Source organism: Vicugna pacos, chromosome 11, assembly GCF_048564905.1.
Source record: "Vicugna pacos chromosome 11, VicPac4, whole genome shotgun sequence".
Classification (NCBI taxonomy): domain Eukaryota; kingdom Metazoa; phylum Chordata; class Mammalia; order Artiodactyla; family Camelidae; genus Vicugna; species Vicugna pacos.
Window position 1 is genome coordinate 16,981,572 of NC_132997.1, and position 144,179 is coordinate 17,125,750.

At 45.2% G+C, this 144,179-nt stretch overlaps 1 protein-coding gene, 3 long non-coding RNA genes and 1 pseudogene across 4 annotated transcripts in view; 2 read left to right on the plus strand and 3 right to left on the minus strand.

Moving 5' to 3' along the window:
- The window catches only part of LOC140699686 (uncharacterized), a 3,308-nt gene extending 2,263 nt beyond the window's left edge, over positions 1–1,045 (minus strand). Inside the window, exons 1-2 of the long non-coding RNA XR_012077933.1 lie at positions 806–1,045; positions 247–698 (exon numbers count right to left, since the gene is read on the minus strand). This is a non-coding gene — a long non-coding RNA (uncharacterized lncRNA). The remainder of the gene's footprint in view (positions 1–246; positions 699–805) is intronic.
- Positions 1,046–2,101: 1,056 nt separating this feature from the next.
- Positions 2,102–20,536, minus strand: LOC140699159 (uncharacterized). The gene is made up of 3 exons (XR_012077160.1): positions 20,367–20,536; positions 7,921–7,987; positions 2,102–2,752 (listed from the first exon to the last, which is right to left on the minus strand). It is a non-coding gene; the product is annotated as an uncharacterized lncRNA (long non-coding RNA).
- LOC140699936 (small nucleolar RNA SNORA31) lies at positions 6,047–6,167 on the plus strand (annotated as a pseudogene).
- Positions 20,537–27,384: 6,848 nt separating the features above from the next.
- LOC116279493 (zinc finger protein 532-like) lies at positions 27,385–79,605 on the minus strand. Its single transcript, XM_072970907.1, has 12 exons — positions 79,497–79,605; positions 53,481–53,637; positions 46,991–47,065; positions 43,632–43,740; positions 43,400–43,494; positions 41,199–41,286; positions 39,907–40,057; positions 37,178–37,336; positions 36,733–36,848; positions 33,818–33,888; positions 33,046–33,134; positions 27,385–29,935 (listed from the first exon to the last, which is right to left on the minus strand). The coding sequence occupies exons 11-12, from the start codon at positions 33,123–33,125 to the stop codon at positions 29,545–29,547; spliced, it is 471 nt and encodes a 156-aa protein (XP_072827008.1). The 5' UTR covers positions 33,126–33,134; positions 33,818–33,888; positions 36,733–36,848; positions 37,178–37,336; positions 39,907–40,057; positions 41,199–41,286; positions 43,400–43,494; positions 43,632–43,740; positions 46,991–47,065; positions 53,481–53,637; positions 79,497–79,605; the 3' UTR covers positions 27,385–29,544.
- Positions 79,606–79,675: 70 nt separating this feature from the next.
- On the plus strand, positions 79,676–89,307 carry LOC140699171 (uncharacterized). The gene is made up of 2 exons (XR_012077175.1): positions 79,676–79,869; positions 89,101–89,307. It is a non-coding gene; the product is annotated as an uncharacterized lncRNA (long non-coding RNA).
- The last annotated feature ends 54,872 nt before the right edge of the window (positions 89,308–144,179 follow it).

Genomic DNA, 144,179 nt, shown 5'->3' on the forward strand with positions numbered 1-144,179 from the left:
GCCCTACCACTGAGCCACCGCCCCCGTCGTGCGGCGCTCTGCCCGGGACCACAGCACTGTTCTGCGTGAGCCCTGGGGCTGGGAGACACGGTAGCCAGCTTCTCAAGCGGCCTGAGCCAAAGAACCGGTCCCCGCATAAAACAGAAACCATCATCATCGTGATAAACACGGTGGGGCCCTACAGGGAGCCCAGGTAAGCAGGGCTCTCCGTGAGAGCATATGTTCGTCCAGAGAGAGGTCGCTTACTGGTTCCTTCTGGGCCCAGAGAAGTGGCAGTCACCCATGGAGGGAACGTTCCAGAAGCGTCTGTGTCTGAGATGGAGCTCATTCACCTCGCCTCGGGGGAGAGGAGGGCAGCTCCCTGGCAGAAGGGAGCCAGCTCCCCTGGGGGACTCACAGAGCCGCAGACTCACACAGCTGGAGAACCTGCACACTCCGAGTCTGGAAGGGAGCACGCAGGTCATCGGTGTCCAGCTCCCCTCAAGGTTAAGAATGAAAAATGAGTCCCAGTGGAAACAAAGACTTTCACTCACTGGCAGTTCCTAGTACGGAGCCCCGGGGGGATGCTAATCTGAGGACCGAATCGGAAACAACTCCGACCTGCCACCCGTGTTCATTTTGTGGTATTTCTTGCTGATGGAGGGGTTGATGTCGGGGTTTATCTGTCCACTCACCCCTCCATCCATCTAGTCCTGCCCCTGCCAAGGTAAGACATTAAGACATGAAGAGCACAGATCTTGCTTGTCCTCATTCCCTCCTCTCCTTCTTGTTTTCCTCTCCCCTCTAGGATGAAGATGAGTGTTACCTGGGGCCCAGCACATGCTGGGCTGTGGGAGAGAGGCCAGCTGCAGGGAGTGTCATGGTGGGGTTTTGGAAACTCTCCAAGTCCCTTAAACGCCGGTGGTCGACATCCCGCAGCCAGGATTGCTTGACAGAGCATGTGACAGGGGAGAGCTTAATGAAAGCACTCAAGATGTGAAAGGGCTCCCAATGCGCCTGTCCCTTGTCTTCACAGCATCTTCCAGCGTCAGAGCCGGGGGCGGGGCGGGGGCCACTGGATGGAGCTAAGGACAGAGATGTACGTGGACCACCACTGGAGCTGCTGGCTTCCCGTAGCCGGGAAGACGACGCACCTGGCTTCTGCTGGGCGTCCTGAGTTAAATATCCCAGCCGACTGTGAAAGGGGCTGGGTGGATCTGTGAGCAATAGCGATGTGGGTTTTTTACAGAAGCTAAAATACAGGGAATGAAATCTTGTGCTTCTGGCCACATAAATGGGTCTCTGCATGAGGGTAAGGATTCAATTCATTACACAGGCAAAAACACCCCTAACCTCTGCGAACCCCTGGCTCCCCAGGGCAGGATGGGGAACTAGGGGGAAAGCGGAGAGATTTGTTCCAAGCACCAGGTATTCACCACCACACGAATCAGGAGCTCGGACTTGCTGCCCCCCACCCGCCTCGGCTGAGCCAGGGCGGCAGCTCCAGAGTTTCCAACGGCTTCTCCCTGTGTGTGGTTTATTACACACAATCTGTACGGGGGCTGTTCCACCCTTAATGGCAGTCTTGAATCACTCTCTATTTCCCATCTTTGCCTGCAAAACAGCAACCCTGAGCTAGCGCGCCGCCATAAATACCGGGCCCCATAAAGCCACTGCCGTATAGATTTGCCTTTTTGTGCGTGTGTCTGATTCACTGGCGCTCTGGCAGCCTTCCAGGATCGAGGAGAGGGAAAACCATCCTGAACATCCCAACAGCCTCAGTTTGATCTGCGGTACCGAGCGACTCATTTCCACTTCACAGGCTCTGCTGAGCTGGGCCACAGAAAGGCAAATCCCAGGCGAGGCAGGGGTGGGCGGGAGAGGAAGGAGGGTGCAGGAGAGGGAGGGAGGGCGGGAGCGAAGAGCAGCGAAGGGCCACATCTATTAAGCTGTTTTTCTTTTGGTGAAAAGAAGCATTTATCAGTGATTTCATATATCATGTGAGAGGTGGCTTCCTGACAATTTCTAAGAATCCAAACAACCCACTGACATCATCTGCTAAATATAGCTCTGCCTTTACTTTAGGTGAATAAATAATGTCGCTGGAAGGGAAGAGGCTCTCTTCGGTTACATGTTTATTGTGATCAGGCTGTCAAGCTTGTGTCATCCAAAGAATAACGTCCAAGGAGGAAGGGCGGGCAAAGAATCTTCAAACCCTTTCAGGAGGTCACTGTTGTAGACCCATTCCTGCTGCCTTCCCAGCTGCACCCGGCTCTGAGAGGGAGGTGGGGGATTCAGGAGTTGGGGGTCTTGGAAGCCCTGACAAGTAGGGGTGTGTGTGTGCTGCTTGTATGTCTGCTCTGCCCTCCAAACCAATAAGGAAAAGTGACTGGTCTCTCCGGGGCAAATGCACAGAATGAGGACATTCAAGACAGACACGGCCATGAGCTTTCCATGAGGCTGGGGTGGAGGTGAGCGGGGATCAGAGAGAGAGCAGGGTGGGGACTGGAGTGAAGATGGCCAAGGCATATCCCCGCATTCGGCAGGCCTTCGGGTAACGATGCTTATCCAACAGCGGCTGGAGATTCCACCCTCCAGAGCGTTGGCGTTTAGCATGCTGTGTTGAAGCCACAGGGAGAATTCAGACTTATAAGGAGACCGAGAGCTCTCTGCCTCCTCTCCCAGGATACGCTTCTCCCCGGCTCACTCCAAGGCTCCCATCGAGGAGGGGGCCATCCGACAGGGCTTGTAGGCACTTGGAGGAAGAGCAGCTCTAGGGAGAAGAAAGGCAAGAAAATTAGTGCGGGGAGATAAGGAGGCTGTGAGCAAAATAGCTACTGGAAAGTGCTGGCGCCCTACTAACATCTGCAAGATTTCTCCTCACAGTCAGGGACACAATAGAGGTGGCTACTATGGAAACAGGTGTAAAAGCGCAGAGAAAGGAGAGGGCTGGGTGGAAAGAGGAAGGAGGAAAAGGCAGACAACGCTTTTAAGTCATCAAAGGGGAATACCACAGTCTTTCCATCTCCGAGAGGAACGTTGAATGCTACGAGCAGGGGAGGGGTCGGGGCTCTCAGACAGCGCAATCCCTTTCTTTCCCCCAGAAGCCTGGGTATTGAACCTGCTTTCCTGCGGTCAAGATCGTGGACCAGGAAAGCATCTCTAGGCTGCTCTAGTCTAACGTCTGCAGTAGACTGCACACCCTGCTCTGTTTGGCCATGGCCTTCGGTAATGACCTTGGAGAGATCAGGTCATTTTTCCGTGTCGTGGTTTTATCACTGACCTTCCTCCAGGGAGGCGTGATGAAGCACTTTGTTCAAGGAAGAAGGGATAGTGCTGTTTAAGGCAGACACATGACGGAATGTCAAGAGCTCTGGGTGCAGCTGGGCAAGACGCGTGCTACCGCAGCCAGTGCCCCGAACGCATCCCAGAGAGCCAGGGAGGCAGAGGCCCAAGCTGTGTTCACACCTAACCAACGTCACTTTGCTTCAATGTGGGTATTAATGAAATGAAAGTGTTTTCTCCGGCAGAGGGGTGTTTTAATGAGTCGTTCATTTTTCATCCCAGGACTTAGAAACACGGTGCAGCAGACATAGGTGCTCTCAATAGAAATAAGATGTGAGCCTCATATGTAACTTCCAATTTTCTAGTAGACACATTAAAAAGCTAACCAGGAACAGGTTAAATCAATTTTAATCTAGTTGATTTGGCTCCAGTATACTCAAACTATGATCATTTCAACATAATCAATATAGAAGTTATAAATGAGATATTTTATCTTCCTTGTTTCCATACTGAGTCCTTGAAATCAGGTGCATGTTTGACACTTAACAGTAAGAGATCTCAATGAGCCACGTCTCAGGGGCTCAATAGCCCCATGTGGCTAAAGACTACTGTATCAGACAGCACGGCTCTGTATTTTCCATTACAGATATATAAAGAAAGAACACAAAGAAGTGAAAATGGAAAGTGGGTCTATTTGGCTTAAGCACTGATTCTCCCCACTTGCCTTGTCTCACCGTGGGAGCAATCATTACACCCACACACGCAGTTTGAACAGATAATCAACCTCAAATAGCTGTCTTTGCCCTTGAACAGTGGCCATCCTGTGGTTAGGATGAAGGAGAATTTCCGCCTAACAGCCTCAGCCTCTGGGCCAGTGAAATCAGACAGACCGAGTTCATGTCACTTCTCTGTCACTTTCTGAGACCGTTTCTTACTCTTTCTGAGTTGTCCTCAGTTGTGAAATGAAAACACTGTTCGTTGGGTCACAGGTTTGCTTTTCAGATTAAATAAGGTGAAGTCCAGCAGCAGGTCTACCATCAAACAGATGTCAGTGAGGGGAGCTCATGTCCCATCCTTCCCCAGCTCTGGTCTACCAGTCTGCCCTCAGATAGCGAATCTTCTCGAGGCCTCTGTGAATGAAGACACTGGAATCGTACACTTCTTCCCATGGTGGGAAACTGTTAGAGTAGAAACACGACTTCAAGGACTGGGATCAGCCTTCTCTCACTGATTCAGTTCAGGCTCGTAGCTGCATGTTTTCCCAGCACAGGAAGATACCAAGACTCAGTCAATCAGAAACAGCCCTTCTTCTGATGGCCATGGACCACATGGTTAAGATATTTTGAAAAGATAATTCAAATGCATCCTTTAAAAACAATTTTTTTGTTTTCTTTTGGGGGTGGGAGGTAATTAGGTTTATTTATTTATTTTAAATGGAGGTACTGGGGGTTGAACCCCAACCCTGTGCATGCTGAGCATGTGGTCTACCACCGAGCATATCCTGCACCCTTAAAGGGGTCCTTTATGTTCTGAAGCTCTCAATACAGTAGCCATTAGCCACATGTGGCCATTTCATTCCTTTGGTTAACTTGTTTTCTCAGTCACACGAGCCACGTCTCAGGGGCACAGCAGCTACATGCTGCCAGAGGCTGCCAGCCGGACAGTGCAGAGACACTGGGACATCCCGTCGTCACAGAACATTCTTTTGCACAGTGCCGCTCCAGGGCTTTCAGTCTTGCCTTCAAAATGCAACCAACACAAAACCCAGAAGGGGCAGGACTTTGAGAGTAAGCAGGTCTAAGGTAAGACTGGATGAGTGTGAGCCCGACTTCACCCCTTTGGAGATACATCGACTTTAAGTTCCTTAACCTTTCTGTGCCTCAGTTTAATCATCTAGAAGGTGGGGATAATATTAATTGAACTGAATTCATTGGGCTGTTGTGAAAACTAAGGAAGGGAAGCCAGATGAAGTGTTTACTACAGTGCCTGATGTGGTAAATTCTAAATAAATATTATGTACTATTATTAATTCTGCCCCATTAACTGTATCTAAAAATAAGAGAGGATTGGGTTCTTCTGAAAGGGGAAGTTGTCCTTGGTTAACTTAAGAAAACTTCTTAAGAGAGATAATCCCTTGAGCTGTGATTCAAAGGAAGGTAGGGGTCTTCCATTCATTTGAAGCAACTACTCATAGGCATTTCTTGAGCATTTACTATGTACAAGACACTGTTGCAGACACAAAGATGGCCCTTAGTCTAGGAGAGGAGAAAGATAGACCATGTTGTCGTGAGTAAAGGCAGTGAAGGGCTGATGCACAGCGTGTCTGCTGAGCTAGAAAGGGACCCTAATCTCAGCTGGGAGGCCAAGGAGGCCGTTGCAGAGGGCGCAGCCCCTGAGCAGACCCTTAGAAGGAAGGGCAGGACAGGCAGGAGGAGGCGGGCAGAGTGCAGGAGTCATCAAGTGGCGACTGCAGCCCAACATCTCAGCCTCTGCATCCCCGGGGACAGTTAATCAGCCTCTTGCTAATGGGAAGATGGGCTCCAGCCTGTGCCTGGGTGCCCCCTGCATGGGCAGAGCCCCTCTGGAGTGAGGATGGCCCCCCCATCACCATGATTAAACCAATAGCCCTGACACCCCACTACAGAGGCAGAAAAACTGGGAGATCAGATCAAATTTAAGCACAAGGAATCAGGCAGCCAGCCCCAGTATTATCCTGGCTGTTGTTCATTCTTTTAAGGTAGCAAGTTTAGCCCAGTGGCTCATCTAAAAAGGGCCCGTGTGTCTGCATCTACTGACAGACCTTAAGTAGTCTGCTGTTCTCTTGGTTTGCACCAAGGATGAGAAAGAAGAATCCTTGTACTTTCTGTCTGGGTGGCAGCCCAGGTTGAATAGGGGCTACATCAACAAAAAACCAATAAACAAACAAAAAACAAAAATAAAACAAAACAAACAAAAAGCAAAAAACCCAAACAAAAACTTTTTAACAACTTTAACAACAACAAAAAAAGCAGAAAAAATTAAAAATTAGAAACAAAAAAACAAAACAAAAATAAAAAATAAAAAGGGCCTGTGTGTCCCAGGGAAGGAAGTGCAGGGTGAGCCAGGAGTTGGGGGTCAGGACGGGCCTGTCTGTCTCGAGGCCACGGGCAGATACCCCAGCCTTCTGCCTCCATCTGTATGTGGGTCCAGCACTGCCAGCCCAGTTGGAAATGAAAACCCAGAAGGGTGTGTTTCTGGTGACTGGGAATCCCTGAGAGGCCTTACAGGCCTGGGAAAGCAATGAGCCTGTGCAGTCCTGGTGGTCAGGAGGGAGGAGGCCAGACCAGCATTTCCACAGGCTTCTCCCGGCGTCTGGGGGCTCAGGCCTCCCCAAAGCCCGGAGGTTAGGTCATCGAGCTCCTACATGGATGAAACATGTTGCTCCAGACCCACACTTACGCCTGAGGATGGAAACATTGGATTTCCCCTCAGGGCTTCTGATTCCTTCTCTGCTTTTCCTGTTCTGTCCAGCCGTTGTCAGAGGAGGAAGAGGCCTTTCCCAGCAGACTTCTGTCTTCCCGTGGCCCTGCCTCTGCAGACCCCCGTTCTGAGCCTCACAGAGTGTGCCCATCAGGAGAGGCCCGCAGGGCTGCCTAGGACCGTCCTTGGAACAAGGATGCACCAAATGCCCATCTATCCCCGGAAAGCCCTCAGCCTGGCCCAGCTGGGATGGCCAGTCTCCTGCCTCTGTCCAGAGCCGGCCTGGGCAGCGGCTGCATCAGGAGACGTGCATGAGAGGAGGGACCTTCCTCTCCCCACAAAGAGCTTTTTATAGTCTGGCAGCGAAGGAAAAGCTGAGCGTGGTTATTTCCCCCCCCCCCGCCTCACCCGCTGACCAGAGCCGGAGCTGGTCAGGAGTCACAGACGCAGAGGGAGAAAGTTTCACCTGCCAGGCTGCCCAGAGCTGCTCCAAGCCCACCTGGGCCCCTGGTGCCCCGGCCTGCTGGCAGCCACAGAGCATCTGTCCTGTCCTCCTCCACTGGGTCATCGGGACCCAGGAGGAGACGGCGGGAGAGGGGTGGGGTGTCGTGGCCTGATCCCCGCAGGTGTAGGCTGCGGTGTGCTGGGCAATGTTTAACAACGGGCTCTCTGGGGTGGGGGGTGAGCCCTGACTTGTATCACTTGCCAGTGTCTTTGGGGGAGATGTTTCATAGCTGGTTTCCAGCTCCTGATGTGATGTCACTGACCAGGGTCAGGGATAGATGTGCACCATGGGCTCCCGGGAGTTGTGCAAGCCAGGTGAGGGTCCTTGTGCTGGGCCTGTGAGGGATCCAGCCTGGCCCTGCTCAGAGCACTTGAGACAGACAGGCTCTCACTGCGTGCGAGGGTGAGGCTGAGAGTTAACTTACTCACTATGACGTTAAACGGTGAAATGAGATTTATCCGGAAGCAGGAGTTCTAAGTGATGAGATTGACTCTCAGGAAACAAATGGTCTAATTGGTTGTGGGTTTGGGTTTTTTTTTTTTCTCACTGTTTGAAAAATTTATTTATCTATTTAATTTTTTGATGGAAGGACTGAGGATTGAGCCCAGGACCTCATGCATGCTAAGCACACACTCGCCCACTGAGCTACACACTACCCCCAATAAACGGTCTAATTGTGGCTGGTGTCAGACCTGTTCTGCAGTGATCTGAGGCAGAACACAAGCCATGTTCTCCTGCACAGTCACTGTGTGATACTCACTGAAAAACAAATACAAAGAGAAAGCAATTATTTTTCTTCACTATGAGAAAACCTAACCTCTGGGTATAATTCAGAATCAATTATTAAACCACTTTTTGGTAAAACAGAACATGCAGTGAAGGCAAGGAGGGTTGTTCATCTCATTTAATAGTGAATAAAATGGCACCTGACCAATCTGATGAAGACAGTAAGTCAAACTTAAATGCTCTGGCATTTGACGTTGCTGAAACTACTAATTTTATTAAGCAGCTTTTTACATTTAAAATATGCAAAAAGCAAACAAAATTTAGTGGTGAAAGTAAAATTAAATATTTAATGACATAATTAAATCTTATTAATGGTATGTTCCTTATTTTATGGATTAAATATTCACAATGATTATCACCTTTCATCTTTATTACTTAAGCAATGTGTTTTTCATAATTATTTGTTGGATATTTTCATTAACATTTGATGAGTATTAATAGTTAAAATAAAAAACAGTTTTTAATTCAGTTGTAATGGCTTTACAGTGATAATACTATATAACTGTTTATAATGTGTTCTACTGTTAATATTTAGATGACTGATTTTTGTTGCCACAGAGTGGAAACGTGGGTCCTTATGGGTGACAAATGGCAATCAACACCTTCTTCCATTATTCTTTATTATTTAATCTACTGTTCTTAATGTGGCTTCACTGTGGGAGAAATATGGATGGCAAAGTCACAACTAAAACTAATCTTGAGGTCTAATCTTATTCTTGTGTTAATAATGGCTTGCCTGTCTTTTAGAGACATCCTAATTTGTTTTCCATTTTTGCCTCACTTCCCTCACCGTTTTGGTGCATCAGAGGTTACACAGCTCCATGACATTTAAGGCTTAGTATCTGGTGGCTTCACAGATATTTCTCTTCTGGGACAAATGACCAGGGTTTTCCATCCTGGACAATGTGAAGTGAATGCATATGGTTCTGTTAATTTTCCATTCAGACAGCGATTGTGGAGAACAAACAGGAACAGGTCCAATCAACGTGCGGGCATAAAATGCATATGGCGGCCACATTGCCGTCGGCAGCACAGAAAGCTGGCCACCTCTGAGGCAGCCCAGGAGCTGTGTCTTCTCCACCTGAGGCTTCTTCCCAAACCTTCAGTGCATTTTCCCTGAGGATGACCGGCAGGAAGATAACGGCGATGCAGTCTGGTCTCCCTGCAGTCGCATTTCAAACAGTTCTGATCCAGATCCTTGCTCAGCCTTCTGTGTCGGGTGACAGCAGGCATCCGAGTGCAGACGGAGGCTGCCAATCAGAACAGGACGCCCTTTGGCTTCCCTCCGAAAGCTTTTTCCTCTTGGGCAGAAGGCACCTGCATTTTTAAAGCCACAGCCTGTTCGAAAGAGCCCTGCACCACGAAAATGTACGGGAGTGAGGATGCTTCCTAGCCATTAACAACCTATAGGAAATTTATCACTTAAGCTTACAAGAGCCCCATGCGTTTCAGTGGCAACTACGATTTATTGAGAACCTACCTTCTGATGCGCCATTTCTGACTCTCATGAAAGCCCCATTTTAGGGACAAACGGAAGCTGGGTGTGCAGGTTGGGCACTCTAAAGTCTCACCGGTGGTGATGGGCACAGCTGGGATTCAAACCCAGGTCTTTCAGGCTCAAAATCCTGGAGTCTTCTCATCACCAATTGATATCACCTCCCTCGTCAGTTATTCCTCTACATGGTTACAGAGGACACAAGCTCCAGATGAATCTCATTGTTAAGAAAAGCTGAAAACACACACAGGCACAGGCGGAAGGACTAGGTCCCCCTTGCCCATGAAGCTGGTGCCTGAACCTCTGCGCAGAAGATGGGCTGGGTGTGTTCACGCTACACGTGGCCCTGGTTGGGAAATCCGATGCTCTGTCCACAGACTTCTCTCCCAGAGCACTTTTCTCTCCGGCCAAGCTGTCCTCACGTGCAATGAGAAGGGGCCAGCATTAAGTGTCTGTGGGTTCCCCAGCCCCCAACAAACAGCTGTCCTGGAATATCTGGGGGGGAGGGTAAAGCTCAACTGGTGGAGCGCATGCTCAGCACCCAAGAGGTCCTGGGTTCAATCCCCAGTACCTCCTTCAAGCAGAAATCAGTGCATTCTCTTAGTAATGGACATTTGGTTTAGCTCAAGTGTGGGTTATTATGAATAAATGTTTTTGTATATATATGCATCCATCTTTTTTATAAATATGTTTTCATTTACCACCTGAGAGCAGATCTATTGGGTAGATATGTGCTAAATACATCATTTTGAAAGAGACTTCCTGAGGTATAATTTACATACCATAAATCCACTCATTTAAACAACAAAACTCTTCAGTTTTCATGTGTGTAAATGTGCAGTGTTGTGTCTCCCTCACAATCCCATTTTAGAACAATTCTATTATAGGAATAAAAGGTTTCTCAATCCACACTTTTATCATCTTAGTTTGACACAGTCAGTCTCTCTTTCTCTGTTGAAATGCTTCCGTGATGTAGATTCCAGTTCAATACATTCTACCATTTTTAGAATTATTTTTGTGGTTGTTTTCTTTATTTTTATGAACTCATTGACCTTTCATTCTGTGACTCCACTGATGGTTTCTACGTTCCTTCCAAACTCATTAGCGTTAGTTTGACTCAGGAATTAGGTCTTGATCCAGTTTTCTCAGCCACTCATCTCCTTGCTGACCTCATCCAGGCTTGTGGCGTCCATGACATCTGGACTGTCATGACTTGAAATTCATTTTTTCATTCCAAACCTTTCCATACATTCTAGATTTATGCCCAGCCAGCTGTCTCCACAACATCTCCATGTGAACATCTAACAAGCCAAAAGCAGATTAACCATCTCCCCTGAACCTGCTCTCCCTCATTCTCCCATTTTTGTGACAGTAACTCCATCCTGACAGGAGCTCAAGCCCCAGTTTTGTGGTCTTTCTTGACTTCTCCCCTCTCTCCGCCTCATCTCCTCCCCGTAAGCAAAGCCTTCATGTTCAATTTCAGACTATGTCCCTCATTGGCCTCCCCCTATTCTACCTGAGCAGAGCTGCCACCACCTCTTGACAGGATGGCCGTGGCTGCCACTAACCATGCTCCTTCCTGGGCCTTCACTCCTGTAGGCTGTTCTCCACCCAGCATCAGAGGATCCAGTCAGGTCACTGCTCAGCTCCTTCTGCCCACAGCTTTCCATTCCTTACAGATCAAGCCAACATGCACACAGCACCCATGAGTCCTACATCACCTGTCTGGTGGTTCCCTCTCTGATCTAACTCAGCAGCCTGGCCGGGCCGCACTCTGCTGCAGCCTCACAGGCCTCTTTGCAGCTCCTTGATTGTGACGGGGTGCTCCTGGCCCAGGGCCTGGCATTAGCTCTTCCCTCTGCCTTGAATCCTCCCTGGACACACACGTGGTGGTCTCCCTCCTTCCTTCAGGTCTCAGCTCAAATGCCTGCTTGTCAGTAAGATCTCCCCAGGTCCCTTGTAGTGATCGTGCAGTAGGAACTGTGATGACAGCCCCGTGCATCACCATCCGTTCCACCTCCCTGCCTCATTTCCCTTCAAAGTTTTCTTACTGTTTCCTATGTAAAGTGCAGTCTTTTGTGAATTGTCGAATTCTTAATTGAATTGAATGTTTCATGAAGGAAGGTTTTAAACCAATCTGTTACTTCTTTATCCCAAAGGTAACACTCATTACATGGTAGGTGCAGTATGAATGCAAATATAAGAATGACTGAATTGCATGAGAATCATAAATATATTTCATTTTATATTAATAAACCTATGAATTTTTCCAAATCTGCATGTGGCCATATATGTCAGCATAGTCCATTCACTCTTTAGTCTGCTGATGGAAAATTAATTTCTTCAAGAACTTCTTGGGAACTAACTCTAGGCTTAAGAAAATTTCATAGAAAACAGTAGAGGAAAAGCTAAAAAATAAATACTTAATACAGACTGAAACGTGGCCACTGGTGGTGTAATGTCACCTAATGGACGTTGGAGAAAGTGTAGCCCCTGGGAAGAGTCATAATCTGCCACTGTGTCCCCCTCTGAGTGTGAGGAAGGTCGCATGTCCATGGACGTGTATGTGACCAGTCTGGGAGGTCGCAGGTCTGGAAGGCTTGTCAGTACCTGCTTCTGCTCCTCCAGATCTGGCCTCATGCAGATTGACAATCAAGTTCAGTCCTTGGGAGTTTCCTGGGAGTGTCTGTCTTTTCCTGGGACGTGACTGGGAGAATGAAGCCAGCTGGCTGTCTCTTCTGTGGAAGGCAGAGCTGGGGTGTGGGTGTCATCCAAGGACATTTTTCTCTATAGAACAAAACTTAGGTTATGAAAGAAGAATCATAGAGGAAAATGAGCCAGTCATTCATTGTACAAGATGCCACAGATTATACTCCTGCCATTTGGGGCAGGATCCGATGCTGGTTCTGGTCTCATGGGCCTCCAGTTCTTCCCTGGATTTGCCTCTTCTCTCCCAGTCATGCATTTGGCTCTTCTTGGCTGTGTCCTGGGGAGGGTTCTCTGTCAGGACCATTTCTTCTTTTGTGGCCAGAGGCAGAACCCAGGGTACTCCAAAGTACCGGCTGTGTTAATTGTCCCTCCCTTCATATCCCTTTGGAGGACCAGGCAGAGATTCTCAGGTTCACATTCCCCACAGAATGCCTGGAGGATGACCTTCCTGGGACGTGTTGCTAGGCCTGGAATATTATGGAAGGGAACAGCTTGATGGTGTTCTCCTGGGCCGTTGATCCTGATGGCAAAGAACTTTCCAAAGACATTGGGAACGCGGAGCTCACTGAAAGCCCTGCTCATATTAGGCGGTAGCAGCAGGGTGTGTAAAAATAAATGTACATAATTTATTTATACCATTGAGTGTAAAGAAAGTCATCACTGAATCACAGAATCAAAGATGTGTAATGGAGTTTAGCCCACTCGGTTGCACACAGAGACATCAGGCGCCTCTCATGAAGACACTAAGCAATGCACCAGACAGTCAACGACACTGGAGGGTGGTTGTTACCTGACTGACACAGCCCACAAAGCCCCCACTCCCTGAGGGATGGTAGGATGAAGAGCGCTATGAACACTCAGCCTGGATCTGGGTGAAACACCTTGACCACGGATCCTAGTCCAGAGGAGACAGCCCAATACAGAGCTTAGCATCATCACTTGTTGTCCTACTGATTGTTCACTTAGAATAATTCTCAGTATTCCTATATATGAACACTGAATAATCTGAACTTGAAATTAAGAACGTACCATAATAAGCACCAATAGATGACATACTTAGGTAGAAATCTAACAAAATATATACAAGATTTATATGAGCAATATGACAGAATAGTGATGAAATAAATCAGAAGAATTAAATAAATGGAGAGAGATTCCATTTTCATAACTAAGAAGACTCACTGTTAAGCTGTCAATTGTCCCCAACCTCATCTACAGATTAAAGACATCCTAAATCAAAATTGCAGTAAGTGGTTTTATACATATAGACAAACTGATTCTAATCTCCATTTGCAAATGCAAAAGCCCCAGAATGGTTACATACTATGGAACAAGCAGAAGAACAGAGTCAGGCTATGCCTAACGTCCGGATTGAATATGAAGCTAGAGCAGTCAATGAAGTGTGTGTGTGGTGGTGGTGGGAACCCTGGAAATGGTCAGCACTCGGCACAATGTGATGGGGCATTTAGGAGGTGGGAGAAGGGTCCAGATGAAGAGCCATATGAACTAGAGCTTGGGGGCAGGGAAGATTTGAAGTCTGGAGGCAAGTGTGGGAAGAGATCCCCGCATCCTGAGGGAGGGGACAGCAGGCGCCACGGCACAGGGGTGTGGAGTACACTGCTGGGTGCCTGGAAGGTGGGCTGAGCACCAGGAGCAGGTGTAAAGGCATCCTGTCCCTATTTCACGCTGCAAACCTGGCCCATGTGCATTCTAATATTCAGCTCCTGCTGTATGCAGTGATCATTCAATGCAGAGCAGGGTAAGTCATACCCACGGGGCTGGACTTCCAGGAGAGAGTCCAGAGAATCCTCATTCTGATGAGTCACCTTGGATCCTTAGCAATACAGGCTGGCAGAAGGGGGGGCTTGGATCATGGCGTGTTCACAGAAGTGGGTACATGTTGGGTTGAGCTAAGCATGACCCCTAGGGGGTTCCCTGGAACTGCAAGTGATCAGGACAGAGAGGGAGGAAGAGTTGGTCATCTGCATCAACATCTGCCCACATCTGGGCTGCACCCATGTTCAGAGCAGGATGGCAAAGGGCTCCACCGGTGGATGAGATGTCTCTTTGCAAAATTATTTTCCAAATGTAATGTTCCATCTCCATTTTTGGGTGTTGGGATATTTGTTAAAATAGACCTTCTTTCTCAGCAGTACCAGGGATCAGGTTGGAATCTGTGTTCACTGAGGTTTATAAAGGTGGAAGTCTGCAATTCTCTTTCAAAAGACAGAGTGTAAAATGACCCCTTCCTCCAGGGGTCATCTACAGGTAGGGAGGCTCCAAGTTAGTGCTTTTACAATTTGGGTTTATTTCCCAGTTAGAGTTTTCCAATTCTGTGAATTCTTTTTCTTTCAGGAGTATAAAAATTACATCTCTCTCTCTCTGTATTTCACCTGAAACTTCAACTAGACAAGCCACTTAAGGTATTGCAGCAAATATTCTTTGTTTGGATGTACACTCTTCCTTAAATAGCCCTGGTTATGAAGATGGTTCTCATGATGCGTCCACAAGTGCCTGGGACCTTTGCACCTGGAGTGTTATCTGGGCTGCTTAGAGCTTCCTCTTGATACCTAAAGGGCAACTCAAATTCAACAGTCATGAACTGTTTTATGTCCTGCAAAACCTAAGAACTGGCATTTACTCTTTGCTTTTCCCCCAAAATGGAAAAAATGGCTGTAAAATAATTATCAAAAGAAAAGCTAACAGACTAGCTTCACTTCTATTCCCTAGAAATGGCACCATGAAACCCACTCCAGCTTTATTTATATCCTCCTACTGCCAATGTACCGCAAAGCAGCCCCGGGGGATCCAGGCTCAGTGCACCTTCAGGACAGCTGGTACAGGTTTCCTTTGCTGGTCACCTGACTCCCTTGGGACACCTGGGCTTCAGTTCTCCACTCTCTTCATCTGTGAGACATCAAAGAACAGGACCTGAGAGCCAGGCTTGGGCTGAGTACTGACCCTTTCATCTAAGACTGATGACACCTGACAATAATCACTTGTCTTTCTCAGCCTCAGATTGTCCATCCATATAATGGACCCGACAGCAAGTATCTTAAAGGTCATCATGATGACTGAATGACTTAACACGTGTGTCTAGTGTCTAGGCTTGGATCTCCTACTGGAAGTGTCTTCATCAGTTTCTTGCTACTGTCCTGGCAGGCTCAGGTGTATGTACTGTTTGAAAGGTATGTGGGGGTCTAGCTGTGGGGATCTGGGCAGCAGACTTGGACAATGTGGAGTAAGGATCTCAGTGGGTCATGGAATGACCCTCCAAAACCTGATGCCCTGGTGAGTTAACTGCTCTACCTAAGGACACCTCAGTAGGCACAAGTACAGGCAATGGAGCAAGACATCCAAAGCTGAAACCTCTACCCTGGATGGAGAATCTCCAAGTAAAATATGAGTTGGCACAGACTGAGGGAATTTCTGTTTTTACTTCCTTAAATTTTTGCAGTATTTCACAAGACTGGATCTGAAGTTTTCCCAGTGGGAATTTCAAAATATTTTGCAGGATTAGTTTGACTTTTTAATAATTGGTTCAGTTCATTTCTAAGACACAGAGTTTTGTTTTATTACACTTTGTGTGCTTTTATAAATTAGTTTTTAAAACATTGTGCATGTGATCTCTGTAGGAAAAAATTTTCAATCTATGTTTTTCAAAATATTTTCTTAGTATTATTTTAACACCGTCAAGTTCTACAGGGAATGTACTGGATTTGGTTCTTAATATTTGTTATTTGTGTTTCTGTTCTTTTTTTCATAAATAGTTAGCTAGTGGCTTATTAACTCTATTGTTATTTTTTAAAATTTCTCTTGTTTAAGTCCTTATTAAGTATTTATTTCATTTTATAGATTTTTTTCTAATGTTTTCATTAAACCTTTTTGAGCCTAGTGTGTCACTTCCTAAGATGATCTTGAAGAAATTAATTTACATCAGCAGAGTGACCGAACTCTGCTGGCATATACGTCCACATGCAGATTTGGAAAAAGTGACAAATTCATTAAAATAAAATAAAATACATATTTGATTCTCATGCAATTCAGTCATCCTTTCATTTGCATTCATACTGCATCTATTACGTAATGAGTGTTACATTCAGGATAAAACAGTAACATATTGGTCTAAAAAAACCCTGCCCTCATGAAACTTCCAATTCAGTTAAAAATTAGACAATTCACAAAAGACTGTACTTTACATGGAAATGGTACAAAAAGCTTGAAGGGAATGAGACAGGGAGGTGGTAGGGGTGGTGATGTATGGGGCAGTCATCATTGTTCCTACTGTGTGATCACAAGGGACCTGGGGAGATCTTACTGACAAGCAGGCATTTGAGCTGAGACCTGAAGGAAGGAGGGAGACCACCACGTGTGTGTCCAGGGAGGATTCAAGGCAGAGGGAAGAGCTAATGCCAGGCCCTGGGGCAGGAGCACCCCGTCACAATCAAGGAGCAGCAAGGAGGCCTGTGAGGCTGCAGCAGAGTGCGGCCCGGCCAGGCTGTAGAGGTAACCACCTGACAGATGACGTAGGACTCATGGGTGCTGTGTGCATGTTGGCTTGATCTGTAAGGAATGGAAAGCTGTGGGCAGAAGGAGCTGAGCAGTGACCTGACTGGATCCTCTGATGCTGGGTGGAGAACAGCCTACAGGAGTGAAGGCCCAGGAAGGAGCATGGTTAGTGGCAGCCACAGCCATCCTGTCAAGAGGTGGTAGCAGCTCTGCTCAGGTAGAATAAGGGGGGGCCAATGAGGGACTTAGTCTGAAACTGAGGATGGGGCTCAGTGATGGGGAGGAGATGAGGTGAAAAGAGGGGAGAAGTCAAGAAAGACCACAAAACTGGGGCTTGAGCTCCTGTCAGGATGGAGTTACTGTCACAAAAAAGGGAGAATTAGGGAAAGCAGGTTCAGGGGAGAAGTTTAATGTTTTTGGCTTGTTAGATGTCCACCTGGAGATGTTGTGGAGACAGCTGGGTGGCCATAAACCTAGGCTGTATGGAAAGGTTTGGAATGAAAAAATGAATTTCAAGTCATGACAGTCCAGATGTCATGGACGCCACAAGCCTGGATGAGGTCAGCAAGGAGATGAGTGGCTGAGAAAGAAAACTGGATCAAGACCTAATTCCTGAGTCAAAGTAATGCTAAAGGGTTTGGAAGGAAAGTAGAAACCATCAATGGAGTCACAGAATGAAAGGCCAATGAGTTCATAAAAACACAGAAAATGACCACAAAAACAATTCTAAAAATGGTAGAATGTATTGAACTGGAATCTATATCATGGAAGCATTTCAACGAGCGAGACTGACTGTGTCAAATGAAGCCAATAAAGAAAAGTGGATGGAGAAATCTTTTTTCCTGTGATAGAACTGTTCTAAAATGGGATTATGAGGGAGACACAACTCTGCACATTTACAAACACAAAAACCAAAGAATTTTGCATTTAAATGAGTGAATTTATGCCTTGTAAATTATGCCTCTAGAAATCTCTGAATAAACAAAGATGCATTTAGCACATATCTACCCAATATAGCTACTCCCAGGTATTCATCATACAGAGTAAATAAAAATAGATTTAAAAAAGATGTGAATAAGTACTAAATAATATTTTTTGTAATAACCCACACTTGAGCTAACCCAAATGTCCATTATTAAGAGAATAGACAAATATTTTGTGATATAATCTTAGAAGCACAAATTATTCAACCCTACAAACAGAATGAATGGAATATTCAAATAAAAACATTTACCTCTAAAAAACGTTACCTAGAGCCAAAGAGACAGACATCAAAGACAACTGCTGCATCTCTTCCCAACTCCACATGGAGCGGTATCAGATGAGTGGCTAGAAATCAGCCATGGTGGGATGATTCCCACCACTGAATTGGCAGATACTAAAATCAGGACTCCTCCCCTCTCCCCAGGAATGAGTTGTTAAACACTGACCAGCTCACCCTTCCTGGGAGGGCCTGAGGGTTGTCAACACCCAGATTGCTGGGCCCACCCACCCACAGGGTTCCTGACTTAGGATGTCAGGGGTAGGGCCTGAGAAACTGCATTTCTAAAAGTTCCCAGTGACACGAAGCAGCTGGACTCAGAGTCAGAGCCCTACAGACCCTTTAGCATCATGTCCAAAAGGAAAGTCATCATCCTTCCCTCAAGCCCGCTATTCTCCGTGTTGTGTGTGGGCAATGGCAGCACCTTCCACCCAGTTTCCTCAGCCAGAAATCTGAGAATTGTCTCCTCCACTTCTGGGCTAAGTGATCACCAGATCCTGTCACCTCTCTTCCATCAGCCCCCTCTGATCCTTCCCCTTCTCCCTGATCTCAGGGCCTGGGCCCAGCCTCATTCACTCTCCCTCCCTCCCTCCTGTCTGTTCTTGTGCCAGCCACCCAGGGAGGCACCCAGCTCCGCTCCTCACCTGTTCTGGTCCATTCTCCACGTCACCTGGCGGCCTGGTCCTTATGAGCTGAGACATCCATCCCATCATAGGATTCCAGCATGAAAGGGGTCCTGGCTCCCGATTCATTCTCTCTGGGAGTCCTTCTGTCTGGAGGTCCCCTCCCTTCATCATCCTTCAGCCCCCACCCCCATCAGGGCTGGGCAGCTGTATTTCCTCTGGGATCACTGCACCCTCTCCGTCCCCACGGCCTATTGAAGAACATCGATTCACATTGTTGCCTTCGTTCCTGCTGTACAGCGTGGTGATTCAGTTATACATGTATATATATATTCTGCTTCATATTCTTGCCATTATAGGTTATTAATAGTTACTGGATACAGTTCCCTGTACTATTAAGTCATCCATATCGTTTATCTAGTTTATGTATAGTCGTGTGCACCTGCTAATCCCACCCTCCTCATTTAACCCTCCTCACCACCACTTTCCATCCTGGGAACCGTAGTTTGCTTTCTATGTCTGTGAGTCTGTTTCTGTTTTATAAATAAGTTTATGTGTATCATTTTTTTAGATTCCATATACCAGTGATATATTTGTCTTTCTGTCTGACTTATTTCACTTAGTATGATAAATGCCGTGTCCATCCATGTTACTGGAAATGACATTATTTCATTCTTTTTTCTGGCTAAGTAATATTCCACTGTGTGCATATATGATACCTTCCTTATCCATTCATCTGTCAATGGACATTTAGGTTGCTTCTGTGTCTTGACTGTTGTGAATAGTGCTGCTGTGAACATTGGGGTGCATGTCTAAGAAATCTAGAGATAGTCATACTAAGTGAAGTAAGTCTGACAAAGATAAATACTATATGATATAACTAATACAAGAAATCTAAACAAATTGCAAAACCGATACCACTTTATAATGAAGCCACTGGGAGAAACTGCTTCTCAGGGGGTTACAAGCAAGATGAGATACTCCAGCTGAGTACAAATCCTCTTGTTCCTGGTGGCCTCGCCTCTGTTTCTACTGCAATTGGGCCTGGATAAAACCTGACAGCCAGCCTCAGCCTTGGGGAGAGGCATTTAAAGACAGAAACATAAATGAAACAGCAAATGAGATTGTCAAGTCTGTCTGGAGTCAGCGGCCCATCATGTGCCCATCTGTCCCTGGGCCACTGCATGTCCACCAGAGAAGGTCAGCCTGCCAGACTGTGTGACTGGTGAAGAGGACAGTCCCCCTGCCCCCAGCACTGTGGTACTGAGAGTTGACAGTGGAACCAGACTGTATTTGATCTCAGCTCCAGCCCTGCTACCTGCATGGCCTTGAGTCATGAGCTCTGAGCTTCTAGCCAGGGCCTCAGCCCCTCTCGAGTTTGCTCTGGAAATTAGAAACCCTCAGACCTCAGGACGCTCTTACCCATCCCTCCTGTGTGGGGGCAGTTTTCTACTGGCCACACAGACTGTGAGCACTGGCCTAGAGACACACACACACACACACACACAGACAGACACCCGTACACCACTGTACATTGAATAAGGATGATGGGGTGGGATCAGAAGAGGAACAGATATGGAGGAGGAAGTCAGAGGAAGAAAAACATGGGAGGCATCACCTACATGGGACACCACTCCCCCATTGTTTAGGCCTTATTCCACTTACACCAGAGGACAGCCCTAGAAGTACCGTGTAGAATCACCCCCACTGTGCAGGTGGGGAGACAGACAGGCCTGGACAGACACCAGGACTTACCCAGGATGGAGAACAGGTAAGAACGAGGAGTTGAGTCTGGAAGCCAGGTCGTCTCCTCGCAGCTGCACGCAGAGCCTCTCCGGGAGCCGTGGAGAGGGCATGGCTGCTGTAACTGGAAGAGGTGGGTCTGTGTGGAGAAGGGGGTGAGCAGGCAGCAGCCCAGAGGGCTGTGTGTGGAGGTGTTGTCTGAGGAGGGGGGTCAAGGAAGTGGACCCCAGGAAGTGACATCACTTCCTTGACAACAGACCCCAACAGAAATGGAACCTGGTTACCAGGCACCCACATTCTAGTGACGGCCCCTGAGCGAGCTCACTTGACTGGAGACAGTTGAAGAAACATGTTCTCTTCTTGTTTCCCCGTCTCCCGGGGCTTCTCCGCCAGGAAACCCTGGACTGAGAGATTGTTCAGTGGCTGTAGGCGTCTGTGGAACCCTCAACCCAGATGCCTCTGGCCTGTTTTGAGGTCACCTAAGGTAACGCAGGGTGGCCTGGAGAAGGCCAGTGTGGGACCAGCCTCCATTGGGGGCCCTCCCTGGGCAGGCCCACTTCTCATCTCCATGTCGGGGAAGGGGGACTTGAGGGGAGGTGTCCCCTCTGGCCAGGAATGGGTTGTTGAACACGTGGTAACCTGGCGGTCCTGTCACGGCCACACACAAGGACAGGGCTGATAAGGGGAAAGAGGAATCCTGAGGGGCATCTTCTGCCAGTGGGAATCCAAGGCCCCCACTTTGTCAGCTTTGTCCCTGGAGGAGGTCTGTGCAGACAGTGGTGTATGTGTGTCAGGACTGGAGATGTCTTATGGGTCGGAGAACCACCAAGAGAACCAGACAGGGCTCTGAGGTTTCTGCTTGGCAGCTGGGCACTGTGTTTGCAGGACTCCACACAAGAGATGGGACAGGGCCTGGTCCATGGAGTCCCCCACTCCATCTCCCTGCAGGAGGGGCAGGTGCCCCACGACACCAGCAGAGCCCAGGATGGGCGGAGGGTGAGTGTGAGTGAGGAGACTCAACGTCCAGGAAGCCTGGATCCCAGAGCTGCCCTGCTCCTCCCCTGGGCTCCCTCTTAGAGAACTGCTGGCCAAGGAATCTGATTCCTTGTCTCCCCCACCCGCCCTCACAGCCCAGGCCCTGCCTCGGCCAGATGCAAAGTGAATGACCACATATGAGTCCAAATCTCAGAAAGAGACTTGGACAGAACTTCAGTTCATGTTAAGTCAACAGTGTTTCTGCATTTTTCTACACATTGTCCTGTTTCTCCTCCATCCCCACGTGTCCACGTTGGCCTGACAAACCTCGTCCCTCCCACCCAGGGATCAGCCTCTGTGTTCTCATCTCTAGAATGGGATATGTGACAGCAGTCACAGGGATGCAGGAAGGTGCTGTCACCGCTGTGCTGACACAATGATATGAGACACTAATGCATTTAATCATCGCCATCCGCCCCTTGTACTGGTGATGCCAAGAACCTTGAATCTGCTCAGGGATCCCCTCTTCCACCTCTGGCACAAGACCTTGAGGTTTGAGGATTCAGTCTGGTCTCCAGCCCCAACCCTTGGGGGTCCCCGGTGCTGCCTCTGACTCATGTCTCTCCTCTTTCCACCCCAGGGGTAAGATGGACCGTCAGGGAGCAGGGGTGAGACCTACAGGGTGTGGAGCCTCCAGCGACAACCTGGTGTCTGCCGTCCTGGGCGGCCACCCCTCCTATGTGAACACATTTCTGGGCAATTATTGAACTTTTGCCACCACCCAGCAGGTGCTGGACCATCTGTTCCAAAGGTGAGTACTCTGTCCTCATGGGACATTGAAGACTCAGCCCACTTACTAGCAGTGACATGAGGCATTGTTCCTCTGCCTCCCTAAGCCTCAGTTTGCCCCCCTGCATGCTGGGGTCAAAAGACGATCAGGCCCTAGGAGGGGAGGAACAGAGGGAGACCATCGAAAATGATTTCTGGGGCCCTGGCTCACAGAAACGGCAGCTGACGGGGCTGTGGTTGTGTGAATTTGTCATTGTCCTCCTGCCCATGAGGAAGCCTCTGCCTCCTGTGTCACTGGGACTTTGGCCTTGGGTGGAAGTGTTTTCCCATTTCAAAGGGGATCTGTGATGCCATTAGCTGTCCCTGTCCTGGGAGAGCGAGAGCAGGGATCCCTGGGAGGGACAAGTGGGGTCCCAGGCCCACTCAGATGTGTGCTGTGGGGCTGGGTGGGCTCACTCATTCCTCAAATACATAGGAAGGGCCCCAAGGGACAGGGGCTTTTCTAGGAACAACCATCATTTAATGCATCAAGCAGACAACAGCCGTGCCCTCCAGGGCTTCCATACTCCCGGGACTCACACTATCACACTAGATACCACATCCAGCTAGTGTGCTCAGGACAGTCCATGTGACGCCTTCCTGCTGTCCTCTAGATACAGATGCAGCCTCCCTTTTACTGAAGAGGACGGGGGACCCCTGCACCAGCTGTAATGGTGAGTCTCCTGGATTGAAGGGGAAGGGACTCCTTCCCCAAATACTGTGTGAAGCTGTGGGCTCTCTGGTTGGGCAGAGGTGGGCAGAATCCTGGATCGTACATGCCCTGTGATTCTGGCTTGAGAGCAGAAGTCCTAGGGCTTCCCCTGGCAAAGAGGAGACGAGACCCAGAGAGCTGTGGATGGGACTGTGAGGGGCATCTGGGAGGTCAGAGGACAGAGTCAAGCCCTAAGAAAACCCACAACCATCCCCTCTCCATCCCATCCCTGCCCACACGCCCTTTGTGACACACAGAACACAAGGGGCGGAGAGCATCCTGCCCACCATCTAGTGGAGCCTCAATGGTGGGCACTCAGTTGGTGCTCAGGAGATCCAGTGAGCCTCAGGGCACAGCTGAGCCCATCCTGATGATGCTGAGTGGCAGGGGCAGAAGGAGACCCAGGCAGGGTCCCTGGAGGATTATGCGGCCAGCAGGTGCAGGAGCTGGAGTGTGAGGTGTGAGGAGGCCAGTGGGCAGCCTGGGTGGCAGACACAGCCTGTCTGCCCCCTCCTGGCTCAGACACTCATAGAGCAGCTCCCGTGTTCCTGAGACGGCAGTGCCCAGAGCGCACAGCCTGCCTGTCCTCACAGAGGTGCCATGCAGTGGGGAGGGGCAAGGAGAGGGACAGAGAAGTGTGACAGGCGTCCCTGAAGAGGTGGAGACGTGGTCACACCATTGAGCAAGGGCTGTCCCTTCAGAAGGTTTATAGCAGCCCCTCCTCTGTGTCCAAGCCCGCCTCTGCCCAGACTGCCAGCCGAGATGGGACATGGAACAGAGCTGACCTCTGGTTGGGCAGGAGCCAAAAGCAAAGAGGCCCAGGTCCTGCAGGGCTACCCTGGGAACCCAACATGGTGGGAACGGCCAAGCCTCTCACTCTGGTGTCCCCCTGACTACCCCCAGGGCCATGCCTCCGTCCTGGGCACCTGGCTGCTCCAGTACCCAGACAATTTCCACCAGCCTCCAGAATTTCCCTGCCTTAAGACCACTGTCGCTTACATAGAGCTGAGAATGCCTGGCTCAGACTTGGAGCAGCAGGCCCACCTCCTCCTGGCACAGCTGGAGCAACTGGAGCTCCCAGAGGCAGAGAGTGATGGTGAGGAGGATGCAGGGTGGGGGATCTGGTGGGTGGGGAGGGGAAGGCACTGGACCCCACAGAGCAGAGGCTGGGAAGACTCCCTGGGGGTGGACTCAGGGACTGAGAGTTGATTGAGTAGCAGTGAGGGCTCCCCTGGCTTTGGGAGACACATGGGAAAGCAGTCCTATTGATAAGAGTTTCCCTTCTTGGAGCCACAGCACCAGCTCCAGAGCCCACTGGGGAAACCCCTCTGGATGGAGAGCAGCTCCAACTCTCCTGCCTGCGACAGCGCCGGAGCCAGAGCAGAGGGACGCGCTGTAAGTACCAGTCAGGCTCTGCTGCCTGCCCTCCCCTTCAGTGCCGGGACGCCCACTGCTCCCGAGGTGTCTGTGAATTTACAATTCCTGATTCTTCTCAGAGGTGATAACACATTACTTGGGACTTATTGTGTCTGGCTGAGTAATGGATGAAGAGAATGATCATCACTATTTTTTCATTTAAATTTTACACATTTAAAAATTAAAAATAAGGCAGGACACCACGTTAAGGCACGCTCCTGGATATGCTCCATGCAGGGGAATTTTGATTTGCAACAGCGGCACCCACTTGAGCTCAGATGAGCTGAAAGAGTCTTCCCAAAATGTATCAGGTGCCGGAGAAGCTGCAGGGAGTCTGAGCCTCAGGCCAGGCACCCCAGGAGGTGCTCACAGGCCCTCCCACCCCTCAGGCTCCCCCAGGAGTGACCCACTGCCCAGCCCATGTCCAGTCCCCAGGACTGGCATCCTTGCATTCAGCTTCTGCAGGGGAAGGACCTCTGCCATTCCCCCAAAACCAGAAACAGAGGGTGGGGAGGCTGATGATGTCCATCAGAGTAACGTCTGGGGATCCTGTGATTGGAGGGGACTGAATGAGGCCACGCTCAGCGACCTCTCTCTTCTCTGCCTGAAGATGGATGCCCCCATGCACACAACATAGGGCCTCACAGGGAGGAGAGTCTAAGCTCTTCCTGGAGGGGGAAAAACAGGAGCCCCTGATTCAACTGGGAGCAAAGGAGAGATCAGAGGACCCAGGGGAAAGGCCGCCCGGGCTGAGGCTCGGCCTTGATGCTTAGGAGCACAGGCTCACTGTCAGTTTGTAGGACTTGGTCTGAAGTGATCACACCCAAGTGTGAAGGCAAAACCAAATTCACCTCGACAAAATGCCTTCAGTACAGAAGCCCAGACAGCCTTTGTCCACTTGGAGGTTTTGGAAGCTTGAGATGCTGTGTAGCTCATGATGGACCTGGGGTTAAGTAACACACTCCCAAGTTCTTAGAAAACAACAAACAAAACCTGTCAGACTGCCAATTCTGCTAAGGGCCCCACCTGGTCAAGCCTCTAAGGAGATGCTCCAGTGTCAGCCAGTCATGGGAAATGTGCAGTTCAGCTGCGAGGATCTGTAGTCAGGCTGCACGGGCCATCCAAGCCCCTTGCAAGTCGCCCACCTATACGTTCTGGGGTTTGGCTTTGAGAAACTCTTCAACCCATCAACCCCCGGGGTTCATACTGTCCAATACAGGTAAAAACTGTGTGTTCATGGTTTGCAGACCTTGCAAACAACAAACCAGCCCTTTTGCTTCAAGACATCCAGATTCTTTTCTGGGATTTAATTCTAATTTTAGGATGACATCTGAAACAGTGCATAACTACTTTAGATTAGTGATGTCCAAATCTTGATTGAGTATTTGCTGTCTGTCAAGTGCTGAGCAGAGAGCAGACTGAGAGCTGACTGAGGAGCTTCCTGGTCTGGGAGAAGCTCTGAATCCACAGGAGAGAAGACATGCCGGGAAGTGCCTGCCATTGTAGGAAAATGGACAGGGCTTGTGCTCGGGAAGTTCAAGGAGGGATCCTAGATTTAGAAGCTGCCTGGGGAGGACAGGATTGGGCTCCAATTTCAGAGATGAAGAAGACATGCTTGTGGAGGAAGCTGGCAGCAGGAGCAATAGAAGCAGGTCCTTTAAGGACAAGGGATCAGAAGGACCATGACGCAGCTTTGAAAGTCATGTTTTCTAACATTTGCAGTGGAGACGGCCATTACACCTGGTAACTGACAAAGTGGCCGGTAACAGAGCGTCATCTCGTTTTTTCAAGTTGGACATCATCTTAGATGAAATGAGACAAAGATGCTGTGTGATACATTTCAAACCTGCGTTGACATTTGATTGTTAATGTGAACAGCAAAGGGCCATGCGTGTCTTTGTTTGGATAGACTCACTTCTCTGCACCAGACACACAGGGCGGGGATGTGGACAAGTGACCCCAGCACGTTCCCCCTCTCTCCCTGCAGGTCCTGTGAGGCAGCGACGTCCTCTCTGTTCTCTGCTGTGGACCCAGGGCCCAGCTCAGGGGCTCCATCAACCCTCCCTGAGGCCCTGCCCTTGGGAAGTGCCTGGTCATGTCATGATCAAGACGAGGACTTTCACTAGAAGGCACAGCCAAAATTTTGATCTCACGGAATTGGCTTTCTCCTAACAGCAAGATGGATGTTGTGTGTGTGTGAATGTTGCCTGTTTGCCATCCATGGAGCCAGCAGCTCCTATGCCATTCCTCATACGGCCACCAGAGGAAGGTGTGTCACTGCCTCTGAGAAACACGCTGCTGCATTCTGTAGTGGTCCTGTCCAATTGAGCCTTCCTCAGAAGATGTTTTAGAAACTGAGGCTTTCTTTAAGCTATAGAGATTTGCTTTTCTTCTTCCATCTCGTTCGGGATCTAATGTAAATCTACTCCAATTCACAAGTAGAAGGTGAGCCACCGAGGGGAAGCTGTCCCTTGGGATATGTAGACATGTCTCATTCTGTGTCCAGCCCCCATCTGTGACCACCTCTGTCCCTTCCTCTCTCCTCCAGCCGTCTGTACATACTGCTTTCAATAAAACACTTTGACAACCAGTGTGATGTTGTAGAGATATTTTAAATTATGTTGTCTTGTGTGTGTGATGTGGATCATTGGGTGCAAGGGCTCTGCTCACAGGACAGTGGGGTTGTCCCTGGATCCCTAGGAGACAACTGAAGGAGGGCAGTAGGTCTCAGTGGGAGTCAATCACCAGGGAAGATCTGCTCAGCACAGCCCAGGTGGGTCCACGCTGTCTCGTATCCTCACAGCAGAGTCTGCTTTCCCCTGGGGAGCTCTGCTGAAGCCCTGTGTTTCCTGAAGGAGCCTCTGGGGCAGAATCAAGAACAGGGATGCTAGCAACCATGGGAGAGGGACAGGTTATGATTCTAATTACCTGATCCTCTGCCTACAACAGCTTTCCCTGTATTGTATTGTGTTCTAACCAATGGTCAGCCACCTGGGAGCAGAGTCTACGCCTTGGTTTCCAGTATATTACAGGTCTCTAGTCCAGTGCTTAGCCAAGAAGACACGCTCGCACTGCTGAATGAATACACTTGGGAGGGAAGACAGGACAGGTCTGCAAATGTATTTGAAATGGGGACTCTCTTGGAGCTGTCCCGACAGGAGGTCATCATACATAGGCATCTTCCTCACCTGCCAAGCCCTTTACACCTGAAGACCTTCCCAGAGTGCCCCTCAGCCAGAACCCACCTGATCCCAGGGGTCTCCCAGGTCACATCTCACCTTCTGCTCTTGCTTCTGTTCTCATTTCGCCCCCCTTGATTGTCCCTTAAGTCTCAGAGGACACCTTTGATTCCCTCAGGGATCCAATATCATAAAATTAGATCGTATGGTCCTAAAGTTCCTTGCTGGGACTAAATTAACAAATCAAGAATCACATGTAGAAACGCAGCTGTGCATGACTATTGCAATGGGTGTTTGTCTTCAGCTTCTTCAGGGGTCAGGTGATGGCTCCTCTAGGCAGTCTGAACTCTAGAACAGGTTCTTCTAACTTCCGCTTGGGGCTAGGAAGCTTGGCATCTTCTATTTCCATTTCCTCCTCATTGGTGGCTTCTAACTTTTCTTTCATGTCAAGATCCTTAATACCATGCATGAATTGGATGTGTTTCTCCAGCATCAGCTCTTTCACAAAGGTCCGCCTGGAGTCTGGGCAGTGTGAGCAGGTGTAAACTTTCCTTGATGCCTTTGTGTTTGATCCGGTTGTGTGAGGGATGAGCTGAAAGATTTTTCACACTGGCAACAGGGGTGATTCTTCATTTGCTTCCCATGCTCCTTCCTCACAGGTGGTCACACCTGCAACACGTTCACCCAGGACTGGCCACTTTTTTTGTTTTCACTGATTTCTTCATAGGTGATGGGGATTCCTTTCCCAATTTCTCTTTCCCACTCATGGATCTGGTGTCTGTGTTTTGATTTGCTGAATTTTGAGTTCCAGGCTTAATGTCAAAGGCAAGTCTATACCCAAGTTTGGAGGCCCTTCCATGCTTTTCGGTGTTCCATGCATAGACGTGATATGGTCCATCATGAGTTGCTTCTGTGCATATAAAAGAGAACAGTCTGGACACTTGAAAACAGACACCTTGTTTTCAATGTGTTGGTCACAGTGGCGATACAGCAGGGTTTGCAGGATGAATATAGTGTCACACATGGAACACTTATATATTATTTTTGGCTCTCTGATCCTGATGCTGGGGTGCTGCGTGTAGGCATGGGAATGTGTACTTGGGGAGGACTTAAATGCCACTGGACAGATAGGACACTTGTAGAAGACTTCACAGTGAGAACCTTGAATGTGAGACTTCAGTGCAGCCATGACAGAGTAGACAACATTGCAATGCAAACATTGAAAACCAACCCTCGCTTGTAGCGTAGACAGTTCTGGTGACGTGGGTGTGGAAGTGCACCGACCTGCAGATGGCCCTGCACTCGGGGCATGTGCAGGGAGATTTGTGCTGATGGATTCTCTTGTGGGAGGCGTAGCTGCACTGGTCAGGAAGCTGCATCTGACAGACAGTGCAAGTCTTTTGTCCACTCACATCTGCAGCCTGCTGGACGTGGGCAGCCAGCGATGTCTCATCCTGGAAAACTTCTTTACACTGCAAACTTTTCAGACTAGGCCTACAGAGCTTGGATGGGTCTTCATCCAGGGGCACAGCTGGAAGGATGGGTGTGCTCAAAGGGGCTGATGTGACCATCTCAGTTACGTCAGACTGAATTTATTTTACAGTGTGGGTGCCAGCTCCCATGGAGCTCAGGAGAGTGGAAGATGAAGCAGGATACTGCTTGATGGAGAAATGAGCATTTGATCTGCTGGGACCGGCTTCAGAATCAAGTGGGAGCCCTGCATTACCACTCCCTTCTTGTGCCCACGGGCATGGGACAGGAGGCTGCACTTGTCAATAATGAGGTTCCTACTACAGTGCACATCACTTCAATGCACACGCTGCATCTGTCCTAGTGTTGGGTCAGGGTCTTTTCAGGGCAAAGGAGTCCCCACACTGCAAGCACTTGTACCCACGGGTTTATAATGTGATGCCCGTGTTGGCAGGAGGACTGAGGCTGGGGATGTAAACTGGGACTGGGCTGACACTGCGCAGCACCTTGTTGAAAGCTTCCACCACAGAACTCTGCAGGGAGGACACTGCCAGGACCTGTGACACCGTTTTGGGTGGCTGTGAGGCCACCGCATCAATTATTGCCTGCTTTATTTGCTGCTGAGATGTGGTGAGCACTTGGCAGAGCTCAGAGGTGGCCTGGGCGCCCTGAGGCAGAAGTTGGCAAGGTGCACAGTCTTTGGCACGAGTTTGGCGTTGGCCAGGCTGGAGGCCAGCACCACGGCAGTTTGCTGCTGGGTGGCACTGGTGGCATTAATGATGGTGCTGTTGGTGCCCTGAATGGAGGCAGCAGGTATGACTGTCTCTATCACCGTCGTGTTGCTGGTGAGCTTCACATTAACAACCTGCGAGTCGGCCGTCTTCACAGCTGACACCAGGAGGAAGGCGGTCACCACAGGCTTGATCATGACCTGTTTGGGCGTCAGCTCGGCAGGGGCAACAGTGTTGGTGATGACCACTGACTGCACAGGTGCCCTGAGGCTGGAAGGAAAGGACAGTGGCTGAGGCTGGAGATGACAGAAGCAACATCACGGACACCACCATGGACCCCGTCTGCTCTGAAGGCTTTTTTCCAGCATCAAGATTGACTTTGGGCAACACCCTCATCACCATCCCCTTGATTTCCCCAGAGGACGTCTTGATGGTTTCGATGCGGACTTTGGGGATTGCTGGCGTCGACCCTGCAGGAGAGGAGGGTGACCCCTCGCTAGTGTTCTCACTGGAGACGCTCTGGGGAACACCCGGCTGCTTGAGGGATGCTGTTTTCATCCCTTGGATGAGACTCCGGGACTCAGGAGACTTTTCAGTGGCTCTAGGGCTGTCATTTACTTCTTTTGGTAACAGAGGACTCCCAGGAGTTGGTCACTGGTTCTTTAGAGGAGTTGGAAGTGGCCTTTTTAGCCCTGAGGGCTGCGATCACAGCTATACAGGAGGAAAGCCTGGAGGATGGCTTGGTCCCTGATGGTGCCACACCACCAAGGGAGCTGTCATTCTTCTCAGAGCTCAGCTTCCCCTCATGGGCCCTGTTTTCAAGTACCCTTTCAGAGTTTTCCTTCAATTTATCATCCATTCTTCTGACTTTAAGAGGTTCATAAACACTAAGATTTATAGAATTTGTTTCCATTTCTCTCTTAACAACACGGTTGTAAGATGTAGAGATTCCAGTTTTGCTTAAGCTTAAGATGTTACCCTTCATTCATTAGCAAGAAGCAGCCAGACTACATACAAACTTACCTGTTACAAGGAAAATACATGGCCTGTCTAAAACGTGTTCTATTTCAAATTTTAAAAATGACTTAAAACTTCTTAAAAAATAAATGGAAAAGCTCTTCTAAGGAGGCTCATCTATAATAAAAAAACACAAAAGAAAATACGTTGCCACAAAAGGAGGAGGAACAGGGAAGTTTCTGACTTGATTTTTGTTGATGGGGCAGGAGAGGAAAGACTACATGTCACCCCTCTTAGGAAACATGCAATCAGTTCCCTCTCCCCCTCTTCTTTATTCCTGTCAAAGTATTTTTGGAATTATAAATAAGCAAGATAATGATATGAATACAATTTCAGAAAAGATCTAATTACAATAGCCAAGACATGGAAACAGCCTAAAGGTCCATCAACAGATGACGGTAAAGAAGATGTGGTAAATTAATACAATGGAATACTATTCAGCCATAAAAACTGACAACATAATGTCATCTGCAGCAACATGGATATTCCTGGAGAATGTCATTCTAGGTGAAGTAAGCCAGAAAGAGACAGAAAAATACCATATGAGATCACTCATATGCGGAATCTAAAAAAACAACAAAACATCAATACAAAACAGAAACAGATTCATAGACATAGAATACAAACTTTTGGTTGCCAAGGGGGTGGGGGGTGGAAAGGGACACACTGAGATTTTAAAATGCAGAATAGATAAACAAGATTATACTGTACAGCACAGGGAAATAATACAAGATCTTGTGGTAGCTCATAGTGGGAAAAAATGTGACAATGAATATATATATGTTTGTGTATAACTGAAAAATTGTGCTCTACACTAGAATTTGACACAACATTGTAAAATGACTATCACTCAAAATATACAAAGAATTCATACAACACAGTATCAAAAAAAATTAAACAATCCCATTTTAAAATGTCAAAAAAATTTTTTTCCTTTTAGAATAAAATGACTGAAATGAAAAAAAAAAGAAAGACCATGACTGAAATTTGGGTGTGTGCCAAACACAATACCTAAAAATCTTTAATTTAAATAGCATGCCCATTAGGTTGTTTTTTTTTTTTTTTGGAGGGGGTGCTACTGAAGGAGCATCTTCTTTCCCTTTGCTTGGTATGTGTTTCTCATTTTCCCTTAAAAATCTCTGGATTTTGAGGAAATAAGAAAAAGGGCTGAGCTGAAAAGATTATATATACTGGAAGGGGAATAAAGATCTTGCAGGGCCTCCAAAGCCGTAATAAAAACTCTGGATTGGATCCTGAAAGTGCTGGTGCCACTAAGGGCCACAACAAAGTGGGCAAGTGTGCATTTGACTACAGTGTACAATATACTGGACTACAATGTAAATATGGAAGAGATGGACAAGGAGGATTCAGAAAAATACACAGGACTAAAGACAAATGGATACGGGGGAAACCAAGGCAATGCAGAAAAGTCGATGGCAAAAGTGAAGAAATGTGAGAGGGTTGATAGATGCCCTTCAGATCACGGTCTTCACTTCTAGTCCTCTAGCCTCAGAGAAGAAAAACTAACCACCCCACTATACAATAGACCTCCCTCCACTCCTTCTTGCAACCTGAATGCCCATGGCAGCTAAGGGGGAAAAACCCTCTCTTTTATTTAAAAATCTGGCTCTTCTACTGGGCCTTTCTGTTAAAAAAGTACCCATCTGTTCCCCTTTTTAAAGGAGACCATCCCAATAGCCAGGACCTGTCCACGTCTGTGCTGATTCAGCCCAAATGTCTAGACACTCACATACTTCTCATAGTTATATAATGATGAACTAAATCTCACGTAGTAATCCCATTTTCCTGGCCAGTGGGTAGATCAAAGAAAAGCAAGTGAGCCAATGTTGGCCAAGGTGAGGGGAAGGCTCCTTTCTGCAGTGGGTGTGCAGGGGTCCTAGGGGAAAGAAACCATTGCCCTTACAAATAAATATACTGGAAGAGACCACCTTCTTCCACTGGACATTAGTTAAGTAGACAAGACACGTAGCTAGAGTCTACACAGGGCCGTGAAGACAGCTAGCAAAAGACAAGATGACATGCAGGGGACAGCAGAGTGTAAAGACAGAAACTGAATCTTTGATGCTCTCACTGAGGCTGGACTTTTGCATCTGAAGCCAGCTGGGCACACGTTGTAGCTGAAGCTCTCTCTGACGTAAACCAAGGCCCCAGTGAATCCATTCCTCCATTAACCTGGGGGTTTCCTCATTAAACCCAATATATTCTTACTGTGAAATGAACCTTCTAAACTTCACCAAATGTGAGAGGGCAAGAAAAAGTCATAAGTTAACTAGGTAATGATATGAAGCTGTCACAATGGAATCTTTTTAAGACACATAAAACAACACTGAACTATTACTTACTGGACTCTCTTGGCAGAGACACTGAAGAAGTAGTGCTGTGTATGAGGCCACGATGCAATCTTCCATGTGTTTCCCAGCATGCTGAAGAGCTGAAAATATTTAAATCGAAAACTGTACATTAAAACACATACACACACACACACACACAAAATCATCCAAGAAACCAACACCTCTGTTAGTTATCTTTCCTTCAAAACTGCTAAACATCAATAAATGGTGCTAGGAAAATGGAATATCCACACACATCAACAAAAAATAACACAAATGGAAGAGGACCTTAATATAAGAGCCCAACCATAAATCCCTTAGGAGAAAACACAGGACTAAATCTTTGTGACCTTGGGTTAGGAAATGGTTTCTTAGGCACAACAACAAAACCACAAGTGACAAAATAAAAAGTAGGTAAGTTGAACTTCATCAAACTTAAAGCTTCTGTGTTTCAAAAGACACCATCAAAAAAGTGAAGACAACTCACAGAATTTACCTGCAAATCAGGTGCTTGATCAGAGTCAAGTCTCTTGAATGTATAGAATTCTACAACTCAACCAAAAAATGACAACCCAATTAAAAATATGGGCAAAAGTCTTTGAGAACTATTACTGTAATTTATGACAATAGCTCTCAGTTTACAAAGTGAGGCCAATAAAAGAATCCCCAAGTTTCAGAACTATAAAAACCTTTAGGGGTCCTATTATTCAGGTGCTTTTCTTTACAGATAAGTAAAGAGAGAACCAGGAAAGGAAAGCAGACCTTGCCTGCACTGGACACATACCTTCCCCACTGCTAGGAAGCCTGTGAAGAACTCCCACAAGCACTGAAATATCAAAGCTTGTCTGCACTGAACTAGAGAGGCCATAAAAACAGCAAGATTATAACAATATATGAATTAAACATGTTTCGGAGGAAAAACAACACATATTTCATTTGAATACATCAAAATAAACACACGTTATTGAGGTCAAGTTCTTCATCATTTTCCACCTGTTTCTTTTCTGTACCATCTATCTTCTCATTTGACACCCACCATATTTCTCCACTTGTTTCTTGCCTCTCCACTCTTATCATGTTGAGTGGTGGGAGCATCTTTGATCAACTCATCTGTTTTATTTTCTGCCAAATGGGCTGTTCTCTCTCACTCAAGGAATAGCTGACAAAGATGAGTTTTGAAGATCATTAGTAGAGATCACCAACCAGCATGAATATATCCAAAGCTAAGTCTCAATTTGCTTTTAAACATCACCAACCCTAAGAAGCATTTGTCTGGTAAACAAGTGTAGATATCAGTAAATGCCCTTGCTCCTCATCCAACTGAAGGCCAAAGCAAAAGAATAAATGCTGTTGAAATTCAATCAAGCAAATTAAGTGCATCTACTAATGATGCTGGCATTCTGTTTATAAGACTGAGAATCTCAATATTTTTTCTTAATTTGGATTATACTGAGAGGAAACTGGAGGAAAAAATACAAATGAAAAGTTGCAAGAATTAAACAATTTTGAAATCCTAGCAGCCTGGATAAATTAACTGGAAGGAAGAAAGAACATTGAAAAAACATAATATTGGGGGAAACTACTGTGGCTTCTTAAAATGAATTTAAAGGGATTAAGAGATAAACAAGAACCAGTAAAAGTAAAAAGCTAGTTCTCAGAGAAAGGCCTAGAACTGGACCTCAACTAGAATACTTAACAATGGAAGTACAATTGTCAATGGAAGGACACATCAAAAACTCTAAAAGGGAACCCCTAAACCTCCTGCCTTCACTCACTTTATTTCCATGTGCTGCTGCAGTGCCGAACGTACAGAAAGCATTTCGTATACTCACTGATATGGCTGGGGAAAACCCTGAGTTACTAATGACAGCTACAGCTACCTGAAAACCACATGCCAAGGAGATCTCAAACCTTTGCTAAATATATACAAGCATGGTATATAAAATTTAATACCCTCAAGAAAATAAAATTTCAGCTTTATATGAAGCAGTATTTCTTAAAATTGGTTCCAGATTCCCTAGGGGTCCCCCAAATCCTTTCAGGAATCTGTGAGCTCAAAACAGCATTCATAAATATATTAAAAGGTCAACTGACTCCTTTCATTCTCTCACAACTACATGGTGGGGGTTTTCCAGAATCTACATGCCATGTGATTATGTTTATACACCAATGGCTAATAGAATGAGTTCCTGAATTTTAGAGTTTTTTGTTTTGACTTTTAATTTATCAATAGATAAAGCACACACAAACAAAAGTTACTTGGTATGCCCAATAATTATTATAATGTATACTTTATATCACATAAAAGTATACAGAATAAAGAAGTCCTGAGATCCAAATGTTTGAAAAGGAATGATAGGCTCCTAGTTATGACTCAAGAAAACATGAAGCTGTTGCAGGTTAATACCTGAAGACACAGATCAAGCATTTCTAGTTTCAGAAAGGCCGAAAGGATTAATGGGTTAGCAAAGGCTTTGGAAAAAATAGTAATAAAGAAAAGGTTCATGATCACTTCTCAACATGTGCAAACTGTCACTTAAGGAAATGACCAAGGTAGCTAGGAACTGGCAGAAAGTATTAAACTGGCAAAAGTGAAAACCAGTAGCAGCCAGCACTGCCAAGAAGCAAAAACTCACATACAGTTTTACAGGGGAGTATAAATCAGCTGATGAGGGAGTATGTGATTGGGGTGGGGCAAGCTGGGGACATCAATTTTAAATATACATACTCTGACACAATTCCTAAGCAAGGAAATTACTCCAAAGACATACATACTTTGAATGGTATACCCCAGTATTTAGGTACACACATCCTGGGCACAGATCAGACCAGTAAGTGATGCTGGAGGACTTGAACCAGATGGGATAAAGCTAAAACTTGATTTGTTGTTAATAATCTACATTTGATTCATAAACAAAGAGGCCTTGTTTCTGTTTTTTGCTAACAATGCCTAAGGAGTGATTACAGTAGTTGAAAACAGTCAGCAGAGTAAGTAAATGATAAGTAAGCATACACAGTCTAACTGAGTGTGCCTCACTGACCCGGTGAGAGAGGAAGAGGAAGAGGACGGGAGGGAAGGTAGGAGTGAGAGAAGGTAACAACAGATGAAGAAACTGGACAGATGTAAAAACCGAAGGTGTTAGTTTGTTTTTAAGTTGTTGCTTACTGCACTAAAGCCTGAACTGCAGGGACTTGTCCAGCCACCCTTGAACTACCATCCCCCTCTCCACTACAGAAGGAAGAATCAAAAGAACATGATGTTTCCATGTTGACAAGACAGTGCCAATTCCAAGCATTATACTCAACTAGATTGACCAGTAGACCTAAACCCTACAAAAGGTAAAATATGCCTGTTACCACAGGTGAGAATTAAAACAAATGAATATACAACTTTTGTTGACAGCCAGAAAACTAATCAGTGTGCTATCATTTTCAGAATGGTCAATAACCAATTTATAATTATAAATAATGGTCTTCCCAAAGAATGATTTCACCACTTTTAGTTCTTATACCCTTTATTTTCACACATGGCCCTCTTGTGTCTGGCTCTCTTGTGCGCTCTAAGAAGTTATATTCATAAGGAATTGATTGAAACTCACAATATATTGAGCAACTGATTCTTAAATCCAAAACTAAGATGAAGTTTTGGTCATCTTAACAGATCAAGTACTCATTTCTGAAATAGTCACTTGAACCCACCAGCCCTCGAATACCAAACCTCTGCCCCTGAGGTAGGTGCCGTGGAACCTGAAGCACACAGCTCACCGCTGTGCCCGTCACGCCACCCTGCCCTCCTGCTGTGCTGCTGCCCGATTCTGAAACAGGGAATGGGAAGAGGATAAAGGTTGTCATCATTTTTATGACACTAACAACGAATGTGTATTAACACAAATATTAAAAATTAAAAATGTATAGCTATTCCTTTATTGAGATACACTGTTGACAATAATATTTCTGAGCCAGGCTACCAGGCTGGTTTTTAAAGTATCAACTGCTAAAAGCAGTTAAATCTATACATGAATAAGTGAATTATAGGACAGCAATTTTAAAATGACGACATTGAGAAAAGAAGAAACAAGGGGAGTAATATTTTTACATGTAATACAATCTTTCAGTGAGAATACATGTAGAAAATACGACCTACCATTATCATTAGTTAAACTGAGCAGCAGCACCCCAGTGACAGCCCTCATGCCGTCTTCTACTGCTCTGCCCACGTGATTGGTGATATTCCGGGGAGGCAGAGGCTGACTGTCGGGTGAGCAAATGCTGTTCTCAGCACGGGTATACTGCTTAGTTAATTCTGTACAATGATGTAACGTTCATAAGAGAAAACAAATTATAGACTATTATGTTAAACAAACATAGTTATATTAAGAATGTCTACCTACTTGGACCTTACTGTTTTAAATTTGTCATAAATGCTGCCAAATTCATCTTTTTCTATTAAAGAACTTCAAATGTACTACCTATTTAATTGTGTACCAACATGTCTGGGTAGTCACACTAGGTGCTAAGATTTTGCTTTTATTTTGGGAAAACTTGATACTAAAGTTTTTTCTGAGCAAAGTTAAAATTATAAATTCAATGCAGATGTTTATAACTTTACTGCCCACAGCTGTCCCCCATTTTACAGAACTCTCCAGTGTAACAACCTACCACAACCCATTCCCCAAACAAGTAAAACATTTAAAAGCTAACACTGGGCACTTCTGAATTTCAATTAGATGTTTTTTCATTTCAAATATAAGCTCTTAGCTTAGGTAAAGAATATTATTTATATTAATATTGCATAATAACCTTGTATAGATAAATATTAAATACTTCATAAACATCAGAACAAACCAAGTTTTTTTATGGAGGTACTGGGGATTGAACCAGGACCTTGCGCATGCTAAGCGTGTGCTCTACACTGAGCTGTACCCAACCCCCTACATCATACTGTTTAACATGAGGTCGTTTAACTGACATGTCTCCTGGCAGTCATACAAGGGTAACATCTATAGCCAAGGGTTCTCAAGATGCTACCCAAAATAACAAGGAAATATAATCTTTAAGTGGGTCTAGTATTTCTGAAAACTCTGTAAATCACCATGTCCATTGACTTCAAAGTCTATGACTCTGTCAGCTGAGTCTTCATGTATTAAAAACCACACAAAACCCTTAAAGAAAACTGTACTACATCTGACTGCTCTTCAGCTGCTCCTTAAAACGTACGCTCTGGTTAAGAAGTGGTTCCTGTGTCTGACATGAAATAATTTATTCTTTAGAAGTTTGGGGATGTTCACCAGAATTGCCATGCTGTTACTGTTAACTCACAGGCTTTAAGGAGCACTGAGCTAATAAAGCTGCTGGGAGGTGAGATGGGAACAGCAGGAGAATATTTAATTGTTCAATATGCTGTCCCTGCTTTAATCAGGGTTCTGCTGAAAATTTGGAAAAGCCACATGAGTGGTCTTTCACAAACATCCAATTCTGACCTCTACTGCCTCTTCTAAGACATCTGACACAAAGGTCCTAATCACAAAGGTTCCTAACTGCCTCCTTTTAGAAGGCACGTGTCAGGGGTCGTGAAGTACACAAGACATTTTCAAACTAAGAAACAGATTTTAACTTGCAAGAATATACTTTGGTAAGGGAGGGTAAACTTGGTTACAGAACAACCAGAATATGCCTTAAGGCTACCTAAGTGTGATATAATTTATAAATATAAGACAGAGATGACAAAGAAACCTACAGATTAAAAGCAAATCTATTAGAAACTAGAGACTCCTAGAAATTTGAGACTATTGGAAATTTGAATAATGACTGCACATATGATAATATTAAGCAATTAATAATTTATAAGTTATGAGAATGGTACTGTGGTTATATTTTAAGAGTCCTCTTTTAGAGATTATACACTCAAGTACTTATGGATTAAATGATTAGAAATCTGTAAGTTGCTTCAAAATAATATAGAAGGGGGAATGGATAGGGTTATACATGGAAACAGGACTGGCCATGACTGCTGGTTATTCAAGCTGAATGAGGTGTACAACAGGGGTTATGATGCTACTGTCTGCTTTTATCTGTTTGAAATTCTTTAAAATAAGAGGTTACAAACAGATAAATGAGTCAGGCTGAAGTGGGTATTTGATACTATACCAAGGATGTTGGACATCCATCCAAAGAAATAAGGAATCACACAGATTTGGAGTTTGGGATTCTTGTTACAAAATAGAGATCTGTGGAAGGTTAACCCCCTGTGGTACTGGGATTGTACTGGACAGGCTAGAGACCAGAGAACCAAGGCAGCGATATCAAGAACTGGGCTAGAGATATTAGGAAAGAGCTGCTATAATGAGCTAGAACCAGGGCTGGAGACAGACTTGGAAACTTTACATGCACTGAGGAGGATGAAATAATGCTATCTGCAGCAACATGGGTGGACCTAGAGAGGATCATATTAAGGGAAGTAAACCAGAAGGAGAAAGACAAATACAATGATACCACTCATAAGGGGAACCTAAAAAGATGTCATGAGCCGAGTTACAAAACAGTAATTACTCACAGCAACTAACAGACATAGACACTTTTATCTTTGGTAACATGTAGTTACCGAAGGGGAAGGGGAAGTGGGAGTCATAGGTTAGGAGTTTGGGATTAGCAGACACAAACTACTATAAACAAAATCAATAAACAATAAGGTCCTACTGTACAGCACAGGGAACTACATTCACTAGCTTGTAATAACCTATAATGAAAAAGAATCTATCTACTGATATCTATCTATCTGTAACTGAATCACAATGCTGTACACTAAAAACACAGCACTGTACATCAGTTTGAAAGGAAAAAACAAAGAAAGCATGACATTTCAGAAAAACTTACTTAGCTGATGAAACAATGAGTTGGGAATCTTTATATGCTATCAAATAGCTTTGATTCTTTGGATTATGCACTGTTACCTAAAAGGAAATTTTTGAAATTTCATGGCAATCCATAACATTCATTCATTAATTCATGCACCACACGCAGTGCTCTAAAAGACATAAAGATGAAGAAGGATTATCAGCCTTTGTCATCTAAGGAAATAGCAATCCCTGTGTTCTAAATTGAAAATAATAGAGTTATTGCTTTACTACAAAATTAAAACATCACTGTTATAGTTGCTTATTCATAATTAATATATTCTGTACCATACATTCCCAGTAATGAGTTACCAAGCTTTTTTTTATTCTTTAACACTTTTTATTGATTTATAGTCATTTTACAATGTTGTGTCAAATTCCAGTGTTCAGCACAATTTTTCAGTCATACATGGACATATACACACTCATTGTCACATTTTTTTCTCTGTGATTTATCATAACATTTTGTGTATATTTCCCTGTGCTATACAGTATAATCTTGTTTATCTATTCAGAAAAGAACAATCACTAATTTAATAAACAAGCTAATATTTAAAGTTCTTAAAGTGGATTCATCTAGGATTTTTAAAAATTATATTTATCAACTGTACTTGAAGCACCCTAGAAGAGCCAAGAAATAATTTCCATTTCATCTATGCCAGAAACTTTTCATTCATAATAGATCATTTTCCCACAGGTGTTTCAAAAAAATCCCCTGATAATCCAATCTGGCCAACACACAGTCTATGTGTCTTGAAATTCACTGGCAGCATAAATTCTAGTCTACTCTGAACTTAGTTACGTCATCCAGAAAATTCAAAAAACAAATATACTTATGGCATACAGTTCAGAAGTACTCTTCAAAGCCAAATATTATAAACTGTGATTATAACAATGTGACTAAGTAGTTACATCAAGAAAATTCATATTAATTAAAAAATAATAAAAACTTGACTGCATTTAACTATTATTTTCTACAAACAAGTTAATATATTTAAGCAGAATTCCACATTAAGGAAAGAACTATAACACTTGGCAATATGAACAAACAACACGCATGATTTCATATGGCGCAACAAACTTAAAAAAACTACACTGCTCATTTAACATGTTCTTTATCTTTGGTTGCTCAAGAATGCGTTACGATTTCAACTTGGATTAGTAAACGTAAAACTCTAGGGATGTTTAATATAAAACTATGACAGTCTCACACACAGAGTCATATCTAAGATTAAATAATTTCTCCCATTATTTGTTCATACTTACACTTACCTAAACTCATAAACATCTCTCTGCTCCCCATAATGAGGCCACTAGTTTCTGTTCATCTTCATCTCTTAAATGATCCACACATCTTTCACTAGGAGAAAAGAAATGAATATACATTAGCATGTTTCATCACCTCGATACTTATCCCCTTAACTAACATATAAAAGCCATCTGTACACATGCTATGAATATGCTAGAACTTCTCTGAATACTACTTATTCTAAGTTTTATTCTGTGCAGTGTTAAAATATGAGATTGTAATTAATTTTTTTAATCTCCATAACTCTCCCATATCAAAGTGTTAAGGCTTTATCTTTAAAAGATTTTCAAGATGCTACTAAAGAGAACAGATCTTTTCAAACTGCTGCAATTATTCTTTGAAGTATGTGAATTTTCTTCAGGCTTTAAATAATATATTAAAATGTTTTATGTATATATATCATAGCTTTACATTATGACCCAGACGACCCAAGAGCCAGAGTTCTTCTTTAACAAGTCTCCTGCTCATTTTGAAGTAGGAGACAGTAACGTGTCCATAGCTAAATGTCCAGTCTGAAAATGAGAAGCACCATTAATGAATATTGATGCACAACAAGAACTCTGAAGCAACAACTGTAGAGATTTAAAAAAAAATACTGCATGCAACCAGCCAACAGTATTTTGGGGGACTGTGTAATTAGGTTTGTTTGTTTGTTTACTTTTAATTTCTTTTTCAATAGAGGTACTGAGGATGGAGCCTCATGCATGCTAAGCATGTGCTCTACCACTAAGCTAAAACCCCACAGTAGTTTTATAACACACTAAATGCCTTTTTCTGTTAACCTAAACTTATTTAAATTGGTATCAGAAAAGTCTTAAACTGAAGAAATTTTTTTAAACATTTTTTATTGATTTACAATGTGTCAAATTCCAGTGGAATTTTTTTTTTAACCACTGGCTTATTTCAGAGAAAATCCATTATTTCCAGGAATCGATCATTTGCTAGTTCAATAAAATACATACCAGTACTGTTATTTCTACCATATAGAGGCTCAAGGGTGAGGCGGATAAACCAAAGGGTACATGTATTTCAACTATAGATCAATACATTGAATTAATTTATCACAAAAGTTGTAATAAGCACAATTGCATGAAGAGGGTGTGGGTGTGTCTAAATTTTTGCCTAATGGTAAAAACTGGTATCTTACTGCTATGCTGGGTATTTTTCTGTTTTGAAAATGAGCCTGTTTTTATGTATTTATCAGTTAACTGTATTTCTTCTACTGTGAGCCCCCCTGTCAAATATTCCTTCCTTATTCTCCAGCAAAGTTTATCTTTTTCATATTGTTCTCTATATTTTCTTATCTATTCTGAATAAAAATCCTTTGTTACTTTTAGGGTTTCAGATTCACCACTTTTAAACTTTACACTGCAGCGTTTAGCAGCTTGGATACCCATCATGCGGTCACCATGACAGCATTATACACAAATAATGATTTAGGACCACCACTAGAGGGAGCACAGAGCACTCAGAGCCTTATTTATAAACCAGCCTACTTTTTCTTTTCCTTTATTTTCCTTTCATTTCTATTTTTCATTTTTATTGTATTTCTTTTAAAAAAACACACATAGCCACAATCCCAATAAAGGGCAACCTGGTTCCTGCTGCAGTAAAGAAGCTTTAGTCTAACAAAAGAAATGCTTTAATTAAGCAAAGCTGAAAAGACCTGACTTTCTTCCAAAAGTGTCTTTCCTTTGAAAGAAACTTTACATTAAGTCCTCCTGACCTATTTGAAACTGAATATAAATTACGTATTTAGAAATGTAAAAAAATCTAATCAACAAAAATCTTAGTATTAATTTGATTTAGAAGAGATCTAATCACAGAATGCAACTTAAAGATTAATATAATTTATAATATAGCTCTTAATATAAACATGAAATACACAATACTGCATTTCCATAAAGTGTGGGTCAGGAGTAAAGCAGTCTAATATTTTTTGAGGCTTTCATTTATAACCTAGCAATTCCAGGATTTCTGTTATTCTGTCCACAGTCTTTAATTTTCTAATAAATAAAATTAAGCCACTAAATTTCAGTGAGGAAGTCACAAATAAACTATTAGAAAAGACAGAGACTTTCAAATTATGAATGAAGATAGCAACTGATTAATTAATTTATAATTCGTTACACAAACATGAAACTATAAAGGATATTTCACTTACTGCGGCACTCTGAGGTTTACTACCAGCGGCCCAGGTAGTTCTTCTGAGTCTGGATGGTTCCAAAGTCTGGCATTATATAGAGCTTTTGTAGGAAACTAGAGAAATGAGAAAAAAGGCCAACCATTTCCACCCTAGTGTGGTGCCTTATACAATTATCTTATTTTAAAAAAGAAAATCATAAAGAATAATTGAAATACAGAAACACACATCCTAGACAGAGGTCAGACAGTACCTGGCCCCGTAGCAGACATGGTGTCACTGGGCTTTTCTGCCACAAAATCAACATGAGCACTCGGGTAAAGGGTCCCAGGTCCCAGCCTGTCTCCTAATGGCTTTATGTTCTGAGAATGTAGAAATGGTACAAACAAAAGAGAGGGAAGGGGGAGGAGAGAACTGACATGTGATGCAACTAAAGTTTTAACTTTTCAGAAGTCACAGCTACATCTATATTATATTTATCTTAGGATACTGTAGCTTTTTTTTTCTTTTTGAGGTATGGTTGGCACACACATTAGGTCAGTTTCAAATGAGTAACATAATCATTCCATACCTGTACATATTGTGAAACAGTCACCGCAAGTCAGTTGATGAGTCCAAGCTGTTACTGTTTGCCACTTAACAGGCCAATAAACCAAGAGAGGAGTTGCTGGGACAAGGAATAGTGACTTTATTCAGGAAGCCAGCAGATGGAGATAATAGCAGACTGGCGTCCCCAAAAACCTTCTTACCCGAGTTCAAATTCAGATTTCTTTCATACTAAAAGGGGAGGGGTTGTGGATGGTTGGTGAAAACCTCCTGGAACCTGAATCCCTTCTTTGCTGCTGTTGATCTGGTCACAGTGTTCCTATAAATCTCCACAAGACCAATGTTCTTCTGTGTTTTGCAACTTTTTATTTCTATATGAATGGAAAGGTGTTCTTCTTTAAGGGTCAGAGCCTGGAGAATAGGCTCTCCTGTACATTTCAGGCTAGAGACAACATTCTCTTAGTGATTACTTTGTAGCAAAACCAATAGAATACAAAGCTTAAAATACAAGAAACAGATCCACATGGAGTCAGGTCTGTTCTTCCTTATTTGAAGTCTAGATGAACTTCCATCACCATACACGCGTAAACAATTTTTTTTTTCTGGTGAGAATTCTGAAGGTCAACTCTCTTAGCAAGTTTCAAATATGCAATATAATATTATTAAGTATGGCCACCACGCTGCTTCTTACATCTCCATGCCTCATTTGTATTAAAACTGAAGTTAGTTCCTCTTCACCTTCACCCATTTCTCCGCACTCACCTCCTGCCTCTGGGACCACCAATCTGTTCTCTGTATCTATGAGCTTGGATCTCTTTCTCAATTCCACATATAAGTGAAATTCTCCAGTATTTGCCTTTCTCTGAGTTATTTCATTGAGCATAATGCTCTTGAGGTCCTTCCATATTATCACATAGCAAGATTTCTTTCTTTTATTTGGCTATTTTGTTGTACACCTATATCACCATTCTTTATCCACTCATCTGTCACTGAACACTTGGGTAGTTTCTACATCTTAAGCGTTGTAAATAATGCTGCAGTGAACATTTGGGTGCATATATCTTTTCAAGCAAGTATTTTGCTTATATGCATGACCATGATATTGAGCAGTACACAAGCAACTGACACAATGTAGCTGACTGTACTTCAATTTTTTAAAAAAAGTTAGTGTTTTCCTTTTCTTTGGATACATACCAGAAGTGGGTAGCAGTGTTGTATGGTAGTACTGTTTTGAATTTGTTGAGAAAACTCCATTCTGTATCCATAGTGACTGCACCCATTTACATTCCCATCAATAGTGCACAAGGGTTCCCTATTCTCAATATCCTCTCCAATATTTGTAATGTCTTAGCCTTTTCTGTTGTTGTTGTTGATAATAGCCATTGTATTCAGTGTGAGGTGGTATCTCATTGTGGTTTTCATTAGCACCTCCTTGATGATTAGTGACACTGAACTTCTGTTCTTGTACCTATTGGCCACCTGTATATCTTCCTTAAAAAGTATTCATTTAGATCTTCTACCCATTTTATAATCATAGAGCTTTTTTACTTTTTGTTTCCTATTGATTTATATGACTTCTCACATGTTTTGGATATTATCCACATGTCAGTTATGATTTTCAAATACTTTCTCCCATTCAGAGGGAGCTTTTTTGTTGATGGTTTCCTTTGTTGTGCAGAAGCCTTTGAGGTTCACGTGGTCCCACTTGTTTATTTTTGTTTTTGTTTCCTTTGCTCTGGAGGCAGATCAAAAAAAAAAAAATTATCACCAAGGCTGACATGAAGAAGCTGCCTGCCTTTTTTATTTCTAGAGGCTTTATAGTTCCAGATCTGACATTCAAGGCTTTAATCCATTTTAAGTTAATTTTTGTGGATGGTGTGAGATGGTGGCTCAGTTTCCTTCTTTTGCTTCTGGCTGTCCAGCATTCCCACCAGCATTTACCGAAGAGATTATCCTTTCCTCATTGTATATTCTTAGCCATTTGTTGTAAATTGACTTAAGTAACTGATGATAAATGCATAGATTTATTCCTGAGCTCTGTATTTGGTTCCATTTATCTGTAGGTTTGTCTAGGCCAATGCCATACTGTTTTGATCACTATAGCTTTGTAATATAGTTTGACATGAGGGAATGCGATGCCTCCAGCTTTGTTCTTTCTCAAAAAGATTGTTTTTGCTATTGGGTGTCTCGTGTTTCCATACAATTTTTAGGATTTTTTGTCCTATTTCAGTGAAGAATGCCATTGGATTATATGAAAGATTGCATTAAGTCTGTAGATTTTGGGTATATGGACATTTTAATATTAACTTTTTCAATCCACGTGGATGGAATATCTTTCCATTTATTCCTGTTGTCTTCAATTTCTCTCACTGAGGTCTTATACGGTATTATGGACATTGTACATCTGAACTTGGGTGTGCATCAGTTGAGGTGAAACAAATGACTAGCTGGATATTCTAATTCAATTATTCCCTGTGCCTTTGAGAACCAGATTTGCCAGTGAGGAAGAAACAAGAAACAGATGTCACAGAAGAGGTTAAGTAAAAAATCTCACAGTTCTCAATTTGAATTGGATGTATCTGTATAAACAACAGAGAATTTTCTCAAATTTGTAGTATCTAGCACTTCCTAGGGAAAAGACCTAGAAATGATGATCAAGCCAGAAGCAGGGGGGATACCAGTGTCAAATATTTAGTATTCAATATTATTTCCCACTAAAAGAAACTAAGGTTTCTTGGAGAAATTACTGATTCTAGTCCTGGGCAGGAAACATACAAGATGAGCTTGAAACATCTTGGCAAACCAGATGTCAAGGAAGCTTTCAGGCTACTCGGGTCACATCAAAAGGACTTAAGAGCTAACCTGAAGGGGTTCTAACTGGTGACAAGATGAGACAGTTTGAACATCAGCAAATACAATAACTGCAGTGTATTTATAATCCATCAAATAGGTTTTAATCCTTGACTTCATCTTGGTTTTCAAAATTCATCATCTATGCAGGATGACAAAGTAGTAATTCATTGTCTTAATAATGGATTAATAAATGAAAAGAAAGAAGCATCTAACCTGCCTTTCCTCTATGAACTGCTTCAATGGGTAGCTGTAGATGGAGGGAAGTGTCCCATTACAAAATTAAACCAGCTGATAAATGAAAAAGAAATGATGTAATTAGAATATCATCCTTCTTCACCCCCAAATGGACAAACCAATGTAAGCACTGAACATCATTGCTGCTAACACCTCAAAAATAGACAGGCAACTTGACTTTTTGTCATTTGATGAAACAGCACACCAATACCTAGGGTCTCATCAAACATCTTGATCTTTAGTCCGATCAAGCCTCTGAATACCCACCTCAAGACCCAGCTCAGGAGTCACTTCTTCCAGGATGCCTCCCACGATTGCTCCCAAACTAGATAAGGCACCCAATCTGCGCCCAGGGCCCCCGGGCTGGCTACGTTCTCCTGTGCCACAGATCATACTCTTAGCCCACTTGTCTGTCCCTGCCACACCCAGTAGGCAGGATGGGCAGCCTGCCAGAGCTCTCCCAGAGAGTGGCCTTGGCCCAGCTGGAAACTATCCCATCAGCCCTGCCAAGCCTCACGGCCCTAAGGAGGGTCCCATTTCTCCCTCCACCTCCACTGCCTGCTTTCTCCAGCTTAAATTAATAATTTTAAAGTAATTAAGCCCAGCAAACCATAACTGATTGAGTAAGAACTGCTGGTGGCTGGCAGAGCTGTGAAGCATCACTTCTGCCTAAGCCTGAGTTTGGAGGGCAGTGGGGTAGGGGCCTGATCCCAGGTCCACACTCTTGGGGCCTAACCACCCCGTGGCAGAGATAAACCCCTCTGAGCATCCAGCCACCTACTGAGACTGTCAGGAGACTTCTTAACGAGATTAGGCAGAGCCCGAGAGAGCTCTGTCTCATGTGTGGAGGATTTCTATTCAATTATTCAGAGCAGGACAGAACCTGCCCAGGAGGATGCGGGAGCCCTTGTCAATAAGGCAGCTCACTCCTGCCCTCCTATTCTGCCATGGTCAGTCCAGCCCCTCAGGGTCCATGGTAGCCTGGGGCAGAGTCCCCACCAGACAGAAGGAGGAGCAGAGCTGGCCTGGGGTATGGGGCAAAGCCAGGTCTCTTGCTGCCAACCTGGGATTTCTCCCCCTCCCTGGGAACCTAGGTGAGCTCTGAGGGGTGACCACAAATGAGCCATCCCTAAGGCAGCAGACAGCCCTGCCCACAACAGGGTGTGGGGATAGGAAAGACTCTCCCAAGTGGAAAACGCTGAGTCTGGGGCCAAGGTTATGGGTTGTGCTCCACCTCCTGGCCATCAGGTCCTCCTCCCTTCAGGACTTCAGGGTGTGAAGAGAGGTCCCGGTCACATCACATTCCCAGGGACCCTCAGGACACCTGGGGGGAGGGGCTTAGACCCAGGATCCTCTCCCTTCTTTACCCCTCCCAGCCCTTGCCCCACCAGGCTGGTCCCCACCCTTCCCTCACTGCCCAGATCAGCTCAATCTTTCCTATGAGCCTGAAACACTCATATCTTTTACTCAAAGCCTCATGACCTTTGGGCCAGTGCAAGTGTCTCTCCCCACAAAAGCCTTCCTGCACTGCCCAGCCTCATCTGGTCTCCTCCCTGACCACATGGGCACAGAACAGAGCTCAAAGCCTGGCTCTTTCCTTTCTAATGCTGCCAGCCCCCAGAGAGCTTTCAAGTCCTCAAAGTCTGAGGTCTGGAATCCACTGTGCAGAAAGGTCTGGTCCCCAGTGTGGCTGCACAGCCTCCAGTCCAACCCCGATCCCCAGGGCACCCAGTGGGCAGAGAAGCCCCATGCAGCACAGCTGCTCTCACCTCCAGGGGGCAGCAAAGAGAAGGCGGAGGGCAAGCTCATGTTGTGTGAACCCAGCCTCCTTTCTCTTCTTCAGATGACACCACCCACATCCATTCTGCCCCTTTCACTCTCAGCTCAGGGACTGGCATCCCACTCCCCTGGCACCAGGACTGGTCTGCGAGGAGACTGTCTCCACGCCGGGCCCATGAGCAGCAATCCTAGGACACTTGGGAGGCTCTTGTTAAACAGTCTCCCTCTTCCCGTGGGGCAGGACCAGGGGGCTGGGCTGATTAGACATGTGCCTGCAACAGCCTGGGGGCTCTGAATGGGTAAGGCTGCCTGGGAGGGAGGCCCACCCCCAGGTAGGCAGGGACAGGGTGTGGAAAAGGAGGCCATGTCCCAAGGATACCATTTGGGCCCCTGGATCCAGCCATGCCCTATCTGCTTAGGCCGGTACAGGTGTTCCTGACACCCACATGACTAATATAACTAACACAGAGAGTGACTTCAGACCCTCGGCAGGATTCCCTGACGTGAGGCTGGGGGGTGGTATTCTCAGGTGGTCCAACTTAGCAGTTTCACAAGCACACATGGGGCAACAGCTTCCTCTCAGACATGTGAAGCAGAAACTCCACATCACCCAGGGCACCGTAGCTCTGCCTCCTTGTCACGGAAGTGGGGTCCTGACAGGAAGGGGCTCTCCAAGCAGACGAGCCTTGGACCCACCCACCACCAGAGTCTCAGCCCATCTGCAGGTGTTATGCCTGGGAGCTCACTAGGGCACACAGACAACACTCCTGTGTGTTTGCAGGCCCACACGTGTACATGCCATAGGTACACTCACACGGCCACACAACAAACACTTGCTCTGCTCCTGCATTGCTGGGAGTTGTGAGAGGCAGAACAAATGGTGCCTGCACTCCCAGACCCCACAGGTGACCCCTATGACATGTGGGGAGATGGGCAGGATGGCGTGGCCACAGAGCGAAGGCCCCAGCCCCCTCAGGGACAGAGCAGCCAGGGAGGGCTTCCTAAAGAATGCCCCAGAGGCAAGGCTGGAGCAGAGCTGGCACGCAGTCCCTGCCCGGCTGCACCCCGCCATCTAGAAGCTTCCCTGGAGCACTCACCAGCACTGCTCAGTGGGAGCTGATACTCATAACAGACCCGCTGTCCTCCCTTTAATGAAGTTCCAGGAGCTAAGCAGCCTGACACAGCTGGACCCCCGATCTGTGCTCCCCAGGTGGCTCCTGATGAGGACTCCATCACTAACAACACAGAGCTTCAAAGCCCCTTTAGCCCTGGCTCACCAGGAGCGTTCTAATTCCTGCTTCCTCAGAGGCCAGCGCAGGAGGGTTGGTAGCCACTTCCTTGCAAATGGGCACCGCTCACCACCTGCGGCAGGGGTGTGGGGGTAAGGGGGTCGGCAGCTCGAGCAGCCAGGCTCGCAGGCCCCACACCTCCAGTTGCTCCTCTCTCCCCCTCCCCCTTCCCTTCCCCAAGTCATCATCCCCATTTCACACATGTGGAGAATGAGGCCAGGGAGGGGGTCTCCCAAGCCCGCCAGAGGATTCCCAGGTGGGAGACAACAGAAACCCAGATGAAAATGAACATCGTTACAAAACAGAAAGAGACTCACAGACACAGAAAACAAACTTATGGTTACCAGGGGGAAAGCAGAGGGGAGGGATAAATTGGGAGTGTGGGATGAGCAGACACAAACTACTACATACAGACCAGATAGACAACAAGGTCCTGCTGTAGAGCACGGGGAGCTGTACTCACTAACTGGTAATAACCTATAACTAGAAAGAACACCTGTAGATGCATAACTGAATCACTATGCTGCACAAAATAAACCAACACAACACTGTAAACCAGCTATACTTCGATTAAAAACAGAAGACTAGAAACCCAGTTCCTTGCTCATACCCAACAACCAGACAGCAATCACATCACACAGCCTCCAAGGCCAGCACCCGGAGCCCAGGGTGAGCATCTGCTTCCCCTGGGTAACCTCCCTTCCCTCGCCAGCCACTCCCAGCCCCACAGGCACATCTCAGAGGGGACGGACAGACCCGTGGCCCTGACCCCTGACAGAACAGCTCAGGAGGGGAAACACCTTCCAGAAATGAGTCCCCCAAAACTATTCCCCGCTCCAGACGGTGAGCATGGGAAACCCCTCGGTGTGACTGTAGCCTTTGTGCTGGGCCTCAGCATCCCCCGTGGAAGTGGTCCCTGCCCGGGAGAGGCTGTGCCATCACCTCCTATCATTTCTTGCCAGGAGAGACCTTCAAATCCAGAAGCTGACCAGGAGGGAAAGGCCGGCTCAATGAGGTGGCAGGGTGGGGCAGCTATAAATGCAACAAGCCCCACATGCCATGGGACCCCGAGTGGCTCTGAGCATGACCCCAAGCTTGAGGGTCTCAGAGAACAGAGGTCCCATGTGTCCATCTGCCCTGTTACCCATCCAGGGGCTTTTACTGATTAGTGCCAGGCACCAGCTAAGTTCTCCACTGTCCTTACCTCATTTGGTCCTGGAAACAACCTGTTAAGGGAGGGACCACTGTCCCCATCTTAGAGGCAGGAAAGCTGAGGTCAGTAAATTAAGTCCCCTATCAAGAGACATCAGGGATGCTGTGTGTTCAGAGGGGCAAGGACAAAATGAACAATTCCAAAAGACAACCGAATGAGAAATATTCAGGCTGCAGGATGTGAAGCCTGAAAAAGTCTGAGGGCACAGTGGCTGTCTTTAAACGTCTAAAGGGCTGTGGGGTGGAGAGAGCCTCAGGCCACTGTACCCCAGTGTAAGGGCCCTCGGAGCTGCAGGGATCTCACCCCACACATGTGGGCCCTGAGGCAGTGGGAGGCCAACCCCCTCAGTCAGAGCCTGGGAGGGAGGGAGGAAGAGGCCAGTGAGGGCAGGGGCCCTGCAACCACCCAGGACTGAGGGGGAGGAGCACATGATGTCTGCAGCCATGACAGGGAAGGCAGCCAAGACCCTGGGGCGGAACCAAGTCAGGGCCCCTCAGCTCCTGTCACCGGCCTCCCAAGATGGGCACCACTGTGACACGCCCCGGGAGCCCAGCCCAGTGCCGAGTTCCTGTCTCAGAGCTTCGGGCCCAGAACCCAGACAAGGGCCCAGAGTGTGGCCCCACCCTTCCTCCTAGGCCTCTGGATACTCAGACAAAAGGATGGAAAAACCCCCCAGCCCCAGGCCAGGAGCAGAGCTAAGGCAAGGCCTAATGCCTCTGCCTTTGCACCGAGCAGGAGGGCTGCGTACGGAAAAGAGAGCACGGAGACCGCCTGCCAGGCCAGGCCCGGGCCGAGCCTGCAGGGGCTCAGGCCACGTCAGGGCCGGCACACGGACAGACTGAGCCAAGAGCTCTAGCCAAGGGGCTGGAGAGGATGGTGTCTAGCCAGTGGGGTCCATGTCTCTGCCCTGACCTGGGGGTTGGTAGAACCAGGCAGGGCCCAGAGACCAAGGGGTGTCATGTATTCTTGTCCAGGGAACAGGAGAACAGAGCAGATAGTAGCCAGGACATAAAGAGAAACAAGGCCCACTTAGGGTTCAATGGGTCACCGCCCAAACCCTTAACTACAACACGGGGCTCAGCACAGCGCTGCTGGGCTCCCCAAAGTTGGCTGCTTGCCAACAGCCTCCTTCCTGCTGTGTGTACATGACCTCTCTATATCCACCACCACAACACTGAGGTAGCCCCACTTCACAGACACTGAAACTGGGGCTTGGACAGGGAAAGTGACCTTTTAAGATCACACAGCAGATCAGTCACAGAGCTGGGATTTGAAACTGGCTCTGCCTGACCCCTGCCCACCAAATAGAGCAAGTTATGGGCTCTACAGCCAGCTGTTCAGGGGCTGGGCCAGGCTGGCTGGGTTCTGTCTGCGATGCACACTCAGAAGTGTAAGGCTGCAGCAAGACTGCAGTTCCACGCAGCAGCGGCCACGGGTTCCCAGAGCCCCGCCCACACAGGTGGCTGCAGGCAGCAACCCTGTGAGTCACTTCATCAATATCAACCTGCTTCCCTGCTCTTCTTCCCACCCCCCACCTCCAAGCCTGGCCTGGCCCAACTCCATTCCTTCCCTGGACCAACAGCGCCCACCTCTGGCCCAGGCAGGGATGGCAAGAGCGCAGCTCCTCCAAAACCAGAGAAGGGCAGCCGAGAAAGGCAGGCCAAGGCACAGAGGGGCCGTGAAATGCTGTGCCTCCAGGCTTGTGCTCCTCAGAGGAGAGACTACGGGCTTGGGTGCCAGAGGCTCCTCTGTAGGCAGCGAAGAAGACACCAGCCCACCCAGGTCAGGGGGAGGGGCACCACCCCAGACACCCAGCGCACAGACACACCCACCCACAAACACAACAAAAAGAGGGCCCTGAGCCACACACGCCTATGCCACCAGCGCTGGGCACACAGACTGCCCCACAGAGCTGGAAACAAGCCTCACATGCCTGTGACATGGCCCGCAAGGAGCCGAGCCCACCTGCTCACAAGCTCTCCACTCCAGTCCTGCAGGGCAGAGCACTCCCAGTGCCATGGCTTTGGTGGGCCAGGAAGGGAGCCGCACCTTGTGTAGCACGGTGACTGCCCAGGGACACAGGGGGCCCTGCGCTGCCCAGATGGTAACAACCCCGCTAGTCTCCAGTGCTGTGCTGCCTGGCAGGCCCCACCCCTGTTAGCCCTGGGCACAGGGGCCGGCCACTCACCTTCCTGCAGGGCCAGAAAAGGGTTGTTGACCTCGATGACCTTGACAGAGCAGGTGATCTTCTAGGTCTGCAGGATGTCATCACTGAGGCTCAGGTCTGGTACAGCCAGCTGGAAATGCCCTGTCATCCTTGGGCACATTCTCCTGGAAGATGGCACCTGGAGGAGAGGAGGGGTTAATACCAGGCCTAGAGAGGGGCTCTCCTTCCCCACCTCACCCCCTACCCTTGGCCTTTAGGTGCTCGCAGGACTGAAGGTTGCCAGGTGGTGGGAGTTCTGGGCTGGAGTTCCAGCCCGATAGGAGAGATTAAGGCTCTCCTTGGTCCACCAGCACAGAAATACACCCGCCCCCATAGGCCAACACACTTGACATGAGTTACACATGCACATGGCACATGCTGCCACCAGGTCACACAAGTCTCTCACAACCAAGCCACCTCATGTATGAGCCATGCCCCACAGAATGGAGTCAAGCTGGCATGACCTCAGGCAGCACCTAAAGGCCCTGACATGGTCATGGGAATATCATCCCAGGAGCCAGAAAATTTCCCCGCAGGCCAATGGCCCCGGCCCCTATCCCCAAAATGGATCGATGACTTCCGTCTGCCCTGCTGGCCTAGAGCAGAGCAAGCAGGTCTGCAGGGGCTTTCCTGTGCCAGGGGCTTCTTTATGCAGGGCTTTTGGTGACTGATGACAGGCAGCTCAGTCCCAGCCTGGCTGCCTGGGCTCTGCCTCCTGCTCTCCATCCCTCCCTGCTTTTTCTTCTTCCAAGTACATTGGGGGTCTCTGGAAGGGGGGATTGGAGAAAGTTCCTAGACTCCTTGCCTCCTGACACAGGAAGGCTGAGGAGCCCAGAAGGGGCCATTCTTAAACCGTGAACAGCTCCTCCAGGGTGACCTCCAGCTGGACTTTTCATTCTTGCCTTGGCCAACTCTGTGCACTTGCACCTGAGAGCAGTCAGACTTGCCAGAGCCTGGCTATGCAGCCTGGACAGCTCTGGAGTCCTCCCTCCTCTCCAGGCCCTGAGGGTCATCACAGTCCCAGGGCTGGACCCAATGATCCCCGGGCTGGGGGTTGGGCAGGAGGAGGGAGGTCCCCTTCCACGCTATAGCCAGAGCTGCAACGCTGACCTCCAGACCCAAGCCCCACGGACATCACCACCCACCACTGGGAAGCAGGCTTGGTTCGGGTCTCTGCCTGGGGATTGCAGTGCACCAAGCCCAGGCCTAGTCCCTCACCACCCCTCATACCCCTGCCTGGCCTGGCCCATCATTCCTGCCTTCTGACACCTCCCAATCCCCATTTCTCTGGGCTCCTTGGTCTTTCCCAACTGCTATAAAGGCTACTGTCGAGGAGCTCCCCAAAAGCAACCCGTCAGTCCCCCAAACTTGCCCAACTTTCTGGGATTTCCCTATGCTGCTACCAAGTCCCACACACTCCCCATCCACAGGCCTCCTCCTCCTCTCCTCTGTCTCATCTTTCCTCTCCTGGTTCTCCCTCCATTGGTCGCATCCTGCTCATCTTGCACACACACACTCCCCCAACACACCACTGCCCAGGCTTCTCCCCTGGCTCTCATTCCCCAGACCATCTGCCAGCCCCCAACACCTGGGCCTTGGGAAACTCTGGGGCTGTCACCACAATCAGATACACACACTCTCCCACACCCACAATGAGAGATACATAGACACACACACCAGGGAAACAGGCAGACACTGTGTTCACTCTAACAGGCTGACAGTCATGCACACACCAACACAAGCTAGGATGCTCTCTTACAGTGACATCAACATGGTGCCAGGCACATACACAGTCACACATGCTGACAACACCCACCCACCCACATTCACCCACAGTTCAGGTTGGGCCTCTTTGATCCTGCCCTGCCAACCTGGTGAGACCAGGGCCCTTTCTGCCCCGATTCCCGCTGCTCTCACCCGAGAGTAAAGGCTAGCGCTACCCTGCCTGAGGCCCAGCCAGGGTCTAGATATGCCTCTAGCCTGGGGCTCCCCACAGCTTAGGCCCTAAGTGTCCACAGAGGCCACAAGGCCCCACGGGGGTACTGGAAACGGGGAGAAGTGGGAGCCCTCAGGAGCAAGGAGCTGCCCATGCACATCTCCCCCACGGGGCGGCGCGGCCTGGCCCTTCTAGGGAGCACCACCCCCAAGCCCCTCAGCTCAGGGAACAGCCAAGTTTGCACGCCATGTGCCCCCCACACCACTGGGGCCCCTTGCTCAGCCTCTGTCCTGCTGCCCACCGCACCTACTGAGATGGAAGAGTCGACCTGCACCGACACGCATTGGCATATCCAGCGGAGAAGTCACAGTGTCAGTGTTTCCATGTCCCCTGGGCACAGGGCTCATCTGCCCAGGGCAGGGCGAGGCTGAGGGCAGCGTGGAGCAGGGAGGCGCCAGTCCGGGTGCAGTCCCTGGGAGCTGAGCCAGGTGCATTTTCCCCGGCCTGCCTGCCCCAGCCCAGCCCAGTGCCATCAGGCCCCTGCTCTGAATCTGGTGGTGCCTGTGGCAGCCGGGCCCACACAGCGGCTCATGGCTCACAGTGTGTCTGGGCCCCTGCAAGGAGCAAAATGCAGAGGAAGCCCAACCACCCACCCTCGGGTCCGCTCCTGTTCCCCTCCCTGCCCGCCTCCCTCCCCTCCACCCTCCTCTTGACTAGGTGACTGCGGAGTCTCAGCCTTGCCCCGTGCAGCTTGGAGAGGGCGCCAGGTGCTCCTCACTCCCAGCCTGGGGGATGCTCAGACGCCAGGATGGTGGGGGGAACCACTGGGGCTGCGATGTGCAGAGACTTGGAGGCCCGGGGCCTTGCGCCCCCTGTTCGCCAGACGTGAAAATGAAGAAGTGTAGGACTCGCACTGCCCTCAGGGGTTTCCGGAACCCACTGGTGTCCACCGACCTCAGCCATTCAGTGCCTCACGCCACGACCCCCGTCCTAGGCAGAGACCCTCATGGAGCCAGGCCAAGGATAGCCAGTAGAAAGATGGGGAGGGACGCTGAGCCAGGCACCATGATGCAAGGGGACCCGCTGGTGGCCAAACTTCTGGAGCAGAGCTATGGCCATGGGCTGGACCCTAGATGGCCCCTGGGACCTTGGCAGGTGCCCATCCCCTGCCCTACAACTCGGGGCTCAGCAGCGAGTCAGGCAGGATGCTCGGACTCTGAAGCCCAATTCATGGCGAGAAACCAGCGCATCCCTCACCTCAGCGCCTGGAGGTGAGGAGCTTTCCAAGGGGCTGGCCTGCTCAGACTCCAACCCTGCACGGAGCCTTTGACACATGAGCTGGGGTTGGGAGTTCCTTTCTCTGAGCCAGTGGAGAGCGGGGCTCTCTACACCGCTAGGTGAATGCTTCTGGCCAGGCACCACCACCAGACGTAGAGGTAAGCTATTTGGGCCCCAGCCTGGGAGGAGGTGACAAGCCTGAAGGGTAGCCACCATTCCCCACCGCCCCACCCCCCACCAAGTTTCAGACAGACTGGGCTCCACATGGCACACCCAAGATTTGGGGGAGACAGCTGAGTGTTCCCAGACAAAGATTCCATGGAAGTTTGATCTGGGAGCACCTGGCAGAGCCTCCTACCAGGGTCCACTCCTGGGCACCCCTTAGCCCTGTCGTTGGCCTGACCCCAAGGCCTCTACCTTGATCAGGATCAGGTGCTGGGCATGAGAGATTCAGAGATGCTTTCCTAAAACTCCCCACTCAGAGGAGAGGCAGGCAGTTAAACAGATTATTAAAAGATGTGGCAAGGACCACAAGTGCCAGGTATGCACAGGCACGTCCTGGGCTGTGATCTAGTCTGGGAGGAAGAGCCAGAGGATGGCTGCCTGGAAGAGGTGACAGCTCTAAAGGCTGAGTGAGGGTTACCAAAGGAGAAGGAAGTGAGGCTTTCAGGCATTGAATGCTAGTTAGCCAGCCAAAGCAAGAGCAAAACAAAGTGTGTGTATGTGTGTGTGTGTGTCTGTGTGTGTCCATGTGTCTGTGTGTGTCCATGTGTCTGTGTGTCCATGTGTGTGTGTGTGTGTGTGTCCCCGTGCTGCCTGCCATAGAAGTCACTGGCAAATTTTACCTTGGAAAGATGGGGGAGGAGGCCGTGGACAGGGGCCAGTGCAGGCTTGGAGAGCAGTGAGGCAGCCCTTGCAGTAGCTGATGGGACTGACTCGGTTGGGCAGGGGCAGCCAAGGGGAGAGGAGAAGCTGGCTCAGAGAAACAGTAGGGAGCCACATGGACTGGCAAGGTGACTTTCAGGATGAAGAGCCAATGGGCAGAAACAGAAAATTGACCAGATATGCAGGAGGCCGAGCTGTCCAGCTGAGTGTGGTGCTCACACAAAGGCACTTCCTCAAGAAATCCATCTTGGCCTTGAATTGTAAAACATGCTCCACTCAGGCTCTACAAACTCTCCATGTCTCCCTTTTCATTCCCTGGAAATTCTACCATGTACTGGCTGAACAGCTGCAGACACAGGATAAATAAAGGATGGATTTTATTATATAACAGTCTGGTGGTACCTATGGGGACTGTCTCCACCTCAGAAGCGTGGCAGTATATTCATCCTCTAGGGGCTCAAACTTGAGAGTAAGAGCCACAGGGTCAGGGATTCCACAAACACTTGTTTGGACCCCTGCAGTATGGTAGTAAAGCAGGCATGTGATAATTCTAACCCAGTTAGAAGGTTTTGTTGATGTTATGCTAGGCAGAGGTAGCATGACTGCAGTGAGGCCAATCTCAAGGCCCCCTTCCAAATACTAAGAAATTTTGAGGAGACAGACAGTTTTGAGAAGACTTCTGTCAGTTTCTAGTTTGGATGATGAGGTCCCTCTAGTTTGTGACCTGAGGGCTATGACTCAGGCTGGCTTTCCCCTGGAAGCTCTTGGCCAGAGTATCCCCTTCCTCTCCATCTCCCACAGTGTGGGGTCCTTCCCCATCCCAAGATGCTCAGCTCCTAATGCTCATCCTCCTGCACTCCCAAGCCAAGCCAGTTTTCCCTGCTGGACTGGAATGGCCTGGGGAGCCCTTCACTAGCCAGGAGGGGCATTCTGCACAGGTCCCATTTCTCCTAGAGCTGGGAGGCAGCCCCAGAGATGACTGGGGCACTATGCCCCGTACCTCTAGGCAAGACTTTTTGAATCCTGTCTGCCACCTGAAGTTGGGATTACCAGTTTCCAAGGACATTGGCTATTATTGGGGCTTTATCAGGCTCATCAAATCTTTAAGACTTATTGATCCTGGCCAGCCCCATCCCTTTAAGAGCTGATAACCTCAAGGACTGCAAAAGCTGGCTCCCCTAAAGCAGACTCCTGGGGAAGCAACTCAACCTGATGAACAAGTTCACCCCAACTCTAAGCCCAGCTGGAGAAGAGAGATTAGCAATCTCTGGGTCATACACTATAAATCCATTTCACAGAGGGGAAAACTGAGGCTCAGAGGAGTAACTTGCCCAAGACATCAGGTGAGATGCTGGCAGACCCAGGACTCAATCCTCTGTTTGCTCCTCACTAAACAAAGATGTAGTCATAGAAATTAAAAGTGGGTCAATAAATCCTTCATTTGAACAGACTTTAGCCAACACAGGTGATCCTTTTTTTCTAAAAAGATCTTTAGTTATACCAATTCTAGCTAAATTTATTCAATATTTACCATAGGTAGGCACTGTGCTCAGCACCTACATCTTACTAGGAGATGGTATTCCCATTTCCCACTTGGGAAAGGAGGTGCAAAGCGATACCCTGAGCCCATCAGGAGTCTTAATGGGAACACTACTGCAGAGTGTAGTAGTGTAATTTGCCACCAAACCTGCAGATGAAATGGCAAGGGAAAGAAAACATGGTGGCCCGGTAGGAAACCACATCGTCACTTAAAGTTTTGTCATCCCATAAAGCAGACCTCTCCCTTCTCTGTCGTCTCGTTTCTCATCTCAGCCAATAACTGGACTGAGGGAGCACCAGCTGCAATCCTGACCTTCCCAGGAGCCTGCGGCCCTGGCATATTTCCTGGGGCACTGTCTGCTGCACGTAGAACCACCACTGCCCAATCCCCACCCCAAATTTGCTCCTTGAAGCAAGCCCCCAAACCAGACAAGATACTGTACCATGAAAGACTGCCTTCCTCCCTCCCTCCCCAGCAAAGAGCCCTGACCCAGGATTTCTAAGCTAATTCAGGCTAGACCTGCATGAAGGTGACCACTTGCAAGAGAGAGCAAGACCCAGCTTGGGGGATTCTCTGCAGGCTTTGGCACAGAAGACCAGTGCCCCTGAGAACACAAGGAGGAAGCCAACCCCAGTACTGGGATCAACCTCCCCCAGGGCGGGGTCAGCATCTTACAAAGAGCCAAGCTCTATGCCCTGTATCTTCAGTTCCAAGCTGGGCTCTGCCCAGTGGCTCCAAATAACCTGCATCTGCCAGAATCTGAGCTCAGAAAATCCCACTGCTATTTTTCTCTCTCAACCCACTGGGTTTTTCTTTAAAAGAAAAAAAGACAATCCAACAACAACAAAAACATGTATTCATTCCTTATTTCATGCTTTCCTTCAGTCACTGCCTTTGGTCTTCTGTTGTACATTAACTGTCCATCTCTACTCGACTTCCTTACCCCTTCCTCCCAACCTCTTTCATCTCATTTTTACTGTTTCTTAGCATATGTTTATTTGATTTCATTTTCTTTTATACCACTGTACTTTTTACTTTATTTTTACTCTGGTTAGCCTCATGGGTTTTTACTTTTCAATTTCCCAGGCCAGCAATCTTTTGCAGCCCTCATTCCATTATTTGAGGCTTCTATTCATTTATCCTTTGATTTTCTCCACCTTGGGGGCTGGGCAAGTGAAACTGAAGGTGCCCTCCAGGCACCAGCCTTGTGGCAGCCTCCAAGGCAGGACCCACTGGTAGGCCCAACCCCCTGGCCACACCCCGCCTCCCCAGGTACTCTTTCAACTTCATTGACAATGTAACAGAGGAGAACAAATCTGAATCTATATTGGATCTGTTCATTTAGTTTTAACCACTGTGCCCTGTTTTCCAGGCTCGGTCTTGCCAGCTCTGCACCTTTTGTGAATGAATGTTGCCTTTAGCCTGAACAGACAGGAGAGCCTATTCTCAGGACTCAGCCTATTCTCGGGGCTCTGACGGTTAAGGATGTTAGCCCCTCTGCACTCATGGGGAGATAGTAAGTTGCAAAATAGAGGAAAAACCTTTGTTTTTGTTGGAAGTTTACAGGGACACCATGACCTGGCCCACGTGGACAGCTGCAAGAACAAACAATGCCTGCAGCAAGAAGTTTGCAACAACCAACCATACCCCCTTTGTTTTTGGGGGGTTTTTTTTTGTATAAAAGGAGCCTGTATTTTGACTAGAGCAGGATGGTTCTCCAAGACATTGCTCTGCCATCCTCTAACTCTGTCGGCTTTCTAAATAAAGCCACTATTCCTTGCCCCAATATCTCATCTCCCAATTTATTGGCCTGTCGTGTGGCTAGCAGAGTGAGTTTGGACTTGGCAACACTAGTGGCACAGTGCAGGGACCCATGTCTGGCAGCCCAGGTGAAGAGGCTTCCATTTGTTGGAGCCACGCCCTACAGGCCAGTGAGGAGGAAGGAAATCACACAGCGTATCCTCCCTAGACAGGAGCACCTCCTCTCTGCAGGGCAGGGGCCTCTCTTTATCCCCATTCTATGGGCAGGAAACGGGCCCATTTAGTGTGCAGTGTGCTTAAAACCAGGATAATCTGAAATGTTACCTGCGTGAGAAATTGCCTCCTCTGCAAAAAGCAATCTAGAACCTCAGAGATCTGGTCCCTGGACCAAGGCCTCCCTGACATAGTAGGTGTCAGGACCAAATGCCAGCTCAAGCCCACCTGTGGCTCTCATGCTGACATCCAGGGCTCCCTTTGGCTCCATGGAGTCCAGCAAGGTCCATCCTTTCCACAGGCTCCTCTGAAGGGCAGAAAAGGCAGGCAGGAGTTTGCAGAGAGCCATTACCAAATACCAAAGGCGAGCAAAAAGAAGGAGCGTTCAGTTACCAGGAAGAACCTGAGCTGTCATCTCAGTCCCAGGCCTCCTGGGGCAGCCTGTGTCCCAACTTCCTTCTAGAGCAGTGGTCCTCCAGGTGTGTGTGTCCCCCAGCCTGGATCCGGGGTGTTCCTCAGAGGAAGTCCTGGCTTCCAGGGATCTAGCCCCACCCCACTTCCCTCAGGCTTGAACTTCTGTGCTCTAAGTCCATTGTCTTCAAGGAAAGTGTTCTGCTGCTGAGACTCTAAAGTTTGAAAACCTCTCCCTGATCAATCTCTCCGGAGTCCAAAGGCCAGCCCAGGCCCTTCCCAGGTTGCATGCAGGGATCCCTGCTTCCCCACTACAAGGCCTGAGGAGGCTTCTCCTTTTCCTGGCTCCTGGGCCCTGCAACTCTGGCCATTTTGCACTTGAGGGAGCTCCCAATCCCCCCAGGAAGGACAAGTAGCAGGGAACCAAACCCCAGGCTATCTTTCTCCAGACAAAAACCTGGGTCTTCACACCCTGATCAGTCACTGCCAAGGCTCTACACCCAGAATGTGGAGCAACACAGAGGCCTCCTGTCCTTCCCACCACTGCCCAGAGGCCTTCCCGCCCCTGCCATCTGCTGCAGCAGGTCCCTGCAGTGGGCTCCACATGGGCTGAGATGAGCCCATGAGCTGAGTCAAGGAAGAAAGCGCACATCCCAAACTGAGAAAACAACAGAAGGTAAAGTGTGGAGTTAGAAGCACACATAGAAACACAGAGGGGAGGGCAGTAAGATGTGAAGGAGGAGTTAGTGGAGGGGCCAGGATGGAATTTGCCAGAAGGGTCCTGGTGGGAGAATGCTGAGGCCAGCTCACTACTTTTCAGACATGTCTCTACAGAGCAGGGGTCTAGGGTGGCCCTGGGCAGCCAGAGACATGTCAACCATTATGTCTTCAGTGGGCATCAGAGGTTAGCCAGAGGGCCACTGATTCTGAATAGAGACTGAAGGGTGAAGCCCTTGTCCTCTTGGCCACCAGGAAGCTCACAGGAGGCTTACCCACCCTGACTTCACACCATACCCTGTGCCAGTTGTATGTCTTCTGCCCTCATGAGGGATGGGGCTGCAGGTGTCCACAAGTGAGGTGCAGCACCAGGTCTCACTGGACCCGACTCACATCTGCTCCACTTTGGTGATGGGATACCCAAGTGTCACCATTCCTACTGAGCTAAGAGCTACAAAGTGGAGACTCCAGACATCTGTGAAATAAGAGGTTCAGCCCTTCCCAACTCATCCCAACCTATGTCAGGTACAGCCTGGCCTGCGGCCTCTCAGAGCTGAACCCCCATTTTCCCAAGATGCAGGGATTAGGGGACCTGCATCTGCCTGGAGCCCTGGCTCACCTGGAAGATAACTCCTTCCCCACACTCAGGCATCCAGCTAGACACAACCCCTAATGAATTAGATCACCCGGTTCATGGACACAACCATTTCCATGAGCAGTTTTTCTCGACTATAAACCTCTTCTTTTATGTGGCAATGAAATGAAATTTTGATTGATTTACTCTGTCTGGGTATCACAGCGTTTTAGCACTGTGTAAACCCAAAGGACAAAGGTGCTACCTCCTGGGGATGCTTCTGACGACTTGTCCAGGATTGGGGCTTTTCCCCAAAATGCCTCTGAGAGATTTCTGTGTGTTAGCAGAGTCACAGGAACAGATTTCTCTTTTAAACATCTGCTCCTTGGGCCAGAGGGAGTGAGAAAGGGAAGCAAAGAGCATGAATCCAGGACAGCGTCAGTGGCAGCCTGTACAGGGAGGGGAGAGAGATACAGAGAGGTGATGAACGCACTTGGAGTTGGGACCCAGGGACAGGGGAGGAGTTGACAGAGCCCCAGGTTCTGGTTTGAGCAGTGGGGAGATGAAGCTGCTGCATGGACAGGGGAATGGGTGGGAAGAGAGTTTCAGAAGGCAGCTTAGGGCCAACTGAACCTTAGACAGTTAGGAGATTTGATCAAATCTAATACACTTTCCTCATGAAATCACTGGGAGAAACTGATTACCAGGGAATTTCCACTGAGACTGAGGGTCTTCTTACTGCAGCGGATAAAACTCCTGTTGTTCCTGGGGAAGGTGACTGTTTATACTGGGGTTGGAACTTGGGGAGAGGCATGTGAGGACAGGAACATAGAGGCAGCACCAAATGAGACTATCAGATCTCTCTGGTGACAGCAACCATTCAACTGACCATCTGTCCCTGGACCAGTGTGTGTCCAGCCAGAGAAGACCCTGCCAGGCTGTGTGCCCATGAAGGGGACAGTCTCCCTGCCCCCAGCACTGTGGTGCTGAATGTGGACAGTGGAACCAGACAGTGTGAGTCTGTGATCCCAGCTCCAGCCCCTGCTACCTGAATGGCCTGGGGTCACGGGGCTCTGACCTGCTGGCCAAGGCTTGAACCCCTTTCATCAGGTTTGCTTTGGAAATTAGAAACCCTCAGACCTCAGGAAGCTCTTGCCCAACCCTCCCACGTGGGGGCAGTTTTCTGCTGGCCACACAGAGAGTGAGCTATGGCTTACACGTGTGCACAAGCACACACACAAAAACACAAACACACAGACACACGTGCATAGTGACATTAAATAAGGACTGTGGGGCAGGATCAGGAGAGGAACAGATGTGAGCTTGGTTATAAGACAAAAAATCATGAGGTTGGAGGTATCATCTACAAGCGACATCATCCCCACACTTCTCAGGTCTTATCCCACATGCACCTGAGGACATCTCTAGAAGTACAACTAGAATCAGCCCCACTGTGCAGATGGGGAGACCGTCCTGGAGAAACAGCAGGATAAATACAAGACGTAGAACAGGTAACAATGAGGAGTTGAGTCTGGAAGCCAGGTCGTCTCCTCGCAGCTGCACGCAGAGCCTCCCCGGGAGCCATGGAGAGGGCACGGCTGCTGTAACTGTGGAAGAGGTGGGTCTGTGTGGAGAAGGGGGTGAGCAGGCAGCAGCCCAGAAGGCTGTGTGGAGGTGTTGTCTGAGGAGGGGGGTCAAGGAAGTGGACCCCAGGAAGTGATGTCACTTCCTTGATAACAGACCCCAACAGAATTAGAACCTGGTTACCAGGCACCCACATTCTAAGGACAGCCCCTGAGCCAGCTCACTTGGCTGGAGACAGTTCACAGAGAAACATGTTCTTTCTGTTTCGTGAACTCTCGGGGCTTCTCCTCCAGGAAACCCTGGAGTGAGAGGTTTCTGAGAGGCCATAGGCTTTGGTTGAACCCTCAACCCCAACACCTCCGGTCTATTATGATGCGGTCACTTAAGGTAACACCGGCTGGCCTGGAGCAGGCCAATCTGGGACCAGCCTCCTCTGGGAGCCCTCCCTGGGCAGGCCCACTTCCCTCATCTCCATGTGGGGGGAGGGGGACTTGAGGGGAGGTGTCCCCTCTGGGCAGGAACCAGCCATTGAACATGTGGTAACCTGGTGGTCCTGTCATGGCCGCACCTGAGAACACAGCTGGCAGGGGGAAAGAGGACCCCTGAGGGGTTTTTCTCTGTGCCAGTGGGAATCCAAGGCCCTGAGGTTGTCAGCTTTTTTGTCCCTGATGGAGGTCTGTGCAGAGAGTGGTGTGTGCGTGTCGAGACTGGAGCTGTCTTATGGGTCTGAGAACCTGTCAGGACAACCAGACAGGGCTCTGAGGTTTCTGCCTGGCTGCTGGGCACTGTGTCTGCAGGACTCCTCACAGGACCTGGTCCATAGACTACCCCATGCCATCTCCCTGCAGGAAGGGCAGGTGACCCAAGACACCAACAGAGTCCAGGACAGGCTCAGGGTGACTATGAGAGAGGAGACTCCACACCCAGGAAGCCCCAGGTCATAGAGCTGCCCTGCTCCTCCCCTGGGCTCCCTCTTAGGGACCTGCTGGCAAAGGAATCTGATACCCCCTCTCTCCTTCCCGCCCTCACAGCCCAGGCCCTGACTTGGCCAGATGCAAAGTCAGTGCCCACATACGAGCCAGAATCTGAGAGACTTTGACAGAATCCCAGTTCATGTTAAGTCAAGGAAGCTTCTGCATTTTTCTACAGACCATCCTGTTTCTCCTCCATCCCCACGTGGCCACGTTGGCCTGAGGACCCTGGTCCCTCCCACCCTGGGATCAGTCTCTGTGTTCTCATCTCTAGAATGAGATGTTGTGACAGCAGTCACAGGGGTGAGGTAGTTCATCAGGGAGGTGCAGTCACTGCTGTGCTGACACAATGACGGAGACACTAAGGCATTTAATCATTGCCCTCTGCCCCTTGTACTGGTGATGCTGAGAACCTTGAATCTGCTCAGGGCTCCCCTCTTCCACCTCTGGCACAAGAACTTTAGGCTTAACCATTTGGTCTGAGCTCTAGCCTCAAACCCCTGGGGGTCCCCGGTGCTGCCTCTGCCTCATGTCTCTCCTCTTTCCACCCCAGAGGTGAGCTGGACCATCAGGGAGCAGGGATGAGACCTACAGGGTGTGGAGCCTCCAGTGACACAGGCTGGAGAAGCTGGTGGTGACTCTGGTAACTGCCGTCCTGGGCAGCAACCTCTCCTACATGCACACATTCCTGGGCAACTATAGAGCTTTCGCCACTGCCCAGCAGGTGCTGGACCTTCTGTTCCAAAGGTGAGCACTCTGTTCTCATGGGACATTGGTGACTCAGCCACTTACTAGCAGTCACATGTGGGATTGTCACTCTACCTCTCTGAGCCTCAGTTTGCCCTTCTGCACACTGGGGTCAAGAGAGGATCAGGCCCTAGGAGGGTATGAACAGAGGGGGCCCTTCATGGAAAGTGCTTTCTGGGGCCCTGGCCCCTGAAAACATCAGCTGGAAGAGATGTGTTTGGCTAATTGGTCATTGTCCTCCTGCCCATGAGGAAGCCTCTGCCTCCTGGGTCACTGGGACTTTGGCCTTGGGTGGAACTGTTTTCCCATTTCAAAAGGGACTTGTGGTCCAATAGTGGTCCCTGTCCTAGGAGAGTGAGAGCAGGGACCCCTGGGAGGGAGAAGTGGGGCCCCAGGTCCACTCAGATCTGTGTGATGGGGCTGATTGGCCTCATTCATTCGTCAAATAGGAAGGTCCACTAGGGACAGTTGCTTTCCTAGGAACAACCATCATTTAATGCATCCAGCAGACAACAGCCCTGCCCTCCGGGGCTTCCGTTCTCCCAGGAGTCACCATCACACAAGATGTCACATCCAGGTAGTGCTCTCAGTACGGTCCATGTTGACTCCTTCCTGGTCTCCTATCTATGCCTTCCACGCAGGCCCATTTCAATTCAGTGACCTGGGTGTATGCTATTGAACACCATCCGGTGCTGGGGAGGTGGTGTCCCCAGATCTGATATTTGCTCCAGGAGCAGTTTCCCGCTGGGGACAGTACCCCACAGACATTGACTGCCCCAGCACAATGTCTTCTGATGCCTCTGTCTCTGCTCCCTTGGTGGGCTCCAGAGCCCAGGCCTTTTTCTCAGCATGGCCTGTGCCTCCCTTACCCTTCAGGTTCATGGAGTTTGAGGCAAAGGAGGAGATGCAGACTCAGCAGGTGCAGTGGATGAAGGGGGTGCAGGGCCTGCCTCCTCCAGCCCCACCAAAGCCGGAATCTTGGGGGCCCACAGCCCTAAAAGTGGGCCCTCAATCAGGTACCCACATGCCCACTGGAGCTGAACACAAAGGTAACAGGGGCTTAGGGACGGCCACTGTCCCCCCATCAGTCCTTTTCCCTCAAGAGGGTCATTGGTCTTTCAACCTCAACAGCCATCGAGGGGTCTCAGCTGTCCTTTGTCACCCTAGGGTACTGATTTGGTCAGTTACAAAACTCCCGCCTCCCTGTCTAAGACCACCACATACAGTCTGCCTGAGAAGCGGGCTGGATGGGGAGACTCTTGGAAAATTAGAGGTTCTACACTTCCTCACATGTGACTCTCTTAGAAGCTCCCCCTTACCTCTCCCTCTTCATTTCCCATCACTGTGGGTGAAGATACAGTTGGCCTTGACTCAAACCACACCCATGTCCATGTTGTTCAAACACTGTCTGAACCAGCATGTGCACTGCGTGGTCAGGAGCTGGATGCAGGAGCCCCTCACCTTTATTTCCTCCTCCCGCTCTGCCCCAGTGTGTGTGCCCAGGAAGCCACACAGATCCCAGTGTCCCTGGGAGACCATGGCACCTAAGAAGAATCCCCCTGAGGCTGTGAAAGAGCATGTGGACACCATGGAGGGGCTGGTTGGGCCTGTCCCCTCAGCCACTGGGGAGCTAGATGCAGAATTCCAAGAGGACAGAAATGAACTGAAGCAGGAAGAGAAGGGGACCTACATGTACCAGATCTCCTGAGCTACGCTGACAAGCTGTGCTCCCAGGAAGCCTGCGTCACCAAGGTGGGCTGGGCCTGGAGCCTGGGGGCTGCAAGATTCCAGGGATTGGCACTCTTAGCACCCAGGACTGGGTTTCTGCCCGGGCCCTTGGGACTTAAGTTCTGATCCTTGTCCCTGAGTGCTCTTGCTCGCTTGCTCGCGCTCTCTCTCTCTCTCTCTCTGTTTCTAGCTGACTGCCTCAGCAGTTTAAAACAGGCTACCTTGTGGAGGACAATGGGGTGGGTCTGTTTTTCACTTTCCCTCCAGGTATTCATGACTCACAAGTTACTCCAGGCCAAGGATACTCACAGCCTCTTCCTTCCTTCTTAGCTAGAGGCAGTCGTTCATCCTCAATTCCTGGCAGAATTGCTTTCCACAGAACCACATCTGGACTTCTTGGCCCTAGCTGAGGAGTTGGAACAGGAGGCAGGACTCACCCTTGAAGAGGTGAGCCAGAGAAGGGAGGGATGGACCCCAGGTAGAAGAGGGAAGACAAGGGACACCCAGGTAACCAAGGGAGGCAAGGACCCAGGTCAGCCGGGAGAGGGATGGGACCACAGAACAGGAGGCCCTCATGGCTCTGTTCATCCCTCCCCTGCCTGGAAGGCCTGTCCTTGTGGAGGGCCTGCTAGGGACTGGGTGCGATGCAGGACCATAGGAAGGAGAGGATGGGGGCCCAGAGGGAAAGGAAGGACACACAGCTGGGAATTAGGCCCAGGAGGACAGCAGGAGTGCTTTAGTGTCTGTACTTTGACTGGAGTCCTGGCGACATTCCCTCTCTTCCTCCCCAATGCCATCATCCCCCTACCCAGCCCTGCTTCTCCCCTCACCCATGTATGCGGGGCCAGTCACTTTCCACCTACTTCCTACCAGCTGGTGCAGAAACAATTCCTGGACCTGAAGGAGGAGTTGGGTGTGCCGGCACCCACCAGTCACAGTGCACCCCATTTGGACTCAAGCACTCGTGAGTCTAATGTTGGCCAAGATGCCAGACACATGACCAAGACCCCCAGCTAGGGGTCAGTGATAAAGACAGCCCACCAGACATTGATTCTGAGGAACTTCTAAGGCACTACTGAGCAGACAGTGGCCTGTTCAGGACCAAAGGCTTTATTCTCTCTCCAGGACATCACGGTTTCCCTCCATTTCGGGCTGGACAGCCCCCTCACCTCCCCAGGCTCGAAAGCGTACTGCACGGAGCCTGGGACCCAGTGATGCCTCAGTTCTCAGAGAGACGTCTCCTCCTAGGCAGGCCCCAGGGCCAAGGGATGGGTCCAGTGAGCACAAGGAGGAGCTCCACAGCCTGGCCTTCCTCTTGGCCTCTCAGTCCAGCCTGCGGCCCTGGGGGATGTCCCAGAGCTCTGCCCCAGGGCCCTTGAGATGTGTCTGCCCTGGAGGTTGGAGGCTCCCCAGGCCCCCTTCTCTCAGAAAACTGGCCTCAGCCCAGCACCTCCACCAGCTGTCAAGTCGAGGAAGCGGCCTCTAGTGGAGGCCCAGTGTCTGCTGGGAAGCTGTCCCTGCCCAGGCCTGACCTCGGGATCTGGGGGGCCTGCCTTGACTCTGGGGCTGGCTCACTCCTCACAGGCAAAACAGACAAGGTGTGACCTGTATGTCGCAGGGAGGAGGAGAAGGAAGAGGAGAAAGAGGCACTGCAGCCAGCAGGGAACAGCGGGCCAGCCCTCCATTGCCAGCCACCAGGGGGTCCCCAGGAGACTTTAGGGGCTCCTCCTCATTCAGTGCTGACCCCAGCTGAAGTGGGGGGCAGGGAGGAAGGACAGGGAAGGAGGGGGGACCTTCAGGGCCAGGTTAGGGGTGGGGTGGTGGGGAGTTAGAGGCTGGGGAGGAGGGCCTGGGTGGCTGTGGGTGGGAGCAGCACCTTGAGGTGATGTATGTAAAATATGAATAATGATAATTTTGTTTGGAAATGACCTCAGACCACTGTAGTCTTATTCGTGTCTGCACTGCTCTACAGAGAGGTGTCCTGATAAGGAGGCTGAGGAGGTCCCAGGAGCTACGGATCCACAGGGGGCTGACTAGACCTTCCTCTGCATTGACACGGGGTCCTCAGACTGCTCCTGGGAGCCTGCGGCTCTCTCTTTCCCCAGGGACCCCTGCATTGTCATTTTCCCTCGAGCCTGATTGGCCACGGCCTGTGGGGCATCCCATCATCATCTGCACCCCTCAGCAAAGTAGGGATGGAGAGCTATTTCCATGCCTTTCAGCCCTCTGGACACGAACCAGCTCTCTAGAATGGAGCCTGCAGGCAGCCCTTGGCCTTGGGGAGCTTCAGTCTGCTTCTCTGAGGCAGCCAGACAACAGGCCAGGGTTTCCTGTCTGGGTGTCCTGACCAGAGGGGAAGATCTGGCCTGAGAGACAGGGCTTTTTGCCTCTCTGCACCATTGTAGAGGGAGCCTCTTCTAGCCTCCTAGGATTACTGCAATGTGGGGAGTGGTGGAGGCAGCTCCCTCTTAATCCCAAGGACACAAGGGGAATGGGCTGAGAGGAAGTTCACGGGGTGCCTGTTAAAGGTGTGTAAAAGGGGAATGAAAGTCAGCATCGCTGTGGGATTTGTGGGATTTCTGTGCGGGAGCTTCTTGTCCAGGTGAGGGAGGACGACCCATCTTGCTGTGGCCTTAGGGACTAACGACTCTGCAAAGACGCCCCACAATTACTATTTGTTCCCTTCCCACCCATGGCTGGACCTGTGTGTGGACTGGTGTCAACACAGAATTGTATTTGCATATGAAACACTTTCTCCTATAAGGGACCCCTTCTACACTGTTGGTGGGAATGCAGTTTGGTGCAGCCATTATGGAAAACAGTACGGAGTTTCCTCAAACAACTAAAAAGACTTACCCGATGACCCAGCAATCCCTTCTTGTGCATATATCCAGAGAAAACTCTAATTGAAAAGATACATGCACCCCAATGTTCACAGCAGCACTACTTACAATAGCCAAGACATAGAAACACCTAAATGTCCAACGACAGATGACTGGATAAATAAGTTGTGATACATTTACACAGTGGAATATGACTCAAGCCAAAAACAAGAATAAAATAATGCCATTTGCAACACATAGGTAGACTTGGAGATGGACACTCTAAGTGAAATTAGCCAGAAAGTGAAATATAAATACCATATGATATCACTTAAATATGGAATCTAAAGGAGAAGACGCAAATGGACTTATCTGCAAAACAGAAACAGACTCACAGACAGAACGAAAAACTATCGTTATCAGAGGGGAAGGGAGTGGGAAGGGATAAATTGGGAGTTTGAGATTTGCAGATACTAACTACAATCTATAAAATAGATAAACAAGAGGTTTATACTCTATAGCACAGGGAACTATATTCAACATCATGTAGTAACCTTTAATGAAATAGAATATGAAAGTAAATATATGTATGTTCACTTATGACTAAAGCATTATACTGCACACCAGAAATTGACACAACATTGTAAACCGACTACACTTCAAAAAAACTATACAAACACACACATACACACACAAACACAGGGAGAAACATGAAGTGGGTAAATTCCTTGAAAACCACAAACATTTATAAAGAATAATATGAATGCCACAAAATCTGTTCCAGCAAGTAGAAGCAAAGTGATTATGTCCCAACTTATTTTATGAGGCCAGCATAACGTAACACCAAAACCTGACAATGACAGCTCAAAAAAGAAAATTTCTGACAAACATCCCCAGGATACACACCCAAATTCTCAACAAAATATAAGTGTGTTCATTTTCTCTGGCTGTTATGACAAATTATTATAAAGTATTACAAATTACAAACTATATCATTAAATTACAAATTACTATTTACTAGCTTAAAATATCTCAAATTTATTACAGTAATGTTTTGCAGGTCAGTAGTCTGATGTCAGTCAAGGTGTCAGCAGGGCTGATTCCTTTTGAGGCCTCACAGGAGTCTCTGTTCCCTTTCCCTTTCTGGCTTCCAGAGGATGCCTGCCCACCTTGCAGTTGGTCCCTTCTTCCATCTTCAAAGTGCATCACATTAGTCTCTGCTTCTACCATCTCATGGTCTCTGACTCAGTTCCTGTGTCCCTCCTTTTATATTAAGTAAACCCAGAAAATTTATGATAAATTTATCTCAAGATTTTTAACTTAGTTACTTCTGCAAACTCCCTTTTGCCATACAAGGTAACACTCACACGTTGTCATAGAAGTGATTAGACATGGACCCCTTCGGGGAGCCATAATTTAGCCTACAGCAAGAAATACACAAGAACACCTGCCATAAGCATCCACATGAATAGACGATTACCAAGTGGAATTTATTCCAGGAATGCAAGCCTGGTTCAACAGTCACAAATCAACACCGTAACCTACCCTATGAAGAGTCTAAAGAAGAGAACCCATGCAGTCACATCAATTAATACAGAAAAAGCATTAAACAAAATTCAACACCCATTCATATAAAAAATGCTCAGAAACTAGGAGTAGAAGGGCACTGCCTCAACCTAACAAAGAACATCCGCAAAACACCCACATCCCACATCATAATGGTGAAAGAATGAACGCTCTTCTTGGTTTGAAAACAACGTTAGAATGTCTGCTCTCTTCTGTCAGTTTGCACCTTAGCACTACAGGTTCTAGTCAGTGCAGTGCGGCAAGAAAGGAAATGAAGGCACACCGACTAGAAAAGAAGAAATATAATTGTCATTATTTACAGATGACATCATTGTCTATGGAGAAAACTGCAAGGAATCTGTAAGAAAACTGATAATAAATTATAATAAATAGTTTTAGAAAGATCCCAAAATATAAGATCCATACATAAACATGAATACACAGCATTAATCATACTTCCATACACTAGCAGTGACCTGAGCAATTGAAAACCAAAGTTTAAAACATATACAATAGGTTTGAATTCAAGGTGGCACCATGGAACCATCCTGAATTCACCTCCTCCCACAAACACACCAAATCTACATCTACACGTGGAACAATTTCCTCTGGAAAAGCTTGAGAAATGGTGGAGCAACCCCTTCACATCAGGCAAACCAGAGGGAAACCATATCAAAGCAGGTGGGAAAGGCTGAGGCACAGTTTCACCAGAAACCCTACCCCTGGTGTGCATAGGCACACTCAGGAGAGAACTCAGAACATGGAACTTCTAGCTGAGGTGTGAATGGTTTGCACCCCCACACTGGGGACTCAAACTCTGAAGACTGACAACTGAGAGAGAAACCCCCAAAGCATCTGAATTAGAAGACCCTCAGGACACATGGCTGTGAGACCCACTGGGCTGTGGTGAATTCAGGAACCACTCTTAAAGGGCCTGTGCTCTTGGTCCCAGGGCCAAGTGCAGAAGTGGCCCTTTGAAAATCACCCACACTTTATGTGAAAGAGACTCATTTCCAAAAGTTAAAGCATTGGTCTGAGGGGCAGGGGCTGCTGGGATACTCTCCAGGGGCTGAGGCTGGTGGTGGGTGCCATCCTCCTGCTCTCCCTCTGCCTTAATAAAACTGGCAGGTACCATCTCTTTTTTCCCTTCCCTTTGGGTGCCAGCCTTATGCTCCAGCCAGCAGGTGCCATCATCCCTGGTCTCCCTCTGTCTTGCTGTATTTCTTACTTCATCTTTTCCCATTTCTTCTGCTACTCTTTATTCAGAAGGTGTCATCTTTGCACTCTCCCACTGCCTCACTCCAGCCATATTTGCACTCTCCCTCTGATAGGCTGCAGAGTGAGAGTATCTCCAAGCAGGGAATGTCTACACACTGGCGACCCAGGTTTTGTGGCTTCCACTCAGGGGATGCTCCATGGTCACCTGGCTCTGGAGGCCAGGACCGACTGCATGTCTCACTCCCATGGATCTGTAACAGTTGGAGAGACACTTCCTGGCAGGCTACCACTTTCAGGCCTTGCACATTAGACTGAGACACATCCCCAGGCTTTACGTGAAAAAAGGCCTCCTTTTCTAGTCTAAGAGCTTTGGACTTGGAGGCAGGCTTCAGGTTTGGCACACATCAGGGGGCTACTGAGGTTCTCTCAGGGAAGGTAGGCTGCGGGTGCCATCATTACACTCTCAGTCTGCCTTGCTACAGCTCACTGACATTTCCCAGAAAGGAGCTTGTATACTTATCTGAAGCCCTGTTCTTAGTGACTGTTCTCCAGGGGACACCTCCAGACTTCCTAGCTCTAGGGGCCAGCAGGGACTACATTTGCAGTCCCAAGCCTCGATATTTATATTCTTCAAAAGCTGTTACTGGGGGGGTATGGAGTCAAATCAGACTGAACCTTGGTGTTGAGATCCTCATCTTTGAGATACTGACTGGTCTTGGTACACCCTCAACAGCTGGGGGCTGTCAAAATAAAATTAGCTGCTTGGATAATCACAGTTTCACTGACAACCAAGAGTAGGCAGGGCTAACTGACAAAGTTCATCTCCCACACAACTCTTTAAGACTGGGAGAGGTGGCTGTTTTACTTAATGCATAGAAACCAACACAGAGAGTCAAGTGAAATGAAAAAACAGAAGACTGTGGACAATGTTCCAAATGAAAGAACAAGATAAAACCCCAGAAAAATAAACAATGAAATGAAGAAAAGTAATTAGTCTGATGAAGAATTCAAACTACACTCGTATAAAGCCCACTGAACTCAGAAGAATAATGGATGAACACAGTGAGAACTTCAACAAAGAGTTAGAAAATATAAGAAAGTTCCTAACAGAAGTCACAGAACTAAAGAATACAATAATTGAACTTAAAAATACAATAGATGAAGCACAAGAAAGAATCTGTGAACTCAAGGACAGGTATGAGGAACTCCCTCAAAGATAGAAGCAAAAAGGGAAAGGAAGGGAAAAAAAGTGAAGGCAGCTTACAGGATTAATGGCGCAACATCAAGCACAATAACATTCTCATTATAGGAGCTCCAGAAGGAGAAGAGAAAAGGGGGCAGAAAACATATTTAAAGAAACGAGATCTGAAACTTTTCCTCACCTGGAAAAGGAAACAGATACCCAGTTACAGGAAGCCCAGAGAGCTCCAAAGCAGACTGGTAACTAGTAAGAATCAGTAAATTTTGGAACTTCCTACAAACAAAAATCCAGGACCACCAATATCCCAGAAACACAAAATATCATACGAGGATACTAGGAACAACTACATAGAAACAAAGTGAAAAACTGAGAAGAAATGGACAAGTTTCTGGAAATATACAGTCCACCAAGATGGAATCAAGAAGAAACTGAACTCTTGAACAAACCGATCACTAGGCATGAAATCAAATTAGCAATAAAAAACCTCCCTACAGATAAAAGTCCACGACTAGATGGCTTCACTGGGGAATTCCACCAACCATACAAAGAAGAACTCATACTAGTCCTACTCAAACTCTTCCAGAAGACTGAAAAAGAGGGAGTACTCCCAAACTCATTCTATGAAGCCATCATCAGCCTGATACCAAAACCAGGCAAAGACACTACTGAAAAAGAGAATTATAGGCCAGTATCACTGATTAAAATACATGCAAAAATCCTCAACAAAATATCAGCAAACAGAATCCAGCAGCACATAAAAAAGTTCACAAACCATGATCAAGTTGGACTCATTCCAGGAACACAAGGATGGCTCAACATAAGCAAATCAGTCAATATAATACACCACATCAAGAGAGAAAGGACAAAAAACATATGATCATCTGAATAGATGCAGGAAAAGCATTTGATAAAATTCAACACCCATTTATGATAAAAACTCTCAACACAGTGGGTATAGAGGGAACATATATCAACATAATAAAAACTATTTATGACAAACCTATAGCCAGCTTAGTACTCAACTGTGAAAAACTAAAAACTTTCCCACTAAAATCTGAGGCCATCAAAGTTGTCCACTCTCACCACTCCTATTCAACAGAGTCTTGAAGTCCTAGCCACAGCAATCAGGCAAGGAAAAAGAAATAAAAGGGATCCAAATTGGAAAACAAGAGGTAAAATTGTCACTATATGCAGATGACATGATGCTATAGATAGAAAAACCTAAAAGTTTCACACAAAAACTACTAGAACTAAACAAATAATTCAGCAAGTTAGCAGGATACAAGATTAATGTACAAAAATCAGTTGCACTTACTTACACTAACAATGAATCAATAGGAAAAGAAAGTAAAGAAACAATCCTTTTTATAACAGCACCCAAAGTAATAAAATACCTAGGAATAAATCTAGCCAAGGAGGTGAAAGACTTATACATAGAGAACTAGAAAACATTGACTAAGGAAATTAAAGAAGACTTAACAAAATAGAAAGCTATCCCATGCTCTTGTATTGGAAGAATCAATATTGTTAAAATGGTCATTCTGCCCAAGGCAACATACAGATTTAATGTAACCTCTATTAAATTACCCAGGGCATATTTCACAGAACTAGAACAAATAATAATAATAACATTTATATGGAATCACAAAAGACCCAGAATGGCCATAGCACTGCTGAAGAAAAAGAACGAGGCTGGAGAAATCATCCTCCCTGACTTCAGACAATACTACAGAGATACAGTCATCAAAACAGCATGGCATTGGTACAAAAACAGACCTATGGACCAATGGAACAGAATGGAGAGCCCAGAAATGAACCCACAAACTTTTGGTCAATTAATCTTTGACAAAGGAGGCAAGAACATACAATGGAATAAAGACAGTCTCTTCAGCAAGTGGTTTTGGGAAAACTGAACAGCAGCAATGTAAATCAATAAAGCAAGAATACTCCCTCACATGATGTACAAAACTAAACTCAAAATCGATTAAAGACTTAAACATAAGACAAGTCACAATAAACCTCCTAGAAGAAAACATAGGCAAAACATTATCTCACATATATCTCGGCAATGTTCTCCTAGTGCAGTCTATTCAAGAAATAGAAATAAAAGCAAACACAAACAAATGGGATCTAATTAAACTTACAAGCTTTTGCACAGCAAAGGAAAACATAAGCAAAACCAATACCCTGTAATACCTCATCATCCTTTGCATCCCATACCTGCCATGATGGAAAGTTCACCACTCCTCTGACAAGAGCCCATTATTGACTCTAACATCTCCATCCTCCACACCGCTACCTCACTTCACCTTTAGAAGGCCACTAGCCTAGTTGAATCCCTACCTTAATTTTCTCCTGTCATTTCCACCAGTGTCGATCTAGATTCTCCCAAAATTACAAAACTGATCATGTGCCTGCCTCTTTTCAAAAACTCTGATCCTTCTCCATTGCACAAACATAAAATCTAACTCTATTCTGCCTACAGAGTCCTCCACAATTTGCTACCTAAGTCCTTTTGCAGGATTGGATTCGATAGCTTAGATTGTCCCTCGCACCTATTATCTTTCTATCAAAATCCCACCACTCAGAAAGGCTCAATTCAAACTCCACTCTTTATATCCCCTACATAATGTTTAGGAAAGGAGTTTTCATGGAAAAGGCAAAATTCCTAATGAACAGATTCAGAAAATTTAAAAGAAAATTTCTTCCTTAAAATTTTAAGTCCTTCTGGAAACATTAAGCTTTTTAAAATGTCAGTTCTTCAAATATTATTAATATTTCAATCGAGAAATCCTTCAAAAACCCAGCATCATTAACCAACATTTACTAAATACTAATAATGCACAATGTAAATTAAACTCTTATATGAAATATCACCAACCTGAAGGTAAAAAGTTATAATTTGGTCCCAGGATTCTAATTCCAATATTATTTGTACTTGGATCTTACTTAAGAAAGGAAAATATACATATAGTAAGTGGACTTGACATTTCACCTAATAGAGACTTAAGTCACTTAAGTCCACAGCCGAGATATAAAGTTACCAGATTTAAATCATCTTCAGGCTAGGAAAAATTCTCATCAGATTAAAAAAAATTTTTTTTGACTGAGATGTCATAGAACTAGACTTTTTCAGTACACATTTAAGCGTTAATCGTTTCTAAGGGCCCAAGGATGTGATGGGCAATTCCGAGCCTCTCACAAGGAGACCGGTGATTAGCACACATACCAGCAGGTGCACAGCAATCAGACTTACTCCAGATAAGTGATGTTGTGGGCAGTATGGTCTTTCTGTTACCTTCTAGGACCTTATTTCTTTTAGGCCTGACCTAATTTAATTCCTCTAATGGCTCCTAGCCTACTGAGTTCACGTGAATCTTCACAGCTGTGTACTGTGAAGCACTCTGCTCCTGAAGAGAATGCAAATATTCAATCATTTTTTTTAAAGAATTTTAACTAGTCTTTGTACCTAGCTAACATACTTGGTAAAATAGTCCCTCTATGTATTTCTAAAATTATTACCGTTCAAATTTGAATGTTTCTGAAGTAAATTTGCTTGTAAGAGTAAAATATGCTAAAATTTCAAAATTATTAATAACACTAATTAAGGAAAACAGGGAGTTATGAAAAGAGCTCTGGCAACTGAAACAGGATCTTAGTCTACAATCTCAAGTCTGACTCTTTAGTTGTGCGACCTTCAGAACTGGCTTCACCTCAAAACACTTTCTAATCTGAAATAGAGCTAGCCCTGCCCTTCTCCCTCTGCAGGTGGCTGTTCAGGTAACATGAAATAAGGTACATAGCACAGTACCTGACATGAAGTGATCATCAATAGTCTGCTTCCTTCATACAACACAAAAGACACACATGAAGGTTTAGGCATAAGAAAGCCTACACCTCCACAAGTCTGCATGAGCACAAAATATCACAAGTAGTTGGTTCTAACAACAACAACAACAAAACAAGAACAAAAACAAAAACAAAACCACCATCAACCCCATCCCACGAACACTTCTGAGGGATCTGGAGCCAGGCAAGGGCGCCTGCATGTGGTTCTGCAAGAACTCCATCAGGGCGGCATACACACAGGCCACTAAAGCTTTAACAGGGAAAGTCCACAGTCATTATGTTAAAACCTCTGGAAGCCTTTATGCCAGTACGAGAGCTCACGCCCGGTAAAAGAGGGGACAAGTCAAATTAGGGCCAACTCCAAAAGACTCCTTAAATAAATCACAACAGCGATGCTGGCTTACCCTTCCTGAAACGCGAACAGTACCATGCCCAAACCCATTTAAACACTTGAAGATCGAGACATTCCACACCCACACTGGTGCCACTACATGTCTTTTAGAGAGCCTGCGCAGGGGAGCACCCCTGGCACCATGAAAGCCGTCCGCAGAAAAGGCAGGGGAGGGGGGAAAACAAGACGATGACTTCGGGGTTGTGCACTCGCGCCGCTGAGAACCGCTGTCCAGACCGCAGCTGCCTCAAGCATCTTAAATACTTCGCGGCTTCACTATGGGGACGTCAAGGGAAGGCCGCTAGTCAAGTACCCTGGGGCTGGGGGCCGTTCCCGTCCCGGGGGTCCCGGGTACCGGCCTCCGACCCCCGCGCCGCTCCCCTACTCGGCGCGCCATCGAGGGCCGCCCGGGAAGCGCCGCGAGTAACGACCCGGCCCGAGCGGCCCGGCCCCGCCCGAGACCCCCAGCGCGCGGACGGCAGGCAGCCCGGCTGCGGTCTGGCCAGGGTCGGGGTCGCGGGTCGGGCACAACGCCATTGCCGCAGCCAAAGAGGCGGAGCGGGACGCCGGGCGGGCGCGGCCGGCACGCGGGGCGCGGACACTCACCACACCACGCGGTAGGAGCCCTCGAGGAGGAGACTGCTGGAGCGCGGCCCCACGTCGAACACCTGCCCGCGGACCACCTCGGGGCCGCCGCCCGCCGCCGCCGCCGCCGCCGCCGCCGCCGCCGCCGCCGCCGCCGCCGCCGCCGCCGCCGCCGCCGCCGCCGCCGCCGCCGCCGCCGCCGCGCTGGGCTTAACGCTCCGCGGCTGCCGCTCGGCCCACGCCGCTCCTCCCGGAGGGACCGCGCTGCCGCCGCCGCCGCCGCCGCCGCCGCCGCCGCAGCAGCAGCAACCGCCGCCTCAGGGGAGCCGCGGAGCTTCTGAAACGATGGCCGCTCACACCAACTGCCGAATGCCAACTGCCAACTGGCGGGCAGGTAGGCGGAAGGAGGGGCGAGGCCGAGGAGGGCTCTGGGGCGGGGCCTGTCCTGGCAGCGAGCGCGCGGATTGACTCCTATGGTCTGGGGGCGGGGCTTCGCCTCAGGATGGAGACAGCATACATGAACTGGTGTCCACACAATTTGTATTTTTTTTTCTATTAGGAATAATGTTGCTGTGATCATTTGTATACCAGGTATTTGGGGATCCAGGTTTTATTTCTCACAGCTGCATGCCTGAGATTGTCATGCCTGGGTTATAAGGAAACTCAATGGTTGGCCTTTTTAGAAACTCCAGACTGCTTCCAAAGTGGCTGCATCGTTTTACATAGTTTCACTAGCCGACTATGAGCGTTCCAACTTATCTCTACATTATAGGCAACACCTGTTATCGTCTGTCTTTCTGATGATAGTCATCCTCATGGTTCTGAAGTGGCATCTCCTTGTGGTTTTGGATTGCGCTTCCCTGATATTGAGCTTCTTTCATATGATTGTTGGCCATTTGTATATCTTCTTTTGGAGAAATATGTATTAGAAATTATATATTCTAGATAAAAGGCTCTTTTCAGAAATATGATTTGTAAAAAATAGTCTCTCATTCTGTGGCTTGTCCCTTACTTTCTTGAGAATGTTCTGCCCCAGGGCCTGGCATTAGCTCTTCCCTCTGCATTGAATCCTCCCTGGACACATACATGGTGGTCTCCCTCCTTCCTTCTGGTCTTGGCTCAAATGCCTGCTTGTCAGTAAGATCTCCCTGGATCCCTTGTAGTGATAACCCAGTAAGAACAATGATGACAGCCCCATGCATCACCATCCGTCCCACCTCCCTGCCTCATTTCCCTTCAAGCTTTTATTACCATGTCCATGTAAAGTAGTCTTTTGTGAATTGTCTAATTCTTAACTGAATTGGAAATTTCATAAAGGATTTTTTTAATCAGTTTGTTACTACTTTATCCCAAATGTAATTCACTTTACATAATCCAGTATGAATGCAAACGGAAGAATAAATGAATTGCATGAGAAACAATAATATATTTCACTTTATTTTAATAAACCTATGACTTTTTCCAAATCTACACGTGAATGTATATGCCAGCATAGTTCAGTCATTCTTTAGTCGTCTGATAGAAAATTAATTTGTTCATTTTTCATGGGAAGTAACCTTTGGCTTTGGAAGATTTCATAGCAAATAATAGAGGAAAAGCAAAAATAAATAAATAACTACTTAATGAAGACTTAAATGTGGTTAGCAGTGGTGCAAACTGAGCTGATTGAAGCTTGAGGATGGGTAGATCCTGGGAAGGGTCATCATCTGCCACTGTGTCTCCCCTCTGAGTGTGAGGGAGTTTGCATGTCCATGGATGCATGTGTGACCAGGCTGGGAGGTCACAGGTCAGGAAGGCTTTTCAGTACCAGCTTCTGCTCTTTCTTGGCCTGGTCTTGTGTAGATTGACAATCAGGTTCAGCCCCTAGGAGTTTTCTGGGAGCATTTGTATTTCCCTGGGACACAACTAAATAATTACACCCTAATGTGGTAAGTGCTAGGCTCGACTTATATAGAAAGAACAGGATAGTAGCTGAAGAGACCACGATTTCTTGATCTTGGGGGACCTGGGTTAATCTTCATGGTGAGGCAATATTTGGGGCTGTTCTTATAAAATGTATTTGGGGTGAGGAATTCTGAGTTGGAGGAAGGTAATACATAGGGGAATTGGAATGGGATTTGGGTAGGGGTTGAGACTGACACAGATGGATGTGGCCATAGCATTCTGGAGTGGCAGTGAGATTGGAGAGGGAGAAATCTGCTTCTGAGACTTTTTTCAGGGCTGACCTAGATAGGAAGTGTTGCCTAACTGGATGTGGAGGGGAGAGACTGGAAGAACACTTCTTGCTTGGGTGTTTGGACCTGATGGCCATAAACCAAAGTTGGATATTTAGAGGATGGACACTGGGGACATAAAGGAACAGATGATCAATTGGTCACATTGATTTCTTTTAAGTTTTTATTTTGAAATCATTATAGCATAATTAGTACACTGAGATCCTAGGTAGCGTTCACCCAGTTTTCTTGAATGATAACACTTACAAAAGTGTAGTACAGTTTTAAAATCTGGAAATTGACATTGGTATGATCCATAGAGCTTTTTGTGACTTTGCTGGTTTCCCGTGCACCCGTGTATGTGTGTGTGCATGTATGCCTGTATGTATCTGTGCAGTTTTATTACATGTTGATTTGTGTAACCATCACTACAGTCAAGATATAGAATTGTTCCTCCTCTGCAAAATCTCTCACACTCTTTCCCTTTTCCTTTTCCTGACCCCTTGCTGTCACGAATTTGTTTTCCATCTCTGTAATTTTTGTCATTTTTGAGAGTGTTAAGTAGTATGTAATAGAGTATGTAACCTTCTGATATTGGCTACTTATCACTCAGTAGAATTAATTCCCTTGAGATCCATCCAATTGTTGAGTGTATCAAAAGTTCACTTCTTTCCATTGTTGAATAGTAGTATTCCGTGGTATGAATGCACCAAAATTTGTTCCATACATTGAGGGACATTTGGGTTGTGTTGAAGTTTTAGCTATTACAAATAAAACTGCTTCAAATATTCGTATGTATTAACTTTTGTGTGTGGATACATTTTCATATCTTTGTGATAAGTGACCAGCATTGCATCTGCTTTGTTGTATATTAAATGTATATTTAGAATATATTTTTAAGAAGCTGCCAAACTATTTTCCATAATGGCTGTACCATTTTAACATTCTCAGAAGCAATTTATGAGGTATCTAATTTTGCCACATCCTTGGTATTGTCACCATATTAAAAAGTTTTCACTCTTCTAATAGATAGGTATAGAGTAATATCTCATTGTGATTTTAATTTGCAGTTTCCTAATGGCAAATGACCATCTTCTCATGTGTTTGTCTTCTGTGTATTCTCTTTAATAAAAACATCTATGTCTTTCCCCATGTCCTAGTTGTATTGCAGGGCTCAGTATCACCACTGAGACACCTCAATCTGCCTCGTTGCTGCTGGGGGAGGGGGTGAGGAAGCACCTGCTGGCACCCTAGACCCTGTGGGGTGGAGGATGGGGGAAGCAGATTGCTGAGTAGCACTCCTCCCACTCACCACCTTTACCTCAGTGCTGCCAGGTCAGGCTGCATGTCCAGTTCTGCATGTAGCCACACTGATTCCACAAGGGGCCAGTTTTTCTTTTGGTTTTTGGCTGGAGTAGAGCCAGTATTAAGAACAAGGCTATTTCTGCCAGATGTCCCTTCCCCTGTCCCTGGGCTAGAGGTGGGGAGAGGCTTTATTTACAACCCTTATCTTCTGGTGGTTCCAGATCCAGGCTTCTCCAGCACCTCATCAGCGGTGAGGGGAAAGAAAACCCGGGGAGCTTCACGACTCCTCACATTGTCAGCTTCCTGGCCAGTCAGCCTTCCCTCCATTTTTCTTCGCTTTCCTGTGTTTGTTTGTGGTCTTAGTGCCAGGACTTTTAGTCACAAGAAGGACTGGCAAGCAATGGAGTGACTTCATCTTGGCCCCATGTTGGTTTTTAAGGACCTGGGCCACTTCAGGAGGTGGTCTAGACTCAGTAGAGCTTTGTGAAGTGACATCAGCATAGGGCCATTGACACCAGGAGATGATGGATGAGGGCTTGGGATCCACTCCAACTTTGTCTGAACCTTGGCACCTGTGCTTATTGGTTGGGACTTAAGACTCAGCTTTCTCATTGTTCAAATGGGGATGATGCTGTTGCTGCTAATAATGCCTGTGTCTGTGACATTATACATGTACAGTAAGTTGCAGAATACCTGATCATTACTAAGGGCCCAGTAAAACTGAGCTCTTGCTTTATCTATAGATGAGATTCTTGGGTCTAAGAAGATCATTTCTGGGCTTAGTGAGAGTGATCTAAGTGAGAACAAAAGCCAGATTACAGGGATTCAAAAACCAAGCAAAAGATGAGAAAAGAAGTCAGTGTACCTTCAAGATATTTTGCTGCACAAGTAGAGAGAGGGTTGTGAAGGGATTCAGGGAAGTGACTGGGGGAGAAAGGAGTGTGAAGTTTAGATAGCAAAGAATAAAGGACTGAAGAGGGAGAAATAAAGAGATAAATTACAGAGCCAGGTTGCTGCTGATACTGGATTTAATACCTGGGTATAAAGGAAAGAAAACTATTCCCTGAGACCAGGCACACTCTCCTGTGAACCCCGTCCAGCACAGAACCCAGTTCTTGGCTGTCATCACTGATGTCACCAAGTATGTTAACCTTTACCACTTCCAAATCAGACTCCCGCTGGAACTGTAACCCACCACTTCAGCTCCTGGTAGTCTGCAGCTCCTGTTGCAGAAAGGAGAGAAACAGAGGAAAGGTGAGACTGAATGAGGAGCTAGGACATCAGGAATTTTTATATAATAAGTTCCAGTCATTCATTATTATGCCATCAGACATTTACTAAGCATCTGCTTTATTTCAGGCATGTGCTCTGGTTGTGATGATGACAAAACAGACATTGTCCTTGTGCTTATGGAGCTTTCCTTCGAATGTGGGAGTCAAGCCTTACGTATCCATGCACAGCTGTGACACATGCTGTGAGGCGAAGGGAATTTGTACAGTGGGGTTATATTACCAGGGGGATTCTGCATGGATGTGGAGGGTAAGGAAGGCCTCCCCAAGGTAGAGAGATTGGGGCTGAAATGAGGTAGTGGGTACTGTGGAAGCTGAGAAGCGTGGGGAATGTTCTAGACACGGGACACAGCATTTATGAAAGAGGAATGTGAAATGTTTGTGGAACTGAATGAAAGCCACCAAGACCAATGTGTTCAGCACGTGGGAGCAAGACCTGAGATGGGAGGCGGAGGAAGGTGAGCCATGCGGTCATCATAGGCACCCAAGGTCTAGGCTGTTATTCTAAGTATGGCGGTTAGCTGTTATACAGTCATAAGTAGAGTGACATAGAGTACATGCTCTGGTCCACATTTTTTAAAAATGACACTGTGTGCCCTGTAGGACTTATATTAGAGAGAGCCACGGATGGCTATGAGGAGACTAAGCCCAGTATCAAAGGAGGCAAATTGAGAGAGGAGGGAGTTTGGACAAGGGTTACGGCCGTGGAAATGGAGGGAAGTAAGTGAACTGGAGACTTAGTGATGCATCAGATGCGGAGGCAAAGTAGAGACAGGTGTTTAGATGAATTTCAGCTTTGTGGCTGGGTGACTAGTTTCCAGTTTCCAGTAATCAGGATCACTGAATATTTGGGGGAAGAAAGCATCAGTGTATTTTTAGACTTTTATTTGGTCCAAGATGGATCTTGGACATGATGAAAATCTGGATGCCTGTGTGGATATGAAGGGAAAACAAAGGCTTATGATGGAAACAAGGGCTTCAGCCTGGGCCATGAAGACTGAGGAGGTCGACAGAGGGGTGGGAGGAAATCCAGGACAGAGGGTATAGTACTGTCATCAAAGGGGACAGTATTAGGAGGCAAGCCTAAGAGTGACAGGCATGGTGGTTTTTGAGGACAGAGGCAAAGATTTAAAGATTAGATTTAGAGTAGAAATAGTATGAACATTGTAGAAACTGAATTAAGGAACTGGTGAAAGTCTGGCCTGGCACACTGTTTTCACCCGTATCCCTTAGAACACTGGGTCCTTGGGAGTGTTACTGTCATGTTCTCTCTGTCTCTGTCTCTCTGTCTTTCTCTTTTTCTCTCTCTCACACACAAACATGTTTCATGATGGAGTAAGTATGGGGATCACTGTTAAGATGAAACAGTTTGTCAACAACATAACTTCTAAGAGTGTTTGTCTAGCACCGTGAGTCTCAAGGTGGACGGCCCATGCAGCAGTACTTACGGACTCTCAGGGATCCAAGTCCGCGTTCTCTGCAACAGGACTGGAGAGACACCTGCTGGGTGTCATTAACAGACTCAGCCACAGAACTGTGCATCAGTCCCTCTCAACATCCTCCTCTCCCTCTCCACCCCTGCTCCCCAACCCCTCTCTGGGAAAGGTACAGTTTTTCTCAGGCATTGAAATAGCAGGGTTCAGTGTCAGGGTGCTGTGGGTTTAGGGCAGTGGAGGTCAAAATACTTTGTGAAATTAGAGATGACAGCCAGGAATCTGGATCCATTCCGGCCAGTGGTTGGGTGAAAAGCGTGTCTGGGTGTTGGGTGGGATGAATCTTTGGTAACCAGTGAAAGCCTCCAACTTAGCAGCAGGGCTCTAGTTCATTTACAGGCAAACAGGAAACCCTGAGAAAAGGATGTTCTGGAAGAAACCTTCTGCAGATAATTGGGGTGGGCATGGGAAGGGGTGAACAGAAAAGAAAGGAAATAACCAAAAGATAGCCCCTGTCCTGGAGACTGAAATGATTTAAACTTAGAAGGTATGTGCCTGGGATTTGGAGATGGAAGGTTTGTTATTTAAATGTTTAGAACTTGGAAGTTCCTTTATGTTGGTAATCAATGTGTTAGTGTGTAGCTACTTTGCACATAGCTTTGGCCATAAGAAAAAATGAACCTATTTCAATAAGTAACTCTCATCACCACTGGTATGGCAATGAGATCACCAACATCCTCTTCATAGAGGGTTATATACAGTTTTAAAAAGCAGAAGAAGAAGATCACTATAGAAGGTTTAAGCAAACAAGAGTGGTATTATGCGCAAATGGGTATTTTGTGAGGTGGCATTTTGATGGAATCTGAAGCCCAGCATTTATCTTGTTATCTCCAGTGCCTAGTGTAATGCCTGATAAACAGTCAGCTTTTGATTGAATGGGTGGATGAGTAAATAATCCCTAAAATTCATTTTTTTAAAAGAAGAACCAGGGGAGAACACTTGAGATTATATTAACTTTGAAGGGGTCAAAGCCAAAAGTATTGAGATTACCTCTAAGTTCTGGCATGAATTTATAGCACTAGTTTGATATAGCTGATAGTTGCTGATAAGATTGAGAAATTGGAGTTTTTAACAGGTAGAAAATTACTGACTTTTGCTTGATGCCATATGTTTTGGAAGGAAAAAACCAAGATGTCATGCAAGAAGAAACAGCTGGTCTTGCTGTAGCAATAAATAGCAGAATATTGCAGATTTGATTAACATTAAGTTTTAGTTCTAATTTTTGTAACTTCCTACACATACATATTCCTGCTTAAGACATGAATGATATGTACACGAGAGCGTTGTGTTGAATGAATGTATAGATGAGTGAATTCACATGTACCTTTGCTGGACGCAGCCTTCTTATTTTTTTAATCTATCTATTTGTATCTTAGTGTTTGACATAACCAGTTCTGTCTCAAGCATGCATAGGTATCTATTTGGGTTTCAAATTACCTCATGAAGACCCTCATTTTACTCTAGGATGATGGTAAACATTTGGCATTATCTGTATATCATTATGTCCTCGATATTTCTTATTTTGATTCTCTTGCCATTAACTTTCCTCCTCTTACCTGTCCCTTCTCCAAGGACGGAGGCCTTGGTTTTTCCTATTCAATTACTGATTTAATTTTTCTGTTTTTAAAACAATTAATGACTTCTAACTACATACAGTCATCCCTCGGTATCTGCAAGGGATTGCTACCAAAATCCCTAGAGGCTCAATCCCTTAAATAAAATTATTCCTATTTTGTATATAACCCACTCACGTCCTCCTGTATACTTGAAATCACCTCTTGATTATATATAATTTCTAATACAACATAAATGCTATCTGAATTGTTACTGGAGCACAGAAAATTCAAGTTTGCTTTTTGGAACTTTATGGAATTTTTTGCCCTGAATATTTTGGACCTGTGTTTGGTTGAATCCACAAATGCAGACCCCGTGGATACAGAGGGCAGGACTGTACCATGAATCATACTGGTCACTAGGACCACAGAGATACACAGGACATAGCCCTTCTCGCCAATAAGCTCCAGTCAGTAGAAGAAGTAGACATACATGTGTAGCACCAGTAAGACATTGTAGTAAGTACAGAACAGAGCAAATATAAGGTTCTGTGTTATTGTGGACAGAGACTTGTTATAATGAAGATCAAGGTGGGCAAGGCAGGCTTTTTAGTGTAAGTTATACTGAAGCCAAACCATCTCCTTTATTTCTCTGTATCCTTTTGTTGTATTACCTTCCAAAAGCCAAATGGATCAAGCCCTCAGAAGATCTATTGGTCTGTCATTAAATCTTCTTTCCCTGCTGAAAGAAGCTTCCTTTGAGGAACTAGTCTTTGCTAGGTAATCCCATTAACAGAAAAGCCTGTATTTCAAATCAGTCAGTGAGTAGAAAACACAAAATAGCTTTGTTAGAAATCTCTCAGGTTCTATCATTTACAGCAGTTTATGGCTGAGCTGCCTTTATGTTCAAACAACAGAAAATGTTGAAGGGATTTTAACTTCTGGGGACTAGACTCAAACCCAAGATATGGTGGTCTACTGATTTCTTAATGCACTTAGAAAGTGTAGAAAATACTTTGAAACTTCTTTGTGAATTATAGAGATAAGACTGAAAATAAAAATCATCTAAATTCTCTATTAAGAATAAAATTTGTGTTGTTTGAAACCTATAAAATATTCTGCTTTAGATTAAAGTGCAGAGGATCCTCTCCTATAAAGAACCAAACTTAGGACAACAAATTTTTAGCTTGGGTTTTAAAGGGTGAAATAGGACAGTTAAAAAGAAAAGAAGCCTGGAGCCATTTTTGTGTAGGAAGAATTTTTGAAAGAATCAAAATCTTTTATTTTTGTCCCATGACTTAATAATTAAATTGTACTTTTCCCAAAACAAAGAGGCAGAAAGAATGATTGCAATAGTTAAATATATATATTTTTTTCTTTAAAAATGTTATAACACCTTTAGGATAAAATTACTTTCAAATTTAACTTGATTAATTTCTGAGAGAAATACCACTTTAAAATGAAAGTCTTGCATTCCAGAGAGCATTATAAACAGCTAAAAACAAGGGAGGAAAACTGTACTGTTTTAAAGCATGCTGGAATAAATAAAAAATATTTATTATTTATATGGGAACGTCACTAATCGCCAATAGCATTTGGAAGATTTGGAGATGATCTGGTGTGCATTAAACATATTTAAACATTTTAAAATGCATCATGAATTAAGTCAAATTTTACCTCAAACAGATGTTAAAAATATCAAAATGTATAGAATTTTCCTGTATTTAACATCATGATTATCTAAAAACCACTTGGCTTTTGTTTTTCCACAGAGCACAATGAGATGAACTGGAAATAATGGAAAAGCATGGCCAGTCCTCCAAAGACAAGGAAAATGCCAGGTTTCTGGACAAACATGAGCAGTGAGCACACCATAGGATCTTGTAGATGGCATCCAGGCTATGGGTGGGCTCTTTCCATTCGGAAAATGCAGAATCTTCTGTGCACACATGTCATGAATAAATGTGAGGATAACTGTGCTTTTCTGCATTGTATTTTTCCTCTTAACTTGGCTTTCATCGGGCTTCTTTGAAATGCCAGACAGTGGGCTTTCCCAAAATTGGGGAGAATATCATTCTTGCGTAGAACACCAACAGCATGCACTTTTTGTGATTTTTTATGGCTATATTTGTTCAAATGCTGTTTATTTGTATGATGCACACTTTCATAGGAACCTCCACTTTGGCAACCTGATAAATCACATTTCTTCAAAAAAAAAAAAGCCACTTTCTTCTAAACATATGCTAGCTCTTGAATAGTTTTTAACAACTGATTTTTGGGTTGAAACAAGTCATTTTTGTAAATGTTACTTATAAAAATGAATCTGAAACAGAGTCTGAGAATGATAACTGTATATGAATAAGAGAATTTTTTGTATTGGTAAATATATCTTATTCAATCCTCCAATAAGTTAAATTTCATTAATTTAAATAATTAAGAAGTAATCTGGATAAAAAGCAATGAAGCAGGAAGCAAGATTTTTTTATAATTTCACAAGAGCTATGCAAAGTCTTCCTGATTTCATTCTTTCTCTATAAAACACATATAACTATATTTATATAGTTATACATGTATATAGTTAGTACTATTTGTATATCCACGTGGATCCGATCACTCGGAATTAATTTTGCTCTGTGTGCCTATCAGCAGGCATTTAATACATGTTCTGTTAATTGATTCAGGTATTGCTAGTCATTTCACTGATTTACAAGTTAGGAAAGACAAAGAAATCAAGTTGCTTAAATCATTTTACAGACAATCCTGTTTCTTATAAATATATCACTTTTATTATCATAACTGTGCATATTCTGTATATAGATATGTTGGTAGTATAGACTATATTACTATGTGGGTAATCTAATAGATACATTATCATGCCATGTCAAACTTGATTATAAAGCGATGTTGCTCTTTTTATCAATGGGGGAAGAAGTCCTGACTGACTGAACATTATAGGAAACAAAGCTTGTATTACAGAGGGTGTTTTATAATATGTTTTAGGTTTCACACATCCAGATTTTGAGCAATGAAAAAAATAAAAATTAATATCTCTAAATGTGCCAGAAAAAAGGCGAACAGCTTCTTCTTTGTTAGATACAAAAAAATTTTACTTTTTTTCTTTAGAACTACACACATTTTGGGTTACATATAGCTGCCTGGATGTTAATTTTGACATCTCAATTGCTAACACAATTAATAATATATATTTGCATTTTTTAAAGCTCCAGCTTACTTGAAATAATACTTAACTTTAAAATTTTCTTAATCTGCAAACTAACAAGCCTCGGTCAGACTCACTTTTGGAGTGGCACTGTTGGTCCAGCTGTGCAGAAATGCTGGAGAGAGTTTGCCTTTTCAGTTTAGATGGTATTTATACTTTTAATAATAAAACATAAAAATTAATGAGCTAATTTTCTGATCGAGGAGGGTGAAAACAGGAAAGTGTTCACAGTTGAGACTCGACCCTGAAACCGCTGTGCTTCCACTGGGAGATTAGGTTGGAACAGTGGGGAACACAAGGTCTTCTGTGCTATTAAGCTAAAGTAACGTGAAACATAGAATTTCACCTTTCATTCTAAATATTCTCATCTAAATATGTGGATTTACTGGAATTAATTTTATTTGACACTGTATATGTAATAATTTGCAAAATCTATTTCTAATTACTTTGGTCTTTCTGCCTAGGACAATAGCAGAAGCCTTTTGTTGTATTTTGTTTCCTATTATCTGCGCAATTTTGATGAGGTCAGACGGTTTTCACTGAGTCATGTTGTGTTTTTCTTTTTTTTTTTTTTTTTTGTTTTTTTTTTATTTTTTTATTTTTTTTACATTTTTATTGATTCATAATCATTTTACAGTGTTGTGTCAAATTCCAGTGTTCAGTACAATTTTTCAGTCATACATGGACATATACACACTCATTGTCACATTTTTTTCTCTGTGATTTATCATAACATTTTGTGTATATTTCCCTGTGCTATACAGTGTAATCTTGTTTATCTGTTCTACAATTTTGAAATCCCAGTCTATCCCTTCCCACCCTCTACCCCCCTGGTAACCACAAGTGTGTATTCTCTGTCCATGAGTCTTTAGATTCCACATATGAGCGATCTCATATGGTATTTTGCTTTCTCTTTCTGGCTTACTTCACTTAGAATGACATTCTCCAGGAGCATCCATGTTGCTGCAAATGGCATTATGTTGTCAGTTTTTATGGCTGAGTAGTATTCCATTGTATAAATATACCACATCTTCTTTATCCAGTCACCTATTGATGGACATTTAGGCTGTTTCCATGTTTTGGCTATTGTAAATAGTGCTGCTATGAACATTGGAGTGCAGGTGTCATCCTAAAGTAGATTTCCTTCTGGATACAAGCCCAGGAGTGGGATTCTTGGGTCATATGGTAAGTCTATTCCTAGTCTTTTGAGGAATCTCCACACTGTTTTCCATAGTGGCTGCACCAAACTGCATTCCCACCAGCAGTGTAGAAGGGTTCCCCTTTCTCCACAGCCTCTCCAGCATTTGTCATTTTTGGATTTTTGAATGACGGCCATTCTGACTGGTGTGAGGTGATACCTCATTGTAGTTTTGATTTGCATTTCTCTGATAATTAGTGATATTGAGCATTTTTTCATGTGCTTTTTGATCATTTGTATGTCTTGGCGAATTGCTTGTTTAGGTCTTCTGCCCATTTTTGGATTGGGTTGTTTATTTTTTTCTTATTGAGTCGTATGAGCTGCTTATATATTTTGGAGATCAAGCCTTTGTCGGTTTCACTTGCAAAAATTTTCTCCCATTCCGTAGGTTTTCTTCTTGTTTTATTTCTGGTTTCCTTTGCTCTGCAGAAGCTTGTAAGTTTCATTAGGTCCCATTTGTTTATTCTTGCTTTTATTTCTTCTAGGAGAAAATTTTTGAAATGTATGTCAGATAATGTTTTGCCTATGTTTTCCTCTAGGAGGTTTATTGTATCTTGTCTTATGTTTAAGTCTTTAATCCATTTTGAGTTGATTTTTGTATATGGTGTAAGGGTGTGTTCTAGCTTCATTGTTTTACATGCTGCTCTCCAGTTTTCCCAACACCATTTGCTGAAGAGACTGTCTTTATTCCATTGTATATTCTTGCCTCCTTTGTCGAAGATTAGTTGACCAAAGGTTTGTGGGTTCATTTCTGGGCTCTCTATTCTGTTCCATTGGTCCATATGTCTGTTTTGGTACCAATACCATGCTGTCTTGATCACTGTAGCTCTATAGTATTGTCTGAAGTCTGGGAGAGTTATTCCTCCAGCCTCTTTCTTTCTCTTCAGTAATGCTGTAGCAATTCTAGGTCTTTGATGGCTCCATATAAATTTTATTATGATTTGTTCTAGTTCTGTGAAATATGTCCTGGGTAATTTGATAGGGATTGCATTAAATCTGTAGATTGCCTTGGGCAGTGTGACCATTTTAACAATATTGATTCTTCCAATCCAAGAGCATGGAATATCTTTCCATTTTTTAAAGTCTTCTTTAATTTCCTTCATCAATGGTTTATAGTTTTCTGTGTATAATTCTTTCACCTCCTTGGTTAGATTTATTCCCAGAAAATATCTATTTTTAAGCAGGACCACGTTGCCTTCTGAAGTTAAGGAAAAGTAAATGTCCAATGCCGAGAAGTGTTGAGTTATGTGATGGTTTTACCTTTTTGATTGCATTGTTGACCATTAAAAAGATAAATATTTAGGAAATGGGAGAATATATATATATATATATTTATTGAAGTATGCTCGATTTACAATGTTGTATTAATTTTTGATATACAGCATAATGATTCATTTATATGTTTGGTATATATATAAATATATATATAAAATCCTTACCATATTCTTTTCCATTATACATTGCTACAAGATATTGAATATAGCTCCCTGTGCTATACAGAAGAAATGTGTTGTTTATCTACTTTATATATAGTACTTAGTGAGTGCAAACCTCGAACTCCCAATTTATCCCTTCTTTTACCCCCTGGTAACCATAAATATGTCTGAATCTGTTTCTGTTTTGTAAATAAGTTCATTTGTGTCTTTTTTTAAGATTTTATGTATAAGCGACATCCTGTGGTATTTTTCTTTCTCTTTCTGGCTTATGTCACTTCGAATGACAATCTCCAAGTCCGTCCATATTGCGGCAGCAAATGGCATTTTATTCTTTTTATTGCTGAGAAGTATTCCATTGTATAAATATACCACAAATTCTTTATCCATTCATCTTTCAAGGACATTTAGGTTGTTTTCATGTCTTGGCTATTGCAAAGATTGCTGCTATGAACATTGGGGTGCATGTATATTTTCAAATTAGAGTTCCCTCTGTATGTATGTCCAGGACTGGGATTGCTGGATCATGTGGTAAGTCTATTTTTACTCTTTTGAGGAATCTCTATACTATTTTCCATGGTTGCACCAGACTACATTCCCACCAACAGGGTAGGAGGGTTCCCTTTTCTCTACACCCTCTCCAGCATATATCATTTGTGAATTTTTGAATGGTGGCCATTCTGACTGGTGTGAGTTCATACCTCATTGTAGTTTTGATTTGCATTTCTCTGATCATTAGCAATACTGAGTATTTCTTCATGTGCCTGTGGGCCATTTTATGTCTTCATTGGAGAATTGCTTGTTTAGGTCTTCTGCCCTTGTTTGGATTGGGTTGTTTGTATTTTCCTTATTAAGTTGTATGAGCTCTTTATATATTATGAAAATTAAGCCCTTGTCAGTCTCATCTTTTTCAAGTATTGTCTCTGAATCCATATGTTGTCTTTTTGTTTTGCTTATGTTTTCATTTGCCATGGAAAAGCTTATTAAGTTTAATTAGGTTCCATTTGTTTATTTTTGCTTTTGTTTCTATTGCCTGGGTAGACTACCTTAGGAGAGCATTGCTGAGATTTATATTGAGAATGTTTTGCCAATGTTTTCCTCTAGGAGATTTAGGGTGTCTTATGTTTTCATCTTTAAGCTGTTTTGAGTTAATTTTTGTGTATGGAGTGAGGGAGTGTTTTGACTTTATTGATTTACATGCTTTCCCAATACCATTTCTCAGGAGATGATTTTCACTGAATTTGCCCCCTTTGTGGAAGATTCATTGACCATAAGTCTATGGATTTATTTCTGGGCTCTCTATTCTGTTCCATTGATCCATATGTCTGTCTTAGTGCCAGTACCACACTGTTTTGATGACTGTAGCTCTGTAGTATTATATGATGTCTGGGAGGGTTATTTCTCCAGCACCGTTCTTTTTCTACAGTACTGTTTTGGCAATTCTGTGTCTTCTGTGATTCCACATAAATTTTAGGATAATCTGTTCTAGTTCTGTGAAAACTGTCCTGGGTCATTTGTCAGGGATCACATTAAATCTGTACATTGCTTTGGGTAGTATGGCCATTTCAACAAAAATTCTTCTAATCTAAGAGCATGGGGTATCTTTCCATTCCTTTAAGTAATCTTTAATTTCCTAATCAATGTTTTGTAGTTCTCTGTGTACAAGTCTTTCACCACCTTAATCAAACTTGTTCCTAAAGTATTTTATTTTTTGGATATGATTTTAAAAAGATTGTTCCTTTTCTTTTGTGTTGTTTCATTGTAAGTGTAAAGAAATGTGACTGATTGGTGTATGTTACTCTTGTGTCCTGCTACCTTGCCAAATTCTTTTATTAGCTCTAGTAGTTTCTGTGTGGCGTCTTGAGGGTTATTTATATATAGTGTCATGTCATCTGCATATAGTGGCAGTTTTACTTCTTCTCTTCCAATTTGGATCCCTTTTATTTCTTTTTCTTGTCTGGCTGCTATGCCTAGGAATTCCAGTGCTGTGTTGAATAGAAGCAGTGAGAATGGGCATCTTCTTCTTGCATAGACTTTAATGGGAAAACTTTGAACTTTTCACCATTGAGTATTATATTGCCTGTGGGTTTGTCACAAATAACTTATATTATGTTGAGATATGTTCACTTTATACATAATTTGGTAAGATTTTTTATCATAAATGGGTGTTGAATTTAATCAAATGCTTTTTCCACATTGATTTAGATGACATGTAAATTTTCCCTTTTCTTTTGTTGATGTGGTGTGTCATGGGGATTGATTTGCATAAGTTGAGCCATCTTTGTGTCCCTTAGATGAATCCAACTTGATCATAGTGTGTGATTTTTTTAGGTGTTGTTGGATTCTCTTTGCTGATATTTTGTTGAAAAGTTTTGCATCTATGTTCACCAGTAATACTGGTTTATAGTTTTCTTTTAGGGTAGAATCTTTGCTTTTCATATCAGGGTGACGGTGGCTTCATAGAATGAGTTTGGCAGTGTTCCCTCCTTCAGTCTTTTGGAAGAGCTTGAGAAGGATTTGTATGAGTTCTTTGTATGTTTGGTAGAACTCCCCAGTGAAGCCATCTGGTCCTGGACTTTTGTTTGCAGGGAGGTTTTTTTATTGCTGATTTGATTTCACCTCTAGTGATCTGTCTGTTCAAATTATCCTATAACTATTTTGGTGAGAATAATTATTATGATTTTTTTAAATTGATGTATATTTAATTTAGAATGATGTATTAGTTTCTGGTATACAGCAAAGGGATTCAATTATATATATACACACTCTCATATATATGTATATATATATTCTTTTTCAAATCTTTTCCACTATAGGTTATTACAAAATATTTAACATAGTTCCATATGCTATAGAGCAGGCCCTTTTGTTTATATATTTTATTTAGAGTAGTGTGTATATATTAATCCCAAAATTCTAGTTTATTCCTCCCCCCACCATTTTTCCTTTTGGTAACCATTTTTTTCTGTGTCTGTGAGTTTAGTTCTGGTTTGTAAACAAGTTCACTTTTGTCATTTTGTTTTAAATAGCACTAATCATATCATGATATAACATTTGTCTTTCTCTGTCAGACTGATTTCATTTAACATAATAATCTCTAGCTCCACTTGTGTTGCTGCAAATGACATAGTCTCATTCTTTTTTTGCTTGAGTAATATTCCATTGTGTGTGTGTGTGTGTGTGTGGTGTGTGTATAACATCTTTATCCACTTATCTGTTGATAGACATTTAGGTTGCCCCCATATCTTGGCTATTGTAAAGAGCGATGCTATGAACACTGGGGTGCATGTGTCTATTTGGGTTATAGTTTTACCCAGATATATCCCCAGGAGTGGGATTGCTCAGTCATGTAGTAACATGTTTTTTAGTTTTTTTGTTGGGGGAACCTCCATACTCTTATCCAAAGTGACTGCACCAATTTACATTACCACCGACAGTGTAGGAGGATCCCCTTTTCTCCACACTCTCTCCAGCATTTATCCTTTGTAGACATTTTAAGGATGGCCATTCTGACTGGTGTGAGGTGACACCTCATTGTAGTTTTGATATGTATTTCCCTAATAATTAGCGATATTGTGAATCTTTTCATGTGCCTGTTGGCCATCTGTGTGTCTTCTTAGTGAAGTGTCTATTTAGGTCTTCTACCCATTTTTTGATTGGGTTGGTTGTTTCCTTTTCTATTAAGTCGTATGAGCTGTTCATATAATTTGGATTTAATCCCTTGTCAGTCTCATCATTTGCAAATATTTTCTCCCATTCTGTCAGTTGTCTTTTCACTTTGTTTATGGTTTCCTTTGCTATGCAAAGATTTTAGGTTTAATTAAGTCCCATTTGCTTATTTTTGCTTTTATTTCCATTACTCTAGGCACTATTGGAAAATAAATTATTGCTGTGATTTACTTGAAAGTGTTCTTTGCCTATGTTTTCCTCTAGGAATTTTAGAGTATCTTGTCTTATGCTTAGGTCTTTAATCCATTTTGAGTTTATGTTTGTATATGGTGTTAAGAGATGCTCTAGTTTCATTTTTCACAAGGAGCTGTCCAGTTTTCCCAGCAGAGCATTTATTAAAGAGACTGTCTTTTCTCCATGATATATTCTTACCTCCTTTGTCACAGGTTAATTGATCAAATGTGTGCACCTATTTCTGGGCTTTCTCTTCCATTCCATTGGTTTTTGTGTGTGACTGTGTACCATTATCATCCTGTTTGATTGGTGACCATTATTTTTTGAATGTTTTGAGACTTCATCCATGAACGTTCTGGACCTGGGCTTTTCCTGTTGGGAAGTTTTTTATTCTGATTTCAATCCTCTTCTTTCTTACTGGGCTGTTTAGCCTCTCTGTTTTTCTTTATTCAGAAAAAGATAGGATGGTAGGATGTATGAGATAAAGATTTTATCCATGTCTTGTACATTCTCTAATTTGTTGTTATATAACTGTTCACTTTTTTCAGGCATCTGTTGTAATTTCTCTTTTTTTAATTTCTGATTTTTTTTGAGACTTTTCACTTTTTCACATTCTAGCTAAAGTTTTCTCTGTGTTGTCTATTTTCCAAAATAATAATAATAATAATAATAATAATAATAATAATAATAACCTCTTAATTTTGTTGATTTTTTTGACATTTTGATTTGTCTATTTTCTTTGTCTCTGCTCTCATCTTCACATTTTCCTTCATTCTAACTTCAGGTATATTTTGTTCTCATTTTCTAGTGCATAAGGGTAAAGCTTCGTCATTTATTTGAGACATTTCTTCTTTTTATAATATAAGAAATTATCCATATAAACATCCTGATTTTGCTGTATCCCATACCTTTTGGTAAGTAGTGTTTTCATCTTCTTTAGTCTGTGGGCATTTTTAAGTTTCCTTTTTGATTTTGTCTTTGACCCTTTGTTGTTCAAGGCTGTGCTTTTTAATTTCCATGTTTTGGCAAATTTTTATCAGTTTCCTTGCTGCCATCAATTTCTGCTTTGTCTCTGTTGTGGCCAAAATAGATATTTGGAATGGTTTTAAACTTCATAAAATGGTTAAGTCTTGTTTTGTGACCTGGCATATATTTTATCATGGGGAACATTCTGTGTGTGCTTGATAAACATGTGTATTTTTCTGCTATTGGGCAAAAATTCCATATATATTAGTCAGTCTTGTTTGCACTATAGTGTAGTTCAAGTCCACTGTTTCTTTTTGAACTTGCTATCTGGTTAAACTATCAATGATTCAAAGTCACACATTGAAGTCTCCTATTACTGTTATATTGCAGACAATTTTTCCTTTCTGATTTGTCAACATTTGTTTTAAATATGTATTTGCTCTGATATTTGGTGTATATATATATGTACAACTGTTTATCTTCCTGTTGAATTGACCCATTTATCTTTATGTAATGGCATTATTTTCTTTTAGAGGCAGTTTTTCATGTAAAGATGATATTTTCTGATATAAATATATCCACTTCTGCTTTCTCTCAGTTACATATGCATAGTATATAAATTTCCCTCGCTTCACTTTTGATCTGTTTGTCCCTAAATCTAAAGTGAGTTTCTTGAAGAAAGGGTTCAGGTGGCTCTTTTTTTTCCTATCCATTTAGCTGTGCTTTATCTTTCTATTTGGGAGTTGAATTCACTACCATTTAAAGTAAATATTTATAGGAAAGGTTTTACTCTTGCTGTTTTGCTAACTGTTCCCTGTCCTGCATTGTTTATATCTCTTCTCTTTTGCTGTCTTATTTTGTATTTAATGACCATTTTTGCATGGATAAGTTTTGATTCCTGTATCTTTTTCAGGTGTAAAAATGATGTAGGCAGTTATATTGGAATTACCAAGGTTCTTATATAAAATGTCTTATAACAATGGCTTATTTTAAACTGGTAACATCTGAACGTCACTTACATAAAGTAATGATAAAATTTACCTTTTCACCCCCCTCGTATTATATGATATTGCATATATATTTTATACATCTATATTATATATAGTATATTTATATCTATTTTCATGATGTTTCCATTATTCTACATATGAGTGATCTTATATACCAGTTGTCTTTTATTTCCAAATTAACTCATTTACATAATGTGCTTAAACTCCATTCATCTTTTAGCAAATTGAAGAATATCCTTCTTTCTCTTGGATGCATACTGTCCAATAGTGCACATTCCACATACTTTTATCCATTCATCTGCTGATGGGCATTTGGGTTTCCCTAATTTGGGCTGTTGCACATAATGCTGTAACATGGGCATGCATACACTTCACCAAAATGCACATCGAAGTTCTCATACTCTTTGGGTGTATATATGCACAAACGGAAATGTTAGATTGTATGGTAGATCTATTCTTAATTTTTTTGCTACAGTCGTACTGTTTTCCAAAGTGTTTAGGCCATTTTACATTCCAAACAACAATTTGAAAGGGTTCTCTTTTCACTACATTCTTGCCCCACCTGTTGTGTCTTCTTGATGATAGATATTCTAACAGATGTGAGGTTATATCCCATTTTGGCTTTGGTTTGCATTTCTCTGATCAATAGAGATATTGAGCATCTTTTCATGTGACTTTTGGAGCTCTTTGCAACAATATCTGTTTATTTATTCCGTCTATTTTTTCATTGAATTGGTGGGTTTGTTCCTTGTTCTTGTTTATATGTTGTATGAGTTTTTATATATTTTGGATATTAACCTCTGCTTGAATACACATTTCCAAAATTTTCTGAAATTCTGTAGATTATCTTTTTTGAATTTTTACTTGTTCTTTTGTGGTGCAAAACCTTTTGAGTTTGATGTGGTCCCATGTGTTGATTTTTGCTTTTGCTGTTTGTGTTTTTGTCATTATGTCAAGACAAATCCTTGCAAAAAGCAATATCAATGTGGTTCTTTAGGATGTGTCTAGGAGTTTCACGATACCAGTGCTTAATCCATTTTGAGTTAATTGTTTGCGAATGGTGTGGGACAGGCGTTCAATATTTTTATTGCATGCATTTGTGTACTTTTCCCCTGCACCTTTGTTGAAGTGACTGTCTTGCCTGATTGGGTGTTCTGGGTTTTCTTGTCTAATATTATTTGGCCATATATAGCTGGATTTAACTCTGGTGTCTCCTATTCCATTTGTCCATGTGACAATTTTTTTTGACAGTACCATATTGTTTTTAGTAGTGTGGGTTTGTCTATAGTTTGAAGTCAGGAAACATGATACCTCCATGCTTCCTTTTCTTCAAAGCATTGCTTTGGCTGTACAGGGACTTTCGCATTTACACACAAACTTTAAAACTCTTTCCACTATTTCTTTAATGATTGCCTTTTCTATGTTGATTTGGATTGCAGTGAATTTGTGGATAGCTTTGGGCAGTAAGGCCAGTTTAATAGTATTAATTCTCCAGATCTACATACATAAAGGGTGTTTTTTTTTTTACCTTTTTTTTGTACTTCTTTCAGAAAGTTTGTAGTTTTTGTTGTATAGATCTTTCACTTCCTTGATTAAATTAACCCCTATGATATTTAATGTCTTAAAGTAATCTCTCTACTCATTACTGGTTTTGTTTGTTATGCTTTATTTTCATTTGCTCTTCTGAATGAGATCATTTCCTTTATGTCTTTTTCAGCTGCTGCATCATTGATACGAAACAATACATCTGGTTTCTGTATGTTGATGTTTGTATCAAGCCGCTTTTTTGAAATCGTTAGGCGATTCCAACAGTACTTCATTTGACTCATTGGGATGTAACATCGTATCAGCAAATAGTGATGATTTTATTTCTTTGTTTCTGACTTGGATGCCTTTTATTTCTTCGTCTTGCCTAATTACTGTGTTTAGGACTTTCAGTACTATATTTATTGATGCGAAGTGGTAAGAGTAGGCATCCATTGTTTTTCATGTTATTCGAGGATCCACTTTCAATTTTTCTTCACTGACTATATTGCTAGCTCTGTGTTTGATATATATTCCCTTTATGATTTTGAGATATCCTTAATTTGTTAAGGGTTTTTATTGTGAAATGCTGTTGCATTTTGTCAAATGCTTTTTCTGCATCAACTGAGATGGTTTTTTTAACTCTTCAGTTATTGATACAATATTTTACATTTATTGGCTTGCATATGTGGAACCATCCCTGGATCCCAGGGTGAAATCCCACTTGGATAATGTGTACAATCCTATTTTGATGTACTTGAATTTGATTTGCTACTATTTTGTTAAGAAATTTTGTATCTACATTCATGGGTGATACTGGTCTATAGTTTACTTGTGGTACCCTTATTTACTTTTGGTATTCAAGTAATTCTTGCTTTGTAGAATCAGATTGGATGTGTTCCTTGTCCCTTGATATTTTTGAGGAATTTGAGAAGAATGTGTACAATTCTTCTTTAAATGTTTGGGAGAATTCTCCAGTGAAGCCGTCTGATACTGGGATTTTGTGTTTTGCTAATGAATATTTCCCCCGACATTTTTTTCCCAAAGTCTCACTGTAGCATACATTTTTGGCTTCTCTTACTAGAAGTGATTTGTTACTAAGAGTGGGAACATGTCAAAAAAAAAAAAGGCTCATGCAGGGAAACAAAAAGAAGCGGGTGCTACCCAGTAGTAGGAAGATGTGTGTTTGGGGCTTGGGTTTTGGATGTGCCCATATACCAATAGGTAAATCCTAGTTTGGGGATGTGGACCCAGAAGCCAATGAGATGATCTTTGGGATAATCCAAGGGTGAACAGCAGGGTATTCATTCAGTTTTTTTGTCTGCCTTCTTCCCTTTTGTTACTCTCCCAATGTGGCTGCAGTCTCTCCTATGGAAAGAAACAGATCCTTCCAGCTGCAGCATGCACAGCTGACCTCTGACTCACCAGCTTCCCCTTCCACCTGTTTTCCCAGAAAGGCTGAGCTGTCCCACTGCCTCCTGCTGCTTCCACTTGTGCTGCTGCCCCCATCACTGCCACGCCCCTTCTCTCCCGTACATGCTGAGATCCCATCCAACTCTTTGAGGATCTGTAGGTGAGTGGCTCCCTTGTATGCTGTGTGGAGGCACTTTTTATGGTTATGGATGTCTCATTCTTTTTATATCGTAGGAGAAAGGACAAAATGTACAAATCTCACTGACGTGATGTTTATGTAACTTTTCTGTTTGGTCTTTTTAAAGTATCTTCTTTCTACATTTGAACTTCTCACTTTGCTTATGTATTGATCTCATGATTATGATGAACATCTTTATGACCATTATGTTGAATTCTCTTTTGGGTAAATCAGTTATGACCACTTTTATTAGAATTGGGTTCTGAAGATTGACTTTATGCTTTTCTTTGGCCCATATTTCCTTGTTTCTTCATTTTCCATAAATCTCTGTTTTGGTTTCTGTACATTTGACAAATAACCACCTCTCAAATGTTCACAGATGGGCCTCGTATGGCAGATAAACCTCACTAATCAGCTAGGCCATAAATTTTGCTTTCCTCAAAGCTCTGTGTTTGTCCAAGTGGCCCCCTATGTTCACAGTGTGCACAGGGTACTAGGTTGTGCCAAGTCCTGTCAGTATCCTTAGCAAATGAGATAGAAACCTCTCCGTTCAGTAGCAGCCAGAAAAGTTGATCCCCTGTGTGCCATCCATCTTCTCTTCTCCTCAGGTAGAGGCAGGGAACTGGGATTTTTCTCCTATACATTCTACAATAAATTGGGGGCAGGACCTATGGAAAATGCCTGCACTTTTGTTCAGACCACATACACTTTCAAGACGTTTCTTTGCACTTTGTCACTGCCAGGAAGCTGGTGGCTGCTGGGTTCTGTTGGCTCTCAGAAATGGGTGAGGCAGCTGGAGGCTTGAGTCTATCTCTGGACCTGGGTGGGGAAGGAGCTGCATTAAGTATTCACCTACCCATAAAAATTAGCAGAGGACTGGGGATTGTCTTTTTCATCACTTGCAGAGAGAGACAAGTTAGGAGAGACCCCTTTGTTCAGTAGCTGGAAACGCTGCTGCATCAGTGGTGAAGGGAAACTTCTTCCTGGAAAGGGCTGTAATCTTGGAGTCACTTCAGACATGAGCCGGGGAAGGGAGTCACAGGAGAGGGAATGAGACTGAATGAGGCCACTGACTTGTTCTCCGTACACGCTGAGCAGCCTAGTAGCTGCAGGGCCTCGTAAGCTCACAGTGAAAAAAAATAGGTGAGTTAGAAGTCAGACCATCAGGTGGCAGCCAAAACAATCAGAGCAATATATAGTTCTCCTCCTCCTAGGGAAAAACTCAAAGCCAGATCCTGCTCTGAACACACACATATGCACACGTGCACGCACACACACACACACACACACACACACACACACTGGAGGTAGGATTAACAGGAAGCGCTCCCATGTGCAAGGTCATTTGATGTCTGACTTTCAGGCAGCATTTCTAAACATTGGACTTAAGTGTGTAGTCTACACCCTGCACTGGAGAAAATGGGAGCTGTGTTTTTGCCCGCGTCCTCTGTTCTCAGATAGGAGAAATAACCCCTGAAGGACCTTGCGCACCTGTTTTAAATCACCACTGAATTATCTGTGGTCCCTGGGTGACTCATGAATATTCAGCCCTCTGACCTCCAAGAGCAAGGTGATCTAGGAACCTCAGAAGGCATCCATAAATGTTAGTGCCCTAGATGTCTTGTCCGAACCCTATGTTTCTTAGAATGAAGATGAGAGCCAAGGTTTACATCCTGAATGCAAGGGCCACTGCTGGGCCTTGGGTTTATGGCCGTTGTGTATGTCGTCTTTTCCTAACATTTGAGTATTTTGCCTGTAATCCAGTGTGTAGGAGAACCAACCCATTTTTAGTTTCCTCTCACAGGAAATTGATTCTTGTGTCGCTGTTTATTTAGTATATCATGGGAGGAGGGAGTCAGGAGCCTCCAGTTCTGCTTTGCCTTGATGTCCAAATTGAATACTTTAAAATAGTTAATATACTGAATTTTATCAAAAAATAATAATAAAAAAAACCTTGAAACCACTTTTGCCAGTAATGGGCATGAGCTTATTGCCTCTAAGTGCAGCAAACCCCCAGAAACAGTAAATTAGCAGCGAAGAGTAAAACTAAGAAGACAGAGAGTCAACCAATTCCTTTTTGTTCTTTGGACTCACCTTGGAGAACCAAAAAGTAACCCATATGGGCTTCAGCCGTTCTCATGGGGCACTTTCTTGTCATCAAGTCTTCCCTGATCCCGGAAGATGAATCAATGGTCAGTGTTTATTCTTGGGAAAAACACAATAAAAACAAAAGTAACATACTGATTTTTATGTTAAACTAGAGTAACAACATGATTCATTATAACAGCTAAGAAGGAAAATATCAAGCATTGGGAATGGTATGGAGCAATTTCAGTTTTGTATTGGTGATGAGATATTTTAATGGTACAAACATGTTGGAAAAAATCAATTTAAGCACACAAACTCCGCATCAACAAGCAACTCTGCCCCCAGGATTTTGCTCAAGGAAAAAGTAGGTAAACAAAAAATGTGTTCATTGATATTTATAGTAGATATTTTTTTATTCCCTCCAAAACTGGACACACACTAAATATCCTACAATGGGAGATACATAGACGTTGTACAGCCATGTAAAATTTTAAACTGGAATACACATGATTAATATGTTCACAGCTTTATAATACAACAAAATGGTAAAATCTCATTAAAATCATGCTGAGAACAATGGTGAGGTAGCCGGATATGCTGTCCTGTTGAAAATAAGAGCCTTCATTACAGATTGTAAACTGAATCCTCACCTCACCTTTTCGTGATCAGCCTCCAGGATTCTGGCAGACTGTCTCGACCCTGCCACAGAAGGTCACGGATCGCTTGCTGAGACACCTGGGGCCATTCAAGGCACAGCCTCACAGTTCCGTGTGCAGCCTGTAAGTAATGCAGGGAGGAACAGTGAGAGATGCAGGCCATTATCCAGGCACATGGAAGTCATCTGCAGCTAATTCCTACCCATCTCATAAACATGAAAGTTCAGGGTAGGACTATGTGATATGAGAGGTTGTCTTCTAGCATGAAAAATGGAGGAAAATATTACATTGAAGGGAGGTAACAAAGGAAGAGAAAACAATGAAAAGATTATAGGAAAACATGAAATAAATGATCTGTTAATATATCTCAAGCAAATAGAGCAGACATTTTATACAGTGACACTGTTATCTACATACAAAACTGTATATGACATATATATCTGTATATATTTATGTACAGATGTATATATACACATAATATGTATATGAATAAGGTTTGCCCAATCACCCAGAAATTTCCACCAACAGGCTTGTTACACTCAGTTGAGCTCTCCATCCCTGCATTGAAAGAAATCTCCTGGCCTATTGGGAGAATTTGAACACAGCAACCTAGATTTACACTCCCTAAAAGGATTCCCCAAATGCACTCTCAGTACTTATATCATTTTCAGTTACCAAATCAACATAACCACAAATGCTTCGAATGTCAACTCTACTTTTCAAGACAGTTTAGAAAATCTCTCACTGCTTCTATTTCCATCGGCTCACACTGCATACATGAGTTCAGAATTCATATGCAGGGTATTCATCACACAGCCCTGTGAATATCGGCCCTTTCTTGGTTAGTTAGGAGTGAGTGAACTTTTCTGTATCTCAGTTTCCACCAGGGTGTTATGAGGCCACAGCAGATACTGCCTTGTTTTGTCCTCATGAGGGTGGAATGGGATAATGCAAATAATGAGCATGTTTTTAATCTGTTCTCACTGCAAGGCTAGGCAGTTTCAGGCTAAGTGCTAGGCAGATGTGGTGGATTCCTGTGGCTTGCAAGGGCTCTGACATTCTGGCTAAAGAGCACTGAACCCCAGCTCTGAAGTGGGAGGTGATGGTGTCAATGGTTCATAGGATGACAGTGCCTGAATTCACGCTCCTAAAGCACAAGGGTAGTTAGTGTCTCTTAGGATCTGAACTTCACTTGATAGAGAGGGGAACAGGGTACCTGGAGGCAGATCCCAGAGTTCAAAACCCAATCACAGGCTGAGCCTCCAGCTCAAAAACAGGTTGGCATCATTTTACAAGAGCCAAAGACAAGAGAAGCACCCTGTGTACCATGGCTCTTGTGTGATGGTTCCAGCCATGTTCCTCATTTCTCTTCAGAGCCCTGTGACTATGTGAGGTGTCCCATCCCTTGTGGTGAAAAGGGACCAGTAGGGGATCGTGCACAACTCAAGCCCCAACATGCGTACAGACTGAAGAAGACCACCATTGTGCTCATTACTTTATTTTTGATCCTGGGAAACCTAAGTTAACCTGTGAACACAAACAGGCCCATGGAGTTTATCCAGTGACGTTAACCCATTGCTTGGACTCCATCTCTGCTAAAGTAACTTCACTCCCCAATGACCCTTCACATTTATAGCTGCCTCTCTGGTTAGGTTGTAGCCCCAAAACCCTTGCATCCCCATTAGCACGTCTTATTTCTATTCTGGTGTCATGGAGCCTTGTCAAAAGTCTCCTTCCAAACTCTCAGATTTCAATTTCCCTTCCAAATACACCCCTCTGAATTCATCCACATTTCACTGGAAGACACTGGTTCTGATCCTGATGCTCAAATAAGAATTCTGTCTTCATCCCCACTCCTCTCTTCCTTCAAACCCACAACCATCATCCGTCACATGTTCTCTGCCTGCAGGGCCCCTGGTTAATTGGATTCCATCTCTCCATCTCTACTTCTTTTGCTTCCACTGGGTCCAGACCTCTCTGTCACGTTCTCATACCTGGTTTATCCTCTTTCCAGAGTGGCAGCCAAAGCCCAATTTACTTGAAATCAAGCTGTTTATTGTGGTGACAGTTCCCTCCATCTTCTGATGCCTGGTGGCATTTACCCCCATTTCTGCCATTCCCTCACTGCATTCTGGCCAGCCTAGATTTTGACAGCTCTTCACGCCCAGCATGATCAGCACTGTATCTCCTGTTTGTGCCTTCATCGCACAGGGCATCTCTCCAGGTGTTCTTCATGCTCAGGTGTCCCCTCCTCGGAGGGGCCTTCCAGCCCCACTTCTGCCAAGACCACCAGCCCCCACTCCACCACTGCCTCTTTCCCTGTTTCTATTTCTTACACAACTTATGCCATCCTGACCATCAGTATCTTCTCTTTAATTTTCCTCTTTAGAATCTTTCTTTCCTCCCTTCAGTGTCAGCACCAAAAGAAATGGACATAGTTTTTAGTTTTAATTAATCTTCCCCAGCCCAAGCATCATACATTTATGAATTTGAGGAAATGTCACATATCTTGTGATGCTACCTGTGTCATTTATTCATGTGACTCCTTCCACTTACAAAAGTATTGTGTTTCCTTCACTTCTGACATGGTAAAAACCAGTTTGTGCTCATTGCCTTATAAGAGTGCATGATGTGTAAATAAAGATGGTAACTGTGGGCCTCAGACTAAATTTTACAGGATAAAAACCTCCCCATCCTAGAATTCCACCAAAGTTTGAGTGCAGGATGGTGAATGAGAGATGAGTAGCAGGGATGTGATGATTTTTCCAAACTGTCCAATTACATTTCTTCTTGATCAGAAACTTATGCTGCAGGTTTCTTGCAGGGAGACAAAGGAAACAATCTCATATAATTATCAAATTTATTTTTAATATGGATATTGCTATAGCAGAATATAAAACTTAAATAATAAAAGTTTCTTCTAAGAGTACAATTTAACTTCATCTTAAAGAACATCTTTTTTTTTTAAATTACACATACTAAGGTGAAAAAAATGCTCTTTGACTTAAACTTATGACTTCAGAATATAACTCTAGAAATAAATGCTATGGCCATCTAAAACTTTATATTGACAATTTGCATACAATTTCAAATTATAATGTAACATTTGTGCACAGAATAATTCTATGTGTACTTCACTTACATGGCTGGTATATAATAGTTACCCAAACTGTCTTGAGAAATGAAGCTTAATGTAGATTCCAACTAAGTAGATCAGTCTCATTTACAACATTTCTTTCACAATGAATAAGAGAGAATGCACACATTTGCTGAATACAGAGAAAGCCCCATGCTTCGTGCTGTGTTCTGGGAATTCGAGTATATTTTAGGTGAGAGATGTTGACCATGAAGGAGTTCACTGCTGTGCTCACTTTTAAAGTTGGAGGGACTCTGGTCCAAAGGAGGGGATTCTCCTCCATCCACTGGCCTCCTTGCAGCGCAGGTGGAGGTCTAAGTGAGTGCATGCAGCCCGGCAGCTTGGGAGGCCTGAGTCGAGGGCAGGGCACAGCACAGTTTTAACACGAGGGCCCACTCCTGGAAAGGGACCATCAGGGCTTGATGCTCGGTCCCCTGGCTGGTTTGTAACAGCCCCTTGTGATGTGCTGATTCTCGTGACCTCTTCCAGGAATGTGCGCACTTTCAGCATCTCCGCCACCTCTGCTTGAATAGACTGCAGGGATCTCTCTTTCCTCAGTTCTTCAATTACAAACCTGATTTCCTTCCTCGAACTCAGGTTGACCGTCATCAAGTGTCTGAAAGCCTTAGTGAGGCTGGGTACGTTTACTGGCTCCTTCTCTAGCCCAGTGTTCTTTAAAGTCATCTCCACACTGGCACACTCTTGTATAGCCAAATACAGCTGGTCGATGAGGTGGCACTTCTCTTCTATCTGGGCAGCCAGTGTTTCAGCCCGCTGCTTTTCATAGCCTGCTGCTTTTCATAAGGTGACTCTTAAGAGAGTGAATAAGTTTACAGGGAAATAAGACACCCACCAAAGAGGTGAGGAAAGGGAGACTCAACACTGCCTCCCACTGGAGGCTCTGGAACATGAGCTGAGCAGACAGGCCATCAGGCAGCAGCACCACCAGGACCGCACACACCTCCCTCAGGATCAGCCCAAAGCCAAGCTCCATGGAGGACAGCAGCCCCTCCATGGCACTGACCCACCCAGGGCTCTGCCTGGTTACAGTGGAGCCACCAGCCACAACAAGCCCAGAGGGACAGCCCAACATTCCACCTGGAACCCAGCCAGCAACTGACATCCCAGATTGGTCAGTTGCCCAGTGTGTGGGGGAGGGGCTGTGCCAGAGGGGAGGGTTGTAACAAAAGTGTCATTCTCTCCACTACTGTCCAATGGTAATTTTTCTTGATTCTTTCTTTTTGTGTTTATATCTATATACATTAAAAAAATAGAGTGAAATGTATCAATGTTAAGTCATTGATTTCACAAATCCTTTGTTTTCCTAACCCTCAACAGAATATATACCCTCTGTCACATTTCAATTGAAGTACACACACTCTCGTGAAATGCATCCATCAGTTTGATGGTTGCTGAACTTGGCAAAAATGAAAAAATCACAATGTATACGTCAATGTCTGTATCATTTGCTCTAAGTAATGTTTTTAGAGCTACATGTTTGTTTGTATTTGAATATGCCATTCATTCTTTTTGTAGAGCTGAATAATGTGACCTTGTAAGAGTGTATCACAAAATATTTATCCATTCTCTTAATAATAGACATTTGGTTGAGTTCAAGTGTGGGTCATTATGAATAAATATTTTTGTGTATATATGCAAGCATCTTTTTTCTAAATATCTGTTTTTATTTACCCTGTGAGACGAGTACCTGGGAGCAGCTCTGCTGGGTAGATATGTGCTAAGTGCTCCTTCATTTTGAAGGAGATTTCTTGGGGTATATTTTACATGCCATAAATTTATTCATTTAACTACAAAATTTTTTGGCTTTTGTGTGTGTAAATGTGCAGAGTTTGTCTCCCTCACAATCCCACTTTAGAACAATCCTATCACAGGAAAAAGTTTTCTCAATCCACACTTTTCTTTATCAGCTTCATTTGACACAGTCAGTCTCCCTCCCTCTTTGAAATGCTTCCATGATATAGATTCCAGTTCAATACGTTCTACCATTTTTATAATTTTGTTGTTGTTGTTTTCTGGGTTTTTTATTTTAAGAACTCACTGGCCTTTCCTTCTGTGACTCCACTGATGGTTTCTACTTTTCTTTCAAACCCTTTAGTGTTAGTTTGACTCAGAAATTAGGTCTTGATCCACTTTTCTTTCCCAGCCACTCACCTCCTTGCTTGCCTCATCCAGACTTGTGGCATACATGACATCTAGACTGTCATGATTTGAAATTCACTTCTTTGTTCCAAACCTTCACATACATTCTAGATTTATGCCCACCCAGCTGTCTCCATACCATCTGCAGGTGGACAACTAACAAGCCAAAAACAGATTAACCATCTCCCCTGAACCTGCTCTCCCTCATTCTCCCCATTTTGTGACACTATCTCCAACCTGACAGGAGCTAAAACCCCGGTTTTGTAGTCTTTCTTGACTTCTCCCCTCTCTCTAACTCATCTCCTCCCTGTCAGCAAAGCCTTCATCTTTAATTTAAGACTACATCCCTCACTGGCCTCCCCCTGTTCTACCTGAGCAGAGCTGCCACCACCTCTTGACAGGATGGCAGTGGCTGCCACTAACCACGCTCTTTCCCGGGCCCTCATTCCTATAGGCTGTTCTTCACCCAGAATCAGAGAATCCAGTCAGGTCACTGCTAAGTTCATTCTGCCCACAGCTTTCCATTCCTCACAGACGAAGCCAACATGCACACAGCACCCATGAGTCCTACGTCACCTGTCAGGTGGTTCCCTCTCTGATCTAACTGAGCAGCCTGGCCAGGCCACACTCTGCTGCAGCCTCACAGGTCTCCTTGCAGCTCCTTGATTGTGATGGGGTGCTCCTGCCCCAGGGCCTAGCATTAGCACTTCCCTCTGCCTTGAATCCTCCCTGGACACACACGTGGTGGTCTCCCTCCTTCCTTCAGGTCTCAGCTCAAATGCCTGCTTGTCTGTAAGAACTCCCCAGGTCCCTTGCAGTGATCACCCAGTAGGAAGAATGATGACTTCCACATACATCAACATCCCTACCACATCAGTGTCTCATTCCCTTCAAGGTTTTCTTACCATTTCCATGTAAAGTACAGCCTTGTGAATTGTCTGATTCTTAACTGAATTGGAAGTTTCACGGAGGCAGGTTTTTTTAACTGCTTTGTTACTGCTTTATCCTGAATGTCATATTCATTACATAATAAATACAGTATGAATGCAAATGAAAGGATGACTGAATTGCATGGGAATCAAATATATGTTTCATTGTACTTTAATGAATTTCTCACTTTTTCCAAACTGCGTGTGGACACATATGCCAGCAGAGTTCAGGCGCTCTGCAGTCCACTGATGTAAAGTTAATTTCTTCAAGATCTTCTTGGGAAGTAACTGTAGGGTCTGGAAAATTTAATGAAAATATTTGAGGAAAATCTAAATGAAATGAATAAATAATTAATAAAGATTAAGACAATTTTTTAAATAACAATAGAGTTAATAAGCCACTAGCTAACTATTTATATTTAAGTATCTAAACTTAATAACGTAAAATAATGTTTGCTGCAGCACAACAGGCACTAACTATGGGTCAGGAGTTGGAACTAAATTCTCTACAAAATAGAAACAGGCTCACAGACACAGAGAACAAAGTGATGGTATCCAGGGGGCAAAAGGGGTGGCGAGGGGCAAATTGGGAATTTGATAATTGCACCTCTTGGGGAGCAATGGGAATGTCAGCTGTCCTGACCGTGGTGGTGGTTCATGGGTGTGTACATCTATCACAGTTCATCCAATTGTATATGTGAAATATGTGTGATTTACTGCACAGGATTTGTGCCACAATAAAGCTGTTTAAAATACAGAAATAAACTTGAAAAAAAAGAGCTGCAGCTGACGGCGCTGCGGGAGCGGAGGTCCGGTGCTGAGACGGCGCAGGTGGTCGCAGCAGCCCAGGCCTGACAAGAATTGTGATGTGCGCATGCTCTGTCCCTGGACCTGGAGCTGCCACGTGTGCTCGTCCTACTTGCTGAGCTGGATCAAGAACCCTGACCTGCGCCTGCCTTTGCACTGGAGCTGGGTTTGGTGCAGGTGGTTGTTCTAGCTCTTGACATTAAACAAGAGATCTTGCTGGAACGTTTGTTGGCTCTGAATCTGAAGCTGGTGTAGGGGGTTGTTCCATGTCTTGAGTTTGCTTGGAAGCTGTGGCATGAGCCCACTCTGGGTCTGGAGGAGCTGATGCTGGTGCCTGTTCTGGGCACTGGGACTGAACGGGAACTGTGGCTGCAGCCTGCCGTGGGTCTGCAGCTGTCAGGGGCACTAGATTTGGAGCTTGTGCTAGCTCCTGAGGTGGTTCTACATCTTGCTCTGGAACTGGTGCTGCAGCTCCAGGACAAGAAACCATCATCGACGTGAGTGCCTTTGCCTGTTCCTGCCAAGTACATTCATTCCAGTCAATGAAGCGTGAGGCTGAGATCCCACCCCTAGGAAGTCTTCTAAGACTGCAGTCCATGGGAAGAGTGATCTGAGCCTGATCACTGCTCCTGACCCCACCCCTGCCTCTGGAGGCTCGAGAACAGCCCTGTATCCCTGACACATGCCCACAGCACCCACCCTGTCTACCTCACCCTCATTCTCTGCCTCAGCAAGTATGAGTTGCTCCATCAGTGGCAGAAGACTGTGGACATGGTGTTCCAGGCCCAAGTTGGGAATATTGAGACCTGAGGGCCATGTAGGACAATGGCAATGTTCTCATGGGGAAATTGGGGAGCTGGTAAAAGTCCACAGTGAACTGGTATGGCCAGGATGGAGGAGATGGCCCTGGGGCAGACAGGTGGGCAACAGAGTCAGAGTCCAGGCCTCTCTTTCCTCACTAACCTTCCAGGGCCTGTGGGGACCAGGGCACCTGTGCTTGTTGCTCCTGCCCATCCAGGGGCCAGTCCTACCCCCTGTCCACCTGTCACCTGGCAGTCCTGGCAGAGGCAAGCCTGGTCACCAAGGAGGGGCTGGCAAAAAGCCTCCATTGAAGGGAGGATTCATCAATGTGGTGAGGGCTTCTCCCCTTCTTCAGGGAAGCCTGGCACACTGCTGTCTGTCTCCCTGGTCTCCTTCCCACTGGAGTGTCGCCTCTGGTGTCGGCTCTGTTCATGGCTCTCACTGGCACACTAGAGGTGCTCCATGAAGATCTGATGGGCCAGGGAACAAATGGTCTCCTTCTCCTGCCCAGGCTTCCAGGTCCTACCTGAACATCTGCAACATTTACTCCTGTGTCTGCATGTTGCTGAGCCTACAAGGTTTCCCATGCGGGGCTTCTCCTCCTCCCACTGACACTCATCTTCCACAGGGAGGGTTCAGCCCGCCACTGAGTAACCACTGAGCCCTTGCTGCAGATGTTCCACCAGATCAGTGAGAAGGACGCTCTCCACTCCCCCTATTATAGCTCCCAGGATGGGGAGGCATGCCGGGATAGGTATGGACTCTGTCCTCCAGCCCCTCTCTGCTTTTCTGGAGCAGCCAAAGCCCCAGTTACAGCTTTGACTTCTTTCCTCAGACCTTTGCCTTCTCTCAAGATCCATGATGTGTGGGATCCAAGATTCTGCCAGCACCTCCCATCCACAGTCCCCACACTCCTTTCAGCTCTCTGGAGAAGGGAACCCCTCCACTTGATCCAAAGCTCACTCACATGGCAGCTGGTCCAGGGCTCTGCTGCCCTCAGCAGAATGCATCAGGGTGCACCAATGTCTGGAGGAGGCGGCCAGCTGGGGGCACACGGACTGCACCGTGGGCACTACCTGCTGGTAGTGTGTCCTGGGACTGTGTGATTCCCAACTAGGGTGAAGCCCTGAGGGCAGGGTTGTCTGCTCTGTGCACTGGGTTATGGTTTGTGCTTGGAAAAGGGCCTGCACCCAGCAGGGCTTGCTGTACATTTGATGAATGAATGAGGCCCAACCAGCCCCATGTCAGCTGTCTGAGTCAGCCTGTGGCCTCTCCAAATGTCCCCAGGGATCCCTGAATGGCTTCACCCAGGACAGGAGCACCCTACTTGGAATCTCAACTCTCCTCTTCAATAGGAAAAAACAGCTCAAATCCAAGACCATGAAGACAGCGATGGATGAGGCCAAGCCCTCAGGAAGAAAATACATTAGCACAAGAGCTCCTCCAGCAGACCTACCGCAGGGCCAGGAACCCAGAAAGCGCTTTCAAGGAGGACGTCACAGTCCCCACAGTAACCCTATGAGGTTAACCCTCTATTCACCCCACTGTTCAGAGGAGCAGCCTGAGGCTCAGAAAAGTGTAGTGACCTTCTGAAGGCTCACAGCTGGCAGGTGGCCGAGTCCCCACCCCGCTGTGGAGGGGCAGGGCCCTCACCTTTGGGACAGTAGGTGTAGGACCGGTTGGGTGATGGCAGATGCTCAGTAAGTGCAGGGAATGTGGGGACACAGGGGGGTCATTTCCCAGGCAATTGGGTGCCAGGTGCTAAACTAGCTTTTCCAGCCTGCCTGGCTGGCTGCTCCACACCATGCGGGCTTCATTCCTCTTCACTGTTGATCCACTTTTGCCCTGGGGTGGGACAGAGGAGGGACATGCAGTCAGGCAGAGCACCATGGGCCACCAGGAAGGAGGGTTAGGGGCTGGAGCTCAGGCTGAACTCCCAATCCTCATGTCTTGTGACAGAATTGGGCCAACGAGAAAAAATTCCTAAGGTTTAAAGGTGGAATTTGAGGTGGAGAATGACTGAAAATGTTAGTCCTGAGGTCATTTTGTTAGCTGAGTACTGACAGCACCTCCCTGTAACAAGCGCATCATTTCAGTGAGTCCTGATGAAACATCGCATTGTGGAGATGAGAAACCAGGGGCTTGTCCTGGGGAGGAATCAGGTATCAGGACATGCAGGACGCTTAGGGCAGCGCTGTTGAAATGGCAACAGAAGGAACCACATCATGGCCCCACATCAGGGAAGCTCTGGATGTGGTGGTAACCAGTCTCCCTTCTGGAATCTTGTGCAGCTCACTGAGGCCCCAGATATCACTGGGTCTTTTAACCCTCCGAAAGTTCTTGGAGTATTGTTCAAGTAGAAATAAACTTTAATGTCTGAAAAACAAACAAAAAATACAAATTATAAAAACAAACAAAAAGCAGGATATGTTCCTCAGGTCAGCAAAATGCAGAGAAACAAACATAGTACCATGACCCCCATGTCCTTTTGGGTAAAAGCATCCCCACCAGTCACAATGATGGGTAAAAGCTGGAGAAGTGGAAGGATTGTCTGGCCAACATGGACACCCGGGTGTAAGTGTTCAAAGAAGAAAATACATAGAAAAATGCAAAAATGCTCTGGACTTAATGTGAGATGACATCATATGAAAGTCTCTTTTCTGATATATGTACAAACATGCGGGCTGTGACTTTCCATCTGGCTAAGGAGGGGTTGGGTGGTGAGGGCGGGTTTGGGAAGGAGGTGGGGCCTCAGGTTCCTTTTTGTGAAAGGCTCTAGGAGGGAGCCCTGGGGAGCACAGGGTGGTCTGGGGTCCCCTTTGCTGAGGGGACCCTGGGTGTTGGGTCCCCTCAGCACCAGCACTCACCCTGAGCCAGCGCTGGACTCTGGGGGGCGGGGATGGGCACCTGCCCCTGTGGCAGGGGGATGGAGCAGGTGAGCAGGAGGCAACATGGACCAGGTCCTTTCCAGTCTCCTGTGTGGATCCCAGTAAACCCAGTGCCCAGCAGCCAGGCAGAAAGCCTCAGAGCCCTGCCCGGCTGTCTTTGCTGGTTCTCAGACCCACAAGATATGCCCATCCAGACACAAGCACACCACTGACTGCACAAACCTCCACCAAGGAGGGAGAAAGATGACGGCCTGATGATGACAGGGCCTGGGTTCCCACTGGCACAGATAGGGAGCCTCTCAAGAATCCTCCTTCCCCCACGCCAGCCTGTCCTGGGGGGTGAACATGACAGGACCACCCGCTTATCAGCTGCCCACCTACCTGTTCCTACACTGAGGGGACCCTCCCATCCGGTCATTATTCCTGCCACATGAAGAGGAGGGGGGAGGGGACCCAGGGAATGTTCCCAGAAGTGCCCTAGGCCACCCTTTGTTACCCCAGGGGACCTCCAGGTCAATGACCAGAGGCGTCGTGGGTGAGGGTTGGGTGAACGTCTGCAGCTCTGCAGCCTCTGGAAAGACTTTCACTCCAGGGTTCCCCGAAGCCAGAGCCCTGGGAATTTGTGACGCAGCAGGAGAAACCCTTTCACTATGCGGTGTCTCTGGCCCTGTGAGCTGGGAATGAGGCTGTTGCTAGAATGTGGGTGCCTGTTAGCAAGGATTTCAAATTCCGTTAGGGTCTGTTGTGAAGAAGGTGTCTTCCCTTCTGGGGTCCCCTTACCTGAGGCCTCTCCTTGGGCAACATCATCCTAACAGCGCTCTCCACGCAGCACCACATCTGTGCAGTCACAGCGAACACCCCTCCCCACAGCCCCTGGGAAAGTCTGGGTGCCCCCAGGGCCCCGGCTTGAGACAGGCCTGGGTGCAGACTCAGCTCCCCATTCTTACCTGCTCTTCATCCTGGAGAAGCCGCCGTGCCTCCCAGGGCCTGTCTCCTCACCCGCACAATGCGGACCGTTCCAGCAATACTTCCCAGGGATGTCTTCTCTTGTATGTGGGACAAGACCTATAAACCTGCAGGAGTTGTGTCACATGTAGCTAGGAGCCTCCAACCTCTTTTCTTCCTCTTGTCACCTCCCCTGTGTCTGCCCCTTTTCTGACCCACGGCCACAGTCCTTACATCTAATGTCATCTAGTGTGTACGTGTGTGTGTGTGTGTGTGTGTGTGTGTGTGTGTGTGTGTGTGTGTGTGCACATGCCAGTGCTCGTGTTCTGGGTGCCTGAAAGAAAATGGCCCCACATGGGGAGGAAAGGGCAAGTGCTTTCAAGATGTTAAGCCTTCTACTTTCCAAGCAAACCCTATAGAAGCGGGTGGAGCCCTGGCTTTGGAGGTCAGAACAATCCATTACCTTGGGGCTCTGCCTGTTGTGAGCCCTGGGCCAGTGCCTGCCTCTCAATGGGCTTTAATTTCCCAGTTATCCAACAAGGATGAGATTCAGAGCTGCAGGAGTGTGAGCTCAGCAGTAGGGTGGCCCCAGGGCCCTTTCCCCTGGGCGGGGTGTGAGTAGGAACGCACTGAGGAGGCTCCCCTGACCTAGGCTCCTCCTCAGAAGAGAGCTGGCCAAACACCCATCTGCGCTGCTGGAGGCTCATCCTCCCCCCAAGGCTGTCTGCACGTCTGTGCACAGTTACACCAGAGCCCCTGCAACAGCCTGGATGCAGCCAGGGCCCAGCTTGAGGACACAGAATTTGGTTCATACCTGCTCCGCCTTCTTACCAGCTGTGATTCTGAGCAAGGCCTCTCTCAGGGTCTTCCCTTCTCCCCTCAGTGACTCCTCTCAGTTCCCACCTCCGAGCACGCACATCCCTGTGCAATCCTTTCCCCTCAGGTGTCGACTGGGCTTACAACTCCATAGACGACGGCAGAGTGAGCCAAAGCTACTGCCAAGACTGGGACTCCAAACAAGTGAATAAGCACTTTTCTGGGTGGTTCTTGTGGGCTGGAGCTGGGCACAAAGAGGGCACCACAATAGCACCCACAATCCACGTTCCTTGGAGCAGCTCCATCAGCCACTGAATTTCCGCCAAACCTGAAACCTTTCCCTGCGGTCGAAGCTCCAAGATGGGAGGCCTCCTTCACAGAAAAATGGGAGTCTGACTCAGCGCACTGTTGTGCCATGCCCTAGGGGAGGTAGCCTGGCAGTGACCAGGCTCTGATGCCATAGGTCCTGTGGGGCTCAGGAAAGCAGCCCCGCCCTGCTCCAGGGCTAGGTTACCAAGCAGTGTCACCGCTGACTGTCACAGAAACAAGAGCACCAGCCATAAAAAGCAGGACACTTGGCACATGTAATGCACCCCTCGGGGAGACACCGCTGCTCTGGAGCATGGGGGGGGATGACGCTCCTGCCCTCTGTAGTATGCCCAGCCCCCAGCTGTGCGTTCAGTTAGAAGCCGGCTCCTCAGGCCACAGTCATGATGAGCAGCTAACAGGCCCCCTTCAGATAAAGCCCAGGCTCCTGGGTCTGTTGCCTCTTCATGTAACACTTTGTTTAATCCTTTCTCCATTAGTCATAGTCCCGTGTGACCAAAATTCTCATATCTAGTAAACAAAGACTAAAAACCAGTAATATTTTAGGTAAAAAGTCATAAAAAATAGAATTATATTGATCAGTTCATTCAGTCCCATGTACTTAATTCTCATTCTGCTCAAGTCCGGTTTTTCCATTATCTCTGTGTACTTCGCCTGCTGACTGCGGGTGATGGGGCAGCGATAATTCCAAGACATCTGTAAGGTGTTTTCCCTTAAGGCCTGTAAATTTGCCCTGTGAAGTGGGGGTCTCGGTCACTGAAGGCTGTGGAAACATAATTTCTAACGGCTTCTTTGCCATTTGGAGGGCATCAGCCTTGCAGCATAGGGACATTTTAACCCATCAAGTGAAACACGGAGTTTGCCAGGGAACTAGGAGGAGCCCAGCGGCCTTCGTGGGATTCCAGTAGCTCCTGCTGTGTGTGTAATTCACAGTTGTTGTTGACCCACCTTAATATCTCTGATTTAGGAGCAGACTGCTGTTCTGTTACAAGGACATCAGGGTGGCAAATTCTTACAATGAGGGCTCAATTTTTTTTTTTTTAAAGAAGCAGAATGGGTTTTACCTGCACAGGCCATTATCCTTACAGATTCTGCTACTGCTGCCTTTGCCTGAAAGCTAGCGAGGGTCCTTCCCTGATGCTTGATCAGAGTCCCTTTAGCATGAGCCTTAATTTTGATGACAAGTTACATTTTATGTCAGGATATATAAGATTTTTAGGAATTTCATACAATTTCTGGAGCTTGAAACATACCCATAGAGACACAACATGGAAATGCTTAATGTTACTCCTTATTTGATAATGCTTTCCACTTAATACATTAAATATGCCTAATTAGTTTAATATCTTTCTTTTTAGAAGGAGAGAGAACATGTCTCAAAGTGAGTGCTAAGTCAAAAGCATTTCATTTAGAATTTGATTTGGGGGAATTTTGTCAATAATATCAAAAATGTTTTAAAACATGTAGCCAAACAGGTCACTATGAAATAGTGCTTAGTTATTCACTGAAGCAAAATAACAAAAATTTTGAATGTAGAAGGTTAAACGGCTTTGAGCAAAGCTCAGTTCTGCTACTGAGAGAGCTGGTTTTGCCTGCGCAATCAAAGCCTGACACATGGAACACAGAAAGTAAGTGATACTTTGACGAGATACAATCCGTTTGGTTTTTTCCACCCTAGGTGGATTGTTTAAAGGTAAAGAAGTCCATCCTAATCTCTTATTGTCAAGAGCATAACAGAAAAACAATTCTCCTTTACAAAGAGAAATCCAAATTTATATTCTTGATATTAAACCTCAATTAACTTTATTCCAGCATTATCCAATTTTTCACTACACACAAAATTCCATTTTTTTAAAATTGAGATATAGTCAGTTTGCAATCTTCTGTCAATCTCTGGTGTACAGCACAATTTTTCAGTCATGCATGAATATACATATATTCATTTTCATATTAAAGTTTCTTTCTTAAATTTCCTTTTTTCACAAATCTTTGACAACTTTCTGTGTCTATTTTAATTTGTCCTTTGCTTCTTTTCCCATTTAACAAAAACAACATTATCCCATTTGACTAGTAAACGCAGGTACAACAAAAATTGTTCCTCTCAACTATATTTAATGCTAACCTTGAAGGCATATGTGAATTAATTAAACCAAGTTTAAAATTAGCTTTCAGTTTTTAGAGTTTATGCTAGACCATGTGAACTTGAAAACACTTTGGCTAGTTTTCTTTTTAAGTACAGGACAATTTTGCCCTAAAATCCTGATCTTTCCTAATACCTACAAGCATTCTGAGAGAACTACACGAGGCCTCGGGACTGGCAAAGATTAGTAGGACTTGACTTGTTTCCAGAATTGTACTTCTAGTTTTGCAGATAGTTGCAAGACAAAGACAGTTGTTGACATTAGCCTTTGAATATTGGCCTCCTGCTGATTTATTTCTAGGAGACCCTGGGGGTATCACTGAGGACATGGGTGGGTTTTCTCCCCATCTAGTGGGTTTAGTTCTAAAAGGGACTTTGGGTGTCAATGGTGGAGAAGGAAGAGGAGGAGGAGGAAGAGGGTGTAGTGGAGGAGGACAAGGTCGGGGCAGTCAAATAAAGAAAAAGGGTTTAGAAAACAGGCAGGTAAAGGGATGGAGGAGAAGATGCAGAATTGGGAGGCAGGTAGAAGAGAGACAAGAAAGTTCAGTTGAATTTTCAAGTTTAGGGAGAGTGTGAGTCAACCCTTCATTTACTGCCTGGAGGGAGGCAGTTTTATTGGTGTTACATTTAGAGGCCTCTAGAGACCAATTAAAACATGCTTCTCATTATTTGTCTGAAGAAAAGTTATGCTGTTTTCATGAATTGGTAGAATTAATGTCAAAATGACCATAATATCCAAATCAGTCTACAAATTCAATGCAATTCCCATCAAAATACCAATGGCATTTTTCATAGAACTGGAACAAATAATTTTAAAATTTGTATGAAAACACAAAAGACCCTGAGTATCCAAAACAATCCTGAGAAAGAAGACCAGAGCTGGAGGAATCACACTCCCTGGCTTCAGACTATACTACAAAGCTACAGTAAACAGAACAGTATGGTACTGGCAGAAAAAAGACACATACATCATTGGAACAGAATAGAGAACTCAGAAAGAAATCATACTTATGGTCAATTAATCTGTGACAAAGAGGGTAAGAATATACAGTGGGGAAAGGCAGTCTCTTTAATAAGTGGTGCAGGGAAAATTGTAGAGCCACATGGGAAGGAATGAAGTTAGAACATTCCCTAACACCATATACAAAAATAAACTCAAAATGGATTAAAGACCTGAATCTAAAACTGGAAACCATAAAACGCATAGAGGAAAGCTTAGTGGGAACACTCTGTGCATATTGTAGGAATATTTTTTGGATCTATTTCCTAAGGAAAAGGAAATAAAAACAAAAATAAACAAATGGGACCTAATTAAAGTTAAGAGCTTTTGTATAGCAAAAGAAACCATCAACAAAATGAAAAGACGAGCTACTGAAAGGTAGAAAATATTTGCAAATCATATGACTGATAAAAAGTTAATATCCAAAATACCAAAACAGCACATACAGCTCAAAAGCAAAAAGCCAAAAAAACCTGATTAAAAAGTGAGCAGAAAACCTGAATACTTTTCCAAAGAAGACATAGAGATGGCCAACCTTTCTAATCATCAGAGAAATACAAATCAAAACCACTCACACCTGTCAGAATGGCTATCATCAAAAAGAGCACACGTAACAAATGTTGGGGGGGATGTGCAGAGAAAGGAACACTTACACACAGTTTGTGGGAGTATAACTGATGAAGCCACTATGAAAATAGTATGAAGTTTCCCTGAAAAACTAGAAAGACAACTACCCTATAAGCCAGCAATTCCACTCCTGTGTTTCCTAAAGAAAATGAAAACACTAATTTGAAAAGATGCATGCACTCCACTGTTCATAGCAGCACTAGTTACAATACCCAAGATATGAAAGTAAACTAAATATCCATCAACAGATTAAAGGAAAATGAATATCTCTCTCTCTCTCTCTCTCTCTATATATATATATATAGATATATATATATCTTCATTGTGTACACACACACACACACACACACAATGGAATATTACTCAGCCATAAAGAGAATGAAATTTTGCCATTTGCAACCACATGGATGGACTTGGAGGATATTATACTTAGTGAAAGAAGTCAGACAAAAAAAGACAATACTATTTGATATCACTTGGATCTGGAATGTAGAAAATAAAACAAAGTAGCGACTATAACCAACTAGAAACAGACTCATCCGTATAAAGAACAAGCTAGTGGTTGTCAGTGGGGAGATGAACATGGGAGGGACAAGGTGGGATAGGGGATTAAGAGGCACAAACTACTAGGTATAAAATAAACAACCTATAAGGATACATTGTACAGCACTGGGAACACAGCCAAAGCATTATATTAGCTATGAATGGAATATAATCCATAACATTTTTGAATCACTATATTGCATACCTGAAACTAATGTAATATTATAAATAACTGTATCTGAATAAAGAAAGACACCTACACTCCAGTTGCCCAGATGTTCTATAGAAGTCCATGTCCTATCCTTAAATCAGGCCACCAGAAAGGAAAAAGGACCTGTGGTGCTGGTAGAGTAAATAGAAGAGCTTGGACCATTTACAGATAGTCTTGAAAACTGATGTCCATGTCTTGAAACTCATTTCTAGACCCTCATAAAATCAAAGAATATTAGAAAGACAAGGGGTTTTTAGAAAGCGTGGTCCAGATTTTCTTTTTAGATCTAAACACAAAGAGGATTAAATATGTTCAGCTTAGTCTGGTGGCAGAATCAGGAATTCCATTCTGCTGGTAAGCAGGTCAGTGTTCCTTCTACCATTTGAAGAAACTCAAACACCTCATTTTATGATTTTGCCGTGGCTGGGGGATCTCAGACACATAGAAGTTAAAATAATTAAAGTAATAATCATTCATAACATTGTATTTGTATAATAAAACACAAACTCAAACAAAAATAATTAGGATTGGAGCTCACCAGATGTAAGGGTGTTTATTAAGTAAGGATTGGTTGGGATTTGAAATGGTTACACAGTTGTGAAGGGGAGTGAACTCTGGAACTACAAGCTTGCAGCTAGCAGCTGCTGGCAGATACTGTTTGGGAAACCGCTAGTGGCATCCTTGAGTTTGATACAGCTCAGAGAAGATTCAGGTTTTCAGTGGTGCAAGGACATATCTGAGACCAAAACTCCAGTGGCCGCCCTGATCCATTTTTGTCTGCCTGAACTGAGATTACTCCATTCTAATTTCAATTTGTCATCAGTAAACTCAATGAAGATTTGAAAAACACAGTAGACCTAAATGAGTTACTCATTGTTGCTTTAATTGTCCATCAAGAATCCATTTCCCCATTCTTGCAGCACAGAGCTGGGCTCTGTGTCCAGCCCCGGCCCCCATCACAGGCATTTGATGTCATTGCCAGTGGGAGAAGAAAGAAGTGACATGTGCCATTCTAGACCTGACTGATAATATCCCCCTGCTCCACGAATTTCTTTCAACTCTTTCCCTTATGCTGATGGGTGCAGATGTGGTGAGGTCCTAGGGATGGAGAAGGCACAAAATGGAAGAACTCTGGGTTCCTGAAGGACCACACCAAGGAGTGAAGTCTCTCCTACCTGAACACCCACCCAGCACTGTTACATGGGAAATCATAGAGTGATAGGCTACTGAAATTTGGGGGGTTATTTAGCAATTCACCAGAAACTTATAATATACCCCCAATAGGTTTAAGTCACAAGATTAATTTAACTCATGATGAACCTAGTAGATTTAAAAGACTGAAGTCAGTTTGGCTCTAATAGCCGAGCTGGTCAGTACGAGGGCGGATCCTCTTATCCACTCAGCGTCGGTGCCCCGAGCACTCAGCTGGGGCCAGTGCTGAAAGCCCCCTCAAGGTCCTGCCCTCCCGGAGCTCACAGTTTGGAGAAGATGGGTAGAACCATGAGAACACCTCAAACACGTGAATGAGAAGAGTGAATGCTAAGTGGAACCAAAGCAAGGTGCTGCCCTGAAGTGGGGTCCACTAGGTGAGGGGCTCTGGAGAGGCTGCACTGAGGTGACATCTGCATCTCCAGCAGCATGACAAGAAAGAGCCAGCTGGTCAACAGCCTGGGGATATGTAGCCTTGCAGAAGGCACAACAGTGCAGGAATGTGGAGGCAGAAGTGAGTTTGGCCAGAGAGAAGGTTGGAAAGGAGGCCAGTGTGGCTGGAAGGAGCTGGGGAGGAGAGCCAGGGGGCACTAGGGAGGGCAGGGTCAGGACCTGGTGCAGGAGGACAGCATTAGTGACTTATGTCTATTGTTATGTGACAGTGCTTCCCCGAACGTAGTGGCTTAACCACCGAACAGTTATTACTGCCAGTCCCTGTAGGCCAGGAGCCCCGCAGGCCCCAGCTGGGAGCTTGTGCAGAGTCTCTCAGGAGGCTGGGGCTGGGGCCTGAACTGCGGCAGGATCTGCGCCACTCAGGCCTGGAGCCCTCGCAGTGGGCATTTGTGGGACTCAGTTTGGGCTGAAGGCCTGAGTCCATCTCTGTCTGTCGCTCTTCCTCAGTGCTGGGACACGTGGGCCTTTCTAACCACAACTCATAAGCCACAGTCTTGCCCCCTACCTGAACAGCCACCCAGCACTGTTACGTGGGAAACCATAGAGTGAGAGAGACACACACCTACACAGGGAGTTCACATCAGAGTGAGGATGTGCTCAGACACTGGCTTTTTATAAACAAATCATGGAAGTAACTTATGTTGTCTCACTCTGTCAGCTTCTATGGAATTTTAAGTCCAGTCTACATCAGAAGGGAAGGGATTGCACAGGGATGTGCGTGCTTGGAGGTGGGAACTGTGGGGAGTCACTGAGGGGAGAAGGGAAGACCCTGAGAGAGGCCTTGCTCAGAATCACAGCTGGTAAGAAGGCGGAGCAGGTATGAACCCAATTCTGTGTCCTCAAGCTGGGCCCTGGCTGCATCCAGGCTGTCACAGGGGCTCTGGTGTAACTGTGCACAGATGTGCAGAAGGCCTTGGGGGGGACGATGAGCCTCCAGCAGCCCAGATGGGCATTTGGCCAGCTCTCTTCTGAGGAGGAGCCCAGGTGAGGGGAGCCTCCTCAGTGCGTTCCCACACACACCCCGCCCAGGGGCGAGGGCCCTGGGGCCATGAAACTTCTGAGCTCGCACTCCTGCAGCTCTGAATCTCATCCTTGTTGGATAACTGGGAAATTAAAGCCCATAGAGAGGCAGACACTGGCCCAGGGCGCACAGCAGGCAGAGCCACGAGGTAATGGGATGTTCTGACTTCCTAAGCCAGGGCTCCACCCGCTTCTATAAGGTTTGCTGTGGAAATTAGAATGCCTAAGATCTTGAAAGCACTTGCCCTTTCCTCCCTACATGGGGCTACTTTCATTCAGGCACCCAGAACACGAGCACTGGCATGTGTGCGTGCGCACACACACACACATGCACACACTAGATGACATTAGATGTAAGGACTGTAGCCTTGGGTCAGAAAAGGGGCAGACACAGGGGAGGTGACAAGAGGAAGAAAAGAGGTTGGAGGCTCCTACCTGCATGTGGCACAACTCCTCCAGATTTATAGGTCTTGTCCCACATACATGAGAAGACATCCCTGGGAAGTATTGCTGGAATGGTCCGCATTGTGCAGGTGAGGAGACAGGCCCTGGGAGGCACGGCGGCTTCTCCAGGATGAAGAGCAGATAAGAATGGGGAGCTGAGTCTGCACCCAGGCCTGTCTCAAAGCCGGGGCCCTGGCTGCACCCAGGCTTTCCCAGGGGTCTGTGGGGAGGACTGTTTGGATTGATGTTGTCCAAGGAGAGGACTCAGGTAAGGGGACCCCAGAAGGGAAGACACTCTCATGACAATGGGCCCTAACAGAACTTGGAACCCTTGTAAACAGGCACCCACATTCTAGCAACAGACTCACTCCCAGCTCACAGGGCCAGAGACACTGCATAGTGAAAAGTGTCCTCCTGCTGTGTCACGAATTGTCAGGGCTTTGGCTTCAGGAAACCCTGGAGTGAAAGGCTATTCAGAAGCTGCAGAGCTGCAGATATTGGCTAAACCCTCATTCAGATGCCTCTTGTCATTTCCTGGGATGTCCCCTAAGGCAGCACAGGGTGGCCTAGGGCACTTCTGGGAGCCCCCCTGGGTGCCCTTACCCCTCCCCTTCATGTCTCAGGAAGAGGGACAGGAGGGGAGGGTCTTCAGGGTAGGAACAGGTAGGTGGGCAGCTGAAATGCGGGTGGTTCTGTCATGTTCACCCCCCAGGACAGGCTGGCGTGGGGGAAGGAGGATTCTCGAGGGACCTCTTATCTATCCTAGTGGGAACCATAGACCCTCAGGCTGTCATCTTTCTCCCTCCTTGTGGAGATTTGTGCAGACAGTGGTGTACTCGTGTCTGGATGGACATATCTTGTGGGTCTGAGAACCAGCAAAGACAGCCAGGCAGGGCTCTGAGGCTTTCTGCCTGGCTGCTGGGCACTGGGTTTACTGGGATCCACACAGGAGATCGGACAGGACCTGGTCCATGTTGCCGTCTGCTCACCTGCTCCATCTCCCTGCTGGAGGGGCAGGTGCCCACCCCCCAAGTCCAGCACTGGCTCAGGGTGAGTGCTGGTGCTTAGAGGGCCCCAGACCATGCTGTGCTCCCCAGGGCGCCCTCCTAGAGTCTTTCACCAAAAGGAACCTGGGGCCCCACCTTCTCCCCAAACCTGCCCTCACTGCCCAGCCCCCCCCCCCTTAGCCAGATGGAAAGTCACTGCCCACGTGTTTGTATAAATGTCAGAAAAGAGACTTGCAAGATGCAGCCATCTCACATTAAGTCAAGAGTATTTTTGCATTTTTCTATGGATTTTCTTATTTTAACACTTACCCCTAGGTGTCCTTGTTGGCGAGACAATCCTTCCACTTCGTCTCCAAGTCTGACCCCTCCCTGTGACTGGCAGGAGTGCTTTTACCCAGGACATGGAGCTCATGGAACTATGTTTTTTTCTCTGCATTTTGCTGATCCTGTTTTTTGTTTGTTTTTATATTTTGTGTTTGTTTGTTTTTTAGACATCAAGGTTTATTACTACTTAAACAGTACTCCAGAACTTTCAGGGTCAAAAGACCCAGTGATGTCTGCGGCCTCAGTGAGCTGCACAAGATTCCATAAGGGAGACCGGTTACCATTACATCCAGTGCTTCCCTGATGTGGGGCCATGATGTGGTTCCTTCTGCTGCCATTTCAACAGCGCTGCCCTAAGCGTCCTGCATGTCCTGATACCTGATTCCTCCCCAGGACAAGCCCCTGGGTTCTCATCTCCACAATGCGATGTTTCATCAGGACTCACTGAAATGATGCGCTTGATACAGGGAGGTGCTGTCAGTACTCAGCTAACAAAATGACCTCAGGACTAACATTTTCAGTCATTCTCCACCTCAAATTCTACCTTTAATACTAGGAATTTTTTCTCATTGGCCCACTTCCTGTGACAAGACATGAGGCTCGGGGGTTCAGCCTGAGCTCCAGCCCCTAACCCTCCTTCCTGGTGGCCCATGGTGCTCTCCCTGACTGCATGTCCCTCCTCTGTCCCACCCCAGGGCAAAAGTGGATCAACAGTGAAGAGGAATGAAGCCTGGATGGTGTGGACCACCCAGCCAGGCAGGCTGGAAAAGCTAGTGGGTCACCTGGTACCCAATTTCATGGTAAGTGATCCCCTGTGTCCCCAACCTTCCATGCACTTACCGAGCATCTATCATCTCCCATCAGGTGTGACACCTGCTGTTCCAAAGTTGAGGGCGCTGTCTCTCCACAGCAGAGTGGGAACTCAGACACCTGCCAGCTGGCAGTCTTCAGAAGGTCACTACACTTCTCTGAACCTCAGGCTGTTCCTCTGAACAGTGGGGTGAATAGAGGGTTAACCTCATAGGGTTACTGTGGGGACTGTGACGTCCTCCTTGAAAGCGCTTTCTGGGTTCCTGGCCCTGCGGTAGGTCTGCTGGAGGAGCTCTTGTGCTAATGTATTTTCTTCCCGAGGGCTTGGCCTCATCCATCGCTGTCTTCATGGTCTTGGATTTGAGCTGTTTTTTCCTATTGAAGAGGAGAGTTGAGATTCCACGTAGGGTGGTCCTGTCCTGGGTGAAGCCATTCAGGGATCCCTGGGGACATTTGGAGAGGCCACAGGCTGACTCAGACAGCTGACGTGGGGCTGGTTGGGCCTCATTCATTCATCAAATGTACAGCAAGCCCTGCTGGGTGCAGGCCCTTTTCCAAGCACAAACCATAACCCAGTGCACAGAGCAGACAACCCTGCCCTCAGGGCTTCACCCTAGTCGGGAGTCACACAGTCCCAGGACACACTACCAGCAGGTAGTGCCCACGGTGCAGTCCGTGTGCCCCCAGCTGGCCGCCTCCTCCAGACATTGGTGCACCCTGATGCATTCTGCTGAGGGCAGCAGAGCCCTGGACCAGCTGCCATGTGAGTGAGCTTTGGATCAAGTGGAGGGGTTCCCTTCTCCAGAGAGCTGAAAGGAGTGTGGGGACTGTGGATGGGAGGTGCTGGCAGAATCTTGGATCCCACACATCATGGATCTTGAGAGAAGGCAAAGGTCTGAGGAAAGAAGTCAAAGCTGTAACTGGGGCTTTGGCTGCTCCAGAAAAGCAGAGAGGGGCTGGAGGACAGAGTCCATACCTATCCCGGCATGCCTCCCCATCCTGGGAGCTATAATAGGGGGAGTGGAGAGCGTCCTTCTCACTGATCTGGTGGAACATCTGCAGCAAGGGCTCAGTGGTTACTCAGTGGCGGGCTGAACCCTCCCTGTGGAAGATGAGTGTCAGTGGGAGGAGGAGAAGCCCCGCATGGGAAACCTTGTAGGCTCAGCAACATGCAGACACAGGAGTAAATGTTGCAGATGTTCAGGTAGGACCTGGAAGCCTGGGCAGGAGAAGGAGACCATTTGTTCCCTGGCCCATCAGATCTTCATGGAGCACCTCTAGTGTGCCAGTGAGAGCCATGAACAGAGCCGACACCAGAGGCGACACTCCAGTGGGAAGGAGACCAGGGAGACAGACAGCAGTGTGCCAGGCTTCCCTGAAGAAGGGGAGAAGCCCTCACCACATTGATGAATCCTCCCTTCAATGGAGGCTTTTTGCCAGCCCCTCCTTGGTGACCAGGCTTGCCTCTGCCAGGACTGCCAGGTGACAGGTGGACAGGGGGTAGGACTGGCCCCTGGATGGGCAGGAGCAACAAGCACAGGTGCCCTGGTCCCCACAGGCCCTGGAAGGTTAGTGAGGAAAGAGAGGCCTGGACTCTGACTCTGTTGCCCACCTGTCTGCCCCAGGGCCATCTCCTCCATCCTGGCCATACCAGTTCACTGTGGACTTTTACCAGCTCCCCAATTTCCCCATGAGAACATTGCCATTGTCCTACATGGCCCTCAGGTCTCAATATTCCCAACTTGGGCCTGGAACACCATGTCCACAGTCTTCTGCCACTGATGGAGCAACTCATACTTGCTGAGGCAGAGAATGAAGGTGAGGTAGACAGGGTGGGTGCTGTGGGCATGTGTCAGGGATACAGGGCTGTTCTCGAGCCTCCAGAGGCAGGGGTGGGGTCAGGAGCAGTGATCAGGCTCAGATCACTCTTCCCATGGACTGCAGTCTTAGAAGACTTCCTAGGGGTGGGATCTCGGCCTCACGCTTCATTGACTGGAATGAATGTACTTGGCAGGAACAGGCAAAGGCACTCACGTCGATGATGGTTTCTTGTCCTGGAGCTGCAGCACCAGTTCCAGAGCAAGATGTAGAACCACCTCAGGAGCTAGCACAAGCTCCAAATCTAGTGCCCCTGACAGCTGCAGACCCACGGCAGGCTGCAGCCACAGTTCCCGTTCAGTCCCAGTGCCCAGAACAGGCACCAGCATCAGCTCCTCCAGACCCAGAGTGGGCTCATGCCACAGCTTCCAAGCAAACTCAAGACATGGAACAACCCCCTACACCAGCTTCAGATTCAGAGCCAACAAACGTTCCAGCAAGATCTCTTGTTTAATGTCAAGAGCTAGAACAACCACCTGCACCAAACCCAGCTCCAGTGCAAAGGCAGGCGCAGGTCAGGGTTCTTGATCCAGCTCAGCAAGTAGGACGAGCATATATGGCAACTCCATGTCCAGGGACAGAGCATGCGCACATCACCGCTCTCGTCAGGCCTGGGCTGCTGCGACCACTTGCGCCGTCTCAGCACCGGACTTCCGCTCCCGCAGCGCCGTCAGCTGCAGCTCTTTTTTTTCAAGTTTATTTCTGTATTTTAAACAGCTTTATTGTGGCACGAGTCCTGTACAGTAAATGAGACATATTTCACATATACAATTTGATGAACTGTGATAGATGTACACACCCATGAACCACCACCACGGTCAGGACAGCTGACATTCCCATCGCTCCTCAAGAGGTGCAATCTTCAAATTCCCAATTTAACCCTCCCCACCTCCTTTGCCCCCTGGATACCATCAGTTTGTTCTCTGTGTCTGTGAGTCTGTTTCGGTTTTGTAGAGAATTTAGTTCCAACTGCTGACCCTTAGTGCCTGTTGTGCTGCAGTAAACATTATTGTACGTTATTAAGTTTATATACTTAAACATAAATAGCCGTGGCCTATTAACTCTACTGTTATTTTTAAAAATTGTCTTAAGTCTTTATCATTTATTCATTTCTTTTAGATTTTCCTCAAATATTTTCATTAAATTTTCCAGACCCTACAGTTACTTCCCAAGAAGATGTTGAAGAAATTAACTTTATATCAGTGGACTGCAGAGCGCCTGAACTCTACTGGCATATGTGTCCACATGCAGATTTGGAAAACGTGAGAAATCCATTAAAGTAAATGAAATATATATTTGATTCCCATGCAATTCAGACCTCCTTTCATTTGCATTCATACCGCATCTATCATGTAGTCAGTATGACATTCAGTATAAAGCAGTAACAAAGCAGCTTAAAAACACCTGCCCCCATGAAACTTCCAATTCAGTTAAGAATCAGACAATTCACAAGCCTGTACTTTACATGGAAATGGTAAGAAAACCTTGAAGGGAAATGAGGCAGGGAGGTGGGACAGATGGTGATGTACAGGGCTGTCATCACTGTTCCTACTGCATGATCACTACAAGGGACCTGGGGAGATCTTACTGACAAGCAGGCATTTGAGCTGAGACCTGAAGGAAGGAGGGAGACCACCACGTGTGTGTCCAGGGAGGATTCAAGGCAGAGGGAAGAGCTAATGCCAGGCCCTAGGGCAGGAGCACCCCGTCACAATCAAGGAGCTGCAAGGAGGCCTGTGAGGCTGCAGCAGAGTGCGGCCCGGCCAGACTGCTCAGTTAGATCAGAGAGGGAACCACCTGACAGGTGATGTAGGACTCATGGGTGCTGTGTGCATGTTGGCTTCATCTGTGAAGAATGGAAAGCTGTGGGCAGAATGAACTGAGCAGTGACCTGACTGGATTCTCTGATTCTGGGTGAAGAACAGCCTATAGGAGTGATGGCCTGGGAAGGAGCATGGTTAGTGGCAGCCACTGCCATCCTGTCAAGAGGTGGTGGCAGCTCTGCTCAGGTAGAATAGAGGGAGGCCAATGAGGGGCATAGTCAGAAGTTAAAGATGAAGGCTTTGCTGATGGGGAAGAGATGAGGTGGAGAGAGGGGAGAAGTCAAGACAGACCACAAAACTGGGGCTTGAGCTCCTGTCAGTTTGGAGATAGTGTCACAAAATGGGGAGAATGAGGGAGAGCAGGTTCAGGGGAGATGGTTAATCTGTTTTTGGCTTGTTAGATGTCCACCTGCAGATGGTATGGAGACAGCTGGGTGGGCATAAATCTAGAATGTATGGGAAGGTTTGGAACAAAAAAGTGAATTTCAAATCATGACAGTCTAGATGTCATGGATGCCACAAGTCTGGATGACGTCAGCAAGGAGACGAGTGACTGAGAAAGAAAAGTGAATCAAGACCTAATTCCTGAGGCAAACTAATGCTAAAGGGTTTGAAAGAAAAGTAGAAACCATCAGTGGAGTCACAGAAGGAAAGGCCAGTGAGTTCTTAAAATAAAAAACCCAGAAAACAACAACAAAAAACATATAAAAATGGTACAATGTATTGAACTAGAATCTATATCATGGAAGCATTTCAAATAGGGAGAGAGACTTACTGTGTCAGATGAAGCTGATAAAGAAAAGTGTGGATTGAGAAAACTTTTTCCTGTGATAGAATTGTTCTAAAATGGGATCGTGAGGGAGACACAACTCTGCACATTTACACACACAGAAGCCAAAAAAAAAAAAATGTGCTTAAATGAGTGAATTTATGGCATGTAAAATATACCCCAAGAAATCTCCTTCAAAATGAAGGAGCACTTAGCATGTATCTACCCAGCAGAGCTGCTCCCAGGTACTCGTCTCACAGGGTAAATGAGAACAGATGTTTACAAAAAAGATGCATGCATATATATACAAAAAATTTATTCATAATAACCCACACTTGAAGTAAACCAAATGTCTATTATTAAGAGAGTGGATAAATATTTTGTGATATAATCTTACAAGGTCACAGTATTCAGCCCTACAAACAGAATGAATGGCATATTCAAATACAAACATTTAGCTCTAAAAACATTACTTAGAGCAAATGATAAAGACGTCAAAGAATACATTGTGATTTTTTCCATTTTTGTCAAGTTCAGCCACCATCAAACTAATGGATTATGTCCTGAGAGTGTGTGTACTTCAACTGAAATATGACAGAGGGTGTATCTTCTGTTGAGGATTAGGAAAATGAAAGATCTGTAAAATCTAAAATTAACATCGATACATTTCACTCTATTTTTTACTGTATATAGATCTAAACACAAAAAGAAAAGAGGCAAGAAAAATTACCATTGGACAGTAATGGAGAGAAGGACACTTTGGTTACAATCCTCCCCTCTGGCACAGCCCCTCCCCCACACACTGGTAACTGACCAATCTGGGATGTCAGTTGCTGGCTGGGTTCCAGGTGGAATCTTGGGGTGCCCCCCGGGGCTTGTTGTTGCTGGTGGCTCCACGGTAACCAGGCAGAGCCCTGGGTGGGTCAGTGCCATGGAGGGGCTGCTGTCCTCCATGGAGCTTGGCTTTGGGCTGATCCTCAGGGAGGTGGGTGTGGTCCTGGTGGTACAGCTGCCCAATGGCCTGTCTGCTCAGCTCATGTTCCAGAGCCTCCAGTGGGAGGCAGTGTTGAGTCTCCCTGTCTTCACCTCATTGGTGAGTGTCTTATTTACCTGCAGGCTTATTCAGTCTGTTAAGAGTCACCTTTATCAAAGCTATGAAAAGCAGCTGGCTGAAACACTGGCTGCCCAGATAGAAGAGAAGTGCTACCACATCGACCAGCTGTATGTGGCTAAACAGGAGCGTGCCAGCATGGAGATGCCTTTTAAGGAACGCCGGGCTAGAGAAGGAGCCAGTAAACGTACCCAGCCTCACTAAGGCTTACAGACACTTGATGACTTTCAACCTGAGTTCGAGGAAGGAAATCAGTTTTGTCATTGAAGAACTGAGGAAAGATAGATCCCTGCAGTCCATTCAAGCAGAGGTGATGGAGATGCTGAAAGTGCACACATTCCTGGAAAAGGTCATGAGAATCAGCACATCACAAGGGGCTGTTACAAATGAGCCAGGGGACCGAGCACCAAGTCCTGCTGGTCCCTTTCCCAGGAGTGGGTCTTCGTGTTAAAGCCATGCTGTGCCCTGCCCTCGACTCAGGCCTCCCAAGCTGCCGGGCTGCATTCACTCACCTGGTCAGATCTCCACCTGCACTGCACGGAGGCCAGTGGATGGAGGGCAGTCCCCTCCTTTGGACCAGAGTTCCTCCAACTTTAAAAGTGAGTGCAGCAGTGAACTCCTTTATGGTCAACATCTCTCATCTACAATATACTGGAATTCCCAGAACACAGCACGAAGCATGGGGCTTTCTCTATATTCAGCAAATGTGTGGATTCTCTCTTATTCGTTGTGAAAGAAATGTTGTAACTGAGACTGATCTTCTACTTAGCTGGAATCTACATTAAGCCTCGTTTCTGAAGACAGTTTGGGTAACTATTATATACCAGCCATGTAAGTGAAGTATACACAGAGTTATTCTGTGCACAAATGTTACATTATAATTTGAAATCATACGCAACTTGTCAATATAAAGTTTTAGATGGCCATAGCATTTATTTCTAGGGTTTAATTCTGAAGTTGTAAGTTTAAGTCAAAGAGCCTTTTTCTCACCTTAGTATGTGTAATTTTAAAAAAAATAAATGTTCTTTAAGATGAAGTTAAATTGTACTCTTAGAAGAAATTTTTTATTTAAGTTTTATATTCTGCTATAACAATATCCATATTAGAAATAAGTTTGTTACATTATGTGAGGTTGTTTCATTTCTCTCCCTGCAAGAAATCTGCATCATGAGTTTCTGATCAAGAAGAAATTCAATTGGACACTTTGGGAGGAGCATCACATCCCTGCCCTTCCCCTCTCAGTCACCATCTTGCACTCAAAATGTGGTGGAAAACTAGGGCAGTGTAAAAGTTATTTTTCATGCAAAATTTAGTCTGAGGCCCACAATTACTATCTTTATTTACACATCATGCACACTTATAAGGCAATCAGCACAAATTGGTTTTTGCCATGTCAGAAGTGAAGGAGACAAAATACTTTTGTAACTGGAAGGAATCACATGAAAAAATGGCAGAGGTAGCATCATAAGTTATGTGACATTTTCTCAAATTGATAAATGCATGGTGCTTGGGCTGGGGAAGGTTAATTAAAATTAAAACTATGTCCATTTCTTTGTGGCGCTGACACTGAAGGGAGGAAAAAAGATTCTAGAGAGGAAAATTAAACAGAAGATAGTGCCTGTCAGGATGGCATAAGTTGTGTAAGAAATAGAAACAGGGAAAGAGGCAGCGGTGGAGTGGGGGCTGGTGGTCTTGGCAGAAGTGGAGCTGGAAGGCCTCTCTGAGGAGGGGACACCTCAGCATGGAGGACACCAGGAGAGAAGCCCTGTGCGATGAAGGCACAAACAGGAGATACAGTGCTGATCATGCTGGGTGTGAAGAGCTGTCAAAATGTAGGCTGGCCAGAATGCAGTGAGGGAATGGCAGAAATGGGGTAAATGTGACCAGGCATCAGAAGATGGAGGGAACTGTCACCACAGTAAATAGCTTGATTTCAAGTAAATTGGGCTTTGGCTGCCACTCTGGAAAGAGGATAAACCAGGTGTGAGAATGTGACACTGATTTGAGGCTGAGGACAGAGGTGACAGGACCCGGTGGAAGCAAAAGAAGTAGAGATTGAGAGATGGGATCAAATCAACCAGGGGCCCTGCAGGCAGAGAACATGTGACAGATGATGGTTGTGGGTTCCAGGGAAGAGAGGGGTGGGGATGAAGACAGAATTCTTATTTAAGCATCAGGATCAGAACCAGTGTCTTCCAGTGAAATGCGGATGAATTCAGAGGGGTGTACTTGGAAGGGAAATTGAAATGTGAGAGTTTGGAAGGAGACTTTTGACAAGGTCCATGACACCAGAGTAGAAATAAGATGTGCTAATGGGGATGCAAGAGTCGTACAGTAATCAGAGAGGCAGCTATAAATATGAAGGGTCATTGGGGAGTGAAGTTACTTTAGCAGAGATGGAGTCCAAGCACTGGGTTGATGTCACTGGATAAATTCCATGGGCCTATTTGTGTTCACAAGTAAACTTAGGTCTCTCAGGATCAAAAATAAACCAGTGATCACAATGGTGGTATTCTTCAGTCTGTACGCATGTTGGGGCTTGAGTTGTGCACGATCCCCTACCTGGTCCCTTTTCACCACAAGGGATGGGACACCTCACATAGTCACAGGGCTCTGAAGAGAAATGAAGAACATGGCTGGAACCATCACACAAGAGCCATGGTAGACAGGGTGCTTCTCTTGTCTTTGGCTCTTGTAAAATGATGCCAACCTGTTTTTGAGCTGGAGGCTCAGCCATTGATTGCTTTTGAACTCTGGGATCTGCCTCCAGGTACCCTGTTCCCCTCTCTAACAAGTGAACTTCACACCCTAAGAGATCCTAACTACCCTTGTGCTTCAGGAGCGTGAATTCAGGCACTGTCATCCTATGAACCATTGACACCATCTCCTCTCACTTCAGAGCTGGGGCTCAGTGCTCTTTAGCCAGAAAGTCAGAGCCCATGCAGGCCACAGGAGTCTGCCACATCTGCCTAGTACTTAGCCAGAAACTGCCTAGCCTTGCAGTGAGAACAGATTAAAAACATACCCATTATTTGCATTATCCCACTCCATCCTCATGAGGACAAAACAAGGCAGTATCTGCTGTGACCTCATAACACCCCGGTGGAAACTGAGATACAAGAAAATTCACTCATTCCTAACTAACCAAGAAAGGGCTGATATTCACAGGGCTGTGTGATGAATACTCTGCTTGTGAATTCTGAACTCATGTATCCAGTGGGAGCCGATGGAAATAGAAGTGGTGAGAGGTTTTCTAAACTATCTTGAAAAGTAAAGTTGACATTAGAAGCATTTGTGGTTATGTTCATGGGGGTAACTGAAGATGATATATGTACTGAGAGTGCATTTGGGGAATCCTTTTAGGGAGCGTAAATCCAGATTGTTCTGTTCAAATTCTCCCAATAGGCCAGGAGATTTCTTTCAATGCAGGGATGGAGAGCTCAACTGAGTATAACAAGCCTGTTGGTGGAAATTTCTGGGTGATTGGGCAAACCTTATTCATACACATATTATGTGTATATATATATATATATCTGTACATGAATATATACACATATATATGTAACATATAGAGTTTTGTATGTAAACAACAGTGTCATTGTATAAAATACCTTCTCTATTTGCATGAGATATATTAACAGATCATTTATTTCATGTTTTCCTATGATCTTTTCATTGTTTTCTGTTCCTTTGTTACCTTCCTTCAATGTAGTTTTTTCCTCCATTTTTCATACTAGAAGACATGCTCTCATAACACATAGTCCTACCCTGCACTTACATGTTTATGAGATGAGTGGAAATTAGCTGCACATGACTTCTGTGCGCCTGGATAATGGCATGCATCCCTCAGTGTTCCTCCCTGCGTTACTTATGGGCCGCACACGGAACTGTGAGGCTGTGCCTTGGATGGCCCCAGGTGTCTCAGCAAGCGATCCGTGACCTTCTGTGGCAGGGTCGAGAGAGTCTGCCAGGATCCTGGAGGCTAATCCGGAAAGGTGAGGTGAGGATTCAGTTTACAATCTGTAATGAAGGCTCTTATTTTCAACAGGACAGCATATCCTGTTACCTCACCATTGTTCTCAGCATGATTTTAATGAGATTTTACCATTTTGTTGTATTATAAAGCTGTGAACATATTAATCATGTGTATTCCAGTTTAAAACTTTATATGGCTGTACAACACCTATGTATTCTCCCATTGTAGGATATTTAGTGTGTCTCCAGTTTTGGAGGGAATGAAAAAAATATCTACTATAAATATCTATGGACACATTTTTTGTTTACCTACTTTTTCCTTAAGCAAAATCCTGGGGGCAGAGTTGCTTGTTGATGCAGAGTTTGTGTGCTTAAATTGATTTTTTCCAACATGTTTGTACCATTAAAACATCTCATCACCAATAAAAAACTGAAATTGCTCCATACCATTCCCAATGCTTGGTATTTTCCTTCTCAGCTGTTACAATGTATCATGTTGCTAGTCTTACTTAACATAAAGGTCAGTATGTTACTTTTGTTTTTATTGTGTTTTCCTCAAAAAAAACACTGCCCATTGACTCATCTCCCGGGATCAGGGAAGTCTTGATGACAGGAAAGTGCCCCACGAGCAGGGCTGAAGCCCAGATGGGTTACTTTTTGGTTCTCCAAGGTGAGTCCAAAGAACAAAAAGCAACTGGTTGACTCTGTCTTCTTAATTTTACTCTTCGCAGCTAATTTACTGTTTCTGGGGTTTTGCTACATTTAGAGGCAATAAGCTCATGTCCGTTACTGGCAAAAGTGGTTTTAAGGTTTCTTTTTAATTACTATTTTTTGATAAAATTCAAAATATTAACTATTTTAAAGTATTCAATTTGGACATCAAGGCAAAAGCAGAACTGGAGGCTCCTGACTCCTGACTCCCTCCTCCCATGATGCACTAAATAAACAGCGATACAAGAATCAATTTCCTGTGAGAGGAATGTAAAAATGGGTTGGTTCTCCTACACACTGGATGACGGGCAAAATACTGACATGTTAGGAAAAGCCAACATACACGAGGGCCATAAACCCAAGGCCCAGCAGTGGCCCTTGCATTCAGGATGTAAACCCTGGCTCTCATCTTCATTCTAAGAAACACAGGATTCGGACAAGACATCAAGGGCACTAACATTTATAGGTGCCTTCTGAGGTCCCTAGATCACCTTGCTCTTGTTGGTCAGAGGGCTGAATATTCATGAGTCACCCAGGGACCACAGGTAATAAAGCGGTGATTTAAAACAGGTGCACAAGGTCCTTCAGGGGTTATTTCTCCTATCTGAGAACAGAGGAAGCGGGCAAAAACACAGCTCCCATTTTCTCCAGTGCAGGGTGTAGACTACACATGTAAGTCCAATGTTTAGAAATGCTGCCTGAAAGTCAAGACATCAAATGACCATGCACATGGGAGCACTTCGTGTTAATCCTTCCTTCAGTGTGTGTGTGTGCACGCACGTGTGCATGTGTGTGTGTACAGAGCAGGATCAGGCTTTGAGTTTTTCCCTAGGAGGAGGAGAACTATGTTACTCTGCTTGTTTTGGCTGCCACCTGAGGGTCTGACTTCTAACTTAGCTATTTTTTTCACTGTGAGCTCATGAAGCCCTGCACTCACTAGGCTGCTCAGCGTGTACAGAGAACAACTCAGCGGTCTCTATCAGCCTCATGCCCTCTCCTGTGACTCCCTTCCCCGGCTCATGTCTGAAGTGACTGCAAGATCACAGCCCTTTCCGGGAAGATGCTTCCCTTCACTACTGCGGCAGCAGCGTTTCCAGCTTCTGAGCAAAGGGTCCTCTCCTAGTTTGTCTCTCTCTGGAAATGATGAAAAAGACAACACCCAGTCCTCTGATAACTTTCATGCGCAGGTGAGTACGTGACACAGCTCCTTCCTCACCCAGCTCCACAGAAAGAGCCCAGCCTGAAGCTGCCCCGCCCACCTCTGAGAGCCCACAACCCAGCAGCCTCCAGATTCCTGGCAGCAACCAAGCGCAAAGAAACGTCTTGAAAGAGTATGTGGTTTGAACAAACGTGCAGGCATTTTCCATAGGTCCTGCCCCCAGTTTATTGTAGAACGTATAGGAGAAAAATTCCAGTTCCCTGTAATTAAGGCTGAGGAGAAGAGAAGATGGATGGCACACAGGACATCAACTTTTCTGGCAGCTACTGAACAGAGAGGTTTCTATCTCATTTGCTAAGGATACTTACAGGACTTAGCACAACCTAGTACCCTGTGCACACTATGAACATAGGTGGCCATTTGGACAAGCACAAAGCTTTGAGGAAAACAAAATTTATGGCCTACCTGATTAGTGGGGTTTATCTGCCATACGAGGCCAGTCTGTGAATATTTGAGAGGTGGTTATTTGTCAAATGTACAGAAACCAAAACAGACACTTATGGAAAATGAAGAAACAAGGAAATATGGCCCAAAGAAAAGCATAAAGTCAATCTTCAGAACCAAATTCTAATAAAAATGGTGATAACTGATTTACCCAAAAGAGAGTTCAACATAATGGTCATAAAGATGTTCATCAGAATCATGAGATCAATGCATAAGCAAAGTGAGAATTTCAAATGTAGAAAGAAGATACTTTTAAAAGACCAAACAGAAAAGTTACATAAGCATCACAACAGTGAGATTTGTATATTTTGTTCTTTCTCCTACGATATAAAAAGCATGGGACATTCATAACAAAAAAAATGTGCCTCCACAGAGCATACAAGGGAGCCACTCACCTACAGATCTTCAAAGAGTTGGATGGCATCTCAACATGTACTGGAGAGAAGGGGCGTGGCAGTGATGGGGGCAGCAGCACAAGTGGAAGCAGCAGGAGGCAGTGGGACAGCTCAGCCTTTCCGGGAAAGCAGGTGGAAGGGGAAGGTGGTGAGTCAGAGGTCAGCTGTGCATGCTGCAGCTGGAAGAATCTGTTTCTCTCCATAGGAGAGACTGCAGCCACATTGGGAGAGGAACAAAAGGGAAGAAGGCAGACAAAGAAAACTGAATGAATACCCTCCTGTTCACCCTTGGATGATCCCAAAGGTCATCCCATTGGCTTCTGGGACCACATCCCCAAACTAGGATTTACCTATTGGTATATGGGCACATCCAAAACCCAAGCCCCAAACACACATCTTCCTACTACTGGATAGCACCCCCTTATCTTTCCCTCCATGAGCTTTTCTTTTTTTTTACATGCTCCCACTCTTAGTAACAAATCACTTCTAGTAAGAGAAGCCAGAAACGTATGCTACAGTAAAACTTTGGGGAAAAAAGGTGGGGGGAAATACTCATTACCAAAACACAAAATCCCAGTATCAGACGGCTTCACTGGAGAATTCTTCCAAACATTTAAAGAAGAATTAATACACATTCTTCTCAAATTCCTCAAAAATATCAAGGGACAAAGAACACATCGAAACTAATTCTACAAATTAAGAATTACTTGAATACCAAAAGTAAATAAATAAGGGTACCACAAGTAAACTATAGACCAGTATCACTGATGAATGTAGATAAAAAATTTCTTAACAAAATAGTAGAAAATCAAATTCAAGTACATCTTAATAGGATTGTACACATTATCCAAGTGAGATTTCACCCTGCGATCCAGAGATGGTTCCACATATGCAAATCAATAAATGTAAAATATTGTATCAATAACTGAAGAGTTAAAGAAACCATCTCAGATGATGCAGAAAAAGCATTTGACAAAATGCAACAGCCTTTCACAATAAAGACCCTTAACAAATTAAGGATACCTCAACATCATAAAGGGAATATATATCAAACACAGAGCTGGCAATATACTCAGTGAAGAAAAATTGAAAGTGGGTCCTCAAATAACATGAAAAAAAAAATGGATGCCTATTCTCATCACTTCTGATCAGTAGATATAGTACTGAAAGTCCTAGCCAGAGTAATAAAGCAAGACAAAGAAATAAAAGGCATCCAAGTCAGAAACAAAGAAATAAAATCATCACTATTTGCTGATATGATGTTACATCGCAATGAGCCAAATAAAGCACTATTGGAATTACCTAACGATTTCAAAAAAGCGGCTTGATACAAACATCAACATACAGAGACCAAATGTATTGTTTCATATTAATGATGCAGCAGCTGAAAAAGAAAAAAAGGAAATGATCTCATTCAGTATAGCAAATGAAAAGAAAGCAAAACAATCAAACAAAACCAGTAATGAGCAGAGAGATTACTTTAAGAGATTAAATATCATAGGGATAAATTTAATCAAAGAAGTGAAAGATCTATACAACAAAAACTGCAAACTTTCTGAAAGAAATACCAAAAAAAAGTAAAAAGTAAAACAACAACACACTTTATGTATGTAGATCTGGAGAATTAGTACTATTAAAATGGCCTTACTACCCAAAGCTATCTACAAATTCACTGCAATCCAAAGCAACATAGAAAAGGCAATCATTACAGAAATAGTGGAAAGAGTTTTAAAGTTTGTGTGTAAATGCGAAAGTCCCTGAACAGCCAAAGCAATGCTTAGAAGAAAAGGAAGCATGGAGGTATCATGCTTCCTGACTTCAAACTATACTACAAACCCAAACTACTAAACACAATATGGTACTGTCAAAAAAACAGTCACATGGACAAATGGAATAGGAGATGCCAGAGTTAAATCCTGCTACATATGGTCAACTAATATTAGACAAGAAAACCCAGAACACCCAATCAGGCAAGACAGTCACTTCAACAAAGGTGCAGGGGAAAATTACACAAATGCATGCAGTAAAAACATTGAACGCCTGTCCCACACCATTCGCAAACAATTAACTCAAAATGGATTAAGCACTGGTATCGTGAGACTCCTAGACACATCCTAAAGAACCGCATTGATATTGCTTTTTGCAAGGATTTGTCTTGACATAACGACAAAAACACAAACAGCAAAAGCAAAAATCAACACACGGGACCACATCAAACTCAAAAGGTTTTGCACCACAAAAGAACAAGTAAAAATTCAAAAAAGATAATCTACAGAATTTCAGAAAATTTTGGAAATGTGTATTCAAGCAGAGGTTAATATCCAAAATATATAAAAACTCATAGACCAGAAAAACAAGAACAAGGAACAAACCCACAAATTCAATTAAAAAGTAGATGGAATAAATAAACAGATATTGTTGCAAAGAGCTCCAAATTCACATGAAAAGATGCTCAATAACTCTATCGATCAGAAAAATGCAAACCAAAGCCAAAATGGGATATAACCTCACATCTGTTAGAATATCTATCATCAAGAAGGCACAACAGGTGGGGCAAGAATGTGGTGAAAAGAGAAACCTTACAAATTGTTGTTCAGAATGTAAAATGGCCTAAACACTTTGGAAAACAATATGACTGTAGCAAAAAAATTAAGAATAGATCTATTATACAATCTAACATTTCCTTTTCTGCATATATACACCCAAAGAGTATGAGAACTTCGATATGCATTTTGGTGAAGTGTATGCATGCCCACGTTACAGCATTATGTGCAACAGCACAAATTAGGGAAACCCAAATGCCCATCAGCAGATGAATGGATAAAAGTATGTGGAATGTGCACAACTGGACAGTATGCATCCAAGAGAAAGAAGGATATTCTTCAATTTGCTAAAAGATGAATGGAGTTTAAGCACATTATGTAAATGAGTTAATTTGGAAATAAAAGACAACTGGTATATAAGATCACTCATATGTAGAATAATGGAAACATCATGAAAATAGATATAAATATACTATATATAATATAGATGTATAAATATATATGCAATATCATATAATACGAGGGGGGTGAAAAGGTAAATTTTATCATTACTTTATGCAAGTGACGTTCAGATGTTACCAGCTTAAAAGAAGCCATTGTTATAAGACATTTTATATAAGAACCTTGGTAATTCCAATATAACTGCCTACATCATTTTTACAACTGAAAAACATAGAGGAATCAAAACTTATCCATGTAAAAACAGTCATTAAACACAAAATAAGACAGCAAAAGAGAAGAGGTATAAAGAATGCAGGACAGGGAACAGTTAGCAAAACAGCAAGCTCAAAACTTTTCCTATAAATACTTACTTTAAATGGAAGTGAATTCAACTCCCCAATAGAAAGATAAAGCATAGCTAAATGGATAAGAAAAAAAAGAGCCAACTGAACCCTGTCTTTAAGAAACTCACTTTAGATTCAGGGACAAATAGATCAAAAGTGAGGCGATGGAAATTTATATCCTATGCATATGTAACTGAGAGAAAACAGAAGTGGATATATTTATAACAGAAAATATCAGCTTTACATGAAAAACTGCCTCTAAAAGAAAAGAATGTCATAACATAAAGATAAATGGATAATTCAACAGGAAGATAAACAGCTGTACATATATACATACACCAAATATCAGAGCAAGCACATATTTAAAACAAATGCTGACAAATCAGAAAGGAAAAACAGTCTGCACTATAACAGTAATAGGAGACTTCAATGCCTGACTTTGAGTCTTTGATAGTTTAACCAGATAGCAAGTTCATAAAGAAACAGTGGACTTGAACTACACTATAGTGCAAACAAGACTGACTAACATATACAGAAGATTCTGCCCAATAGCAGAAAAGTACACGTGTTTATTATCAAGCACACACAGAATGTTCCCCATGATAAAATATATGCCAGGTCACAAAACAAGACGTAACCATTTTAAAAAGTTTAAAACCATTCCAAATATCTATTTTGGCCACAACAGAGACAAAGCAGAAATTAATAGCAGCAAGGAAACTGATAAAAAATTATCAAAACATGGAAACTAAATAACACACCATTGAACAACAAAGGGTCAAAGACAAAATCAAAAGGGAAGCTTAAAAATGCCCACAGACTAAAGAAGATGAAAACGCTACTTACCAAAAGGTATGGGATACAGCAAAAGCAGGATGTCTATATGGATAATTTCTTCTATTATAAAAAGGAGAAATGTCTCAAATAAATGACCAAGCTTTACACTTAGGCACTAGAAAATGAAAACAAAATATACCTGAAGTTAGAAGGAAGTAAAATGTAAAGATTAGAG

Bases quoted from the DNA above. Each gene is read 5' to 3' on its own strand.
- LOC116279493 (XM_072970907.1), bottom strand. From the start codon at position 33,125: ATGCTGGGAAACACATGGAAGATTGCATCGTGGCCTCATACACAGCAC. The intron at 29,936-33,045 runs GTAAGTAATAGT...CTTTCCTTCCAG, and splicing joins GTCTCTGCCAAGAGAGTCCA to CCTCAGGGCACCTGTGCAGT.